Genomic DNA, 116,810 nt, shown 5'->3' on the forward strand with positions numbered 1-116,810 from the left:
CCTCATCTATGCAATGGGGCCAGCATCGTCTTACAGGCACATGATGCCCAAGACCCCTTCCAGCTAGGGCAGCTTTTGGATATCATCAGCCTCTGAACCCTCTGGGCAGCGCAGAGTGGGCAGGGGTGATGGGGAACATCCTGCATCCAAATGGGGACCCAGCCCCACAGGGAATCTACATCACAACCCAGAGTCAACGCTTATCCCCCAGGACAAAGGCAGTCAGCTGAGAGACGTAAGTCATTTATTGGCTCCTATGATGAGAAGTCAGTTCTCCTGGCACCTGGTCCAATATGTTTCCTTTTCTCCAGCCCCTGACCCCATCTCCTCAATGTCAATCAGCTTTGCACCCTGAAATCCCTGTGGGGTCCAAGAGGCACAGGGAGGCAGAAGTTGAAGATTCTAGAATTTAACTATATAAAGTGCGACAACATATCTTAACAGGACCCAGCAGACCCTCTGGCGTGACCCGGCAAAGTTGGGGCAGAAGGACTGGTGTAGGGTTGGGCGTTGAGGGGACAGGTAAAGCCACACGGTGTCCAGAGTCCAGGATGGAAAGGAAGCAGCTCATATTTCCTTTCACTGGCAGGGGTTTATCCTTTTTAAATAAGCCCGAACCCACGATTTTGTCTGTGAGACACAGGCCTCTAGGCCTCCGTTCAGCTTCAATCTGTAGGCAGAGAACAAAGGAAGGGCTAAGTCACCTGAGCCACCCTCTGGGTGCCACACACAAGTCCCCTCATTGCTCCTGGGTGCCCCTAAGCTTTTCTCCCGGGGCCTATAAAATGAAGTCGTTGCGTAAGACCTACAGTTTGTACGCTGGGAGGAACACCCAAACTTCAGGGGCAAGGGATGGGGGGCTTTAAAAATTTCATTTCGTGGACCCCTTTTGCGGATTCATTGTATCAGGGTAGAGCGAAGGCTGCCGACATTCTGAGGATCTGCTAACATGGAAAATTCCCCTCCTAGAACATCTCTGAGGGCCCACCTGCTCCATCTTTTCATGTGTCTGTGTCCATCCGGGACCCCTAGTCATTGCCTTGGATATGTGTGTGTGTGTGTGTGTGTGTGTTTCTTTTCTGATCTACCCACCTCCCAAACTTGGCTATTGTCCAAAACCGTAGATCAATTCTGCCTTTAATTATCTGCAAGACCTTAGACAAATCTCTCCAATTCCCTGAACTTCAGTTTTCACAATAATGAAAATGTGTGCACCAAGAGAGTTAGATGAGATAGTAATATACACGAAAGTGCCTTATAGACACTGAGTGGCAAGTGTAAGCTACCTCCCTGGAGCTTCATAACGACCCTGTGATGCAGCTATCGTGTTTACCCCACTTCACAGGTCAGGAGTGCAGAGGGGCTACCCAGATAAGGAAGTTCAGAAGACTTACCTGTCCAGAGTCACTCAAGACTATAGGTTGGCAAATCCAGAAGCAGGAACTATCTGAGAGCCCCTCACTCTTACCGTCACCCAGTAGTACCTGGAGCTTTTAAGCTCTGGGCATAAAATATTAAGATATAACACTTGGCGCCTTGCAGCTCCAAGAAACTCATGTCACTGCAGGAACACAGGTGTTCGTCCTAGCGCCCACTCTCAGCTCTGCGCCCAGGTTTTGGCCTCCTCACTAGTTTGGTTAAAAAACCTTAATCCGGTGGAACATCGCCATCTAGCGTCTGCTATTCTAATTCCAGGGTGGCCGCTCTCTGTCCTCTGGAGAAGGGAGTCAAGGATGGAAGAGGATACAACCACTCACATTAGATGGTTTTTGTAGGAGCAGGTGGAGCTGGTGTTCTTGTAACACTGGATGCTCTGCAGGGACATCTTTCTCTCCACCAGTGTGAAACAACACTTGGAGGATGGCACATGCACTAGAAGAGAAGCGCAAAAATGGTTTGCATCCATTTCTCAAGCTGGACTGAGTTCCTCTCATCCAGGATGGGGAAAAAAGCAAAAACAAAAAACCCTTCCAGAACAGGCTCAGGCTTTGGGATCACATCCAAAGGGCACTAGTGTCTCATCAGCCACCCAGTTCTGTATTTAGGCAGTCAGGACACTGGGGTTCAGATCCCAGCTCCCCACAAAACAGCTGTGTGGCTTTGGTCAAGATGAGCCCTCCCCTAGGCCCCAGACTTCCCAGCTGAAAAGCAAGACTCTTTACACTGATTTCGAAAGGCTATTCTAGTTCTGACATCCCACCACTAGAGTATGGTTCTGCCCTTACATTTGGGTTCAAGGGCCCTGAGACCCTGTGAGTCTGATTCAACAGCAGTCCACTATTTGGGGCAGGATTAGGGACTGTTTTAGGAGCTCAGACTGATGAAATGACCAGGCAAGAGCTTCCAGGAACTGATCAGCTCCACGCAATCCCAACCTCACCCTCCACCCTGGTCCTCTCAGCTCTGACCCACAACTCCCACTCTGCCGGTTTGTAATCCCCCCCTACACCCACCCCACCTTCAAAAGACTTGCATTTCAATCCTGGCTCCTTCCTCCTAGTTTGACCGTTTGCAAAGCCCCTTCCATATGTCTGCTGTTAGGTCAGTATTCTCTCATCAGCCTTAGAGGGTAGGCATGATCAAACCCATCTTACTGATAGCGAAACCAGAGTTTGGGAGGTATAGTAACTTGCCCAAGGTTAGCCAACTGTTAAAGCCCCAGATCCTGACCTCAGACTCTGCCCGTTATCTGTTACACAGTGGAGGCGAGACGCCAGTCAGTCCCTCCTCTGGACCTCAGGCCTCCAGCTTGGCCTCAATGACCTCACAGCTGCCCTCCATCAGTCCGCAGGGTCTGGACGAGGCTGGCCTCCTTTGGCTGAAGCCAGCTGCTCAGCGGTCTGTGTTGGCCCCAGGCTTATGGCTCTCCTGCTGTCCCCCTGCCCCCGAGCAAGTCCTCCCTTCCTCCTCTTCAGGGAGAATTCTTTCTGGAGGAGTGGAGATGAAGGGGTGAGCCTGCCCCCAGCCCCAGAGCACCTGCCTGCGTCTCCGCCCTCCCCAAGGAGGAGCAAAGTGACTCCAGTCAAACTCACTGCTCTTGGCATCCACATCCTGTAGCCATGCCCCGGCCAGCAGCAGGCACACCAGAGCGGCGATGATGACCTTCATCTCGGGACGTCCAGCTCAGGCCTCCCTGGAAGGAGTCCCTCAAGGAGTCTGGTGGAGTGAAGAGCTGTCCTCTGGCCCATCCTGCAGTACCCAGAGCTTTTATTAGAAGACATGGGTGGGGTTTTCCAAGCCCCAGTGCAGAGGTGGGGAAGTCACAGGAAGAAGAGGTGGTTACCCACGTCCAGTGACCACATGGAAAACTCCTTTCCTTACCTCCCCTGGGTGGTGTGAGAGGTGTAGGGAAACTTCCCTAAGCGCAGGAACAGATATGGATCTTGAGAGGCTGAGTAGAAGCTGCCCCAGCTGAATGGGACGTGGAAAAAGGTGAATGAGAGGAAGTGGCCTGTCTGTGGCTCCTCTGATGTCACGTCTTTCCATCCAGGGATGGAGCTACTGTCCCAGGAACATGGTAGAGCAGAAGAGCTCTGCACCAGCACTGAGGCACACATGGGTTTGAATCCCAGTTCTGCAAATCAGCGGATACATAAACTCGCCCGAGTCACATCTCCTGTGCAAGATGGAAAGAGTAACTCGTATCTCACAGGTGACCGAGGAGCATTCAATAAGATCCATTCTGTGAAGGGCCTGGCCCAGATAGTTGCAATTTCTATTTTTTCAATCATTCAACACTTTTCAATCACTTGCCCTGTTCTTGGTCCTTGGTTAGCCCCAGGGAAGACAGCTACCGATGACATGCAAGCCATTGCATCACAGCTAAATAAGGAAAAGCCAGTTGGTGTAAGGACAGCAGTGGACGTGCCATATGGAGGGCGCAGGGCAGGCTGGGAGCTGCCCACAGGGGAGAGGCCTCCCAGGGGAATGTTCTTCAAGCAGAGTCTCCCGCAGGAAGGCTGAAGTGGAAGGCGGCCTCTCCACAGAGGAAAGAGCTTGTGTAAGGACAGCGAGGCGTGGAGGACAGTGCCCGGAGTGAGGAAATGGCTGGAGAGATGTGTGACTGTCCAGCGACCAAGTGGCCAGGTCAGGAAGACATGGTGTGCAGTGCGTGGAGTAAGTAACACTAGCAGGTGCTCAAGAAAAAGTAGCTGGGCCATATCCGTGTGTTAAAATCACAAGGCCAACGTGATAGCTTCCCATGGTCAATGGGATGAAGCACAAGCTGCTGACCTGGCCATTCGTGGCTCACGTGATGTCTCCATGGATTCCCGCATGTTGCAATATTTGCAAGTCTCTGAACAGGTCACATGCTTTCTTATCTCCGGGATTTGCTGCCACCGTAACCTCCACTCCTCCTTGTCTCCCTCTGTGAATTCTATCCATTGCAAATGTCATTGTCTCTGTAAAGGCCCTTCTGCTGTCCCCACAGATAGGCCTTCAGCCTCCTTTGAAGCCCCTCTGTGCCTGGATCTCCCACATGAAGGTCTTACATCCTTACAACCCCTCCATTCCGTGTATTCTCCATCCTAACACCTGCGTGGGAGTCCTGGCGTGTCGGAGTTGAAAACTCCCTTGGAGACCATCTGCAGCAGTGGCTCTGAAAGTGTCCTGGGAGAGCAAAAAATGCAAAAATACCTTCGCCCCGTTTCTGAAGCAACATCAAGACACATGTGCCTATATGTGTTGAGGGGCAGGGGAGGAAAACTCCAGGTAATTCAGGCACCAGCAGATAAGAATCTAGTACGGTCTCTTTCTATTACAGATGGGGAACAAACGAGCCTCAGAAAGCAGAAACTGCCTTTGCCAAGGTCATACCGAGACTCCGTTGCACAGATGGAACAGTGGATGCCAAGGCATCTGGTCATCTGACCACCGCGTGTGGCCACCTCTGGGAACACACTGTCAGTAAGGACCACACACTTTCAGTAAGGACCTGCTCCATCAATTCCTTCACCTGGCCAGCTGCTTCCTGCCGCCCAAAAAGTACTTAAAGCTGTTGAAATCACTAAGACACTGTCGTCACTCTCCTATTTTCTTTGTCCTCGCAGACTGATACTTTTTTATTCCTTGGTTGTCGTTTTAGTGGGGTCTCAAAGAGGAAGGAGATTAAAGGGATGTGGCTAGTTGGTCAAATGTCACCTTAGATCCTTTAGACTTACTTGGGACACAGAGAGGGGCCAGGTCGCCACCCAGGAAATACTTTGCTCTCCCCTCCTCCGGGGGATGCTGCCCGGCCCACTCGAGACCAGGACAGGGCTGCCCCACCAGCTGCTCACTTCCCATGCTCCCCCTCACTGCGGCTACCATGAGCCCAGGACAGGAAAAGAGGCGACAGAAAGACTTAGTCATGGCTCCCCCTTCCCAGCTCCCGCAGCCCCAGAAGGAACTGGCCAGAGGCTCCAATTGCATGGAAACCTAGCGTCCCACAGGGTCCCGCCCCCAGCCCCACTCCATCTCTTCTTCTCTAAGCCTGGCGCAAAGCACGGGCCAAGTAATAACTCAGTAAAATCTCCATGGCCTTGACTGTGATGGATCAGAACTGCATAGTTGAGGGAAAGGTAAGAAAGGCTCCCAGCATCGACACTGAACCAGTTTCTCATGTGAACTACCCTTTTCTTAGTTAGAAGTTTGAAAACCAGTATGTGCCTGTAGAGAGGTTTTCTTTTTTTTTTTAATTTTTTTTACATCTTTATTGGAGTATAATTGCTTTACAATGGTGTGTTAGTTTCTGCTTTATAACAAAGTGAATCAGTTATACATGTACATATGTTCCCATCTCTCTTCCCTCTCGTGTCTCCCTCCCTCCCACTCTCCCTATCCCACCCCTCGAGAGGTTTTCTTATTAGTCACCTTTTGTGAAGTAGGGACCAATTTACTGCGGATGGGTAGAGGTCAGACAGAGCTCAACTGGTGCGGGTTCATCTTAAGATCATCTCCTCCTGGAGTGGCCCCAGATTCTTGCCTCAGCCCTGCTGGCCTGGGGGTCCTGGAGCCTGGTCCTGCCTGCTTCCCCTCCAGTTACATCTCAGCCTGATTCTTCAGACCAGGACACAGAAACCCATGCGGGTGGAGGGAGGAGTCATTTTCCCGGCATCGCACAGCTGCAGCAATACTGGCCTCGCTTTGTCCATCTCTGGGGCCAAGTTTTCTTAGTTCCCTCACTTAGGGAGGAAGCGTGTTTGCCCTCAGAGGTAACTGGGTCAGATTTCAGCCCCACTACTTTTTAGCTGTGTGACCTTAGGCAAGTAACTTAACACTTCTGAACTTTAGTTCCTTCGTTGTAAAATCCACTACCGACTGGATCTGGTAAAACTCTCCCCAATGTTTTCAAAATAAACTCCTCAAGCCACAGCCTAACTTTGGGCTATTTGAAGGATTAAATGAGATGTCTCACCTTATCTTGGAACAAGGGAAGAGGAAGGGAAGGGAGGGAGAAAACGAAAGAGGGTAGGAAGGAGGGAGAGGAAAAGAAAGCTGGATCATTCAAAATCATTGTGGAGCACCTAAAATATGACAGGTCCTGAGGACACAGCAGACACAAGACAGACACTTGTCCTGCCCCTGTGGGGCTTACAGCTCACCGCAGGAGGCAGGTACTGGGAACTGTGTTTAGTGCTCGAGAAGAGACCTCGTGTCCTATGAGCTGCAGAGTATACGGAAGCGCTTACCATGGGGCCTGGCACATAGTAGGTGCTCAATAAAACTGCACCCCTCCCCCCTCTACCCATTAATCCTGGACCATCTGAGGCTTCATCACAGGAACCAGGCAGTGCTGCCACCTCCCTAGGCGGGACCCCCTTCCTGGTCTCTTTCCTCTCTAATCCTGTGCTGCCCAACGTCCAGGCCAGGCTTTCCGTTGTCACCCACAGAAGCACAGTGTTCTCTTCCATCCCCACCTCCGCACCCGTCCCCAGCTGCCTCCTATAAGTGCAAGTCCAGCCACAGTGCCTCCAGCACCCAAACGTCTTTGAATTAAAAACCGTTTCTTTTGTTTTCCAGCGACTCTTACCCTCCGCCTGGGTTCCCTTGTACACTGTCTTCTAACATTCAGCACCTTTTGTTCTTTTCAGGAGGCCTCTGTTATCCAGCCTCAGCAACAAAGTGAACGAGGCATCAAGCATCTCTTGTAGCAACAGCAGACCCTGGGGGTGCCCAAAGAACGTCACAGCAGTGACAGTCACCAGTGTTTCAATTCCCGTCCACAGCCGTGGAGCTCCAGAGTGACAACTCAGCCTGCTGTTCGGAGGTGAAGTACAAATGTCTCGGCTCGGCTCACGGAGTCCCGCACACCGTGGCCCACAGAGCTCTAGCCGCACGGCACTGTTACTGCTCTGCGCACCTGTGCTGGGGCGTCACTGCCCCTTCTGCCTGGGACGCCTGCTCCAGCTTTATCTGGAAGACCTCCTGCAGGCTGCCCCATCTGAGCTCCCAGCATGAAGCAGGCTCACGCCCCACAGCAGCAAAGCCAATCTTGTGACTGCCTGGTGGTCCACACCCCTCCCTCACCTGGAAGCTCCCGGGGAGCAGCAGTCCCTGTCGTGGTCCTCATTTCATGTCCCAGCGCCCCACCCAGGGTGGGTGCGTAGTGACTGTTGCTATAGCAGGTGGAAGGAGAGGGCTTCACATCATTCTCGTCATCCCCCAGCCGCAGATGAGAAACAGAGGCCCTGGAGGTGACAGGAGTCATACAAGTAGCAAGTGACAGAATTAGGATGAGAAGCTCTGGCCCAAACCCTGGGCTTGTTTATACCCCCCTGGACCCTCTAGCATGGATGGGCCATTTTCCGACGGTGCTGATGGGCACCATTCCACACACAGGATGCTGGTGACAGGTCTCAGTTCCTGATGTGGTCATTCATTCATTCCTTCACTCATTCACTCAGGAAACATCTGAGGGCCCACTTTGTGCCTGGGCAGTCAGGTGAGAGAGGAGAGCTGACCACAGAGTCAGGGCCTTCAGAGGGAAACAGATACGCAAACCAGTAAGTGGGCACAGATGGTCAAGGCTGCTATAATATGCAGACTAGACTCTGCACATGCCCACTCTAGGGGAGCGGAGAGCTCACTGGGGTGCAATGTGGAATACTGGCTGGGCCTGGAAGGATGAAGGTAGGATTTCCCCTGGGCAGGGGCCTGGATGGTACATTGTGTGTGGTTACAAGGGTGGGCTCTGCCTGGCCCCCAGGCCCAGCTCCTCTGTACACCACTGGCGGGACTTCTTTCCCTTTCTTAACCTCCCAGTCTCATCTCCAAACAGGGATAATAATGATACCTGCTCATAGGCTTGTGTGAAAAGGAAACGTGCTGTATCTCTTAAGGAAAATCAAACAATTGTTTGATGGCATGCTAATAGCTGGTGTGGAGGCTGATGTCTTCAGGGCATGCGGGGGTGAGGAAGGCCTGCAGAGAGGGGCTGGAAATGGAGCCAGGAGGACCTGGGCTGGGTTTCACAAGATCCTGTTTCTGGGCTCAGATCTTGGGACCTAAGCTTGCTGTCAGTGGAGGGAAGGCCAATCTTTTGCTTGGGACAGGGATGTGGCCAGATTTGTGGTTTGTGCTGAGGGCTTGTGCTAGGGGCTGCAGGACACAGTGACTGGAAGCAGGCAGTCAGACTGGGAAGTTTGAAGGAGTCCAGGAGAGGTGACGGAGGTGGGGTTCTGTAGAAAGAGGGTGAAAAATTAGGATTTCTGAGCTCTGCCACTCATTTTCTGTGGGACCTTGAGCAGGTTACTTCCTGCCTCTGGGCATCAGTTCTCCCACCTAAAACGTGGGCAAGTTGGCCTAAATCAGTGGCTCTTTACCCGGAAATGGGATTCATATTAGGATCATTCGGGAAGCTTTTATCCAAAGACACGTGCCTGAACCTCACTGCGGACCTTTGTATTCTGAGTTCAAGGTAGTTGGAGTGTCTCGAAAGGGCTCCCCAGATAATCCAATCCCACCACTTCCCTCTAGCCTGGATGGCTACTGAGACCCTCTCTGGTTTGGCATGAAATGATATTCTGGGTCCCTAAGGGCAGATAGAGCCCTGCCCACAATCTACACCCTAAACAGCCCCCTCGTCCATCCGAGGTGGAACTGGCCTTTTGGATCAGGCCTGTTGTACTGAGAGAGCCTGCTGGGGAGGGCTCCCTGCCCTTTCTGATGAGGATAGAGGGCAAAGAGCCTAATAAGGGCTGATCCGAGTCCCTGAGGCATTTAGATCCCACCACCCTAGGAGTCAGGGTCATCTGAAACTTAGAAAGCTCCCAGGAAGCCAGAAACTCAAAGAAGCCCGATAGGCAACACACAGGCTTAGATTCAGAATGTTTTGTAGCCTCAGTTTTGTGGTTCTTGAGCCATTCGGCCCTGGATCAAAAATAGCCACATTGCAAAGTCTCTGTGGGTGTATTCGGGGGGTCAGCATGGGTCAGGTGTGTGCCACATCCCCCCAGCGCGCAGGAGGACGCTCAGGACAATTGGGGTGGGCCATCTCACGTTACAGCTGAGGAGCCGGAAGCCCAGAAAGGAAACGCGAGTTGTCACGTGGGGACCCCGTGACAGAGCCCTGAAGATAACCCACCTTAACTCCCAGACAGGCTCCTTCTCTGTGGTTTTCTGGCTTTATGCTCAGGACCAGAGAGCTGGGCTCTGGTCAGAGAGAGAAGCTGAGCATGATCGGGGCCCCTGGGATGCTGGAAAGCCCTGCAGGGTTCCTGCAGCCCACCTGGAGGCCAGGGCACGATGCCAACTTTGCAGGGAATGGCAGAAGAAAAAAGCCCCAGCTTTTCCACCCAACAGAGCAAGGACGCAGGGGCAGGAAGTGGCAACAGTTTGACCCCAAAATATACCCACCAACACCAACAAGGTCACCCATGATTCAGCTAACACGCCCACATGCTGCTAGGAAAGTCCCCTGAGGAGCCCTCTTCCCCTGGAGTAGTAGGTGGACGCCTGGGTCCCACCTCTGCTCACCACCAACTTCCCAGTTCCTCTTGGGGCCACAGCTCTGGGAGCCCAGGGGAGCCTGAGCAGGGATGCTCTTCCTTCATTGCCCTTTAGGCCAGGCTCTCAGGCTCAGCTTAGAGCTGGCCACCCAAAGAGACACCTCCACTGCCAGGTCTGGCTTCATGGGCTCTGGAGTGAGCTGAACTGGTCACAGAGAGTGCATTTAGCTCAGAACTGGAGCCGGGCCTGGGATGTGCTAGCCAGCACAGCCTGGACATCCGGGTTCCCTGGCCTTCACCTCTACCCTCTAGTGTAACAGGAAAAGCACTGGACTTGGGATCCAGACACCTGCATTTTAATCCAGGTCACCGCTTACCAGCACCATCAATTCTGATCATCTTCCTGAACCTCTGGGTCATTATCCCTAAAACTGGGATCCCAGTGCCTCTGTACTAGGACCACTGTGAGGACTAAATATGGAAATGTGTCAGAAGGCTTGCAGCACAGAGCCCTGCTCATTATCGTGGTTTCTAGGAGTGTTCTGTGTTTCCTCCCTCCTTGCTCGGTTTGTCTGAGGCATCTTTACAGCTGCTCTTAAGAGCTGACTGCAAATTGGCCAGGTCCTCTTTCTCAACTCCCGCTGCCTGGCCCAGCTTTCCCAAGGGTGGGTGAGTTTCAGGAGCCAGGTTCACGTGGGGAGCATCTGAAGTCAGGCTGCTGCCTGCAGCCTAGGTGGAAGTCTGAAGTCAAGCTGTCCATGCCGAGGTTCATATTTAGGGGTATGGTAGAATTTGCAGGGTCCAGTGCATATGAGGGTGCTTTTATAAAAATGATGGGATATGTTTGAAGCATGACGCAGAGTCTGCACAAGTATATGCCATGAAGGCTGCCCTGCCCGTCTCAGCCCTCCTGCCATGTTTCTGCTTCATGTTGGACAGGCATCCATTGGTTTTCTCCTTGAAATATCCCACTTTGGGTCTCCTGTGCCCTGGTTTGGAAAATGATTTTCCAAAATCCCACCATTATGGTTTTATCGTTCCAAAGTTCTTGGCATAAAGACATTTCCCAAACAAATCAGAAGGATGCATTTTACTTCCCACAAGCATTGCTGCTTTAAGTGACACATCAACCTCCAAGCCACTCCCACCCACAGCTCCCCAGCTGCAGAGTCAAAGAAAGACCAGACCTATCTAAAATGTCAGAGAAGGGATTGCAGAGAGGGGCAGGAGTGAAAAATAGACAGTGTTGCCTCTGCTGATGTGGGAGCCATCTTGCCTCCTCTGTTTCTAGCTGGAACCAATTTCAACCAAATATTTCTCCCACCACCTGGATATGATGTGATTCAGTAGGATGGGACATATTGGGCACCCAGCGTATGTTAGTTTAAAGGAATCTGTCACCAGCCTTTTCTGCCACCTCCTCCATCCACCTTCAAGAGATAGGTCCTTTACATCCAGGTGTGGGAAAGCAGGTAGACGGCACTGAGCATCCTCCACCCTCTTGCCCAGTCCCCCCTTGCCCACAATCACATCATGAAAAGGGAGAGGAAATGGGTAGCCGGCCTTTCTCCCAGCTCTGCCATTCTTGATCTGTCTATACACGTGTCCTCATTTATGACTTATATTTTCTGCTCTTTCTCCTGCTTAGCTGACCGGAGATTGTGAACCTCATAGGAGACAACGGCGGGATGCAGTGGGTATTTGGCAAAGCACATGGTTATCGACCTCACCGTCCCTCTACCTCTGCTGCCTCTCACTTGCGTCCCTTCCCAGTCAAACAGCTGGAAGAGTTGGCGCCACTCTCCCCCGTTCCTCCCAACCCATGTGTTCAATATACTGCAAACTGGCCTCTGTCTCTACCACGTCACCAAAACTGCAATGGCTAAAGTCAATGGTGACTTCCTTGTTGCTAAATCCATGGCACCCTTGGCTGTCATCTTGCCTGACATCTTGGCACCCTTGACCCTGTTGACCCTTCCTTCTGGAAACATCCTCTTGCCATGGCTTCTATGACAGGTGGCCCTCATGGTTTTCCTCCAACCACTCTGCTGTTACTTCTAGACTTGGTTAGAGGTTCCTGGTCCTCTGTTCCTCCCTTAATCTTGATGTTCCCCTGGCCCTCCGTGGAATAACAGCGGTTATTAGCTAACGTTACGTTGTGCACTTCACGTGTGTCAAGCTACTCTAAGCACTTCATGTGTGTTCAGCTGTCTAGTCTTCCTCATGGTCCTGGAAGTAGTCATTATTATTAACACCCATTGTACAGATGAGGAAACCAAGGCACAGAGAAGTTGTCCAAGATTACTCAGCTAGTCGCTGGAAAGGTGGGATTCCAATGCAGACAGTCTAGCTTCAATCCTGAAACAGTACTCTGCACCACCTCTTGGTAGAGACTCACCCCTGGGTGCTGCCCAACATCTTAGCTTGTCCTGCAATCTGCCTCCTAATCTGGCCACAACCTACACCACCTGTAACCCCATATATACACTCTGTGCCCCTAGACTGGATTCCACACCCTTCTGCCAGACACGCCCTGGTCTTTGCACATGTTCCTTTCTTTAAGGGGAATAAACTTCAACTGTTTTTTCACGTGGTAAGTTCCACTCTTGTTCAAAATCACCTCCTCTGTGAACCCTTCTCTTGTTTCTCCCAATCCTCCGTCTTCCCTGGATCCCAGGCACCGTGCTTTTCCCTCTGTGCTTGCACAGACTGCCTTATAATGTAATTTGTCTGTTCCTGAGACTGCCTTCCTGTCTAGACTCTGAGTTCCTGGTTTAACACAGGCATATGATCCTGCTGAAGAATGTGTAGGTGAACTAATGAGCTGGCCCATGTCTCAGTGGAACCTGATGCTACCGAACGAAACTTGGGTCCATTCATCCAAATGCAGTAAAGCCAATCTATTGATGCTGGGTTGTGGTGAAGGACAGTGCAGCATTTATTGCAAGGCCAAGCAAAGGCCAAGCAAAGAGTATGGGCAGCTAATGCTCAAAAGGCCTGAAGTCTCCACTGGCTTTTGGGGAAAGGTTTCCAAAGACAGGGTAAGGGAGAGAGTTGTGAGACAGCTGAGAAATTCAGAGATAAGAACTGACTTTTTTTTTTTTTAAAAAAAAAAAGATTCCTCTCTCAGTTGTATGGGAAACAGGTGTTTTGGAGAGCAAGAGAGAAGGTAGGAGGATCAGTCAGGAGGCACTGGCTGAAGTCCAGGTGGAGATGAGGCTGGCTTTGGCTCCTGGGGGTGGGGTGGGGTGGGCACTGTGCAAAGCAGATGGACCCAGGTGTGTCAGAGCAGAGCAGAACTGATGGATGGGTTAGATGTGGGGCAGAGTAAAAGAGGATGAAGCCTTGCTTGAGCGTGTCAGTACTGAGGTAGGAGGATTACAAGAGGAGCAGGCTGGGTTGCGCCGCTCAGGAATTGTGTAACTTGGGTCAGTCACTTCTCCAATCTGGTCCTCAGTTTTCTCATTTGGGAAATAAGGAATTAGAACTAACTGACTTCTAAGGGTGCTTTTAACTCTAATAGTCTATGACTTAAATAAAAACAATCATATATACACACACACACACATTTATATAAATGTATAACTGAATCACTTTGCTGTACACTTGAAACAAACACATTATAAATCAACTATACTTCAATTAAAAACAAAATAAAATATAAAAGAGCAATCAAGGAACTTCCCTGGGGGGCCAGTAGTTAAGAATCCGTCTTCCAGTGCAGGGAACGCAGGTTCAATCCCTGGACGGGGAACTAAGATCCCGCATGCCACGGGGCAACTAAGCCCATGTATCTCAACTACTGAGCCCACGCGTTCTGGAGCCCATGCGACACAAGTAGAGAGAAGCCCGTGAACTGCAATGAAGAGCCCATACGCCACAACGAAAGATCCCTCATGCCACAATGAAGATCCCGCATGCCGCGACTAAGACCTGACACAGCCAAAGAAATTAAATAAATATTTTAAAAAGCAATCAAAACAATCCCTCTTTTTTAAAGTTCTAGCTCTTCTTGATAATGTCACAAACCCATGTGAACCACCACTCCAAACAAAAGCTAGAACCTTGACAATAACCTGCTTCTAATTGTATCTTCCCTCTATACTATTTTTCCTGACTCCTTCAACCCAAGGTAACCAACCTCCCAAATTCCCTTGCTTATTTTAATATCTGTGTGTTTCTAAAGTATATATATTTTTACTTTATAAAAAGAGTATCATAGTGTTTATAATTGTAGGGACTTACTGTTTGGCCAGTAGTATTCTATTAATATATATCCATATTACAGACTGTGCCAATGCAGTTCATTTTGTTTTAACTGCTGTATAATATTCCATCGGTTAAGTATGCTCCTATTTATTCATCCACTCTCTCGATGGGCATTTGAGGTTTTTCCCAGATTGTCGCCATTGTAAACAGTGCAGCTATGAACATTTTTGTACGAGCAAGACTCCTACTACATCTATATGAAAAAGCGTAATTGCTGGTTTAGGATAGTCACTGTTTTGAGTACAGTTTCAATCATTTTCTAAAGTAGCTGCCTGAAGATACCAGCCATGTGGAAGAGGTCATGTAGATCCATGTTCCCTCCAACACTTGATATCATCAGAGTTTCCCGTTTTTGCTAGTCAAATTACTTTGAATTGAGATCTCTTTCTTGTCTGGATTTGCATTGCCCTGAACAGTAATGAGGTTAAACATTTCTTCGCTTGTCCATCACATCAATCATTAAGTGTGTCCTCTTCTCTGAAATATCTGTTCCTGTTTTTCATCATTTTTCTTCTGGGTGTCTGTGTTTTTCTTATCAGTATCATCAATCTGCTTCCTGCCTGTAAAGTCTGGGGCTCAAGACTGTTTTATGTCCTGAAGAGTCAGTCTTATTTAATCCAGACCAGCAGCACTTTTGGTGATGGAACTCTCAAAAACTTTTTGTGAAAGGTCAGTAGCCAATTCAAGTGTCAGTGGCCACAACATGTGCTTTGAGACATGCCTCTCCGTCCTTCTCTAGATACAACTCCAAGTATTTGGATGCTATCAGGATTAATGAGATTCAGTTTCTTTTCTAAGAAGTGATGTTGTCCAACTGGCAGGATTCCCTGGGACTATCTAAATCTCCTCAGAGGTCTTAACAAAGGGAGTAACAGTCATGTTCTTGATTTGGTCTTGACCCCAGGTCATGCCTTTGTTTTGATATTGCCCCTAAAGCTAGTTCCTATTTTGAGAATATTTTGCAGGCTGCAGAGGTTGACATAACAAATGATTGCACCTTTCCATCATGCAAACCCTACAACTTCTACACTTTCTATGTTCTCTTTTGATTCTGCTTGCAGATGAGCCAGTCTTATCTGCTGTCACCTCTTTCTTGTATCTGATGAAATGTACTTAGTAACAAGTAACTCACACCAACAGCATTCTGTCTCAAAACTTCTTCTCCCAAAGCCATAAATTCAGTAGGTATATTTTCTGCCTTCTGAATGATCACATGTGACAGCTTTTCCAAATGTTTAACTATTACATTACATAGCTTGCTGGTTTTCCAGCCCCCTATAGTAGTTACTTCCCTGCCTGCCACTCAGCCCCAAAGCCAAAACCACACATTTTATTCTTTGGGTAGCACAGCACCCCACTGCTAGGTACTAGTTTCCATATTGGTCAGCTTTCGCTACCATAACAACCCCCCCACCTCATCCCCCAAATCGGTGGCTTATAACAAGAAACATTTCTTTTTGCTCTCAAGTCTGCAGGTCAGTTGCATCTCTGCTCCAACCTGTGGGTCAGCTCCTTGCCCCACGTCTTCCCACTCCTGGGCTCAGGCTAAAGGAACAGCTCTTGTTTAGGATGTGTCATTCTGCTGGCAGAGGATCCAGGAAAAAGAAACTTGCAATGCTTTTAAAGCTTCTGCTAAGCTATGACACATGTCCTATCTGCTCACATTCTGTTGGCTCAAGGAAGTTACATGGCCAAGCACAAAGCCAATGATGTAGGACAATATATTCTGAATCATTTTAAACAAGAATAGAGTCTCTCACAGATGTCAAGGAGCTCTTGATACATTCTTATATAATCCTTTGTTAGGATGTGGATTGCCATATAGTCTACGATGTGTAGCTTATTTTCTTTTTTCTTTCTTTCTTTCTTTCTTTGGCTGCGCCAGTCTTAGTTGCAGCATGCAGGATCTAGTTCCCTGACCAGGGATCGAGCCCAGGCCCCCTGCACTGGGAGCGTGGAGTCTTAACCACTGAACCACCAGGGAAGTACCTGTAGCTTATTTTCCAGTTTTTTTTTTTAAGAAAGAAAACTCTTAATTTTAATACAGAAAATGTATCATTCTTTTCTTTTAGAGTCAACATTTTTGTATCTTGTTTAAGAAATCTTTCCCTTCTCCAAAGTTCAAAAGATATTTCTATTAAAATTTTCAGGGGTGTATTTTTTTTTTAAGAAGATGTTGGGGGTAGGAGTTTATTAATTAATTAATTAATTTTCGCTGTGTTGGGTCTTCGTTTCTGTGTGAGGGCTTTCTCTAGTTGTGTCAAGTGGGGGCCACTCTTCACCGCGGTGCACAGGCCTCTCACTGTCGCGGCCTCTCTTGTTGCGGAGCACAGGCTCCAGACGCGCAGGCTCAGTAGTTGTGGCTCATGGGCCCAGTGGCTCCGCGGCATGTGGGATCCTCCCAGACCAGGGCTTGAACCCGTGTCCCCTGCATTAGCAGACAGACTCTCAACCACCGCGCCACCAGGGAAGCCCCAGGGGCGTATTTTTAACACTTAACCATCTGCAGTTGATTTTTGCGTATGGTGTAACGTAAGGATCCAATTTAATCTTCTCTTCCATATGGACTGCCATTTTTCCAGGCCTAATTTTTGAATTGATGTGACGTACAAGCCATATCACATACCATAGCGTCATACATACGTGGTTCTGTTTATGGACTTTCTTTTTATTGGTCACCTACTTTATCCCTGCATTGACCGTAATGAGCCATGGTATCTGGTTAAGAAAGGCTCCCCTCTCTTTTTTTTGTTGTTTCTTTGTGCTTCAACCAGAAGTGTTCTGGCTATTTTCACCCTTTTACTCTTTTATGTCAAGTTTGGAGCCATTTCATCAAGTCCCAGGAAAATCTCTGTTGGGTACCAGTCTGTGCTCTTTACACGTGTCAGCTCATTGAACCCTCACCACTACCTGATGAAGGTCAGTGTTATTTTCCTCATACTACAGCTGAGATGCACAGAGATGGACTGCTGGCACACAGCTGCAAAGCAGTAGCTCCTCTGCATGCCCCCAGCACCCAGCTCACCCAGGCAGCCCAGTGGATACACTGATAAGCCTGAGACCACAAAGCCTGGGTCATCTGCGGAGTCACTAGCAGTGCATGCTGTCACTTTGCTGAGGATCCCTGGTGACAGCAGAAACCATGCAGGTTTCTAAGTTGACCATCTAAGTCAGTTCATTCTCACTGACTGAAAAACAAAACAAAAAACAAACAGGAAACTGACCCCTGGAGATAGTTCATATTGAAAAAGAAGGCAGGCTGGCAGTGGGTCTCCATAATAGAGGAGAAGATGTGTGTGTGTGTGTGTGTGTGTGTGTGTGTGTGTGTGTGTGTGTGTGTGTGTGTGTGTGTGTGTATTGGTATTCACATCAGTGCAAATGACTAGTATCTGGATTGTCTCACCAATTCCATATTTCAGTTCTTGAAAGAGAAGGAGGTAATCTTATTACCAAGAAGATGAAGTCACTCAAGTTCTCTATCCTCTTAGTTCATGGGAGTAATATTTAAGGCCCTTCATTTGCAAGGTTATTTTGAGCAAAATCTATGTAGAGCAAGTGGCCCTCCACACTGGGTCAGCAGCTTCAACACCACTTGGCAGCTTGTTAGAATGCAAATTCCTGGGCCCCACTCCAGTCCTACTGAGTCTTATCACAGGGTGTGAGGCCCTGTAACCTCTGTATCAACAAGAAACCCCTCCAGGTGATTCTGGCGCTCCTGAAGGTTGAGGACCTCTGGTGTAGGGCATCCACCACAGCACCCAAAGCGGTCAGTTTTCAGTGAATGCTAACAAGTTCGGTCAAAGGTCACAGAGCTAGTTCATGGAAAGCCTAGACCTTACTTGGTCTCTGGCCCTACTGAATAACTTTTTTCACCAACTGGAGTCTTATCTCCAAGGATCAGGAGCTGCAAGGTCAGATATTGGTATTAAATAGATCACCTGAAAATATTCAAGTTTAGGGCTTGGAAGAATAACAGAGGTGGGCCTTAGGCCTGGGAAGCACCATGGACAATTCTTAGCTTGTCATTTAAGACTCTTGTAGGTTGAGGCTGGGAGGCTGACCAAGTCCAATGTACACATGGCATTCTTAGAGGTGCACATGTCTGTGTATACAGCCCCTCGAACATAGGAGTTGCTAAGGGTCCATTATCCGCGAGTGGGTTAAATCTTTACTGCAGTTGTCAGGCTGGCTTACATTGGGATTTTTATATTACAGATAGCTTTGGGAACAGAAATCTTTATTATAACAACATTAAAGTAAACAAACAAAAAACCAAATCAATAATAGTCATATCTCTCTCAAAGAACTGTTCGCTTCTCACTTTCCATTGTTTAGCTCTTTGTAGACAAATCTTCATCTCATCCCATCCACAGTGAACTCCCAGTTTTGTGCTCTTCTTTTTCACTGACTTTATCATAAATATTTTCTGTGATGTTCCCTAGTCTTCATAATTGTCATTGTGATGTGGCTGGAAAAGATTGCCTCAAACTGAGATGACGGGATTTAATTGTAGGTATTTATCTGGCTACCACTATTTCCTAAGTAACAGTGTTGTGGCTATAAGTCAAATTTTCTTCTTGTTGATGTTTTTCTTTAGATTAACTTTCTAGAAGTGGAATTACAGCAAAAGAGAGTATAAACACATCTGACTACTGGAGCGATAAGAAAGATGTTTCCAAAAAAAAGCGACCATTTCTTTGTTAGTGGCAATGTATAAAGACACTTGTTTTATAAAAAGTAGTCCTCAGCATCGGGTGTCATTATTCAACTCCCCTCCAACTTTTTTTTTTCCCAGTTTAGTGAGCATGTAAGTTCACCCTGTTATCGTTGCAATTTTCCTTTTTGTAAATCCTATATCCCTTCTTCCTTCCAAAGACATCTGGTCAAACGGGCTTCAGAGAGAACTCATTTCAGTTAGGGTGTACGTATATGTGTGTGCATGCGGTGTAGCTATGGTTCTTTGTATCTGGATACATATAAGAGTCCGAGTATCTGACCGTCTCTGTGTGTGCATCCACTTCCATGTTTATGCCTCAAAGAACAGACGTGTTGTGGACTGTATATGTCTGGGGTTCTGCTGCGGACACCTTGTTTCTGAGCATGTATTCCTTAGAGTATGCTCATGTGTATGTGTGAATAAATTGTAGCGTGGAATCGTGGAGGAGGTGCAAGGAATGAAATCAAACACAGACCACTTGTGGCTTAACACAGTTCTCTCATCTGTACCTTCCTGCATAGCTCTGCTAACATAGGGAACCAATGAATGAATTCCAAATAACAGTGAAATGTTTAGAAGAGTTGGGACGATTTGGGAAAAAGTGGACAGATCCTACAAGCCTCTAGTTTTCATGCAGAAAATAAATAAAGCTTCAGTGGGCTGGGACTTTGAAAACCATTTATCAAATGAGTGATACTGGGCAGTGATACATACCACCACCAACAACCCCCGCCCATGCCTCCGTGCTCTGTTCTCTGAGTCTAAAATGAAGATCGGAGCAAAGGATGCTTGTGAAAGTTAAATAAGATGATGCTCATAGAAGGTGCTCAGAAGACGTGGTCCCCTGTAGGAAAAGGAGTGGAGGGGACCCAAGTCCCAGGCCTAGGGCCCCAGTCTCTTCTCAGACTCTGAAATAGACAATGATGATTCCTAATTGTAAGTGTTGCCAAAGGTCTTCCCAAAATACCTTAACCAGAGCTAAAAATCTTACACGTCGTTGCTAAATACATGTAGTTCGGAGGTACACCAAACTCTTCAAACCATGGGGTTTATGATGAAAAGATAGTCAAAGGTCCTCATGGGGTAGAGGGAGCTGGAAATCACTGACACAAATCTGTAGATTTCAAACTTCTAAAAAAAAAACAATAGAACCACCCACCCCCCAACCCTGTCAACACACACACACACACTTTTATCCAAACAACTTTTACAGGGAACCCCAAGCTATGAAACAGATGGGGGCAGGGGCAGAGGCAGAGGATAGGTGGGCCTGCCTACTCCTCTCTGGAATCTGACGAGGGGCTCCTGGGGCACGTCCACACACCCTGGAGCCCCCCAGGTGAAAACCGTGCATCTAGATAACCCCAGAGTCCCGGCCAGCACTGCGACTCTCTAAGGCTAAACCGCAGTTTCCAAGCAGTAACAGACCGGCTAATGTTTTCTGAGAGCTTCCTATACTCCAGGTTCTGTGCTTAGCTCCTGACACATGCTATCTTATTTTGGCCTCACATGTTCTCCAGGAGGAAGACCCTAGTAGTACTCTTAGGATCCCCATTCTCAGCTGAGGAAGATAAGGCCCGATGCAAGGATACTGGGCATTATAAGAAAAGTGTCCAAGTTCATTCAGCTTGAACATCATGGAGCCAAGAAGCAAACCTAGATAGTCTGGGTCTCGAATCTGTTCTTAACCCAGCCTGTAAAGCCTCCCAGTTTTGAGGGTTAAGTAGCATCTTTGCGAGTTAAAGTTCCCAATTCCCCATCAATTGACATTGTAACACCATTTTTAGTTTTGGGGGGTTTTTTGTTTGCTTGTTTTGTTTTCTTTTGCTTTGTTTTTAAGAAGAGGTATGGGAGTGACCCCCAATTCTCCTCAATCTCTTATCTAAAACCCTCTGTGATCAGGACAAAAGAGTAGAGCTCAGAGTTACTCTCTAACCTGAGGATCAAGTCATTGACTTTGACAGCAACCATGGCTGCTGGGAAGATTGTTCCTGCAAGTATTTTTTGATGACAGGACAAGGTGGGAATGGAAACAGAGAGTAGCATCCGATACCTCTCAGGGCTTTAAAACCCGCCTTATTGGACTCCCCTGGTGGCACAGTGGTTAAGAATCCACCTGCCAATGTAGGGGACACGGGTTCGAGCCCTGGTCAGGGAAGATCCCACATGCCTCAGAGCAACTAAGCCCGTGCATCACAACTACTGAGCCTACGCTCTAGAGCCTGCGAGCCAAAACTGCTGAGCCCACGTGCTGCAACTACTGAAGCCCATGCGCCTAGAGCCCATGCTCTGCAACGAGAGAAGCCACTGCAATAAGAAGCCCGTGCAACACAACGAAATGTAGCCCCTGCTTGCATGCAGCAATGAAGACCCAACGCAGCCCAAAATCAATCAATCAATAAAAAAAAAAAAAAACGCCTTATTTACCAGGCACTACACTCCAGTGAAGTAGACAGGATTATCCCCATTTCATGACGGCAAAACTGAAGCTCAGAGAAAATCTGCTGGAGATCCCCTAGGTCAGAAGCGTCAGAACTTGGATTTGAACCCAGCACTCTCTGACCTTCCATCACTCTACACGAGACCTTGGGGAGAGTGGGTCCTTGCCCTTCTTCAGAGCCTTCCTCAAAGCCTTCCTTCTTTGCCTGCTTCCACCATAGCCCTTGTCACCAGCCATGCCAATACTTGTTGCCACTTCTGCCTCTTTTACTACCCAGAGAGCCTTGGTGGTAGAGTGTGAGTACACACAGGGCCCTCTGTGAAGGTCTGCTAGGGAATGAACAGCCCAGTCCAAGTAACCCAGACCTCCGAGGAGATGAGAACCACCCCTCCACGAAGGAAGGATCTTAGATTACAGGAAAGCACCACTGGACTGCCCAGCACCACTGGACTCCAAGAACTGAGAACCCCTCCGGCCCCTGGAAATTCACACTTCCTCCCTCCCACACATGGTGGCCTTCTTTGGTCTCTGAGAACTCCCAGGGCAACTTTTGACTTCTAAGTGGGTGCCCAGGGGTCAAATTTTCCCCCAAAGTTGAGTGTGTGATGGGGTATTCAAATTCTCCCAGCAAGAAGGACTCTTGTCTGTCTTTCCCTCTGCTTCAGGACCAAATATAGCACAGGACAGTGTGTTTAAGAACCTGGGATCTGGAATCCACCAGACATGGGTTTGAGTCATGGCTCTGCCTAGCTCTGCGATTTGGGGTAAATTCCTTAACCTCCCTGAGCCTCCAAGAGGAAACAGTTAGTAACTAACCGTGACCACACAGTGATGTTTTGAGAGTCAAATAAGATAATGCACAGAAAATGCTTAGCACAGGGCCTGGTTCAGAGCAGGTTCTCAAAAGGAGTGGAGCCTTGAAATTGAGCCCTGCCCTCTCTCAGAGGCTCTGAGCGGCTGGTAAAGGAGGAGCCGGTGGTCAGAGTGGAGCAGGGAGAAGCTCACCTGTGGGGGGGGGGGATGGGGACAGGAAGGGAAGCCCAATGCTGAATCAGTGGGAGCTGCGGAGGGCACAGTGACTCAGGCAGATGTTCCCACTCAAAGAGCCTGCCCCAATATTAACCACAGGAAGCAGATAGGAGTTCAGGCAGTAGGGCCTTTCCATGGTAGAAACCCACGGGCAGTGTACTAGGGAAGTGGAAAGGGGACACCAGGGTAGGCAGGGAGGGGAGAAGATTAACCTTCAGGCTGTAAAACAGAGAGGGAGACACAGGGCACAGTCTCTCCCACAGCCCCTCGGCGCGAGGTCCAGGAAGATGAAAAGGGCAAGCTGCCTGGGACCAGGAAGAAGCCGGCTCCAACTTCAGTAGAACACCCTCTTTCCTGTAATCTAAGATCCTTCCTTCGTGGGCTGAGATCGGAGAACCTTAGCTGAAACCTAGAAAGGAACTCGGGTTGACTGAGCCCCTACCCTGCGCCCAGGGCCAGAACTTTGCAATGAGCTTTATCTCTAGATGCCTCTCTTGTGTCCACACAACGCAACACTGCAGGGCAGCACCCCCGTTGCATATCTAGGGGCCCAGGTGAGAGAGACGGCACCAGCTAGATGTGGCAAAGCGGGGCTTCAAACCCAGACCTATATGGCTCTCTCAAACCTGTGCTTTTCCTTTCAGAAAGGCAGCACCATTCTTAAGCACTGAAGCTGTCGGTCCTGGGTTCAAGTTGACACTTCTGTCAACCACTAGATATGTTAACTCGGATCAGTCACTCATCTCTCTGGGCCTCAGTTTCCCTGGCTATAAACCAAAGAGAGTAGTGGTACCCACTGCGTAGGGTGTGGTGAGGATTGAAGGAGTTCAAGCCAAGCCTGGTACAGAGTCAGTGCTTCATTTACGTCGACTGTGGAGCTTGTGTTCTTCTCCAATAAAGCCACTCCCTGGGAGAGCGGAAGAAAGCACGGCTGCCCCCACCCCATGTAGGCTGCAAAGGAGAGAGCCCTGGGCTTGGGGGCTAAGGACATGATTTCAGAGCCCAGCCCTACATGTTACCCGGGGTGTTACCTTGGACAAGTCACTAGACGTCTCTGAACTTCAGTGTCCTCACCTCTAGAATGAGGATAGTGAGGCTACCAACTGTGCAGGGTAATGGTGTCACGCCGGGTAGGTGACAGCCCCTAGCACGGTCCAGAGGAGAGCAGAGACCAGGAGGCAAGGACTGGAATTGCCCTGTGGTGGAGACTGATGAGCTGTGGGCAGTAAGAAAGAGAGGGGAAGGGGCGTGGAGGAAGGTTCAGATGCCCAAAAAGATCCAAACCCTACTGCCAAACCAAGGTGGGCATTTCCCAGCCACAGAGAGAGATTATGATATTCACGGAGCAAAGATGGATGGGAACATTACAGGACTGGGATCTTTACCCTTTTCTGTCATCTTCTGCTGACAGTGGCCACCAAGAAACTTATTGTCCACAGAGACCTTCCCGCTGTGTAACCCAGGGGAAGTTGCTCACCCACTCTGTTCCTTCTCTTTTTGGTGTCTGCGCTAGGAGAATGATGTTCACAAAGCTCCTGATTGGGAGGGATGAGAATGAGGAGGAATAAACTACTGGAAAGGAAAGAGGTAGAAGACCTTAGCAAAGAACCCCTCCCCACCCCCGCCAGGGCATTCAGTGGTATCTCCCTTCCTTCGCTCCCTGGCTGGGAGATGGGGGCCTGAGGACATCACAGGAAGGTGTGGCAGAGGAGGACCAAGCCACAGAGACCAAAATTAGCAACAAGTTGGGGCAGGGAAACCCTGTGTGGGTGCAGCTCTGAGGGAGGCAAAGTTCCAGTAGAGGAAGGTAGGTGTGGACTGCTGTTCCCTCCCAGCTTCCACGGGGTCAAAGTGGAACCAGCATGGGCTGGGGCTGGGGGGCGGGCCGGGGGAGTAGGGCATGAAAGATCCGGGATCATATTCCAGCTGTGTCTGTGTGAGATCGTCTATTTGACAAAGGTGTACTGAATACACTTTATACCCAAGGCACTATTCTAGAAGCTAGACAAGGGTATGACAGGAAGAAGCCCAAGGGCCTGACCTCAGAGAACTTCAAGGAGAAGAGAGATGCAAGGCAAAACCTGACCATGGTCCAAGGGCGAGACCCGTGAAGTGCCATGAGGAGTTCAGAGGACAGAGCTGGGAAGGGAGAGAGATCCAAGTCAACCATCTGAGCCAGAGCTATGAGCATCACAGTTGGAAAGGACCTTAGAGGTTTTCTGATTCAAACGTCTCATTTTCCAGATTAGGAAACTGAGACCCGGGGAAAGGGAATTCTTTGCATGAAGTCATGTAACGTACTGGCATCAGCAGAGCCAGCTGAGGACCTAGGTATCCTGACTCCTCAGGCCCATCCCCAGCACTATCATGGTTCCATTTACACCCCTGACCAAGGCTGACAGGTGATCTAGCAAACGGAGCTCAGGTAGCCCAGGACAAATCCATTGTCAGAACCGTAAGAACTCAACATACTCAACCATGGCCTTCAGCTTCAGGTAAGGTTCAATTCAGCTGCACAAAGAAACCCAAAACATTCCGAGCTTTTGCACCCTAGTTTTTAATCTCTCAGGTGAAAGTCTGGAGGCCTGAGGTCCAGGCTATAAGAGAGCTCTGATCCACAAGGTTGCCAGGGACCCAGGCTCACTCCAGCACCTTCTTTCCATCCCTAAGTTATGGCCTTGGTCCTACAGCCTCGAGTGAGGGCACCTGCACTCCAGGCAGCAGGGCAGGATGAGGAAGAAGAGGGGGCCAATCTTGCCTTTTAACAAGGATTCCTGGAGGCTGTCACATGACACATCACTTTACAGCCTCCAGCGGGAGGCTGGAAAATAATTTTTTTGTGTGTGTGTGGTACACGGGCCTCTTACTGTTGTGGCCTCTTCCGTTGTGGAGCACAGGCTCCGGACGCGCAGGCTCAGTGGCTGTGGCTCACGGGCCCAGCCGCTCCGCGGCATGTGGGATCTTCCTGGACTGGGGCGTGAACCCGTGTCCCCTGCATTGGCAGGCGGACTGTCAACAACTGTGCCACCAGGGAAGCCCTGGAAAATAATTTTTATTCTGGGTGGCCATAAGCCCAGCTAAAAGTTCTGTGACAATGGAAAAAGGGGAAAATGGATACTTGCCTTTTGTTTTCACTCCTAAGTGCATTTTCTGGGCCGTGCACCTTCAGCCTGTCCTTCCCCCGGTCCTAAACACCCTGGAAGGAGCCCTCCCCTGTTGCCTTGCCTTATCAACAGCTTGGGCTATAATCACCCTCCCTCCCCCAGCCCCACTCCCGCACCTTCCCCAGCTCGGCTGCTGTTGCCTGCTTCTCTGGTGAGCCAGGGGGCCACGTGGAGGTGGGCAGAGGCAATGCTGGATGGATTAGGAGGCCCGGCATCCGAGTTCTAATTCTGACTTAGCTCATCACTTATTCTACGATCTTCTTCTAATTATACCCCCTCTCTGGACTAAGAGAGAGAGTGCATTTCAGATCCAGAGGAGGACAAAATGAAAATTAAAGGGAAAACATCACCCAGTTTACCCTACCGAGAACCCTGTCCATAGACCCAAAGATGTGTGTATCATCTTTTGAGCACTCGGGAAAGCTTTGATAATGGCAAAAGACTGGAAACAATCCTTTAATTGGGAGCTGGTTAAGCACATATACCTCTACACAATAGAATGTTCTGGAACTTATAAGAAGGCTGAGACCACTTTATGTGTGCTTATATGAAACAATAACCAAAACTACAGTAAGTACTAAGAGCCAGAGACAGAACAGCATGCATAGCAGGAAACCATTTGTGTGAAACCATATGCACTCAGAGTTACATACTCCCTTGTCTGTGTGTAAAATTCCTCTGGAAGGATACTCCAGAAGCTGTCTCTAAGGAGAGGAACTCATGACTGGAGAAGACAAAGAGAGGCTTACTTTTTACCCTAAGGGCTTCTTACATTTTACACCACGAAGCTAAGAAAGAGAAAGGAAACATTTCATGATAAGTATTTAATCTTGGGCTCAGAGAGTTTTCTTCTCTAGACCTTAACTTTTAGAAAAGGTGAGAACACTTGATAAAGCAGCTGAGGCCCCACCTGGTTCAGCTCTGTCCATGATCATTGTCACGGCTGCCCTCAAATCCACCAGGATCCATGACCCTCCTCCCTTTTGATGCGGCTCTTGTGAGGAAGAGACTGCAGATGCTGGGGAGGAGGGGAGAACCTGAGAAGGAGGCTCTGGGTCTTGTCAAGCTGAGCTCTTTCTCCCAGAGATGCACCCTTCTGCTCCTCTTATGGAGGGAAGAAGATTGGTCAGGATGCACATATCTCAAGGGACAGAAATCGCTAAACTGAACTTGCTAAAACTGCCCAACTAGTTTAATGGCTCATATAACCCAGGGAAAGAATTGGATTTGGGGACACTGGATCAGGAGCCTCCCCTACTGTCAGAACTCTCCATCCAGCCCATCTAAGTTTTTTCTAATGCGGTCTTGATCCTTTCTTCCATCAGGTAAGATCCTTCCAACTACAGAGATGTAACCACCAGCAGCTCTGGGCTCACAGCCAATAGCTCAGCTACCTGGAAAAAAGGGATCACTTTCTCCCACATCCTGATAGAAAACCCCCAGGGCATGGAGGCCTGGTGACAGTCATTGACCTAGCAAGAGTCACAGGTCCACGTGTGCACTAATCAGCGCACCGAGAGAACCATGGCCTTCCATCATTCCCAGCTCAAGTATCACCTCCTCTGAGAAGCCTCCCCAGATCCTTCCATTAAGCTCTCATCGCACGAGTATCTCTCTCTTACAGCACTCATCTGAGCTCCGCTTCTGCATGTTTGCGCAATTATTCAGTTAGTATATGTCCCCCCACAGACACTAAATAGAAGCTCCACAAGGGTAAGAACTGCTATAGTTTTGCCATCGCTGTATCCATAGCACTTGGCACACGGACTGGCACATAGTGGCAGGTAGTGGAAATAGTGCGTTCCAAAGCAGAACAATAAGAAACTGAACCTGAACCATAAGGCTATCCAGGGGAGAAGAATTCCAGGTGGAAAAACTAGTCAGTGCAAAGGTCCTGAGGCAGAAACATGTCTAGAAGAACAACAAGGAGTCAGTGTGCCTGGAGTGGGCGAGGAGAAGTTCAGTGTTAAGCCTAGGGAAGAAACAGCAACCAGATCTCTACAGAGACTGGGAAGCCATTGCAAGACCTTTGACTTTAACTCGGAGTAAGTCAGAGGTATTAAGCAAAGAATTGACATAATCTAAATTGTGTTTTAAGAGGAGTTCCCCTGCTGCTTTACGGGGCAAGGACAGAACAAGGATCCAGTTAGAAAGCATTGCATAAGCCAGGTGAGAGATTATAATACCATGAGCCAACATGTAGAGGGGACGGTAACTGTTGTCAGGGTTGGATATATTTTGAAGTTAGAGTCAAAAGGATTGGCAGATGGATTGGATGTTGGTTGTCAGAGGAATAGAGGATTCAAGGATTTTTAGCTGAACAACTGGAAAAATGAACTTGTCATTAACTGAAATAAGCAAGAATATTATGCTTGTAATGCATCTTAGACATCCCAGAGAAAATATGAAGCCCCATATACAAGTAGATGGGGGTACCTGGAGCTCATGGGCAATGATGTTTGGGAGTCATTAGGTTTAACTATACGAAGGTACTGATATTCAACCCCTTGGACCCATAAAATGGTGACTTCTTATGCATCAGCCTAGAGATGGTTGTTAAAACCATCGTATTGGATCCGATCACCAAGGATTGGATGTAGGCAAAGAGGAGGCAAGGTTCATTGACTGATCCCCGGCATTCTCTATGGTTAGAATGTCAGGAAGGTTAACAGAAGCCAGGAAAGAACACTAAGAAGGAAGGGAGGGGTGGTGGTGAAGGAGGAACAATAGGAAACCAGGAGACTATGGTCTCCTGGAAGCCAAAAAAAGGAAGTATTTCAGGAAGGAAGGGGTGATCAACCGAGTCAAATGCTTTTGAGAGTTCAAGGAGAATAACTGACAACTAGCTTCATCATTGGTCCCTGGGGACATAGACAAGCCTTATTACAACGGATTCAAGAGAGGATGGAAGAAAAGAATTGAAGACAGTGAGTATAGACAACTATTTACAGAGCCTACTTTTCTCTTAATACCTGAAAGGGCTGCTGTATTTGAGGACTGGCAAAGGACTGAGAATAGAAGATTCGTAATCATACTACATAGAGCGAAATTCAGACACAACTTCCAATCCTCCCCGCTAACAGTTAGTGGACCCCTTAGCTAGGAAAAGAATTTCTATGTGTAGAGCCTACCTGGATCCCTATTCTGTATCATCCAGGACCTGCTTAGCTTGACCGAACTGGTCTCATTCCACACCGGTCCGAGCTGGGAAGGTCACTTCCACGTATCAACATGTTTAATATTAATTATAGAGATTTATCAGTCTCTCAGTGTGCAATTGTTCAAAGTGCTGACTTTAAGCAGAGTTCTTATTAATCATTTTCTCAAGAGAGTTGCTGTCTCCAGTAGCCTTGCAAAACATCTGCAATTACCTGGAAAGACTTCTCTGCGTAGCCGCACTGTAGCTCCCTCTGGGAGCTTATTAATGTTGCCAAGGCATGAGCCCAGGCCTTCAGACTTCGAGAACCATGCCCTTTCCACCGTGAAACACTGCTTTTTGAGCCATCTTTTGAGATCTTTGGGGAAGTAATACCTGCAATGTAATTGATATGTTTACCTATAGCTTACTCTGCGCTCCAACCCTGCCTGCCCCTGGGGTCTTCAAATAAATCACCACAGCTAGAAAGGCAGAATGGAATTTTTACAACCGCAGTAAAGAACAATTATTTAAATCATCCCATCTTGAAAGAACCAGGAACTCAATCACCCCAGACAGATGTGGGCCATAAAAATCTGTTAGATCCTAAGATCTGCCACCCCAAATACTGACCATTTGGGCTGATGAAATTCATCCTGTCAACAGCAGAATGTCCACACGTCATCAGTATCAGGGCTGTTCGTTTGCTTAGGTTTTTTTAAAGGTCGTTGTTGAAAGGGTAGCCCCCTGTGGGAAAGAATGCATGAGAATTCTGGTGAATTTTTTAAGCCTATGACATTTAGGCATTAAATGATATTTGAAAGCTCTCTCTCTCTGCTTTGGTCTCTATCTTTGCCCCTTTCTCTCTCTTCTCTCTCTCTCTCTCTGCCTCCCCCAGATACTTTATAGGGGAAAAAAAAGAGTGGCATTTAAATAATATATGATTTTTATTATACACGACCTTAAACTTCTAAAATTATACAATAACCTTGAGACTTTAAAAATTCCCTTTGTAGCTGTCCTTGAAGGGTTTGTGGCATTGTGGTCCAGCCTGAGGGACAGTTCTAATTCACAGCCCCCTTACAGACATTAAATGATTTGCCTGCCCTGGGACCTGCTAGGGATTTACCTCCAGGGCTTGGGCTTTGCTTCATTCCTCGGGTGGGGACTCTCTCCTTGTACTACCATCCTCAGTGCCAAGCGAGCACCAAGGAACTTGGGAAGATGACTTTCCCCCATTACTGAGATTTTAATAGCAACTGCATGGCAGACAAGCCCACCACAGCCTCCAAATGAACCCAGTGGGCTGGGAGCTTCTGCTGTTGGATGAAAGTAGACCAGTGACCTTTTTGCAAAGAGGCCATGTAATAAAAATCAATATCAAAAGGAAACTGGCAACATCCGTTCCGTCTGTCATGTTCCCCTTCGCAAGCTTGCTGACTGCCCCAAACAGATAACGGATGGGCCGCTACATGACTCCCCGTGATAAGTGGTCAAAGGAGGTGAACAGAATTATGCCAGGAAATGGAGACAGTAAATCACTATGTGGAAACAGGCACCATCCCGCCAACTAGGAAATAAAGAACCAAGCACATTTCAGGTCCCATTACATGCCTATTAAAGTCACAAAAAATAAATATGATAGAACCCAAGATGGGCAGCCAGTGAAAACACATCCTTCAGCATTGCTATCGAGAAAGGCTGGACCAATTTACATAAAGCATCAGGCAACAGATGTGAGGACTCTTTATACTCTTACCCAGCGATCCTCTCTCTGGTAACAGACCCCATGGTATTAGCCCCAAAGAAAGAAAAACACGTCTATAGTGGCGCTGCTTGTGATAACTAAACACTGTCAACCACCTAAAGGCCAAAGAAGAGGGGGCTAACCAAGCAAAGAGAAATGGGTTAACACAGTGGAATAACACGCTGCCATTGTGAATGACGGAAGTGGGGGCTTGGTAAGTTCTGGAAACGTTTCTATGAAATATGCATGGTTGTCATGAGTGAGCACATCAAATGTCTTCCTGGATTTTGACAAAGAACAGACTTTGGATGGGATATCATTCCCTTCAAGTTTAACGTTCACAAAGATTTTATGGTAAGTTGGATGCTAATTTTAGTGGTTCATTCACAATTCAATGAGTATTGACCCCATGCCAGACACTAAGGATATTAAGATGAGGAAGAAATGCTTCCTACCTCCAAGGGCCTGTGGGCAAAAGGGAAGACACACACACACACACACACACACACACACACACACACATATTACAATCAAGTGTGGCAAATGGTACAAGAGGTATAGATACGGTGTCATGCACAGAAGGCAAGCCATGTGGACGGCATCACAGATCATCATATGCAGAATTAGGATAATTCACAGGTTGGGCAGAAGTGGAGGAAGGCAGTGTTCCGGGGAAGGAACAGAATTGCGCAGGCAGTGGCCATAGAAATCCAGCGTGTGTGTGTGTGTGTGTGTGTGTGTGTGTGTGTGTGCGCGCTCTCTATCCCAATAGATCTGATGAGTCTGGGATGCTTCTCTCCTGGGGCCCAGGACTGTCTTCCCAAGGCCAAGCCAACCCTGCCATTTCTCATCACTACCTTCCCCTCCCAAACGAGCCCCTTCCCCCATTCATCCCCACCACACACATCCCTCCCTGGAATCATCCAGGGCCATTTGCCCTGGGTAGAGATGATCTGGTTGTGTCATATGCTGTGTGAATAGGATTATTCTAAAGGCCAGTTTAAACAGGAAAGGATTCTTACTTTTTAGAGTCCACATCTTATTCACGGTGGAGTGTTCTTTCTTAAAAGGGTGCTTGGATAGGATCCAAGCATATTAAAAGGACACATAGGGCCTCAGGAAGGAAAACAGAGTCTACAAACTGCTGCAGGGCCACCAAGGCACCATGATCCACCCCTGTGCTACATGGGCTATGATCTGCTGGACCCGTGAGGCGCTGGATGCCACCTAAGGGCAGGAGACGGCTCTGACATCAGGGCAGCAGTGTCAGGAAAGGGGACCTGTGGGGAGGCCCAGGCAGCCAGCCACATGGCGGGTACATCTGCCTGTGTCTCACACCTAGCGGTCTCTTCCTAGAAAATTATCCCTTCCGTTGAATGTAATAAGTCTCCTTTTAAGTAACACATTGTTGGGCTTGTTACTTTTGCTTTCAGGACCCTGAAACTGGTTAAAAGAGCAATTCACATGAGCCACAAGGGAAGGAATGACTCAGATACCTGGACTGGTGACTCGGATACCTGGACTGGAACAAACTCTCTCCACAGCTGGGCAGCTTTTTAAAGAGGAAGGCAGAGTCGCTTGCTAAAGACTTCTCAAAGAGCCAGAATCCGTGTGCTTGCATCGGACCCCAGCCTCATGTTCAGTTCTTGACTTTATACTGACTGACAAGAGCATATGGAGAAAGTCGACCAATAGCAGGGACAGGAAACCAAGTAGCACACAACAAAGTCCAGGGGCTGTTTAGTCAAGAAGAAAAAACCCCAGGATGGCTCTGATTCTAAAGGTCATATATCTGACGGTCCCCCAGATGGGTCCAATGGGGCCAGGGCCATGGGGGTGCAGTTAGATAGATAGAGAGGCTTGATTGAACACTCAGTGTAGAGGAGAATTCATCTTCTTACGGTTACAGCTGTACCAGGGGTGGAGTGAGTTGGTCTGGACAGTGCTGAGCTCCCTGTCATTAGAGGCATACAAGCAGAATCAGAAGGGCTGTCTCTCAGAAAGCTTGTTACAGGGGATCCTCTTTCTCTGGGAGAGCAGAGGCATGTGTTCACAGGAGCTTTCGGGTCCAAAATGCTATGCTTCTGAGTCTTTCCCCAAATAGAGCAGCAACTATTGTTTTGTGTTTCCCTCCTGGTTCCACTCCCCTTTCTTGGGATAATAAATGCCCCAAACACACTTCACAGGGAACACCTCTCCTAATCTACGGGCTCTGGAACAAGCAGAGCCAACCCCAGCCCCAGGCACACATGTTATCCAAGTTGCCTAAGCTTAAGGTCAGGCCATATGACAGTGATTAGTTCAGGAGTTAGTGAGCAGCTAAGTTAGTCCGATCAGAGTGAATTCTGGGGTTTATATAGGAGCTATCAGGGAGAAATTCTTTCTCTGTCTCTCTCCTACAGGCCTGGAAACAGGCAGGCTGAAACTAATCTTCTACAGTCTTCTTGACAGTGGACTTCCAGATGGAGTCACCAACAGAACTGGGCTTAGAGTCAGTGAAAAACCAGGTTCTGATCATATTGCTTCAGTGCCTGGATCCAGCTATACCTGAAGTCAGAAACTTTTCAGTTTATTGAAACAATATATTCTATTTTCAATCAATAGTTTTCTTCACTTTCAACAGAGAGAGAGAGAGAGAGAGAGAGAGAGAGCGAGAGAGAGAGAGTATCCTGGTGAATGTGACAGGCTTTAATTGAGGAGTCTTGGGAAAGAACTTATAGGTCCTGAGTGAATAATGAGAAAAAGAAATCAACATAGCCTTCAGAAAAGGCTGTAGATAGAGGAGAGGGGACATGTTAGCCTTCTGTCTTGGACCCCCAAGACTGGGCCGCCCATGCGAGCACCTGTGTGCAGTATTCTCCCTAAAGTTCCAGTCCAAGAAAATCATCCTAAATATTCAAAGCCATCCTACACGGAGCTGCTCTTTGAAGCATCGTGTGTAACAGTGAAAAACAGTCTAAATGTCCAACAATCAGGGGTTGGTCTAGCAAGCTTCCTGCCTTCAAAATGACATTTATGAAGTGTATGTAATAACATGGAAAATACTTATAATAGTGAGTGAAATCAGGGCATGAAATGGTCTAGTCGATATGAACTCAATTATGTGAAAAGGAAAAAAAAAAAGAATCACATATATCACATACAGGAAAAACAAAGGACGTAAATGTACCCAAAAGTTAATGCTTGAGTGGTAGGACCATTTTGCTTCCTACTTTGCTTTATTGTCTAAATTCCCTTTGTATTTTTATAATGGAGGAGACTTTTGTGTGATGTCAGTGGATGATGTATGTAGGGAGAGGGACGCACAGAGACAAGCAATTTCTGAAATAAGAGACAGATGGGCAACATCACTAGCCCTTTGCCGGTTACAGGCAGGAGACCCTGGCAAGATGGTAAGATCTGGTCCCTAATGTGTCATTCAGCAGCTAGATGACCTGTGGGTCTCTTTGCCTCTCTAGACCCCAGCATCCTACTCTATCAAAGACAAGGCATCAGAATAGATGTTCCGGAAACAACACCAAACAAGAGTCAGAGTGCCTGGGTTCTCCACCCAAATGCTTAGCCATACATTTGCTGAACGAATTCCCCTCTGGACCTCAGTTGTATGGATGGAGACGATCCACCAACTCCCCCCTCCCCGTGGGCTGTGAGTCACTGTGCATACAGGGGGTTGTCTTGTTAGAAAGCCCTCTCCCACTCGGTCCTGCCTCGGCCCTGTCTGCTGTCACCTCTGCCCACTCGAACTAAACCCTCTGTAAATAACAAGACAGAGAGAACTCTGTCTGTCTCTCTGATGACTTTTCAGGCTGTGTCCTTTCTGATTTTCCTGTTGCAAAGCCTGTTTACCTGCTCTCCAGAAACATGGCTGGGCAGACAGGAGCCTGGCACTGGTCCATCAGACGCAGGTCCCAGAGGAGGAGGGTCTTAGGAATTCACAACAGTAGATTCCAAGCCTGTGACTCTTGGGGTGCTCAGCAGAGCACCTGATAATACATGTCCCAAAGGGCTGCCTTCTCCAAGTGGATAGAATTGTCCCCGTTTTATTCAAGACCCAAGTCCTGGAAAGGGGGAGTGGTCCCACCCACTGGCTGCTCGGAAGCCAAAATTCCAGAATCAGGGCTGAGTGGCCCCGAGGGGCTCAGAAGCAGAAAGTGCAAGAACAAAGGAGGTGGAAACTGGACAGGTCATTAAAGATGATCTGGTCCACCTGCTCCCAGGACAGATGGAAAAACCAAAGTCGGAAAGAGCTGAGGCCCACCCCAGATCACAAGGCTTGTCAGTCAGCAGAGTAACAGATACAGAAAAGCAAAAGACACGATCTTATAAAATAAATATCTCCTATCCCCAAATTACGGTATATGTGGAGTATAATACCTGTAACACTGTAGGTCAAAAAACAAGTTATTAAATTTAAGTATAGGGTTGAGGTATCTGAATTTCAAAGACTATTTGTACTAAGCAGAAAAGAATTGCTCCAAGATAGGAAGAGAGTTGATACAAATGATGACTGACATAGTACAACCCAGTGGTCCTCAGACTTCTAGATTTTGTAGTTCAGCAAAATTTTTAAAGAGAAAATTGGAGGATTCAACATAAGGTTGCCAGCTTTACAGCCTGCCAAGCATAGATGCTCAAGAAATCAAGTTTAGTCTACTATTATCACAGTTTCATAAATGTTTTAACACCAAGAAAGGAGGAAAGAGAGAATCCCAGAAAAAAAAAAAAAAGACAATCCAATTGAAAATGAATAAATTTAGCTTTGTGGAAAACTCACTTATGTTTTTCTCACTTCCCCACAAGTGCATGAAAACTTTGGCGTGGAGCACTGGAACACCTAAATTAAACACATATTAATTCTCATAAAATATGCAGAGTCTCGTAAGCTTTCAAACCTCACCCAGATGTTGCCTTTTACACATCTGCACACAAACTGGAGGGGCCCAGCGATGATGTATGAGGGGTGAGGGAGAGGGGTCCTGCCGTGCCCTGGGGACCTCCTTCCTTGGAGAACTGCTTCCCTTTGTCTTTTTTAAGCAGCTGAGTTCATCATCATTCCCAGCCTTCCCAAGCTTCTCCATTTTATTTTCCCATCACCAATTTTCCCCACAGGTTTCTGATGAAATCCAGCACCACTTTCCAAGGAACTGGTAGCTGGATTTCCAAGAGTGGCCACTTCTCAGTAAACATCAGTTAAATCTGGGATTAAGGGTAAGGCTCCTCCCTGCTGGGCTCTGCAGCAGCTCCTGGTCAAGCACACATAGAGCCAGACCTTTAACCCTCCAACCCCGCCACATTTCCTATTGGTCTATTCGAAATATTTCCCATCATTATATGTGTTACTATTAATATGTGTGGTCGGTATACCTTCCAGGGGGATGGAACAGAGTGGGAGTAAATGGTATGAGGAAGGAAGTTGCTTTAGAGTCTACAAAAGTTTAGACGTCATAGAATTATGTGGTTCCTGAGTCAGGAGGGATGGGAGAGTCTATAGCTGCTGCTGGGGCAGTAAAAGCTCAGGAGCTGAGAGATAGAGGGAGGAACCAGCGTGACGCCAAGGCGGTCAGGTGCCTGTGGGTTCCAACCCTAGTTCCACCAGCCACGTAACTGGGCAGGTCATTAACTTTACTAAACCTCAGTGTTTACACCCACGAAACACACAAGACGACCAGCCTCCAAGGGCTCTGGTGAGGATTAGAGGAGTAAGGTATACAGAGGCACTAGTACTATGCTGGCCCAAAACGGGGGCTCCTCTCTTTCCATCCTTGTTTTCTTAGCTCTAGGGGAGGGTGGCCAGGCAGAACTGACTTGGAGAAGAGAGGTGTGTTAAAGGTCAAGGGCAGAATCTAGGTGAACATGGGACAGATTCAATAATATCACAAATAACTCGTCCCTGGGTCCGGCTGGCTTACGTGACCAGGCTCTGTAGCACTGAATTGGTTTCACACACCTGCCTCGGACACTGAGATGTTCCCGTGATGCAGTGGGGTCCCTGCACCAACTGCCTGAACGTCTGTCAGGCTGGAGGGCAGGCAGCAGGCCCTGCACCTGGGCTGGGTGCTGTGCTAGGTACCTTGCATACAGGAATTTCTGTGAGGCAGATGGTAGCAGCTCTGAGCATCAGGCACACTGCCTAGCGAGAGGGATTTGTAAGCTGCCCCAAGTCTCCAGCTGGTACCTGAGAAAATCCTCATTCAAAGTACATGTGCCCTTGTTCTGGGCACCCCGTGTTGCTCCCGCCTAAGAGAGGAAAAACTACAGGAGAGATATAAGCAGGAGAGCCCTCTCCAAGGCGTCAGTTCAAGGAGAGAAACTCTTGGACCATTTGCTGTGTGCTCCTTGAGTTACCCACAGAGGTAGGGCCAGTGGGGGTATGACTGAGGGAGGGCGTTATTTACATGTAGAATTAAATAATATAAGAGGAGAGAGGGAGGTGCGGTGGAAATGAGGAGGGATGGAAAGGGAAGTCAGAGTCTCTATCACCACCTCCTGCCTCCCGCCTTCCCCCCGCTCCTCCTCTCCCTCCCCTCTTCTCCCTCTCTTCCCACTCCAAACAGGAGCAGCAGGGAACCCAGCCCACCCTGCCACAGCTCCTGCCTCCCCTGGCCATGCCTGGCTCCTCCCCCCTCCCCCAACCTCCCCCACCACCCCCTGTCCCCCGCTTGGCCCAAGAGAACATTCTGCCACCTTCCATTCCCTCTTCTAATAATTGATCATTTCCCTGAGAAAGACTCAAAGGCAAAGGAGAGAGAAGATGATTTCTCGGTCAATAAGCCCTTAAGCAAGTTTCTCAGAAGGATGCTTTCCCGACAACCTTGCAGGCCTTGGTTTCCTCCATGATTTCAAATGAAAGCAATGTCACTTATCCTCAACTGATAGAGGTTAATCGATCGGTCATCTCTGAGTGCCAGTGATATGCTTGACACTAGCAGGACACTTAATCCTCACAATAATCCAGGGAGCCCTACCCTCCATCCCACCCCTCATTATACAGAAGAAGAAACTGAGGCTCAGAGAGGTGAAAGGATTTGCCCAAGGTCACAAAACAAAGAAGTAATGGAGACAAATATAGAAAACATTCAGAAGAGAGTTCCTCCGTGCTGTCATTGAAATACGTGTAAGGCCTAGAGGTGTAGCAGCCAGGTTCTTGAAAGATAAGCTCAGTGAAGCGAATGGAACTTTCTTGGAAATATATCTGAGGCTCAGAGAATCAGCAGGGAGGCTGGGGAGTTGGGCTCAGACGTGGATGGGTCCCAGGACCACTTGGAGGGCCAGGTGTGAAAGGGGGAGAGCAGTGTCCCTCTGCTGTGGGCCCTGCCCCGTGGGTGCATGAGCTCCCTGTTTTCTGAGGTTTGGCGCCTCTTCTGTACTCCAGAAGATGCTTTTGAATGGCTGTGCTTATTCACGTGTTGTCCTTTTGGTGACAGGCTCACAGGCTCCAGATTACCATCCCACCAGATTGTAGTTAATGGGGAAGAAGTAAACCCCGAACAAATTCCACCAGGAGAAGACAATCCACAGTGGTAGGGGATACAGATCAGAGTGGGCTTCACAGACAGGTGATGCTTAGCCGAGGCTTGAAGGGAAAGCTCATCGGGACCGCATTCTGGGAAAGCTGGGACCAGCCCGGGCATTAATTCCTTTACTCCTCCCAGCACCCCTGAGGTAGGGACTGCTATCACCCGCTGCATAGGTGAGGAAACTGAGGCTCCAAAACCTTAGGTTTCTTACCCAAGGCCTCACAGTTATAAGTGACAGTCAGAATTCAGTTCCGGCCTCACTGACTCCAAAATCCAAGCTCTTAACCGCTCTGCTAGCAAATAATGTCTCACTATTAGAGAGGCTTCCACGTGTCAAAGTGCTCCCAGATCCATTATCTCAGCTCACACTCACAGCAACCCTGCAAAGTAGATAGGGCAGGTGTGATTATGCTCATTTCCCTGACAGGCAGATGGGGCCCAGAGATGCTAAGTGACCCACCCAAGGTCACACAGACGCTTAACAGAAGGGTAAGGCTGGCTGCCCCGACTCAGCATCCTCCTCATTGCTGCATATGCTCTGAGGGTCCTCGTGCCCAGCCAGCAAGAGGGACCAGAGTCCAGTCAAGAGAGAACAAGGCAGAGCCGTTCATTTCCAGACTTCAACATTTAATTCCCAGGCAGGCACCTGACCCATCACCCCACGGGAGCACTCGTGGGCCATCCAGTGCCCGGCACGCTGCCGTCTCGGGGTCTGGGCACAATTAAGTACAAACCAGGAATTGGTGCCTAACAAATTAGCAACAGGTAAAAGCCATCAGGCCATCTGTTGCCTCCCACCCACTGCCACTGCCTAATCCCCTTTCTCGGCAGCGTCCCCGGCTCCGTGCTCAAACACAAATTAATATACTGGCCTTTGCATATGTATTTATGGCTTCAGGTGGGGAGAGAGCCACAGGAGCAGGTGGCGAGAAGGCAGTCGCTGGAGATGCTCTGCTCATGCAAAACCCCTTCGCTAGGGAGGGAAGTCAGCTGAAGGGCGGGGGATGGGTGAGCTGGAAGGCAGACCAAGGGCCTTGAATAGCCAGTTATGGAGGCAGGGAAGGGGGTGGAGGCACGGCTCTTGGTTCCTCATGGGAAGCACTCTGCCAGCCCACTCATTTCCCCCCTCCCCCGCCACCCCGAGGTCTTGCATCACGCATCCCATCAGCCACATTAGAAACGCTGAGGCAAGAGGAGGCCATAGGATTATCCACGGTCAGCAGGAGGCCAGGACGGAGCAGGAAGGAGCCCCAGGCAGCCAGGTGGCCAGCCTGCCTAGGAGACAGTCTCGAGTGGCCTCTCCGAATCTGGGTTTCCTCACTGCAAGTTTCCAAGATGCTCATGTGTGCCAGCCATGCCTAACCAGTTCGACTCAGGAATGAATATGAATATGAATAGAGGCTGGTATTTCCTGGTACTTCATGCTGAGCGCTTTACTTCGTTTTGCCCTTGCAGCAACCTTATGAGGTAGATGTCACTACACCCATTTTGCAAATAAAGAAGCGGAGGTTGCAAGAGAGGTTAAATTCAATGATTTGTAAGTAGGTACTTCTGGTGGACCTAGGCTGGACCAGGCTCCAGGTGGGCCCTTGGGATGCAAAGATGTACAAACTGGAGCTGATCCTTTGTCCTCACGGCAGGGTCAGAATCAGCCACAAGTGTTGCTGAGTAGATGACAGGGGGACAGTGGCAGATTAGATGGTCTGGGAAAGGCAGGCTTCCCTGAAGCCCCAGGTATGAAGAGGAACCATCTAGAAGTGAGGGAAGAGTGTCCCAGGAAGAGGGGACAGTATATGCAAAGGCCCTGAGGAGGGAAGGGATGGGTGACTGGGGCTGGAGTGGCTGGGACCTGTGCGAAGAGAGGATATAGCTGGCTGCAGCAGAGACAGAGGCAGGCCCAGACCAGGCAGGACCTCACCAGCTCTGTAGAATGTTCCGGATTTTCTCCTAAGTGCAAAGCCAGGTTCCCACTGCCGTCCCATGCTGTCCCCTCCCGCCTCGTGCTTCTCCTCCCACAGGAGGGACAGGAAGATGGCGGCCACCTCCTTGGAAAGTCTGCCCATTGTCACAGAGTGGGCAGAGTGAGGACTCTGGGGGTTCCCAGGCTGGGGTTTTCTTCTCCTAGTCCCAAACCGGGGCTGCACAGAGCTGAGCTAGTGTCCTTGAGATTTTAAAGTCCCAAATTACCCAGGATGGGGACAGCCAAGGAAGGAAGGAGCACCCTTCAGTAAGTCCTCCTGGTCGACCAGAAAGATGAACTCAGGCTTGTGGAGCACATCTCTGAATGTCCAGGAATCTGTTTGGGGGTAGGGGAGGCACAGAAAGATCTGAACCCCTATGCTTTCTATCTCATGGTGGGACAGGGTCTGGGAGGGGTCCCAGTCCCTTCAGCATCCCAGCCCAGGGAGTGGGTACAGCCAGACTCCACCCCTTACCAGCAATGTGACCTGGAACAAAACTTTACTTCTCCACATGGAAAATGAATTAAGTCTGCCTCACAGAGGCGTGGGGAGGAGAGGATGGCCGTCAAGCACCCAGCTTGATGTCTGCACTTAGGTGCTCAGTCAGTGCTAAGGGACATTACTGTGATCCAGACCTGCTTCCAAGCCACTCCCCTCTCCAGCCAATCAGCATCAACCCTCTATCTCCCATTGTCCCGGAGCTTTGAGGCACCTGAAGTTTCAAATCCCTTGTTAAAAATAAGCTTTAAAAAAAAAAAGTCAGAAGAGGAGTCAGAAAAGGAAAAAAGGGAGAGGGAGAGAGGAGGAAGGAACTTTTTTCACCTGAAGCCAGATCTCTAATTCTGCTGGTGGCCAGGGACAGCCCTGCTGCCAGCCTCTCTTGCAAATCAAAGGGCCTGCCGAGTAAGCAGCTGCAAATAGAGCGCTGGGCTCTTTGAAGGTGAGGAGCCAGAAGGGAGCTCTTATCATCCTCCTGGGCTCACAGGAATGCCTCAGGCTGGCCCAGGCTGTGCCAGACAGGAGCCTGGCGGGCATGTAACTGGTGGGGAGGGGAGGGCTGTCAGTGCCAGCTCAGGCTAGAGGGAGGGAGGGCGGGGGTGAGACCAGCATTGGTTGTGCTGTCAGACCTGAGTCCTCATCCTGTGATTCCAGCCAGTCACACACATCCTTAGCCTCCATTATTTCATCTGTGAAATGGGATGATACAGCTGCCTGGCAGGCCCCGTGCATAGCACACAGTAGGTGCTCCTTGAGTGGTGCTTCTCATCTCTGCAGACAAAGGGGAGGGATGGGGTGGGCTCAGGTGTCCAATCACCAAGGCTGCTATCCCCCTGCCCCCACCAAGCTGCCCTTCCTCTCTGGCTCCCTAGAAGCATCTTCCCCGTGACTCAGAGACAGACAAGCTTCACATCTGTGCTCCTGCGCCATTATTCTCTCTCTCTCTCCACTCTGACGCCCATGGATAACCTCCCCACTGTCCTTCTCCTGAGCTGCCCCAGCCGCCTCTTCACAGGCCTCCCTGCCTCCACCGAGCACACAGCTGCACATTCATTTCCCAGAAGCCCAGGTGTGGCTGCTCGCGTCCTCTGTGCAACACCCAGCCTCACTGCCCATCACCAACTGCTCCACTTGGCAGTCAAAGCCAGCCACATTCCAGATGCCCCTGCCTCATGGAATGACCAGCATGGCACTCGGTGGGCCCGACCATGGCTCTCATGCCTTGCTCCGTCCTCCCCTCTCTCCACACCGCTGCCATCCCCAAGACTCAGCCTACCCTAGCCGGCCTCTTTGTTTTCGCTCATGCTGTCCCTTCCACCTGGAAGGTCCATCGTCCTAAAATGCTTTCTTCTTCCAGAATCCTACCAGCCAGAATATCCTCTCCCTCAGTCTGCGGAATTTGGACTCCTCGTCCCAGGGCTCAGCAACATCTCTTTATTATAGGGGTATTTGCACCTGTGGATAATCTAAATCCACAGTTAAGCTGGTGTGGGGGCCAGGATGTGAGTTCTAACTGAGATGTCGATGAGAGAGATGCCCAGGGACACAGCGAGTGAGTGTGCGCCGGGGCTGCTCCAGGGCGCTCGTGGGATGCAAGGTGTGAGTTGTCAAGAGTGTGGTTGTGCTCAGGGGCAGAAGTGGGTGGGCATTTGTGGACCACAGCCCCCAAGTGTGTATGTGTGACCCTCAACGCCCAGGGCCCTCTGTGCCAAGCCAGCACGCAAATACCCTCCCCACTTCCCTCGGTGTCTGTTTCTGTCTGTCACACACACACACGCACACACACACACGACACACACAGCGCATAGACATCTTGCAAATCTTCACATTCTTAAACCCTACAGTTGGTACAAAGTAATCAGCAAATACTGAAGTGCAAGTTCAGCTGTGCTCTCCAAGCCTCCATCCCACTGGGCATATCAGAACACTTCCAGCTGGATAATAAAATAATAGGGAGTCACAGCGTGGCTCTTCCTTGACAAAGCGTTATTCACACCACGATCTCAGAGTCCTCACAACCTGGTCCCATCTTTCAAGTGCAGAGACCAGAGGGCACAGTCTGTTAGAGGCAGAGCTGGGGTTCAGACCCCATCTTAGGACTCTGACTCCCCAGCCCCTGAGGGCAGAAGCTGTGGAAGGCTCTACATCCTCAGAAACTGTGGCCAGTTGGGTGTTTAGCTGGAAGCAGAGTTCCTGAAGCCTGTGGATCTGTGCCTCCTTATTCTGTGAGTTGAGACACTGGAATGTTCCATTTGCGTTAAGTAATGGGGGTTCTGAACATCATGTATCCTCTCTCAAGGCTCTGCTCAGAGCCGCTTCCTCCAGGAAACGTTTTCTGAAAATCTCCCCTTACCCTGGGCTCTGGTATGTTTCCATGGCTCTAAACCACAGAGGGTGGCACAAGGGCCTGTTTGCACTTCTGTCATCTGTCACCTACAGCAGCCTTTGAGCCCTAATGACAGGGACAGGGCCTCATTCACCTCTGCATCCCAGTGCCTGGCACATCTCAGACTTTGAACAAACCTTTACAGAACACATGAGTGAATGAATGAATGAATGGAGGATTCGCCCAGGACACAGATCAACACTGTGCACAGCTTCATGCATAGAAGCAAGACTCCCGTGTGAGTGTGGGGGGAGAGGGAGGAGGATGAATGTGCTAGAAAGAGGATGCAGGAGCCTGACTCCATCCTCATCTCTTTGACCTGGCGGTTTTCCCAAGGAGGGATGGGTTAGTCTTCTAGATTGGAACAGGAGAACCAAATAGGAAAGGGAGCCCTTTTGCCTTCAGTGGGGTCCACAGAAGGGGCCCGGTCCTCAGCCCTGGGCCTCCTGAGCCCCAAGAAGAGATCAGCCTTGAACGACAAAGCCAGCAACCTCTATAGCTGTGCCAACCAGGGAAAGGGAGTCCCTCCCGCACCGTCCCCCAGTGCCATGGGCGCACTACCAGCTCCCTTGGCTGAAAATCTTGAGGGGTTTTCCCTTAAGTAATTCCATCTATAAGAATCTGGGAAATGACCACGGAGAACAATCTCCATCCCTGTCCCCTCTGCAAACCCAAAAGAGGCTTGGAAAAGTTCGTCTTCCGCCAGACTTGCAGCATTCCATCTTGTCTGTGGCCAGTAGCCAACTGTGAGTAAGTTCATTAATATTAATGTTAATAATCTCCTATATTTGCTTCACGCTTTCCTGCTTACAAAGCACTTTCAGATTCATCATCTCATCTGATCCTCACCACCAGCCTGGGAGGTCAGCGGGGCAGTGATTATCATCCCAGTTTTACCAAGGAGAGAACTAGGGTCCAGGGAGAGAAGGGATGGGCCCAAGGGTGCACGTGGCAGCTAGCTGTCGTGACCCCAGGCCAGTCCTCGCCCTCTCCATCTCCCACTGCCAACCCCTCCCCCCGTCTACCTCGTCAATGTTATCATCAGCATCATCTCCTGGTTCAGGGGATCTGTTCTCAGCCATTAGAAAGACAGGCTTAAAATAAATTAAAAAGTCAGGCTTTAGCCATCTGCTAAAATGGGTAAAACGACCTTCCAGAAATTTGCTGAGCGACCTTGGGCTAGACATTTCCTTCTCTGGGCCTCCAATCCATTTCCTTGCATGTCAGGTGAAAAGGCTGGTCTCTTCTCCTCCTTCTGCCCTGCGCTTCCGTGATGCGAGACCAGTGAAAGCTGAAGGGCCTTCCCTTGGTGCCAGACTCGGGCTGGCAGTAATCACACCCCTGAGGGCCCCTCCTGGAGTGTGAGGGGTCCACCTATCATGAGCCTAGGACCGCCAGAGAATGGAGCTATGAAGCAACAGAAGACTCCTAGGAACCCTCCTGAGGATGGGGCCGGAGCTAACCAAAAATTGCTACAATGTGACAAGCGCTTTACACACTTTGTCAACATGCCTCAGAATAACCCTACCAGACAGCAGTCATTTCCATTCTTTACATGAGAAACTTGAAAGATGAAAACATCATTAGAGGAGAAACCTGAAGCTTAGAGAGGTCACCTGACTTGCCCAAAGTCATACAGCAAACAGCAGATTCCAAACCCAGAGCTGGTCTGCTTTCTCAGTCCCAAATGCTTGAGGATCCAGAGGTGAAGCGGGAAGAATGCATAGGGGGTTTGTCCTTCCTCCATTCCCTTTCTTCCAGCCCGCCTCACCTCCCTTCTCCCTTCCTTCTTCTCTACCCTCTGCGGTTTCAGCCCTGGGCAGGGCCTCCTCTGCTGTACTGGCTCGCCCTGTCATCTCAGCCCAGGCTGAGATTTATGGATCACACTTCAAGGATTTTTCTTTATTAATAACATTTATAATCATTTTAGAAATTAAGAGCTGAGGATGCAAAGCATTTTAATTAAAATAATCTGCAGTTGATAATTATAGGACTCTCTTAGCTGGAACCATCTTCTTTCAATCTGTCACACTCCTGGAAGGCAGGAGATAGCTGTGAGCAAATGAGTGAGCCTGCTACCTGTGTGTGTAAAGCCGGGTGGCCCAGGGCTCGCCCTCAGAGGCTTATGCTGGAGAAGTGAGCTCCAGGGTGAACCGGGCTGGTACCAGCTTTGGGGTGGGACCTCTGTGCACCGTGCAGGGCTGGCTTCCCATGGGATGATAGCCCTTCTAGAGGTCTGCCCACCCGGCACACAGTCTTCTGCTGGTTTCCCTGTGGGCTCAGAGGGGTTAAAGCCCAAGATGCAGAGGGATATGTAAGGCTGTGTAGTGAGAAGTAAAACTCAGCTCCTGCCTCTCTGCCCCAGTCCAACCCTCACCCTCACCCGAGGCAGTGTCCTGCCCTCTGCAGTCAGGAGAGGGCAGCGAAGGCCACCAAATGCAGATCTGAATGGCCTCAAAGATGGGACATGAAGAAGGACAGAAGAGCCGGCTTGCAAGGCTGGGTACCAGCAAGTCAAGACAGCTCCAACCCGTGCCCATCACTGAGACGCTATTTGCTCAGCCCTGGCCCCATCGCAGCCCGTAAGACACCACGGGAGAGTGAGACACACCTTGTCCCCTTGGGAGCTCACATGCCTGCACAGATGGTCCGCGTATAAACCAGCCATAAGAGAACATGATGTTTGCCCAGGATGAAGCTACAGCTGTGAGGGGTCAGTTATCAGGTCTGTGTATGGGGCTAGCAAGGAGGTCTTCACAGGGAAGGGGATACCTGGGCAGGGCTGTGAAGGATGAATAGGAGCCTGCTGGCACAATCACAACTACTAGGGTTTCTAGACTGTTTACTATGCTCTAGGCACTGTGCTGGGCGCTTGCAGCATCTCCTTCAAACTTGACAACAAGCCTTGAGGATAAACTTGATTATTAGCACCCTGGTTTTTTCCAGATAAAGAAACATGCTTGGAGAGGCTGTGTCATGTGCTTGAGGTCACAGAGGCACGCCCTGAACCCCAAACCATTGATGCCAGCCTTGTGCTTAACCAGTGGGATATGAGGTGCTCAGGATAACAGGCTCCTGGGAGGGGCACGTCTCCTGAAGAGGGAACACGTACAAGGGCTTCAGAGTGGGTGACAGGAGTGATGGGCCGCAGTTATCCTGCCAGACTGGTTTTGGGAAATCCTAACTGAGCGAGTTCCCTCTGTGGGCCTTAGTTTCCCCATCCATAAGTCTAGGGTAGGGGCTCTCTCTAGAGATCCTCCTGGTCTGGGGAGTCTTCAGCTATCCCAGGCCCCCTGCTGCATCTCTAGCTCAGCTCGGGCAGTGTTCTTCTCCTCCCCCACCCCTCAGCCTTAAAGAGGAGAAAGGGGTTCAGGGCAGATGCTCCCCACCAGGACTCCACCCCAAATCCACCTAGGCCAAAAATCTAATGGGGACTGGGGTCTTGATAGTGGGCTCCAAGTGGCCTCCTTTGGGCTCATTCGAGCCTCCCTTTCCTCTTGGAGGAAATGAGGGTCGTGGTTGGACAAGCCAGGGGGAGGGCTTGGACATCTCCAGTAGCAGAGGTAGCTGTCCTGGCAGCTGAGGCCAGGCCTGTCCCTCTACTGCTTCCCTCTGCGGCCTAGACGTGGCTCAGGCCCTCCCAGCCCAGGCAGCTTCCCTCTCCGCCCTCACCAAAGTCCCCCCAAGCAGTGGACAGGGACCGGAAGAGGATTATGCAGACTCACTCATGGGTAAAATTGGTTCCTGGCCTGAGGAGCAGCAAGGGAGGAGTCCACGAAGAGCCTCGTGGAGGGCCCGGGGCTCACGCTGGCACTGCGGCGGCCTGGGATGGGGGCGGTGCTGCGGCCAGTCCAGGGTGTGACACCAGGGCCCCCCTCCCCTCCCAATAATCACATCTCCGGAGCGTCCTGGGTCAGCGCCTGCTCTGCGTCCTCCAGAGGGCACATTTTGGCCAGAATCCCTGAGAATAAACTTGGCCCACCTAGACCCAGGGCTTCTGGGGAGCAGCTCTGCCAGGGCTGGGCAGAAGTAGCGGGGGGTGGGTGGGATGTCAGTTATACAAGGCTCCAGGCTGCGGACAAAGATGGATTAAGTGAAGGCTTAGAAGGAGGGGGATTATTCAGAAAGCCCACCCTTCTGAACTCTGCCCAGCAAAGCACATCTTTCATGCCACTTCCTTAAAGAGTGGCCTCTCCGGAAGGAGCATTTCCCTCCTCCTCTGTCCCCTCCACTTCAGAGAACGCTGGATGCCAAGATGGTTTCAGGAAGAGTTTTATTGCAGCTAAAAATAAGGGAGCAACTCACATCTCATTTCCTGTATTCTACAGCTACAAGTTCCCTAAAGAGAGGGAGGAGGAGGGATCAGCAAAGATTCTGGAAAACATTTAGATACAATAAAATAAGTATATTAAAAAAGAAAGCAGACCAATGACAGATATAGGACTCACAGTGATGCTTACCTTGGGTGAGGAAAGCAGGGAGATGGGGTGGACAGGAGGAAGCCACACAGTTAGGTAGCCAGCATTGTCAAGGTCTTAGTTTTTATGCTGGGTGGTGGCTTTAAAGGTACTTATTTTATTTTTAATGTGAATGAATGAATGAACGAAAAATAGGGCCAAACTTGGACCAGAGGACCTGCCTTCCACAACACCATTCACAGCATTAGATACATCACTAAACTCACCAAATAAGAGTTGGATTTAAGTAGAACTTAGCTATAGGAAGGTGGTGCAAATACATGAAGACCCCCGCCCCTGCTCTCTACCCACAACCTCTGAGGAAACGATTTTTGCAAAACATGGAAAAAAACTCATGCAGAACATGGGCAAAACCCAAGGAGAGCAATGGATGGGGCAGTGTATTGCATTAGACTTGAAAGACAAAATGGATAGATTCTAAGGCATGAGCTGCTATGGTTTATCTTCACTACTCTTTCCATTCCTTGGTGCAAATAAACAGAAATGGCTTGGTAGGTAGACATGGAGTTTTGGGTGGGCACATTGCAGCACCATGGATAGATAATCCCATTGGTTGCTCCCAGGGACCACAGCAAAGCCTTACAGCAAGGTTCCCTAGTCTCACCAGAGTTTCAGAAAAGTTCACAATCCACTTCCATTTTCCCACAGACTCCTACTGATCTCTAAGTCCTTCCTAGTGAGTTGAGAAAATAAAGTCCTTAAAGCCAAATAGACTTGGGATTCAAATTCTAATTCTATCACTTGTTAGTATGACATCAGGAAGATTACTTAATTTCTCTGAACTTGAACTTTTTAAATTTATAAATGTCAATTATAATACTTTTTTATTTCAGGTCTAAAATTTGCATTTGGTGTATGGATACCAAGGGGGAAAGTGGGTTGGGATGAACTGGGAGATTGGGATTGACATATATACACTATTGATACTATATATAAAATAGATAACTAATGAGAGCCTACTGTATAGCACAGGGAACTCCACTCAATGCTCTGTAGTGACCTAAATGGGAAGGAAATCCAAAAAAGAGGGGATATATGTATACGTATAGCTGATTCACTTTGTGGTACAGTAGAAACTAACACAACATTGTAAAGCAACTATACTCCAATACAAATTAATAAAAAAATAAAAAATAAGAGTCCGCCTGCCGATGCAGGGGACACGGGTTCGTGCCCCGGTCCGGGAAGATCCCACATGCCGCGGAGCAGCTGGGCCCGTGAGCCATGGCCGCTGAGCCTGCGCGTCCGGAGCCTGTGCTCCGCAACGGGAGAGGGCACAGCAGTGAGAGGCCTGCGTACCGCAAAAAAAATTAATAATGATAAAAAAATAAAAAATAAAATTTGTGTTTGGCTCTCTTTCGTAGTGTTTTGTTTTGGGTTTTTTTGCTTGAAATTAGTTCTATCTTTACATTCATTGTGAGCATACTTTATTTACATCCTTCAGCACAATTATAAGAGCTACTTTAAAATCACTGTCTGCTAATTGCAAACTCTGAGTCGCTTTAGGGCCAGTCTCCATTGATCGTCTCCTATGTATCACATTTTCCTGTTTCTTCCTGTGTCAATACTTTGGCCATGGCTCACGGGCCCAGCCACTCTGCGGCATTTGGGATCCCCCCGGACCGGGGCACGAACCCGTGTCCCCTGCATCGGCAGGCGGACTCTCAACCACTGTACCACCAGGGAAGCCTAAAGCTACTCTTAAATACATGTGTTAGAAAAGAGAAATGACTCAGAATCCATTTCAAAGAGAAAGTCTTTAAAAATAAAGAATAGAAAATAAAACCACAGGAAAACAGGGGGAAAGATGTAACAAAAACAAGAGCAGAAAATAATATAGAAGACAAACATCAAATAATAAGTCCACAAATACAAAAACTGTTTCTTTGAAAATATAATAAAATTAACAGCTTCCTAACAAAAATGATTCATAAAAACAGAAAAAGAATGCACAAACCATCAATTTCAGTTAAGAACAACGGGACATCTCTACAGATTCTACAGATGTTAACAAGATAATAAGATGTGATTATCAACATCTTTGTGCTAATAAATTTAAAAATTAGATTAAATGAACATTTTCTAGATAAATACAACTTAAACTAAAAGAAATACAGGGAAAAATAAGGATTCTGAATAGTTTTATACTCAAATTTAAAGAAATTAAATCCGTTATTAAATTTTCCCACAAATAAAATTTCGAATCAGATTACTTGCCTAGTATATTCTTCTAAATATTTAAGAAAGGGTATATAACCCCAACAGTATATAACCTCTTTCACAGAACAGAAGAAAAAATGGAGAAAAACCCCAACTCATTTTATAATGTCAGAATAAGCTGACATCAAAATCTGATGAGACAGACCTATTTTTTTAATGAATACAGACACACATTCCTGACCGGAATAAAACTCACCAATATATAGGGAAATATATTACAACCAATTTGTGCTTCTTCTAAACAAGATTGGTTTAGCATTGAAAATTCAATGTAATGCACCAATTAAGAAAATAAAATGACGGGGAAAATCTACCATCATACAGATGCAAGGAAGGCATTTAATAAACTTCAAACTCTTTCATGATTTCACAACGAAACTCTCAGCAAATTAGAAATAGCAGGGAACATAATCTGATAAATCACATCTTTTAAAAAATCATACTTCATACATTTTCATGTCAAAAACTTCAAGGTGAAATATTAAAAGATCTCCCAAGATCAGGAATGATAAAGCAATGTCATTGCTTACCAATTTGATTCAACATTTAATAATGAAAAAGTGCCTAGTCAAGGCTTTAGGATTAAATATATATATATATATATAAATTTTGAAAAGAAAAACTAAGAGTGATTATTTACAAACTAATACATGGTTGTGTACATAGAAAATTCAGCACTCTGTGGACAATATATTAGATATAATAAGTGAATTTAGCAAGATTTCCTAATGACAAGGTTGATATACAAAAACCAATTGTATTAATAAACACCAGAAACAAAAACAGAATCATTTTCAAAAAAATTTATCAAAATATCATCCAAAAATATCTATTACCCAGAAATATATCTAAGAACCATGTGCAAGACTTTTGTACTGAAAATTAAAAACTATTATTGAGAAAAAAAATTTTTAAGAAAAGATGGAACAAAAGAAAAAATGGATAAAAAGATGGAAAGAAAAGTCATGTTTAAATACGCAAAACTCAATGATTTAAAGTTATCAATTTTCCCTAAATTGATCTGTAGATCTTATGCAATTCCAATAAAAATTTCAAGGATGTTTGTGCGTGCAAATTGATGTCAATACTAACATTTTATAGGAATGCAAAGAACAGTCTAAAGTTTGTTTTGAAGATCAAAGCTGTTCACTTACACTACTAGACATCAAAACTTAATTATGAAACTATAACAATTTAGACTGTTGGATATTGGTACAAGCAAAGACTAAAAGACCAATGAAAAAAAAAATTTTTTTAAGTCCAGAAGTGAAATTGCAATAAAATGAGAAAAAGATAGCCTTTATAATAATTGATGCTGGGCCAACTGAAAATGCAAATTGAAAAATTGGCCTCCTACCTCACACCATACATAAAAATCAATTTTATATGAATTGTAGATCTAAAAGTGAATAATAAAACAGTATGCTCCTGGAAAAGAAAATAAGAAAATATCTTCATGACCTTGGAGTAAGTAAAAATATTGCAAATGGGATGCAAAATTGCTAATCGTAAAAGTAATTTCTGCCTATCATATCAGTTTGGACCCAAAGTGCCACACCAAATGGCTTCTATAATGCTTGCCAACAGAGATTTAAAAAGCAACCCAGAAGTTTGGAGGCATTAACTCCCAATAAGACAACCATTAACCAATGAGAGACAGAAGATGGAAGAGGAGAAGGAACCAGAAGACAAATTCTCTTATCCTTTATCCCTCCAAGGTACCATTCCAAGGAACAGCTTCTCTGTCCCAAAGCATCCTGTGATCTTAAGTATTGGATCTACTGAGCAATCAGCTATGTCCGTTGTGACTTATTATAAAGCAGTAGCCACTTTTCTTTGAATGCCTCTCATCTCTCCCCGACTCATTTTCTTTTTCCCTATCTTTTTAACTGCCAAGTGAATGCGTGCTGATTGCATCAGAATTAATCCTTGCCTTGGGCTCTGTTTTGATGCAGACCTGTGACAAATGCGTTGATGGATGGATAAATGAATAAAACAAATATTTATTATTACACCAAGTATGTCAATATAATATGAGAAGCACTATTATAAAAGTCACATGTAGCCCCCTACATCTAAGTCCAGAAATCATAACTGTAAAATTTTTTACAAATGTATATTTTTGGTCCCTTTTTAAAAAAACTTCTTCAGCTTTATTGAGATATAACTGACATATAACATTATGTAAGTTTAGGGTGTACATTGTGATGATTTGATATATGTATATATCGTGAAATGATTAACACAATACAGTTAGTTAACACATCCATCACCTTACATAGTTACTTTTTTTCTTTTTTTTTTTGGTGAGAACATTTAAGATCTACTCTCTTAGCAATTTTCAAGTATATAAAACAATATTGTTAACTACAGTCACCATACTGTACATTAGATCTCTAGAACTTAACCCTCTTATAGCTGGAAGTTTGCACCCTTTGACCACCTTCACCTATTTCCCCCACCTCCCCACTCCCCACCCCGGATTCTAGAGGCTGGGAAATCCAAGATCAAGGCACCATCGGATTTGGTGTGTGGTGAGGACCTGCTTCCTGGTTCATAGACAGCTGTCATCTCACTGTGTCCTCACATGGTAGAAGGGGCAAGGGAGTTCTCTGAGATGTATAAGGACACTAATCCCATTTATGAGGGTTCTGCTTTCATGATCTAATCACCTCCCAAAGGCCCCACCTCCAAATTCCATTACACTGGGAATTAGGTTTCAATATGTGAATTTGGGGGAGACACAAACATTCAGTCTTTGGCAGGGCTGATGCTAAAAGAACTATTCCTGTGTAAATTACAGGGTCTCCAAAATAGAACACAGCAAAACCCAGTGAAGCCTTCAGCAATATCTGTATCTAAAGAAAGGAGAAATCCTTAAAAAAGCTTTTTTTTGTTTTTCCTGGCACCTCTTATCAGCTTGTTTACAAAGATCATTTGTGGACTGGCCCAACTCTGGGAAAATAAACCAGGCTAAAGGCGGCTTTACTGATACTATATCATGAAAAAGAAAAGGTGGCAAAAGTCAACCAACTATGCTTCTAGGAGAAGCTTACAAGTATGTTTGCTTCTTCCCTTGGAAGCGAAGCTCAGGAAGAATGTCAGGAAGAAGGCCACACTCGAGAGAGGCTACATGTAACTGGGAGGGGGCAGCTAAAATTGAGTAAGGCTATAACAGCGAGAACATAAATAAATTTATTTCCTTGTTACCTGCAACTTCTATTTTTCTGCAGAAGTGAACAGAGAAAACCATCTGATGGAAGTAAAATAATGCACTCTTCCCACTGTAACCTTATGAGTGGTAATATATAGGAGCATCCCTTTTAGAAACAATTCTTGATTTTAATTTTATCAATGACATTCACGTTTGGAATTCATATTTGATTTAGACTAGGTCCTGTGCTGAATTTGCCATTTAAAAATCATAAATAGACATATATAGAGAGAGATAGATATGTGATTTGTCTATTTTTATATGCTTTAGGAATGAAAGGATTCAGTGATCTTGATCATTTCTTGAAGCAATAATATAGAGTTGGGAGAGCAAAGGCATTTGAATTCTGAGTCTTTTCTTAAAAGACAAGAAAAAACAAAATAAGATAGTTTTGAAAAACACATTGTCTGGCTTTTTCTCACTTTTCAATTCTCTATTTGCTTACCACAGGGCTTAAAGCATTTTTTGGAGTGGTAGGATTAAACAAAAGGCAAGCACGTTTCTCCACAAACTTCCCCATGTTCTCTCACCTCAACTTTTAATTAAAATATTGTCAGCTGGGGATAAGGGGAACAAAATACAAAAGCAGTTATGTACAGAAAACAAAACAAAACAAAGCATATTTCACCACAGCATAAGCTATCAGCACTTTCTTAGCTATCTGACCATCTGAATTTAAAATCACAAGCTGAGCTCCTGTGCGACACCAGCATCCAACTCCGTGGAGAGGGGGAGTCAACATCAAAGCAGGGAAATGGAGCAGATGCCCTTGTGAATGAACACAAGGCCAGAGCTAAGGACAGGCTGCCAGTCTCTCTATGGTAAATCCACACAGGCCTGAGCCTCATCATGAGGGGCACCAATGGCTAGTCGCAGTCCCTTTCAAGGGACACACAACAGACATGAGTACCTAGGAAAGTAGAAGCCCTGGTTTTCTACAAATGAGGAGGAAGAGAAATCAACTGTGATCAGTGAGTCCATTGATCGTCATTCCCACCATGTTGTTTGGAGGCCATGATTCAAGCAAAAGTTTAAAAGATAATGAAGGGTTCACATGGAGCAAGAGTCAGGCTTGCACCTCCGTCGCCTCCTCTCACTGACACCCCCTGAGCTCTCCAGAGCACTTTGAAAATCACTGATTTGGGACATAACTGTTGCCAGTGCTTGACTCTCTCTCCAACACGCCTGAGGGATTTAACATTCTGTCAGTCCTGCCCCTACTCTGCAAATGGGTGGCCAGATTTCCACTGGCTGAAGATTTCCACCTACTTTCGATCCACGAAACTAAAGGTATCTACTTCAGTTGGCTTTGATTCCCTAGTTTGGTTGACTTTGTAATGTTACATCAGAAAAAACATAGGTTTTTTGTTTGGTTGGTTGGTTGGCTTTTTCTTTTTTTGGCTGTGCCAAGCGGCTTGCAGGACCTTAGCTCCCCCACCTGGGTCCCGGCAGTGACAGCGCCAAGTCCTAACCACTGGGCCGCCAGGGAACTCCCGGAAAACATAGGTTCTTAAAGGCTGTTACAAAAAGGAATGTTAATGCGTCTTTTTAAACATCTATTATGTGAGAAGTGCTTGAAACAAATTGCTCATTTCATAATCTGGATGAGACGCATATTATCTCCATCGTTCACATGAGAAAACTCACCTGGATCATGCTGCTTAACTTCCCCGAGCCTCAAACAGCTAATGAAGAATGAAACCTGGATTTGACATCATACACACACACACACACACTTTTACCTCCCCTACAAATGACAACTCACAGGGGCCCTAGGGAACAAGAGTATCTCTCTTCAGATCTTTTTAAGCAGGCCAACTCATCTACTACAGTTCATCTCAAAGAGAGGTGATGAATTTGAGCTGATGATTGGATGTAAACTTTGGTTTAAAGAGGACTTGGAAGAAACTGCAGGAGGCTTCCGGGAAGATGGCGGAAGAGTAAGACGCGGAGATCACCTTCCTCCCCACAGACACACCAGAAATACGTATACACGTGGAACAACTCCTACAGAACACCCACTGAACGCTGGCAGAAGACCTCAGACCTCCCAAAAGGCAAGAAACTCCCCACGTACATGGGTAGGGCAAAAGAAAAAAGAATAAACAGAGACAAAAGGTTAGGGACGGGACCTGCACCAGTGGGAGGGAGCTGTGAAGGAGGAAAAGTTTCCACACACTAGGAAGCCCCTTCGCGGGCGGAGACTGCGGGTGGCGGAGGGGGGGAGCCTCGGGGCCACGGAGGAGAGCACAGCAACAGGGGTGCGGAGGGCAAAGCGGAGAGATTCCCGCACAGAGGATAGGTGCCGAGCGGCACTCACCAGCCCGAGAGGCTTGTCTGCTCACCCGCCGGGGTGGGCGGGGCTGGGAGCTGAGGCTCGGGCTTCAGTCAGAGCGCCGGGAGAGGACTGGGGTTGGCGGCGTGAACACAGCCTGGAGGGGGTTAGTGCCTCACGGCTGGCCGGGAGGGAGTCCGGGGAAAAGTCTGGACCTGCCGAAGAGGTAAGAGACTTTTTCTTACCTTTTTGTTTCCTGGTGCGCGAGGAGCAGGGATTCAGAGCACCGCCTAAATAAGCTCCAGAGACTGGCGCGAGCCGCGGCTAAAAGCGCGGACCCCAGAGACGGGCATAAGACGCTGAGGCTGTTGCGGTCGCCACCAAGAAGCCTCTGTGCGAGCACAGGTCACTAGCCACACCCCACTTCCGGGGAGCCTATGCAGCCCGCCACTGCCAGGGTCCCAGGATCCAGGGACAACTCCCCCAGGAGAACGCACGGCGCGCCTCAGGCCGGTGCAACGTCACGCCGGCCTCTGCCGCCGCAGGCCCGCCCCACACTCCGCGCCCCTCCCCCCTCCCCCCACACCCGGCCTGAGTGAGCCAGAGCCCCCGAATCAGCGGCTCCTTTAACCCCGTCCTGTCTGAGCGGAGAACAGACGCCCTCCGGCGACCTACACACAGAGGCGGGGCCAAATCCAAAGCTGAGCCCTGGGAGCTGTGAGAATGAAGGAGAGAAAGGGAAAACTCTCCTAGCAGCCTCAGAAGCAGCGGATTAAATCTCCACAATCAACTTGATGTACCCTGCATCTGTGGAATACATGAATAGACAACGAATCATCCCAAATTAAGGAGGTGGACTGAGAGCAAGATTTATGATTTTTCCCCTTTTCCTCTTTTTGTGAGTGTGTATGTGTATGCTTCTGTGTGAGATTTTGTCTGTATAGCTTTGCTTCCACCATTTGTCCTAGGGTTCTATCCGTCCATTTAAAAAAAATTTTTTTTTCTTAATAATTATTTTTTATTTTAATAACTTTATTTTATCTTATTTTATTTTACTTTATCTTCTTTCTTTCTTTTTTCCTTCCTTCCCTCCCTCCTTCCTTCCTTCCTCCCTCTCTCCCTTCTTTCTTTCTTTCAACTTCTACTACTTCTTTCTTTCTACTTTTTCTCCCTTTTATTCTGAGCCGTGTGGATGAAAGGCTCTTGGTACTGCAGCCAGGAGTCAGTGCTGTGCCTCTGAGGTGGGAGAGCCAACTTCAGGACACTGGTCCACGAGAGACCTCCCAGCTCCACATAATATCAAACAGTGAAAATCTCCCAGAGATCTCCATCTCAACACCAGCAGCCAGCTTCACTCAACGACCAGCAAGCTACAGTGCTGGACACCCTATGCCAAACAACTAGCAAGACAGGAACACAACCACCTATTAGCAGAGAGCTGCCTAAAATCATAATAAGTCCACAGACACCCCCAAACACACCAACAGAAATGGACCTGCCCACCAGAAAGACAAGATCCAGCCTCATCCACCAGAACACAGGCACCCCCTCCACCAGGAAGCCTACAAAACCCACTGAACCAACCTTAGCCACTGGGGACAGACACCAAAAACAACGGGAACTACGAACCTGCAGCCTGCAAAAAGGAGACCCCAAACACAGAAAGATAAGCAAAATGAAAAGACAGAAAAACACAGCAGTTGAAGGAGCAAGATAAAAACCCACCAGACCTAACAAATGAAGAGGAAATAGGCAGTCTACCTGAAAAAGAATTCAGAATAATGATAGTAAAGATGATCCAAAATCTTGAAAATAGAATAGACAAAATGCAAGAAACATTTAACAAGGACCTAGAAGAACTAAAGATGAAACAAGCATTGATGAACAACACAATAAATGAAATGAAAAATACTCTAGATGGGATCAATAGCAGAATAACTGAGGCAGAAGGACGGATAAGTGACCTGGAAGATAAAATAGTGGAAATAACTACTGCATAGCAGAATAACGAAAAAGGAATGAAAAGAACTCAGGACAGTCGCAGAGACCTCTGGGACAACATTAAACGCATCAACATTTGAATTATAGGGGTTCCAGAAGAAGAAGAGAAAAAGAAAGGGACTGAGAAAATATTTGAAGAGATTATAGTTGAAAACTTCCCTAATATGGGAAAGGAAATAGTTAATCAAGTCCAGAAAGCACAGAGAGTCCCATACAGGATAAATCCAAGGAGAAATACGCCAAGGCACATATTAATCAAACTGTCAAAAATTAAATACAAAGAAAATATATTTAAAGCAGCAAGGGTAAAACAACAAATAACACACAAGGGAATCCCCATAAGGTTAACAGCTGATCTTTCAGCAGAGACTCTGCAAGCCAGAAGGGACTGGCAGGACATATTTAAAGTGATGAGGGAGAAAAACCTGCAACCAAGATTACTCTCCCCAGCAAGGATCTCATCCAGATTTGATGGAGAAATTAAAACCTTTACAGACAAGCAAAAGCTGAGAGAGTTCAGCACCACCAAACCAGCTCTACAACAACTGCTAAAGGAACTTCTCTAGGCAAGAAACACAAGAGAAGGAAAAGACCTACAATAACGAACCCAAAACAATTAAGAAAATGGGAATAGGAACATACATATCGTTAATTACCTTAAATGTAAATGGACTAAATGCTCCCACCAAAAGACACAGATTGGCTGAATGGATACAAAAACAAGACCCATATATATGCTGTCTACAAGAGACCCACTTCAGACCTAGAGACACATACAGACTGAAAGTAAGGGGATGGAAAAAGATATTTCATGCAAATGGAAACCAAAAGAAAGCTGGAGTAGCAATTCTCATATCAGACAAAATAGACTTTAAAATAAAGACTATTAGAAGAGACAAAGAAGGAAACTATTTTGGAAGGATTGATCAAGGGATCAATCCAAGAAGAAGATATAACAATTGTAAATATCTATGCACCCAACATAGGAGCACCTCAATACATAAGGCAAATACTAACAGCCATAAAAGGGGAAATTGACAGTAACACATTCATAGTAGGGGACTTTAACACCCCACTTTCACCAATGGACAGATCATCCAAAATGAAAATAAATAAGGAAGCACAAGCTTTAAATGATACATTAAGCAACATGGACTTAATTGATATTTATAGGACATTCCATCCAAAAACAACAGAATACACATTTTTCTCAAGTGCTCATGGAACATTCTCCAGGATAGATCATATCTTGGGTCATAAATCAAGCCTTGGTAAATTTAAGAAAATTGAAATTGTATCAAATATATTTTCCAACCACAACGCTATGAGACTAGATATCAACTACAGGAAAAGATCTGTAAAAAATACAAACACATGGAGGCTAAACAATACACTACTTAATAACGAAGTGATCACTGAAGAGATCAAAGATGAAATCAAAAAATACCTAGAAACAAATGACAATAGAGACACGATGACCCAAAACCTATGGGATGCAGCAAAAGCAGTTCTAAGAGGGAAATTTATAGCAATACATTCCTACCTTAAGAAACAGGAAACATCTCAAATAAACAACCTAACCTTGCACCTAAAGCAATTAGAGAAAGAAGAACAAAAAGCCCCAAAGTTAGCAGAAGGAAAGAAATCATAAAAATCAGATCAGAAATAAATGAAAAAGAAATGAAGGAAACAATAGCAAAGATGAATAAAACTAAAAGCTGGTTCTTTGAGAAGATAAACAAAATTGATAAACCATTAGCGAGACTCATCAAGAAAAAAAGGGAGAAGACTGAAATCAATAGAATTAGAAATGAAAAAGGAGAAGTAACAACTGACACTGCAGAAATACAAAAGATCATGAGAGATTACTACAAGCAACTCTATGCCAATAAAATGGACAACCTGGAAGAAATGGACAAATTCTTAGAAATGTACAACCTGTCAAGACTGAATCAGGAAGAAATAGAAAATATGAACAGACCAATCACAAGCACTGAAATTGAAACTGTGATTAAAAATCTTCCAACAAACAAAAGCCCAGGACCAGATGGCTTCACAGGTGAATTCTATCAAACATGTAGAGAAGAGCTAACGCCTATCCTTCTCAAACTGTTCCAAAATACAGCAGAGGGAGGACCACTCCCAAGCTCATTCTACGAGGCCACCATCACCTTAATACCAAAACCAGACAAGGATGTAACAAAGAAAGAAAACTACAGGCCAATATCACTGATGAACATAGATACAAAAATCCTCAACAAAATACTAGCAAACAGAATCCAACAGCACATTAAAAGGTTCATACCCCATGATCAAGTGGGGTTTATTCCAGGAATGCAAGGATTCTTCAATATATGCAAATCAATCAACGTGATACACCATATTAACAAATTGAAGGAGGAAAACCATATGATCATCTCAATAGATGCAGAGAAAGCTTTTGTCAAAATTCAACACCCATTTATGATAAAAACCCTGCAGAAAGTAGGCATAGAGGGAACTTTCCTCAACATAATAAAGGCCATATATGACAAACCCACAGCCAACATCGTCCTCAATGGTGAAAAACTGAAAGCATTTCCACTAAGATCAGGAACAAGACAAGGTTGCCCACTCTCAACACTCTTATTCAACATAATTTTGGAAGTTTTAGCCACAGCAATCAGAGAAGAAAAGGAAATGAAAGGAATCCAAATCGGAAAAGAAGAAGTAAAGCTGTCACTGTTTGCAGTTGACATGTTACTATACATAGAGAATCCTAAAGATGCTACCAGAAAACTACTAGAGCTAATCAATGAATTTAGTAAAGTTGCAGGATACAAAATTAATGCACAGAAATCTCTGGCATTCCTATACACTAATGATGAAAAATCTGAAAGTGAAATCAAGAAAACACTCCCATTTACCATTGCAACAAAAAGAATAAAATATCTAGGAATAAACCTACCTAAGGAGACAAAAGACCTGTATGCAGAAAATTATAAGACACTGATGAAAGAAATTAAAGATGATACAAATAGATGGAGAGATATACCATGTTCTTGGATTGGAAGAATCAACATTGTGAAAATGATTCTACTACCCAAAGCAATCTACAGATTCAATGCAATCCCTATCAAACTACCACTGGCATTTTTCACAGAAGTAGAACAAAAAATTTCACAATTTGTATGGAAACACAGAAGACCCTGAATAGCCAAAGCAATCTTGAGAACGAAAAATGGAGCTGGAGGAATCAGGCTCACTAACCTCAGACTATACTACAAAGCTACAGTAATCAAGGCAGTATGGTACTGGCACAAAAACAGAAAGATAGATCAATGGAACAGGATAGAAAGCCCAGAGATAAACCCACACACATATGGTCACCTTATCTTTGGTAAAGGAGGCAGGAATGTACAGTGGAGAAAGGATAGCCTCTTCAATAAATGGTGCTGGGAAAGCTGGACAGGTACATGTAAAAGTATGAGATTAGATCACTCCCTAACACCATACACAAAAATAAGCTCAAAATGGATTAAAGACCTAAATGTAAGGCCAGAAACTATCAAACACTTAGAGGAAAACATAGGCAGAACACTCTATGACATAAATCAGAGCAAGATCCTTTTTGACCCACTTCCTAGAGAAATGGAAATAAAAACAAAAATAAACAAATGAGACCTAATGAAACTTCAAAGCTTTTGCACAGCAAAAGAAACTATAAACAAGACCAAAAGACAACCCTCAGAATGGGAGAAAATATTTGCAAGTGAAGCAACTGACAAAGGATTAATCTCCAAAATTTATAAGCAGCTCATGCAGCTCAATAACAAAAAAACAAACAACCCAATCCAAAAATGGGCAGAAGACCTAAATAGACATTTCTCCAAAGAAAATATACAGACTGCCAACAAACACATGAAAGAATGCTCAACATCCCTAATCATTAGAGAAATGCAAATCAAAACTACAATGAGATATCATCTCACACAAGTCAGAATGGCCATCACCAAAAAATCTAGAAACAATAAATGCTGGAGAGGGTGTTGAGAAAAGGGGACACTCTTGCACTGCAGGTGGGAATGTGAATTGGTACAGCCACTATGGAGAACAGTATGGAGGTTCCTTAAAAAACTACAAATAGAACTACCATATGACCCAGCAATCCCACTACTGGGCATATACCCTGAGAAAACCATAATTCAAAAAGAGTCATGTACCAAATGTTCATTGCAGCTCTATTTACAGTAGCCCGGAGATGGAAACAACCTAAGTGTCCATCATCGGATGAATGGATAAAGAAGATGTGGCACATATATACAATGGAATATTACTCAGCCATAAAAAGAAACGAAATTGAGCTATTTGTAATGAGGTGGATAGACCTAGAGTCTGTCATACAGAGTGAAGTAAGTCAGAAAGAGAGAGACAAATACCATATGCTAACACATATATATGGAATTTAAGGGAAAAAAATGTCATGAAGAACCTAGGGGTAAGACAGGAATAAAGACACAGACCTACTAGAGAATGGACTTGAGGATATGGGGAGCGGGAAGGGTAAGCTGTAACAAAGCGAGAGAGTGGCATGGACATATATACACTACCAAACGTAAGGTAGGTAGCTAGTGGGAAGCAGCCGCATAGCACAGGGAGATCAGCTCGGTGCTCTGTGACTGCCTGGAGGGGTGGGATAGGGAGGGTGGGAGGGAGGGAGACAAAGAGGGAAGAGATATGGGTACATATGTATATGTATAACTGATTCACTTTGTTATGAAGCAGAAACTAACACACCATTGTAAAGCAATTATACTCCAATAAAGATGTAAAAAAAAAAAAAAAAAGAAAAAGAAACTGCAAAACTGTTTCGCAAAAGGACTGTACCATTTTGCATGCTGACCAGCACTGCATTGAGAAGTGCTGACATCCTTGTCAGCACTAAGTATTGCCAATTTAAAATAAATTAATAGCCATTGTAAAAAAAAAAAAAAAAAAAAAAAACTTGATTCCTGTATCAGGGTTCTTAGTGCCAAGCAAAACTGACTCTTGTAAGTTTAATCATAAAATTCATGCATTCATCTCCACTCTTGACTATGTCTGTGTCTTTGGCAACTTACTCAACTCCTTGGACACTCAGCTTTCTCTTCTGTAAAATGGGAATCACAGAGATTCCCAGATAGAGTGGATGTGAGCTCAGAATTTGATAACCGATATAAAATACCAAAACAGTGTCCAATAACTGTGAGTTCCTTTCCCTGTCCCCATTGTCAGTGGACAAAGGAAGTCTGACCCTGAAGAAGCAGGGGGGAGTTAGCAATGATGTCAGACTGCTTTAGAAAGCCGGAACTTTTAGCAGAAGCAGAAAGCATCTCTACAGAGAAGCTTCAGGTCAAGGGCCACATCCACAGACAGCTCCAAATGTAGAGTAACAAGCATCTCCAGTACTTCCAACATTTTTATTCCATCATGTTCAAGGGTAAGTGACACCAGCAGACGTAGAAGCCATTTTATTGGCAATTTTCACAAAATGCCCTGAGCAGGCACAAGAGCAGACTCCAAGGTGAGGTGATGCCAAGTGATGCCAAAGCAAGTACAGCCCACCTCTCTGAGCTGCAGTCTGGATTCTGAGCCCATCGCTGTGTAAATTGACATGGCTGAGGGAGGGAGGGGAGGACAAGGCATTGCAGAATAATTCAAATAAGTGTCCGGATGCAACCAGAAAAGTCTGGAAAATGTTGCTAGAAGTAAAGGAGAGACATCTGAAATATTGGTGCTGGAGAATTTCCAGAGGTAGGTTGGCCCATAAGGATTTTATGATTCTAGGCAATTATATATTCTAGATGATGAACAGCTATAAGGATAACTAGAGAATCTGTGGAAGGAATCTTGAAGGATAACTTAATACAACCTGCTCTTCCAGTGCTCAGTCCTCTCCACCACACATTGGCCAAGTGTTAATGCAGTTTCTAACTGAGCATCTCCAGTTGCCCATTCAGCGTTCCAACTGTCACATGGTAAAGTGCTTCCTAAGGTCAGACTGCAATCTTCTTCACGGTGATCAGAACCCATTGTTTCTAGACCGTACTTCCAGGGCAACGTAAATGAAGACTCACTCTCCACAGGGAAACCCTCCAAGATCCTGGTTCCTCATCCCTGAAAATGTACTGGTTTGTCAACATTCTGCCTAAAGGACCCCAGAAATGCTTACTTTCAGTAGATAACAAGAGCTGAAGGACAGTGGAATTTTCCCCTCCCTCGCTTTTAATATTTTACTTCCATTAACTCATTCTATGCACTCATTAGTTTTCTGATAAGCCACAACAGATTGAGAATAAATACACTCAAAATTTATTGAGCTCTTGATATGTGCTTTAGGTACTTTATTATTATTATTATTTTTTTTTTTGCGGTACGCGGGCCTCTCACTGTTGTGGCCTCTCCCGTTGCAGAGCACAGGCTCCGGACGCGCAGGCTCAGCGGCCATGGCTCAGGAGCCCAGCCGCTCCGCGGCATGTGGGATCTTCCTGGACAAGGGCACGAACCCGCGTCCCCTGCATCGGCAGGCGGACTCTCAACCACTGCGCCACCAGGGAAGCCCAGGTACTTTATTATTAATACTTTACTTAATCCTCTTTTCTACCCTGGAAAGTGTTGTTTAAACCATTCATGAGTGAGCTAATTTAAGCCAGTCTGTGGCTATACAGTTAGAAAAAGTTAAAGCTTTCCAAGGTCATATCCAGGTTTGTCTGCTCTAGAATTCATGCTCAAGCCCACCAGTTTCTTATACTGTTCTTGTTCATGTGAGCTACAAACACAGACAGAGGTATTTTCAACACTGGTTGCACAGGCATGGTTTAATCTTTGTTAGTCAACAAAGCACTATGACCTTCATCAATTAAAGAAAGACAAGTATTTTCTGACCTTCAAACCTTCGGTATGCTCAGTTTCATACACAGTTCTATCAGGGAGAGAGGAAAAGGAGAAAAATCGGAGTGGGAGGGATGGAGAGAGAATCTGCCCTTGAGAAACTTTTGATGGAATTAGGAACTTGAAATAAACTAACTTAATTCAGTTAGAAAAAATTACCAGGCATAACATGATAAAATATTAAGTAGTATAGGAAGGACCCCACACACTCCAAAAGCACAAAAGATCAATGCAGAAATGAAGTAGTCATGGGGGGCTGTACTCAAGAGCTGGAATTTAAATCAGTTCTTATAGGATAAGTCTGTATCCTGAATAACAGAAACTGCTGTTATTCAGTCTACCAGGCAGGTTTTTAATATATGCAAATTCTATGCAAATATATACAATTTATGCAAAAAAGATCTTATTGGAAGGATATATTATACCTCATAGAATCAACAGAAAGCAGAGAACAGAACTAGGAAAATGAGCAGGAACCAAGTGAGGACAGCATAAAAGTAAAACTCAGCCAAGGTCATTTGGCAGGATGCGTCTGAAGACCACCACTGACATGCAGCCAGAGTAGTCACCGGACAGCTGGTGTCACTACAAATGACCCTTGACCCTGCTGCTGTAATTATGAAATCCTTCACTGCTGGATAACTGCCTCAGTATTCAAGACAAAAGAGCAGGAAGGGAGGAGGGAAAAGGAAGGGAAGGAAGGAAGAGGAGGAAAGAGGGGGCAGAAGAGGAAGTGGGAGCAGAGGGAAAGAGGATGAAGACAAGGAGGAAAAGCTTTTGTTAATAATAAAATAGGGGCTTCCCTGGTGGCGCAGTGGTTGAGAGTCCGCCTGCCGATGCAGGGGACACGGGTTCGTGCCCCGGTCTGGGAAGATCCCACATGCCGCAGAGCGGCTGGGCCCGTGAGCCTTGGCCGCTGAGCCTGCGCGTCCGGAGCCTGTGCTCCGCAATGAGAGAGGCCACAGCGGTGAGAGGCCTGCGTACCGGAAAAATAAATAAATTAATAATAATAATAAAATGGTGTCGTGAATATACAGATGAAGAAAGAAAGATCCCCTTAACCCTTTACCCAACCCCCTTCAGTTTCTGAAATTGGAGGCACTCCTACACTATATACAATAGGGAACTTATTCTATATAGAAAGTTTGAAATCTGAGTAGCCTCAAAGTTTAAATTCCCACCCCACCACGCCCTTCACATGAAAGCGTCTTGGAGTTTAGGTGTTAAAGTTGTACCAGACAATTAAAAAGGACTAAAATTAAATAGATTATGAAAAGGACTGTGAAGAAGGTAAACTGGGTGCTAGTTACAATATTTCAAGAAAATTACTTAACATGCTGACTTTAACTTTCTAAGTGTCTTCTCCATGTGTGTTCACAGGGAAGACCTCTGAAAAGTGACACTGTAGTTTTTTCTAGATTAATGGCTCTGTTGAGAAGAGGTGGGGTGGGAGAAGTTTTCCCATGCTAATGTAAAGGGCCACTCACTTGGTTTTAGACTCTCTTTTCCAGAATGAATTGCTCATCTGCCCCAAACCCCTCCTACAGAAGTTCTGGAGTCATCACTGATTCAGTGGTAACCCCTAATAATAGAGTGGTGAATTAATAATGAGACGTGAATACTGAGAGTTTGGAGGAAATGGCAACATTTTATTTTATTTTATTGTTTTTTATTTTTTTAGCATCTTTATTGGAATATATTTGCTTTACAATGGTGTGTTAGTTTCTGTTTTATAACAAAGTGAATCAGTTATACCTATACATATGTTCCCATATCTCTTCCCTCTTGCGTCTCCCTCCCTCGCACCCTCCCTATCCCACCCCTCTAGGTGGTCACAAACCACCGAGCTGCTGTGACAAAGTGAGAGAGTGGCATGGACATATATATGCAACATTTTCAAATACTCGTAAGGTGTGTTCCCCTCCCGCCACCCAACTGGTGCTCATTTTGCTGGTCAGCTACTTTTCTTGTCAGCCATGTGGCCAAAGGGAGGAAGAATGTCTCTCAGACTTCAGCTCTGAGGAGGAAGAGTTCAGATTTCCAGAACTGGACTGGCACTTTTGAATTTCCCAGAATGCCACGTAATGTGGTTTCCTCAGGAAGCTCTGCATCCTTTCTAATCCCCCTCGGACCCTGGGCTGCTGGAGGTTGGGGCCACTTGGGTCTGCAGCCCAAATCCCGCCTCATTGTTTGGGGCCAGGGAGAGTAGGGAGGGGTTGGGAAGAGGGCCCGGCAGGAAGTAATTGTCGCCTTTGCAAGGGGAAGGATGGCTTGCGCCCTGGGGACTCTGGGAAAAAGGCCCACTCTGGTGGCGCGGATTGGATCTCCGCACGAACCTAATAAAGGTGACGTAACTAAAGATGTCATAAATAACGGGTGGAACGTTAGGCGGGGGAGGGGCGCGCGGCTGCTAACGTGAGCGCTGGCGTCGGCACTGGCATAGCGGTTCAGCTCGGATGCAGGATGTGGCTCCGGCTCCTCACTGGCCTGGGTCACTGCGCCTGGGAGCCGCCGCACGTTATGTCCCGGCTGCGCCTTTGGTTGCCACGGCTCTTCCTCACGTGGCTACAACTGTGGCTTCAAGTCCAAGCAGTTCAGCCTCCGGAGTGGGCCCTGGGCCCCGTCCAGGTGACCCCCAACTCCCCGCGGCTGACAGAGGCTTGGTCTTCATACGCCTCAGACCCCCCTCCCAAATTGCCCCATGCCCTTACACCCCTGGCAGAAGCCGGGGGCTTTAATTACTTGACGTCCTCGTCTCCAGTCCTGATGTTGGCCCCGCCTCATCGGGAGTTGACTGAGACTGAGGTTCCATACCCGGACACGGATTCCGTTGCAGAGCTGCCTACAGGGCCAGATCGGTTTGCTGTTCCACATCAGGATCTGAATAACAAGCAAACCCAACATCAAAAGATCCCAGAGGCGGTTCCAGTGCCAGACTGGGGTCAGAATCAGCCCTTGGTTCTGCCTTCTCGACACAAAAGTAAGACTAAACACATAGGTCTAGAGGAGGCTGAAGGTCACCGATCGCTTGAAATACCTGTTCCACCTCTAGGTAGTAAGAGCTCAAAACCAATGAAGTTTATTGTTTCTCCCCCAAACCTGAAGAAAGATCGAGTTCAGCACCAATGGCTTGCCAAAGTTGTTGTTGGAACTACAGGCCAATTTGAAAAAACCACTCAGGGTCTAGAACAACAGTTGCAGGCTGATTATTTAGATCCCAGTATGGATGCCTTTCGTCTTGAGGAGAGCCTATCTAGGGCTTTTCTGGGTAGCCCAGATGAACCTCCAGAGCCCCCAGAGGAAGCTGAAATTTCTCCATCCCAGCAGGAGGCCCAAACTCGTCCTCCAGAGCTCACTGAGGAGGCTGAATCTTTACCCCAGCAAGAGGCCCCTGCTCAGCATCCACAGACCCCTGAGGAGGTTGAATGTCTTCCACCCCAGGCAGAGGCCCAGCCTCAGCAACCAGAGCCCACTGAAGAGGTAGAACCACCTCCACTTCAGCAGGAGGCTCCATCTCAGCCCCCAGAGGCCCCTGAGGAACTAGAAACTCCACGTCCTCAGGAGGCCCTAGCCCAGGTTTTGGAGACACGTAAGGAGGTTGTAGTTCAAATAGTAGCACATCATGGGGTAAATGAAGCTCAGCAGTCAAACTTGTACAATGTCACTGTTAAACCTCTGGATCTAGCACTTACCGTAACTCCACAGGTCACCAAAGAGGTTGAGCCTTCTCCAGTCCAGCAGGAGACCCCATCTCAGCCTCCAGAGAGCCCCGAGGAGGTTGAGCCTTCTCCAGTCCAGCAGGAGACCCCATCTCAGCCTCCAGAGAGCCCCGAGGAGGTTGAACCTTCTCCAGTCCAGCAGGAGACCCCATCTCAGCCTCCAGAGAGCCCCGAGGAGGTTGAGCCTTCTCCAGTCCAGCAGGAGACCCCATCTCAGCCTCCAGAGAGCCCCGAGGAGGTTGAACCTTCTCCAGTCCAGCAGGAGACCCCATCTCAGCCTCCAGAGAGCCCCGAGGAGGTTGAACCTTCTCCAGTCCAGCAGGAGACCCCATCTCAGCCTCCAGAGAGCCCCGAGGAGGTTGAACCTTCTCCAGTCCAGCAGGAGACCCCATCTCAGCCTCCGGAGAGCCCCGAGGAGGTTGAACCTTCTCCAGTCCAGCAGGAGACCCCATCTCAGCCTCCAGAGAGCCCCGAGGAGGTTGAACCTTCTCCAGTCCAGCAGGAGACCCCATCTCAGCCTCCAGAGAGCCCCGAGGAGGTTGAACCTTCTCCAGTCCAGCAGGAGACCCCATCTCAGCCTCCAGAGAGCCCCGAGGAGGTTGAGCCTTCTCCAGTCCAGCAGGAGACCCCATCTCAGCCTCCAGAGAGCCCCGAGGAGGTTGAGCCTTCTCCAGTCCAGCAGGAGACCCCATCTCAGCCTCCAGAGAGCCCCGAGGAGGTTGAACCTTCTCCAGTCCAGCAGGAGACCCCATCTCAACCTCCAGAGTATGCTGAGGAGGTTGAACCTTCTCCAACCCAGCAGGGGACCACAGGTCAGCCTCCAGAGCCTCCTGTGGAAGCTGAGCCTTCTCCAAGTGAAAAGGAACAACCGACTCAGCCTTCTGAGCCTACAGAGCCTCCAGCAACCCAGCAGGAGACCCCAGCTCAGCTTTCAGAGTCTTTTGGAGAAGCTGAAATTTCTGCAACCCAGGAGAAAGCCTCAGCTCAGTCTCCAGAGCCCCCTAATGAGGCAGAATCTTCTCCAACCCAGCAGGAGATCCCAGCTCTATCTCCAGCGGAGATAGAACCTTCTGCAACCCTGCAGGAGCAACCAGCTCAGCCTCCAGAGCCTTCTTCAGGGGAGGTGGAACCTTCGCCAACTCAACAGGAACAGCCAGCTCAACCTCCAGAGCATCATGAAATGACAGTTTCACCTCCAAGTCACCCTCAGGCTCAGCATTCAAACTTATCCGGTGTCCCTGTCAAACCTGCACATGTGGAGCTTACCATAACAAAAGAACCCACTCCAGAGGTGGGCCCTTCTCCAAATCAGCGCAAGCCTTCAGCTCAGCCCTCAGGGCCCCTTACTAATGCAGAATTTTCTACAACCCAGCATGAGGCCCCCACGCTGCCTTCAGAGCCACCTGAGGAGGTTGAACCTTTGCCAGTTCAACAGGAGGCTCCAGCCCAATCTCCAGAAGCTGGTACACATAATACACCTTCAGTACAAGCGGAGCCCCCAGCTGAGTATCCAGAGCATCCTGGAGAAGAGGTTATACCTGCCACAAGCCAGCAGGCGACTCCAGATCAGCGTCCACAGGCTCCTGAGGTTGTACCTTCTCCACCTCAGCAGGAAGCCACAGCTCAGCCTCCAGAGCCTCCTGGTGAGGTGGAATCCTCTCCAACTCAGTCTCCAGAGCTCTCTAATGTGACTGTAGTTTTCTCTCCAGAGCATCCTGTGCCGACAGTTTCTCCTCCAGGTCAGGATCAAGCTCAGCTTCTGCAGCGGCCCGATGTCACTGTTAAACCTGTGGGTCTTGCACTGATCGTAACTCCAGCGTTCACTAATGAGGTTGAAACTTCTCCACCCCAACAAGAAACCTCGGCTCAGTCTACAGTGTCCTCTGAGCAGTTGGAACCTTTGTTAGTCTGGCAGCAATTTTCAGATCAGCATCCAATCTACTCTGAAAATGTTGATTTTTTTCCAGTTCGCCAAGGACCCCCAATTCAACCACCGTACCCCGAGGTGACATTTCCAAATCCAGAGCAAGTTCAGGCTCACCACCCAACCTTGATTGAGGTCACAATTCAACCATTGGACCTTGGACTGACCAGAAGGCCAGAACCCACTAAGGAGGACGAACCTTCTCCAGTCATGCAGGAGACCTTAACCCAGCCTGCAGAAACGCCTAAGGAGGTTTTTGTAGCTCAGCCTCCAGTATATCACAATCCAATAGTTCCAACACCGCATCAGGATCACACTGAGCCTCCAACATCACCCAGTAGCACAGTTAAACCTTTGAACCTGGAGCTGACCACAACTCCAGAACCTACTACAGAGTCTGAACATTCTACAGCCCGGCAGCAGACTACAGCTCCCCCTCCAAAACACCCTGAGGTGACACTTGAACAACCAAACCTGTCTCAAGTCACAGTTTCACCTGTGGACCTGGGAGTTAACGTATCTCAGCAACCAAGGCCATCTGAGACAGTTCCTTTTCCTTCGACTCAGTATTCAGTATCCACAGGTCTTCCTGGTGTAAGATATACCCCAGAAAAGAAGCAACCAGGGCAGAATGCCACCACAAACATCAGCATATGTGAACTCTGTACCTGCAAAAATGAGACGCTGTCGTGTGTTGGTCTCAGCCCAAAGCAGACGCTCCACAGAGTGCCTGAGCCAGAGCCTAACGCCTACAACGGCACCTTCACCATCCTGTAAGAATCCCCTTTCCTCATTTGTTCTCTGCATCCTGCCTGACAATGCAGTCTTTCTTCAGGTCTTCCTGGGCCTTCCTTATCTCCCCAATCCACATTGACTGACTTTGTGTTTCCACCTTTGTTTGTCAATGATTCCTTATCTTCATTCTCCTTCTTAACTATTATTCCCTCTCCTCCAGTCTTTTACTTTTAATTGCCCTTATTTTTTCCGTCTCCATTTTTTACCCCATTATTTAATTCCTTAACATCTACTCTTCTCCCATCTTTACTCCATCCTCTTTACAGCAACATGTCCCTCTCCCCATCTCATTGGTGGTAATACAACAATGTGTTTAAGAGTAGAGATTCCGGAGCCAGACTACCTGGGTTTGAACCCAGGTCTGTCATTTATTAGCTTTATGACTCAACTTCCTCATCTGTAAAATGGGGATTATGGTAGTCATCGTCTCATAGGATGACTCCTATGGCTGCTAAATCTCCCAATGACTCCAATCTCATTGGGAGATTTAGATGAGTTAATATACATAAAGCTCTTCTATCAGTGCCTAGCATATATTTTAGTGTTAGCTATTATTATTATCAATCCCTCAGTTATATCTAGAACTCATCTTTGTCCCCTGGCTTTCTATATGTAGCACCCATTTTGTGCCCAACCCAGGGCTAAGTACTGTGGGAGCCACAGAAGTACATGTCATTGTCTCCAGAACATGACAATGACAAGTGGGAAGAAAGGGGATATGCCTTAAAAGGGAGGTAATATATAATTAAGTATTAAGAGAAATACAGATACGTGCTGTAATTCACCAGAACCTGTAATCACAGGGGTGTGGAGGTCACAGAAGGCTGCATGGATAAGCTAAATCTTTAGCTGGGACTTAAAGATTGGCTGTGATTTGTCAGAAAAATAATAGGCAGTACAGTGTAGGCAAAGGTGTGACTGCAGGGATGATCAGAATTTAATAGATTAGCCTGGCTGTAAAGAATTGGGTTAGGCAACAATGAAAGATAGGATTATAAAATATCTTGACTATCGGCAACGGGGGTTTGAAAGTTATGCTGTGAGATATGGGGAGCAACTGCAAGTAGTCAAGCAAGAGAGACAAATGATTAAACCAAGAGGCTGATTTTAGATTTCATATGTAGAGCGATCTAGAGAGGAAAGCTTGGTTCAGGGAGACCAAATAGAATGGTTTATCAAAATCTAGGAGTAAAGTGAGAAGGGGCCGAATTAGAGTAGTTGTGAAGGAAGTAGAAAGAAAATCCTTAGAGTACTACAGAGGAAAACCTGACAAGATGTAGTAATTGACTAGAGTTGGGGGATTGTAGTACAGGAAAGAGAAAAATCACATGTGTTGATGGGCAGAATGATGATGGTATAACAGGTGGAAATACAGCAGTTGGGAAGCAGAGTCAGTTTGAGGGAGATGAGTTCAGTCTTAGGCATCTTTTATTGGTGAGCATAAAGCAACCAGAAGGCTCTGTTTGAGTGGAAATGTCCCTCAGGCAGATGGGCAGACAGGTATCCGTTTTGACTTCTTTCTGACTCCCGTGAAAAATGTGCATATAAACTGAATACTTCCATTGTTGCTGAGGGAAGAGGGCAAAGCTAAAGCGAAAGATTCAGTCATCCACTGAGTTAGTGGTTCAAACTGAACCTCAGGCATTTAACAGCTTCTTTTAAACATGTCTAATTCATGGATACATTCTCACTGTTTAAAAAAAGAAATGTCACAGAAGTATATAGGGTAAAATGTGAAAATTCCACCCCACCTTCCCTACCACCAATAAGGTAACTCCTGTTACTGTTTTGATGTGTGTCCTTCCTTCCGATCTCTTTCCTTTGCATTTTGTTCCCCTAATGAGGTAATAACTTAATTCCTTGCTCAGTGACTTGTGCTTTTCCCTACGCAATATGTTTAAGAGCTATTTTCGTATTAGTCCCTCTAATTTCTAATTGCCCGTATCATTCTAACACCTGGAGAGATTCTGAGGGCACTGAGCCAAAGCTTTGGTGTTGCCATAGGATTTCTTAATATTTATTTGCTGATATTGATAAGTGTTTGCCATTTTTCTCATTGATTTGTAGGAGTCATTTTAGACACATAAGTGATTTTGGAAAAAAAGTAATTGGCATTATGTATCCAAGAATTTGGACAGATAGGAAGTTCAGGTTCTGAGGAGATGCCTCATTGTTTGTTCCAGTGGCCTCACAGTATGTTTTTATTAATTGTGCACACTGGGAAGCTGTCGGAATTAGAAAGCTGGTCTTTTCTGCATTTGAATATTCCCTACATGGTAGCCATGATTCTTTTCCTTATTCTCTACATTCTTTTCCTACCTATTCAAGCATATGAACTGTGTTTCTTCACAGAAATTTCCAAGGAAACTCTATTTCTTACATTGATGAAAGTATATGGAAGGCATACCCCTGGGCTGAGAAGCTGTGAGTATACTCTCCCCAAATATGAATACAAAAACCTAACTGCATTATAAGATCCTTCTTGGTCCAGAATTTTGTGGTCAATACCTGTGAGCAAAGGTATTTCCCCTTCCATATCCCAAAGCAGCCTAATGATTGAAATTCTGTGTTTATTTTAAAAATTAAATTTGGCAGGACCTCTTTAAAATCAGTAAGAGACAATTTAAACTTATTTTCCATTATACAAGTAAGACACGATTATATTCTCAATATATAACAGTGAAATAACAGGTATAGTGAAAACCCTCCTTTTGCCCTAATCCCACACCCGCTACTTTGAGTTTAGTATTAATCCTTCCAGACTCTTTTCCATATGTTTGAGTACATACATATTTACAGATAGCAAAAGAGGTTTGTGTGTTTTTCTTATCTGTTTTTACATAATTAATATCCTGAAACTTGATTCCTTCATTTCATGATATGTCTTAGATTTCTTTCCTTCCCAGTACGTAGAGGGTTACCCCATTCCTTTGAACTCCTGCATAATATTCCATAGTATGAATGTGTTACAGTTTAATAATGCCCCTATTTAAGGAGGTTTAGATTATGTCCAGTTTTCTTGTTACTTGCATTGCTGCCATGAATATCCTTGTACATGCATTTTTGTGAGCCTGGTCGTTTATTTCTATAGAATAGTTATCTAGAAATGGGATTGTTGGGGTGAAGACTATTTAGATGTAAAATTTTAATTGCCCTCAAAAAATTTGTGCCAGAAAAAAAAAAAAAAGTTGTGCCAGCTTACCCTCCAGTCACCATGCTGTGATGACATTCATTTCCCCACACCCTTCCACCACTGGAGATTCTCACTTTTTGTTTTTTTTTTTTTGCTAATCTGACAGATGAATAAAAGGGGTCCCGTCTGAATTTGAATTTTCTTATCATTTGTGAAATTAAATATCTTTATATGTTTACTGAACATTTGTATTTTATCCCTGAATTGTCTGTCCTTTGCCCATTTTTCTGTTACTATTTTTTTATTGATTTATAGAACAAGTCAGTTTAGACACATAAGTTATTTTGGAAAAAAAAGCATTCAAAGTAATTTTCATGACAGTCTGTGGTCATATCCTTAGTTCAACTTGAATAGACGTCATAAATGACTTCTGAATTAATAATAAAAGACATAACAGTCAATCTAAAAACTGGTATTATGACCACCCTTAAAGATATGCCCCCTTAGTCTGATATCTTACTGGTAATGAAAAAAATGCTAGAACCAAGCACTTTTTTAAATTTACAGATTTCCTAAATACTATATGTAGTTTATATTTCCCGTGATAGTACCTAACTTGGAGATTTTATTTCCCAATCTTGTAAGAAAAATGAAAGTCATTTGGCACAAGAAATAGATAACTTAATTTCCTCTGGGAGTGGAGGGGTGTGGTAGACTGAGGGACAGAGGTAAGAGAAAAAGTTTGAATTGCGTGCTACATATTTTTGGAATTTTGAGATGTGAATATATATTACATATTTTTAAAAGATAAATTGAAATTAAAAATTAATTTTTAAAAAGCATGTGTTTGGGAGGCGGTACACTATAACATGAGTCTGGTAAGGTTTGAAGATTTCTAAGTCAGCTTGAGGTTTATACCTTATAAGCAGAGGTTCCTAACTTGAGGTCAGTGGTTCCCCAAAGCAGAATTTCTTAACCTCCCTCCTGCTCCCCCCGTGTATAACTCTTTGGCAAGCTGCAGAAGCTTATGTTCTTGGGGTAATGTTTTAAAATGTATAATAAGTCAAAATATATACAAAAACAAAGGAACCCAACTATATTGAAATAGTTTTCAGAATATTTTTTTTTTTTTTTGCGGTATGAGGGCCTCTCACCGTTGTGGCCTCTCCCGTTGAGGAGCACAGGCTCCGGACGCGCAGGCTCAGCGGCCATGGCTCACAGGCCCAGCTGCTCCGCGGCATGTGGGATCTTCCCGGACCGGGGCACGAACCCGTGTCCCCTGCACCGGCAGGCGGACTCTCAACCACTGCGCCACCAGGGAAGCCCTCAGAATATTTTTAAAATTAGTGAAATAGTAATAAATATGCTTCTCTTAACACTTTAAATAACAAGATATAGTGGTAGGTCTAATAAATATTATAACTCCAGGGTAGTGATGAGAATAAATGATATTTCGAGGTATCTGCAGCATATACGTGATATGAAATGACCTGTGATTTCTATTGGGGACCAAATTAACTATACTGCTGATCTACTGTGGTTCGTTGCCTACATTCATAATAGAAGGAGGTGCTGATTTTAGTTAGAGATTTGTGAAAACTGAGGTGTAATTTTATTTCCCATCCAAGGTTGGCTCTCTGGATTCAGTCCTCTCGATTCACAGACCTCTGCCCTAAAAGGATGATCCACAAGTTGAAATTGCATGCACACTTTTGCGTGTGTTCAAGAAAGTGCAGTTTTTTAGGGAAAAGCACCATTGCATTTATGAAATTCTCAAAGGATTCTTGCCTCAAAAGATTGAGTCACAAATGTAGGGGAGAAAAAAGACATTTCTTTTCCTGTAATTATCCTCATGAGTGATGATAAATGGATAATTTGTTTTAAATAAAAGTATCTGATAGTTGATAATTTGTCACTTCCTGAATTCACTCAATAAATATTTTTCGAGTATGTACTATATGCCACGAACTGTTTTACATGCTAGGGTTTCAGGCCCAAGAATGAAACAGCCCAAGTATCCCAGTTCTCAGGGGTTTTACAAATAAATAGAAATAAGTATATAAGTATAATAAATAGATAGATATAATTTCAAGCATTGCTAAGTACTTTGGAGAGAAAGAAAGCAGGGGAAGGAGAGTAAATCAGTTCCAGAAAGGCCGATTGTTTGCATTATATATATAGTTAAATCAATCAAACAAACAAACCCTGAGCTCTCTCAATTTCCTAGAAGTTTCAGAGGTGGAGAGAAGGATAATTGTCAGTATTACAGAATCAAGAATGAATGTGAAGTTCAGAAGATTGCCTTAGACCTGAACCCTGGTCTTTCTTAAATGTTACTTCATGCCTAGTTTTGATATTTTCATGGTGTGAGAAAGTTTTAGATCTGGCTTTAACTCTGATTCCCCATAGTTTAAAAATTTTTTCTTCAGTCAAGATGAATATTTGAAGTTCTACAGATTAATGTATTTTGTTTCAGTTATTCAGTTATTGCTTATTTGAAGCCCCTTTTTGGGTAATTTTTTGGTGACTGACTCATTCTCAGTCTAAACTTTACTTCCAGGCTGAATTTACCATTGTTAGTTTTAAAATTTCTACTGTCCTGTCATGCAAACATCTTCACAGAAAGAAACCCAATTAATTTGAAATACATACTGTTTGGTTAGCCCCTGTCCAACCATGATATTCAAACTCTAACCAGTCTGATATGGGCATCAGCCAATCAGAGAAGACAGTGCCAGAGAGAGTTGAGGACCAGCCCCATCTCTTTGCTGTACTTACTGAATCCTTGTCAACGTTCAAAATTATAATTAGTATATATGAGCTCCACTTTTGTGTAGCCTTTCTTCATACACCATCATTTCCTGTGATGTTTGTATATCATTTATGGTATATACATACAGTTTTGTTACGCGATATGGGGAGGTAGAGTTTTTTCCTACCTTTGATGGTATGAAAAGGGTTACCATACATGTCGTTGGACATATTGATTTGGTTTTTTTCTTTTTGAATCATTTCCATGGAAATATGAAACCACTATTTAGAGGTGAGAAAACAATCAATCTTAACACCATCTGTTGACCATTCCCCCTAACATATATTCTGACAATCACTGCGATTCCTCCTAAAATGGTGAATTTCAAATTGAGCTCAGGGTCTTTGAATCATGCTCAGGTCTCCAAGAGTTCTTTGTGGGAATTGAAGTCTTTTGTGTTTTTGTTTCAGTGATCTTTTAAAAATGTGTGTGACTATATTCTCTATAATATGAACCACCTTAATAACTGAGTTGCAGAGTTTCCAGGTCGTAATATTTTAATTCTCATAAGCTATGAGTAAAGAATTAATTTAAGAGCTGAAATTAAGCTATGAGATGGAATTAATATAAATATGTGACCAAGAGACACTGTGAGTGAAAAGCAGAACGTTTTAAATGCAGAATTCAGTGGAGATAGTTTCACAAGGCAACATAACCTGTGCTCAGATCCCCAAGGCTCCTGAAGGATGTACCACTGTTAATATCACCTGCAAGGAAGGGAATTCTTCCAGGCAAGAGAAACCTACTTTTGACATCTTATAGAGTTTCTTCCGTACTGGCTCTCTCTACCACTCCCTCGCTCCACTCTTGGGATACAGGCTATGTGCCTTCCTGCTTATCAGATATAAGAAACTGGTGCAAACCCCCGCCCCTCCACCTCCCCACAGCATGTTCCTAGCCTTTATTGTGAGACCAGGGGAAGCAAAGTGCTTAACATTCCTCGGGCAGACCCAGGGGTCAGGCCTGACTGTGAATCCTTCCTGCTCCCTTCATTCTGCATTCTTGAGAAGTCATTGGCTGGATCTCTCAGTTTCCTAATTTATTCTTTAACTGTCATTTCTGCTGCTCATATACTGAGTTCTTTTTTAATTATTGCTAACACTTTTCATTCATATATTCCTGAGTTGATTAATGGATGCACTATCTGCTTACATCTGCCTGAGGGTAATAATTGTGCTGTCCTAAGGTTCTCTTGTGCTTTGTGAACTCTGATTCATTGGCTATAAGCTCTTATGTTTGTTTTTGTTTTCTGTCCTTAATGGAGTTGGCTTTCTCACATTGTTTGGTCATTCCTGAGCGTAATTCATCTTTGTAGTTGAGATACTACTGCGTTTGTTTCCCAGCTTTAGGGGAGAAGTGAAATGAGCTGTTGGGGCTTATTACTCCCAATGGGTTCCCCTGAGAATAAGACAGAGGTGGAAGGTGCCTTCTGGTGGCTAGTCAGGGAGTGCATACCTTTCTTCCAGGGTTCTGGGACCTTGTCCCCTTTATAACACCAATTGCTCCTGCCTAGAGGAAGACACCTTTTGCTGCCTGGACCAAGGAGGGAAGATGTGGGGTTGATGTCTGCTGTAGGCTACTCCTACCACACTATTCCAACTGATCACCCTGTAGGTAGCTCCGGGCCATTTCTGGTAGGGGGGCATTTGTGCAGCTGCTCCCACACATTGAACTAAGGTTGTGAATTTTATGTTATATCTTTTGTATCATTCTTAGCGATTTTGGTGGAAGTTGAAGGGGTGGAGACCTGACATGTTTCAACCTGCCAGCTTGAAATAGCACAACTTCTTAGGAAACAATTTTGTATCCCTAATACATCCTAGACAAACTCAGACAAATATGTATCAGGATACAAATACAAGAATGTTCAAAGCAGTACTGTTTTTAATAAATAAAAACTAGAAAAATCTCAGTCTACACCAACAGTTGAATGAATATAGTGTGGTATAATCATACTTAGAAGTCATACACTTCATCAGAAACATAATGCAAGCCACATAAGTAATCTTAAGTTTTCTGATAGCCACTTAAAAATAAAAGTAAAATGAAACAGATGAAATATATGTTAATTTCTTTTACTTAACCCTTATATCCAAAATATTATCATTTTAACATGTACTCATTTTATACATTATTAATAATATATTCTACGTTGTTTTCATACTAAGTACTTAAAAATACCCAAAGTAATATCATATCTACATGTCTCAATATAAAAGTTAATGAGAGAGAGAGTCATGGACATATACACACTAACAAACGTAGTAAGGTAGATAGCTAGTGGAAAGCAGCCGCATGGCACAGGGATATTGGCTCGGTGCTTTGTGACAGCCTGGAGGGGTGGGATAGGGAGGCTGGGAGGGAGGGAGATGCAAGAGGGAAGACATATGGGAACATATGTATATGTATAACTGATTCACTTTGTTATAAAGCAGAAACTAACACACGATTGTAAAGCAATTATACCCCAATAAAGATGTTAAAAAAAAAAAAAGTTAATGAGAGAATCTACATTTCTTTCCTATACTAACTCTTTGAAATCACAATTTGGTTTATAAATTTTACTACAAATACTTGATCGGTATTTATATTTCATAAAATTTACAGTCGAAAAAGTAATATCACATATGCAAATTGTTGCTAAAATAAACATTTTCCAATAATTACATTGAGTATCAGTTTTTTTAAATTTTAGAATAATTAAAGTTAATTAAATTAAAAATTCAACTCCTTAGTCACATTAGCCACTTTCAAATACTCAGAAGCCTCATGGAGTTGGACATGCAACACTACATACTACAGGCAAACATAAAATAATTTTACAAAATAATGTTGAATGAAAGAAGCAATGTGGCAAATAATACATATGATTCCACTTATATAAAGTTCAAGAACAAGCAAGACTCAACTGTGTTGTTTATGGCTGATAGAGAAAAGGCAAAACTACATTTAAGAAGCAAGGAAATTATTATTAAAGTCAGGATAGTGGTTCCCTCTAGGAAGTCACAGAGAGGGCTGTGATTGGAAAAGGGCACACGGGGGGCTTCTGGGATGCTGGCAGGATTCTTTCTTGATATGAATGGTGTTACGTGGCGATCTCTTTTGTAATTATTAAACAGCTGAACAGTTGTTCAACTGAATTATTGAAGTTATGTATATTTTATGCACATATTAGTTTTCAAAAAAATTTTAATGGAGGAAAAATTCAGATGGCTTCATTTGCCCTGATACAGTTCTGTGTGGGACTTCCCATTAAGGTTTGGGGAAAGAGAGGAGGGAAGGGCAGCTCTGCAACGTTGGTGCCACCCAGAGCTGGGTTCTAACAGAGACTTCGTGATCTAGAGAGTAGACATTAACTATATGATTCAATGGGAAGAGTGGGTGGTGTGTGTGTGTGCGCGCATGCACACATGCGTGGTGGAGAGAGATGGACACAAAGGAGGACGTGAAAAGAAGGTATAAATGGAAACAGAGCAGAAATCACCATCCCTAAATTAAATAAGAATTAGGTTGTTTAGGAGACACCATTACCCAGCTTTCCTCCACATATTGGAGTTAGTCCTATGTAGTATATAGTTGTAGTTATTTTGCATTTTGATCCAGAAATAACCTTTTCATTTTTCAGAAATCTCAGTGAAAATGATTTGATTGAATTGCATAAGGACTCATTTGAAGACTTGCTATCCCTCCGATATTTGTAAGTTAATCATATTTATTTATGAGTTCTTATCTATAAAGTAATTAAGGGGTTCAAGTTAGATAATCTCTTCAATTTCTTCTAGCAATAAACTTCTATAGCTCTGTAAGTCTGTGTAGGGCCCAGCCCATCACTAGCCCTAAATATCTCCTATTCATTTTTAAGTTTTTAATTATATAGGCAAGGTATAGATAGAAAAATACCCTTTAGTTGTAGAGGAAAAGAGGTAATGAGGTCTGAGCAATTATAGACTCCCATATGAACCTTGTTATATAAGTGTTCATATACTCTCCATCTGTATTTATATTTTGTTTATGACCTATGGATCAAATGTGGCCCACAGTCCGTTTTTATACAGCCCATAAGTTAAAAGTGATTTTTAAAGGGCTGTAAATGAGAAAAAAAAGAAATGAAGAAAAATAAGTGACACACATTGTATGTGGCCTGCAAAGCCTAAAATATTTACTTATCTGGCCTTTACAGCAAAGGTTTGAAAAAGTTGGTTTAGTGAAATGAGAGGAATTAAAGTTAACCTCAAATTGTCACCTACAGGACAAGAAAATATAGACCCCTTACATTAATATGAATGCCATTAACTCATAACTTTGATAATTTAATCTAAATTGAATTAACATTTAAATATTAAATATTTATGCAGATGAATTATGTAAACAGTATTGTCAAGGGACTTCCCTGGTGGTCCAGTGGTTAAGACTTTGCCTTCCAATGCAGGGGGTGCGGGTTCGATCCCTGATCAGGGAGCTAAGACCCCACATGCCTCATGGCCACAAAACCAAAACATAAAAAAAAAGAAGCAATATTGTAACAAATTCAATAAAGACCTTAAAAATGGTCCACATCAAAAAAAAAATCTTAAAAAAAAATTAGTATTGTTAAGAACACATTAAGTTACCAAAAGAACAAGCTGTTGTTGAGGATTTCAATGCAGGAATTGTGATGCCAATATTAAGAATGTTTAAGATGATGGTTAAATGGTATATTTAGAAATGTTTACACTAAATAAGCATATCAATAATGCCCCTAACAAAAATCTCTCCAGCCTTTTTTTTTCTTGTTTTTTGTTTGTTTGTTTTGGTTTTGGGGCCACGCCACAGGACTTGTGGGATCTTAGTTCCCAGACCAGGGATTGAACCCAGGTCCCCAGCAGTGGAAGCGCCGACCCCTAACCCCTGGACGGCCAGGGAATTCCCTCTCCAGCTTCTTTATCAAAGAGGAAATGCTTGCCTAGTATTTCTTTTTATTTAGGGATAAGGAGCTAACAGTGTTTTTTGCTATAAAAGCTCAGTTCTTGCCCTTTGTCCATGGCCTCCAAAGCTGTGTATGTCATTAATCCTTATTAAGCCAATTAATGATCCTCTTTAGCAAATAGCTTCTTCTTGCAAATATAAAAGGCTCAAGGGAAGTGGGTATAAAGAGACTCACATGACCCTAAAAATAGTTCTTTTAATTATCAAACCTTCCAAGCCTTAAGGGACAATCACCTTTATATTAATCTCTTCTCTGCCATCTGGGCTCCAAACCTTACAAACACAGTTTGGAGAAAAACAAATAAGATAAGTGCTCAGTGGACTAGGCCCTTCATTACTTCTACTATGAAATACTTTATAATCTGATTATTTCACGTTAGCATAAGTATTCTCATTCTTAAAAAAAAAAAGCCAATCAATAAAAAAGCGAAAAAAGCATATGCTAATAAGCACTATGCCTAGTGTTGTAAACACGACGGCGGGTAAGACAGGATTCCTTTTAGCAGCTCATGATCTCACAGGGAAAATAAACATATAACTCAAACCATACTGACAAAGTGCTGTGGAGGCACCATGAAGTAATAAAATCACATTTCTTTTAAAACAGTCATTTCCTCCTTCTATCCACTCTCCAGCTATATTTTGATTTTATAAATATTTGAGTTTGCTTTATGTCCACGCGTTGGCTTTAAACATGATAGACGATGCACATAAGCAGTATCTAGTCCATACTTTGAAGGAGTTTATGCTCAGAGGAAATGGGTTGCAAAAATAGCTATGTTTAAAGAAAGAAATGAATATGGGCAATGAGAGCTATAAATTGGTATTGGAGCACAAAAGAGGGAAAGAAGACTTCAAATTGCATCAGGGAAGATGTTACTAGAGCAATGCTGTTTAAATGGGACCTTGAAGGGCCATTGGGTATCAATGACAGACATGTTGGGAAGAGTAAGCTTGCAAAAGGAAAGTGGGAGAAAGGCAGAACACAGGAAAAATACTCTGAGTACCTGTAGAGTACAAGTGGGAAGAGTAGGAGATGAGAGCCAGATCATCTAGGGCTTTGGAGGCCAAGCCAAGGATAACATGCCCAGCTACCATGTTACCACAGCAGGGCTTTAGGACAAGCTTGAGCCTGCAAGAGAACCAACCACTGGGAGGGCTTGTGAAAACACAAGCTCCACCCCCATAGTTACTGATTCAAGAGGTCCCCAGTAGGGCTGAATATTTGTATCTTCAATAAGTTCACAAGTGATGCTGGTATTTGAGAACAACTTCCGGAGAGTTAATCTGGGGATCGCGTGGAGGATGGCTTAGAAACGGATAGCAAAGAGATGGAAACACCAGTCAGAAGACAGTTATACCCATCCAGGTGAAATGAGAGACTAAGCTGGAATCAATGGAAATAACATAGTCAGCTATAGTCAAGACTAGGTATTTTCGAATAAAAGTCAATATGATAGAAAGTGTAATACTGAATTAAAGTTACATATTAATTGAGAGGAGTAACTTCCTTTCAAGTTGTGTGAAAGGGTATCTTTTATTTCTTCTGGTAATGAATTGGCCTAGAAAAATAGAACTATACTGGGAAGTGTGTAAATATAAGAATATTCCTTTGAATATTAGAAATTATAATGATATATAGAGATAAAAACTTTGAGCTCATAATCTTGAATTTGATAAGACCACAAAAGGTGGAATCTAATCAATGCTTCTGCTCTCAGGAAAGATTACCTCCAAAATCTATCAAGATCTATAGTTGTATATTTAATTTATGAAGATCCTCAAGGTGAGACTCTTAAGAGAGGTGAAGGCAGGGTTAGGGGCTCTGGAAGGTTCAAATAATAATTCCTAAGATTTGGAGTTTAGACCAAAGCTTCTTATTTATTATTATCATTCTAACCTCTACTAGTTATTCCTACTAATTAGATATCTAATAGCTAATTGAGGCAATATTCTCCTTTTACTTTTCCTAGAGATTTATCCTGCAATAAAATACAGTCTATCGAAAGACGTACATTTGAACCACTACCTTTTTTGCAGTTTATGTAAGTTACAACTATAACTTCATTATATTTGGAATTTTTATAAAGCTTAATTTTTATAAAATTAATTTGTTACTCATTTTGAAATATGATTAAAATTACTACTAAAATTTTGTAGCAAATCCTTTTTGTCTCTAGCAAAGGTTAGTGTGAGAGTTATTACACAGATCAGAGTGCATCATTGTAGAGCAGTGGTTCTCAACCAGGGTGATTTTGCACACAGGTGACATTTGGTAGTGTCTGGAGATATTTTTGCTTGTCAGAACTGTATATGCTCCTGGCATCTAGTGGACAGAGGCCACAGATGCTACTAAACATCCAACAGTGTACAGGAGAGCCTCCCACAGCAAAGAATTATCCAGCCCAAAATATCAGTAGTGCTGCCTTTCTAGAGAAATAAAGATCACTTAACATAAGTATTTAATGAGCATTTACTATTTTGTATCTAATGCACCACATATATAATCTTGAAAGTATAAATCATAATATCTTCCACAGTGAGATTTCATTAGTGTATGGAGGGAGTAGAGATGTTATGTTTCATCATATGTAAATTAGAATTATTGCCAAACGATAACTGTTCTGAAAGAATATATATTTTTCTTCTTCTTTTGCATGTGTCTTTTTTTGTAGAAATCTTGGTTGCAATTTACTCACAGAACTGAGCTTCGGAACGTTTCAGGCCTGGCATGGAATGCGCTTTTTACACACGTTGTAAGTGAAATAGAAGATGAATACATGTAAAAAACTGTGTGTAAAAACACCATGAAGTTATTGGTTAGCTGGGTGTAAACCCAGTTTGAATTCTGGAAAGTATGTCTTGAGAGCCATTTATTTTCTTTTCAAATGAGGAAACTAAGGTACAAAGAGGCCAAGAGACTTGTTTAACTCGTATATATGAAACGCTGTGCTTTCCATAGCACTGATCTTTGGCACGAGCAATAAAAGGCACCAAGCAAAAACGCTCAGATTAGCGTTGTCATGGAAACCCACTGATGCCTCTCCACTATGCGAGTGGTCCATGAAGTTCCGCTTTTGAATCTAACTTTGATTCCTGCTCATGTGCAAAGTTCCTAACTGCTTAAAATGTATGCAACCCAGAGCTGCAACGAACTAAGTTTAGCACCCAGTTCTTCAGGGAGCAAAAGGTGTGGGTGCTTCCCCAACCATTATTAGCTCTTTTAAATGGTAAAGCAGAAAGAATTCCTGAACACACACCACAGGGCTCTCCCCAGCCACCCAGAACATTATTTTTCAAAAAGCATATATCTCTGAAGTGAATTATCTGTTGCCAATAGGAACCTTTGTGGTATGGAAAAAGACGTGTTCAGCTGTAGTGTGAAAAATATAAGGAAAATACATTGTTGTAGCCTAATTCAATATACTTTCTTTGCTGACTACTCTTCAATAAGAAGTGTGGGTTTTACACCCTTTCAGCTCAAAAATGCTGTGATTTCTCATGACACAGGAAATGATAGTGGGTACGTTCAGTGGCCCGGAGGCGATTTTAGACTCAAGGTAAAGAGCTCTTCTACACCTGGCTTTGGAAAAGACTCTCTTCCCTGTCTTGTGGTTCAGAAATCCAGTTTCACACAGTTCACACATTTGGGTTAATGAAGGTGTTGAGGCTGTGTCTGGAGCTGCATTAGCAATTCCTGCAGATGCCTATCTTTAGCGGCCTCCTTCCTTTCCCTTGTTAGTTTGCTGATGCCTACCTTGGGAAGAGACCACCAGGGTCAGGTTTTCTTTTGCCAGCACAACGGAGAGCAGGCTCATGACACCCCTTTACCAGGAGGTTTTAGTAGCGTCAATACGTCTTAAACTCACCACCTTTCCTAAACATCCTATAACACCAAGAGTTCCTTATAAGAATCTGCGTTTCGCTACAGTTATGTAGGCAACCCAGGAAAATACATTGTGGAAATCAATCAATCAATCAATCACTGTTTAAAAATTAATGAATTCATTCAAAAACATTCACTGAGTGCCATGCCCACTGTGTGTCAGCACTGTACTAACTGCTGGGGATACAAAGATGCATAGGGCAGGGACTTTGTCCCCAAGAAGCTTTCATACTGGAAGGAGAAAGATGGATGTTGATGGGAAAACATATATGAGAGCCATATATGGCTCTTGTGGTCTTCTAGCATCTATGCAGCAGGGTAACAAGGTGAGGGAGGGGAGTGATGAAGTAGAAAATGGGTGGTAAGTTAGAAAAAATTTGTAATGGAAGAGGCACCAACTTGTTCCTTTTGAATTTGTGTTCCTCTTAAATGACAGAAAAAGGTAGTGAAAGAATCAGAACTATCTGGTGTTGGAAATAAATGAGTACTGTGCTCCTAAAACTCGTTCACAGTTACTCTCAAAAGATTGTCACAGTATAGTAAGTCTTTGTTTTGGGCTAAGTCTTTCTAATAGAAAAAGCTAATTTGCTTCAGGAAACATTTGCCATGGTGAGATATAAACTTTATTGCATCTCTTTCCAAAGGCAAGCCACCAAGGGAAGATGCCACCCTCGAGTTAAGTCATTTTACTACCCTATAATGACATATTACTGGGGTGTTTATAAGTTGCCTGCATTAAATAAGTTTGGAAAAGGGCCCCAGCTGAGGTGGATTTATCATGAATTCAATGAAGCTTAGGTTTCAGGGCTCCTCACTTGCATAGCTCCCTTGCAAGGTCTTCAGAGGGGTCCTAGCGATTTTTGTATTCATAACTTTGCATGTTTTTATTAGATATGATTTCCCAAAGTAGATGAGGTTCAGGCCCCACAAAACCTTGATTCATCACTGGGTTTCAGGTAATTATAAGACAGTAGGTTTCTCGAATGAAGCCTCGATGTTATTGACAAGCATAAGGTGAAGTAGTTAGCCGTGTGGTAGTCTATTTTAAATCCGAAATCTACCTCACAGATGAGCCAAGAGCTTATTCATTAATAAAATATCACTCTTTGAATGGTGGTAGTAATCATATCTCTTTCAGATAAAATCAGGAATGAAATATATTATGGAAAACCAGCAGTGGTTGATAATCCTAAATGTTAAGTATACTTTTTTTTTCTGACTTTAAAGTGTTTCTCCTTCATTTCACCTATGCAGGTGCAGACTGATGGCTTATTTTTAAAAATTCTTTTATTTTTAAAAATTCTTTTATTAAGAATTTAAAAATTCTTACACACTTCAGGGTGTTGTCATCGCTTTTTGCTATGTACTAGAATCCTGGCAGCTTCTCAGATTTACAAAGGCATAAACGCTAAAAACAAAAATAACTTGGGCCTGCCCTTTGGGGTGATTCATGGCGGCTGTTTTATTTGTAATACTTCAAAATTTTGAGATTGTCACACCTAGCAACTACTATACTTTTCTTCTCCCAACTGCATCTTATTCTTCCCACCTGTAGTATTTTCTCCCATTCTGTATGTTTTCTCACTTTCTTGATAGTGTCCTTGGAAGCACAAACTTTTTAATTTTTATAAAATCCAATTCATCTATTATTCCTTTGGTTGTTTGTGCTTCTGGTGTCATATCTAAGAAACTGTCGTCTAATGCAAGGTCATAAAGATTTACTCCTGTGTTTTCTTCTAAGAGTTTTATAGCCTTAGCTCTTACATTTGGATATTTGATCCATTTGGAGTTAATTTTCATGTACTGTGTGAAGTGTAGGAGTCCAGCTTCATTATTTTGTGTGTGGATGTACAGCTGTCCCAGCATCATTTGAAAAGACTGTTCTTTCCACATTGAATTGTTTTGGCACCCGTGTTGAAAATCAATAGACCATAAATATGATGGTTTATTTCTATACTGTCAGTTCTGTTCCATTGATTTACATGTCTGTTCTTATTCCAGTACCACACTGTGATTGCAGTAGCTTTGAACTGAGTTTTGAAACCAGGTTGTGTGAGTCCTCCTACTTTGTACTTTACCAACATTGTTTTGGTTTATTCTGTTTCCTTAAATTGCTATATGAATTTTAGAATTAGCTTGGCAATTTCTGGAAAGAAGTCAGCTGGGATTTTGAAAGGAATTGCAATGGAACCATAGGTCGATTTGGGAAGTAGTGAAATTTTAATAAGATTATCTTCCAGTCCATGAATCCAGCATGTCTTTATATTTAGATCTTCTTCAATTTCTTTCAACAGTTTTGTACTTTTCACTGTGAATCTTGCACTTACTTGGTTAAATTTTTCCATAAGTATTTTGTTTTGTTGCTGTTACACGTGGAATTGTTTTCTTAATTTCATTTTTGGATTACTCATTGCTGGTGTGTAGAAATAATATTGATCTTATATCCTACAACCTTGCTGAACTCATTTATTAATGCTAACAGTTATTTTCCTAGATTCCCAGGAATATGTCTTGTGGTCTTCCAGTTTCCCAGGAATACGTTGGAACATTTCAAAGTCTCTGTGGACATCTCATTCCTCAGCTTTTCTTTTTAAGCTTTTCGGTTGGGCAGTTTTTTGCCCCCAACTCTTATCCATTGCCTCATGCAACCGCCATGTTAAAATATTTGCTTGAAAATGTTTTCCAGAAATGCCACCTGAGGAGAGGCTTTTCTCACTAGACAGCTCTCAGTCAGGTCAAAGGCAAGCCTTTCAAGTGAGGTCTCCCAGGGGACCACCAGACATGTAAAACAATGACAGTTCTTTGGGAATGAGGCTTTGAAGGACCTCCCAGTCCATGCTGCTCCTTCTGGTACCAGGGATGTGGGCTGTTTCTCAAGGCTACCACTGGCATGGAGAGCAAAGTTCAAGGACAAGTTAAAGCAACACAGATCTCATTTTTCTTACAGAAATTAATTTGTTTTCCTTGAATAAATTGCTCCCCAATTGGCTGCCAGCATGTTGGTTAAATTTCCAGAGTTCAGAAATTGATTCTGACCATTTTTGCCAGTTTTGTTGTTGTTGTTATTTTTGCTTCTATGGAGGGATGAATTTTCAGATGTCCTTCCTCCAACATTTTTACTGATTTTCCTGCAATTTTTAAAAAAATCTATAAAGTCTCAATGTCCATATGCTAATCAAATATTTATCGTGAGAGATGATTAAGGAAAAAAATAAATAAAAAGAGAAATAAATAAATAAATAAAAAGAGAAAATATAATTCTCATAGAGGCTTTCCCAGATGGATAGATGAAGTTTGAAAAGGTATTTCTATATTTAGTGCTCTGCAAATTAAGGTTAAAGTAACAGATGTTTTAACACCCCCCCCCACCTTTTCTTTTCATTCAGGTTAAACACAGCCTTTAGAGTCAGAACTAAGTTCAAATTCTAGCTCGGCTTCTTACTAGCTTGATGACTTACGACAAGTTATGTAACTTCTCTGTGCCTCAGTTTCCTCATTTGTACAATGGTGTAATATATATATCACATAAGGTTACTGTGAGGATTAAATGTTAAATGCCGATCACAGATGCCTGGCAACCCAAAAGATATTAGTTTTGATAATTATCTTTATAATATTCTGCAAAAATACGCTAATAATTCTTGAGTAGAGTTAACCTAAAGTCAGATATTCTTTTCTTTCTTCCTGTTTCTTTTGGGGTTTTTTTCCCCCCTTTTTTGTTTTAAAGAACTAAGAAAAAAGAAAGAAAGAAAGAAAAAACTAAGAAGAAAATCTATTCCAGGATTTTGGAATAAAATTTTGTTCCCCAAAATTAATTTGTTTCTTTTATTGATATATAAACAAAATGTTATTTATTTATTCAGCAAACATTTATTAAATACCTAGTAAATATTAGGCACTATGTCAGTCACAAGAATAATAATGACAATAAAGTGTGGCCTCTGCTCTCAAGTTGCTGACAATCTAGGAGACTGACAAGTAAACAGTTGATTGCATACACAGTAACAAAGGCTATGATACAAGAATACACACAGACTATGTGATGGGAGTATGGCTTTCACCAGTTCCTCTTGGATTTATCTTTTCTTCTTTGGCTCCAGAACCAAGGAATTAGCCCTATTTTTGTCTTTAGCTGGGTAGATTAAATCATGAAATTTTAAAAAATTTGTAGAGATGAAAGAAAAACACCTTGAATTATGGAAGACACTAGAAATAGTACTTTTTTACAGAGCAAGGGCTTCCTACCAGCATAGTCACTTCAAGGGTTTTTAACCTAAAAAGTTCTTTGGCATATTTTTTCTTTGCTAGCCACTTTTTTTCTATTTTATTGTTTGTTTGCTTGTTTCTCTTCTCCACTTTATCATCTAGAGACCTGGGTAGTTCCCAGTGAAAGAGTGTTTTACAGATTCTAAGGGTGATTTATAGGTAAAGACAGAAAATGATTTTTTTTTTAACCTTCAAGTTCCATACCAAAAAAAATGAATATAAGCTTTCATGGAAGCAATTGAAAATGCAGATAATTTTAATTCCATTCCATTTTTCAGAATTCTCAATCGTAATCCTTTGACAACAGTTGAAGATTCTCATCTTTTTAAATTGCCAGCATTAAAGTATTTGTAAGTATTGTAACAGTTTCATGGCTCATGAGATAATTTCTCCTTTTTACTTTCGTCAAAGATTGAGTACTTTAGCTAAAAAGTCATAATTTAGATTTTAACTGGGTTATTGAAAATAAGAGTTATTGGCAAAGAAAAGGATTAAGAAAAAATATATATGGATAAGACAGCCCCCAGAGTATGAGAACAGTGTTGAAGAACACATATAGATATGGAACATGTAGATGCATGTAGGAATATTATTTATCCCAGAAAGAAAAAAAGAATAAGGGGTACATTATTTTTTTTAAAGAGTGATCAAAAGAGGTAGATGCAATTGAAAATGAGAAGTTAGGATAATAGAAAATGATTGTACTGTTCAGCACCAAGGTCATTAATTTGATGATGCAAATTTAAATTTCTTCAATAAGAGCTGTTTTGGATTATCACCCATGGCAAGTAAGAAGCCAGAATTGAAGTAATCACATGTTAAGTATCTTTTTAAGTTTAGAATTTTTGTCTTTGGGTTTTCTATCATGCATGTTTGGGCTTCTCCTTCAGAGACATGGGAACAACACAAGTGTCACTTACAACAATTGAAAGCATCCTCATGATGACCCTTGAATTGGAAAAACTGTAAGTCGATTTTTCTTACATTTATTTTCACTCAGTTGTTTTTTTAGGTTTGTTTTATTATTTTATTAAGTCAGGTTTATTTATGTATAATTTTCATTTAACCAAATGCACTATTTTTAAATATACAGTGTGATGTGTTTTGACAAACGTATAGTTCTGTAGACACCACCACATTTGAGGTAAAGAAAACGTCTGCACTCCCAAAAGACTGCTCATGTCCCTCTGTAGTCAATCCATCCTCCTCTCTCTACCAGCCCCTGGCAACCACTGATCTGATTTTTGTCCGTATAATGTTGCCTTTTCCAGAATATTTTATAAATGAAATCATGTGGTATGTAGCTTTTTGGTTTTGGCTTCTTTCACTTAGCCAGTATCTTTGGAGATTCATCTGTTTTGTTGCACCTGTCAGTAGTTCATTCCTTTTTATTGCTGAGCAGTATTCTAGTTGAGTGGATACACAGTTTGTTTATGCATTCATCGTTCGATGAACATTTGAGTTTTTTCTAGTTTTTTGGCTATTATGAACAAAGCCTCTGAAAACAGTCACATGTGTGTCTGAACATATGTTTTGTGCGAGCATATGTTTTCATTTCTTTGGGGTAAAATCCCTAAGGGTGGGATTGCTTCATCATATGCTAACTGCATATTTAACTTTTTAAGAAACTGCTAGACCGTTTTCTAAAGTGCCTGTGCCAGTTTGCTTCCCCACTGGCAGTCTATGAGTGTTCCAGTTGCTCCACATCTTCACCTGATTCTTATATTTAAAAAAAAAAAAATTTAGCCTTTCTAGTAGGTGTGTAGTTGCATCTCATGGTTTTTGCCACATTTTGCGTTTCTGTAATAGCTGATGATGTTGAGTGTCTATTCATGTGCAAATATATTTTAAAATGAAGTGTCTGTTCAAATCCATTTTTAATTGGATATTGTTATTGAGATTTAGGAGTGCTTTATATAAAAAGCAATGGAAAAAGTCCTTTCTCTCAAATATGTGTTTAGTAAATATCTTCTCCCAGATTGTGACTTATCTTCATTATATTAAAGTGTCTCTGAAGACTAGAAGTGTTAAGTTTTTGAAGAAATCTAATTTAGCAATTTTTCTTTTTTTTCATATTTATTTAATTTATTTGTGCTGGGTCTTAGTTGCGGCAGATGGGCTCCTTAGTTGTGGCTCATGGGCTTCTTAGTTGTGGCATGTGAACTCTTAGTTGCGGCATGCATGTGGGATCTAGTTCCCTGGCCAGGGATCAAACCCAGGCCCCCTGCATTGGGAACTCGGAGTCTTAACCACCAGAGAAGTCCCTTAGCAATTTTTCTTAGATGGTTTGTACTTTTTTGTGTCTTATCTAAGAAATCTTTCTCTGAGACCCCATTGTCTAACCCATAATGACAAAGATTTTCTCCTATGTTTTCTTCCAGAAGTTGTATAGTTACATTTAGGTCTATGATTCATTTTGTGTTAATTTTCATATATGTTGTGAGGAAAGGGTCAAGTTTAATTTTTTTTTTTTGCAGTTGAAAAAACTATTTCTGTAGGACCCTATTGTGACAGTTTATTACACAACTTACTGCACCTTAAATTGTGCCATCCCCCTTACAATATGGGAAGCTAATAGAAACCTTCTGTTATGCCAAGGCTAGGTGAGAGGATTGCATGACATTAGTATGCGGAAAGGGCCCTGCATTTAGCAGTCTGTTCCAACCGTCTTTGTCAGGTCAGCTGACAAATGACTGTCTTCACCACGCCGTCACACATTGGTCACTGCTCTAGCCTCATCTTCCTCAGCCTCCCACAGAATCTGCCACAATTGCGATCCCTCTCTTGTCAGCTAGATGCCCTCCTCTCTGGATATTAAAAAGTATTTCCCTATGTAATGACAATACTGTTAACACACAGTACTAAATAAATTAAATTCCTACACAATAATATTACTTAATAAAGATTTGCTATTCAAATTTCCCCAATTGGCTCTCTCATATAATATCATTTCTTTTAACAGCTTTTTGAGGTATAATTGGCATACAATAATCTGTGTTCACACACACACATACATACACACCATGAAGACATCACCAAAATTAAAATGGCCATCACCTCAGAAAGTTTCTTAATGTCTCTTTGTAATTCTTCCTTCCCATGGTTCTTTGCCCTTCCCAGTTGCCATGCAACCATTGATCTGCTTTCTGTCTGCATTTTCTAGAATTTTATGCAAATGGAATCATACAGGGCATACTTTTTTCTAACTGGCTTCTAACTCAGCATGATTATTTTAATCTTCATCCATATTGTTGTATATATCAGTAATCCATTTCTGTTTATTGCTGAATAGTATTCCATTATATGGATGTACCACCATTTATCTATTCACCATTGATGGACATTTGGGTTGTTTCAGTCTTTGTCTATTACAGATAAAGTTGCTATGAATATTTGTGTACAAGTCTTTGTATAGATGTATACTTCCATTTCTCTTGGGTAAATACCTGCAAGTAGAGTGGTTGGATCATTGGTAAGTGCATGTTTAAGTTTTTAAAGAATACCTATTTTCCATAGTGGTTTGATCATTTTACATCTCTACCAGCAGTGTATGAGAGCTGCATTTTCTTCACGTTGTGGCCAACATTCGCTATGCTCAGTATTTTTAATTTTACATAGTTTAATAGGTGTGTAGTTGTATCTCACTGTAGCATCCCTAATGACTAATCATGTCAAACATCTTTTCATATGCTTATTTTCCATCTGTATATCTTTGAATCTTTTATCTATATTTTTCTCAAGTTTTGAGAGTTCTTTATATATTCTGGAAATTAGTCCTTTATCCAATATGTAAGTTGCTAAGTATTTTCTCCCATTCTGTGACTCATCTTTTCGTTCTCTCAGGAGTGTCTTTTGCAGGGCAGAAATTCTTAATTTTGATGGTGTCTAATTTATCTATTTTATTCTTTTATGGATTATGCTTTTGGTGTTGTATCTAAGAAATCTTGCCTAACTCAAGGTCAAGGTCATAAGCCTTGAAATCAGTTACTGTTAGTTCTTCAACTTTGTTCTTTTTCAAAGTTGTTTTAGTTATTCTAAATTTTATTTCCATATGAATTTTAGAATTAGCTTGTCAATTTCTATAGAAAAGCCTACTGGGATTTTGATCTATAAATCGATTTGGGGAGAATTGATGTCTCAACAATATTGAATCTTCTGATCCAGGAATACATTATATCTCTCCATTTATTTAGGTCTTCCTTAATTTCCCCCAGCAACATTTTACAGTTTTCAGTGTGCAAGTCTTTTACATCTTTCGTCAGATTTATTCTAAATATTTTATATGTTTGATTCTATTATACATAGTATTTTAAAACTTTGATCTCTGATTGTTTGTTGATATAAATTAATCTTTTTTTATGTTAATCGTGTACCCTGCAAACTTGATAAACTCATTTGTTAGTTCCAGTAGTATTTTTGTAGATTCTATCAGGTTTTCTACATAATCATGTTATCTGAAATAAAGATAGATTTACTCCTTCCTTTCCATTCTGAATATCTCTTTTCTTTTTGTTGCCCTATTGCACTGGCTAGAACCTTCAGTGCAATGTCAAATAGAAGTAATGAGAGCAGACATCCTTGCCTTTGTCCTGATCCTAGAGAGAAAGTACTTTGTCCTTCACCATTAAATATGATGTTAGGTATTTTGTAGAAGTCATTTATCAAGTTGAGGAAGTCTCCTTCCTTTCCTAGTCTAATGAGGGCTGTTCTTTTCTTTAATCTGGAATGGATGTTAGATTCTTTCATTCTTTTCCTGCATCTATTGCAATGACTATGTGATTTTTCCCTTCTTTTCTTTTCTTAATTTGTTTACTTATTTTTGGCTGCATTGGGTCTTCTTTGCTGCACGCAGGCTTTCTCTAGTTGTGGCGAGCAGGGACTACTCTTCGTTGCAGTATGCAGGCTTCTCATTGCGGTGGCTTCTCTTGTTGCAGAGCACGGGCTCTAGGTGCACGGGCTTCACTAGTTGTGGCACATGGGCTCAGTAGTTGTGGGTCACGGGCTCTAGAGCGCAGGCTCAGTAGCTGTGGTGCACAGGCTTAGTTGCTCCATGGCATGTGGGATCTTCCCAGACCAGGGTTCAAACCCATGTCCCCTGCACCGGCAGGTGGATTCTTAACCACTGCCCCACCAGAGATGTCCTGATTTTTCTTTTTTAGTGTACTAAGTTGGGTAAGTTGATTTTCAAATATTAAAGCAACCTTTCATTTTTGAGATAAACCCCACTTGGTCATGATGTATCATCTTTTTATATATTATTGGATTTGATATGCTAAAATTTTGTTAAGAATTTTTGCCTCTGAGTTCATGAGAGATATTGGTCTATAGTTTTCTTGTAATGTCATTGTCTAATCTTGGTATAGTGAAAGTTGGCCTTATAAATAAGTTGGGAAGTATTCCCTTCTCTTCAACTTTCTGGTAGAGTTTGTGTAGAATTGGCATTATTTTATTCCTTAAATGTTCGGTAGAATTTATCAGTTAAGCCACCTGGACTTGAAGCTTTCTTTGTTGGAAGGTTTTAAACTGCACATCCAATTTCTTTAATATCTTTACTCTTGAATAAACTTTAGTAGTTCATGTCTTTCAAGGAATTTGTCCATTTCATCTTGAATTTATTGGTATAAAGTATTCTATAATATTCTCTTATTATCCTTTTAATATCTATAGTACTTTTCTATTTTGCAGTTTATTTATTTCTACTTTGATTTTTATTGTGTTCTTTCTTCTCTTACTCTGTGATTAATTTGCTCTCGTTTTTCCAGTTTAAGGCGGAAGTTGAGGAAGCTGAGTACAGCATTAGCAATATCCCACATGTTGACATAATATGTTTTCAGTTTCAGTGAGTTCAAAATAGTTTTCGATTTCCCTTTTGATTTCTTCTTTGACCACAAAGTTACTCAGAAGTGTGTTTAGTTTCCAAATATTTGGAGCTTTTTCAGCATTTTTAATTTCTAATTTAATTCCATTGTGGTCAGAGACATATATTGATTGACTAAAATCCTTTAAAATTTTTTTTTAAGTATTTTTTTAAGTTATTTTTTTGCTGCGTTGGGTCTTTTTTGCTTTGCCTGGGCTTTCTCTAGTTGCGGCGAGCAGGGGCTACCCTTCGTTGTGGTGCACCAGCTTCTCATTGGATGGCTTCTCTTGTTGCAGAGCACAGTCTCTAGGTGCGTGGGCGTCAGTAGTTGTGGCACACAGGCTCTAGAGTGCAGGCTCAGTAGTTGTGGTGTACAGGCTTAGTTGTTCTGCAGCATGTGGGATCTTCCCTGACCAGGGATTGAACCCATGTCCCCTGCGTTGGCAGGCAGATTCTTAACCACTGAACCACCAGGGAAGTCCCAATTCCAATATTCTTAATCTTTTGTGTAGATCCATATTCCAATCTGGTGTCATTTTCCTTCTGCTTAAAAATACTTCTTTTAACATTTCTTATAGTGAAAGTCTACTAGTAATGAGTTCTTTCAGCTTTTGTATGTCTGAGATAGTCTTTATTTTGCTTTTGTTTTGACAGATGTGGGTATAGAATTCTAGTTTGATAGAATTCAATTCATTACTTTAAAGATGTTATTCCACTGAGTTCTCGTTTACATTGTTTCCAACAAGAATTCTACTGTCATTTTTATCTTTGTTCCTCTGTATGTAGTGTATAGTTTTTTCCTCTGGCTGCTTTTAAATTTTTCTCTTTATTGCTGGTTTTGAGCAATTTGATTATTTTTTGTGCCTTGGTGTAGTTTTGTCCATGTTTCTTATGCTTAAAGTTCATTGATCTTCTTGACTTTGTGTGGTTTTTTTTTTGTTTTTTGCGGTATGCGGGCCTCTCACCGCTGTGGCCTCTCCCGTTGCGGAGCACAGGCTCCGGACGCGCAGGCCCAGCGGCCATGGCTCACGGGCCCAGCCGCTCCGTGGCATGTGGGATCTTCCCGGACCAGGGCACGAACCCGTGTCCCCTGCATCGGCAGGCAGACTCTCAACCACTGCGCCACCAGGGAAGCCCGCTTTGTGTGTTTATAGTGTTTACCAATGTAGAAAAATTTTGGGTATTATTTCTTCAAATGTTTGTATTTCTCCTCTCCTTCATGGACTCTAAGTACACATGTATTAGACCACTTGAAGTTGTTGCACAATTTGCTGATGCTCTATTCATTTGTGTTGTTGTTTTGCTTTGTTACACGTTTTGTTTCATTTTGAATAGTTTCTATTACTATGCCTTAATGTTCACTGACCCTTTCTTCTGCAGTGTCTAATCTGTCATTAACCTCATTCAATGTCTTTTTCATTTAGACATTGTTTGTAATCTCTAGAAGCTCAATTTGGGTGTGTTTTACATTTTCCGTGCCTCTACTTAACATTTTCAGTGTTTCAGTTCAGTGTCTGGGTTTCTTAACAACTGAAATACAGTTATAATAACTTTTCTTCATGTATAATAACTTTTGTGTGTGTGTGTGTGTGGTACGCGGGCTGCTCACTGTTGTGGCCTTTCTCGTGGCAGACCACAGACTCCGGATGCGCAGGCTCAGGAGAGCCTCATGTGTAATACCTTTCTAAATGTTCTTTTCTACCAATTCTAACATCTGTGTAGATTATGGGTTAGTTTTGATTGGTTGCCTTTTCTCCTCAGTATGGGTCATATTTTCCTACTTCTTTGCATGCTTGGCAATTTTTCATATGATAACAGATGTGAGTTTAGTTTATTGTGTGCTATATATATTTATATTCCTGTAAAAGGCTTGGGTTTTGTTTTGTGTGAAATTAAGTTACTCAAAACAATTTTATTCTTTTACGTCTAGCTGTTAAGATTCGTTGGGTAGGAGTCCAAGTAGCCTTTAGTCTGGAGCTGATTATTTGCAACTACTGAGACAAGTCCTTTCTGAGTATCATGAGGTTTTCCAGTCTGACTTGTAGGAACAGGTAATATTCCTACAACCCTGTGTGATATCCAGTTATTCTTATTATTAATCCTTTCATGTGGTTCTTTTCCTGGCATCAAGTAATTCCTCACACAAATGTACTGACCAATACTGTGTTGAATTCTCAAGAGATCCCTCTGCATATCCCCAGAGTTCGTTGTCTGTGCACTTCTTTTCTCTCTCATACTCTGCTTTGTGAACTCTAGTTACCTTGGTTTTCCCAGACCCTCAGCTCCATTTCCTCAGTCAGGGAGTCCACCAGTCTCAGCCTGGACTTCTCTTCCCTGTACCATGACCTGGAAACTCTCTCAGAGAAGTAAGTTAGGGCTATTATAGGTATCACTTCATTCATTTTCCATCTCCTGGGGATCACTGAACTGTATTGCCTGAGGTCCAGTTTCTTGAAAACTGTTGTTTCATATGTTCTGCCTGATGCTTTCATTGTTTCAGGTGGGAGGTTAATTTGCTCCTTGTTACTTCATCTTGGCCAGTAGCCAATAACATTCTTTAAGTCTGTTTTATTTTGATACAGGGTCCAATTAAAGATTAGTCATTGCATGTCATATCTTTGTTTCCTTTAATCTAGAATATTTCCCTACTATTTTTTTTTTGGTCTTTTATGACATTGGCATTTTTGAAGAGTCTAAGCCAGTTGTCTTGTAAATTGCCCCACAATCTGGATTTGTCTGTTTCCTCATTTGATTCAAAGTAAACGTTTTGGGGAAGAATACTATATAGGGGATGTATTCTTCATACTTCATCACTTCAGGTGGCCCAGTGCTAAGTCTGATCACTTGATTAAGGTGGTATCTTCCATATCTCTCCATTGTGAAGTTATTTTTCCCCTTGGTAATTGATAAATAATATGAGGTGTCATACTTTGGGATCAGTGAAGATCCTACTTTCAAACAACTCTTCACCCAACTGTGCATCAATGATAATCCTTGTCTGAATCGATTATTACATTGATACTTGCAAAATGACACTTTCCTAATCTAGCATTCCTTTTGCATTTATTAGCTGACATGATTCTATAGAGAAGAGCTCCCCACTTTTCATTTTGAGTATCATTATGAGCTCATGTGCTTTTTTTAAAATTAACTATGTTATACCTTATTATAATGATCATGTTATTCTTTGGAATGTTCCTTTTGTCTAGATTTGGCCAATGTGATCTCTGTTATTGTTTAACCAAATGATGCTTTTTTATTACGAGAATAATTTCTAATATATTACTACTGACAAATAGGACCTGAGAAAGGGACTCCAGAAGGTGTGGCCTTATTCAGACTCTTCTTAGAAGTCTGCCTTCTTCCTGTGTACTCTCAACCCAAAGTGAGGCTTTGGGGTTGGAAGGAGATACTTCTGAATCAAATTACAGATCAATGTCACCCAATTCTAATCCCTATTCCCTTTTTTCTAGGAATACCACACCTACTGCCATCCTAATCCTTCTGTTGGACACCTCTCTCCTCCTCTATATTTATTTACAACAGTCAAGAGCAGCAATTGGCCAACCGGCCCCTATCCTGTTCTCCAGTCCATATGCCCCAAGAACTCCTTTTTGCACTGGTCTGTGGTGGCCTTGGACTCCCCCTTCTACCTACTCAAGTAACTCTTTTATCACAAATTTAATTACCAATGTTTCCATTTATAGGATCTTACCTAGCCATATGGCCTGCTGCCTCTGCCAATTTAAAGGTACTATTGAGGTTGTCTGTAAGACAGTCAAGCTGCATTGTGACAGTGAATGCCTGACAGACATGACACGCTGTGGTGAGTCTCAATTGTGGAATAATAAATTTTTAATTTAATTTTTAAATTTTTAATCAAGGATGATAAATTTTAAAATTAATGATGTAATTGCATTATTTTAATTCATTCATTCAGAGTTCCAGATCCCTAAGTTTCTAAGGACCACCCCCTTGCTAAAAATCAGATTCTTGGTTACATTATTAAGCTAATAATAGCTCAGGTAAATTGTTAGCTTAGTAATGTAACTGATCCGCATACATAAAGGAACCAGAGAAAGGAATGGAAGGGGGAAGGGAATTCACATTAATGACCACATATCCTATGCTGTGCTCTCTGCAAATGAGAACTTATTCATATAGCACATCACATTTTGTAAACTGATTTATATACATTAAGTCTCAGGCACTCTTTGTCTCATAGGAGAGGAGTAAATATACTTTTGTTTATTTTGTGTGTTTCTGCAATTTTATAAAGAGTACAGGTGATGCTGTTTTATGTCCTATTTGGAGCCTGGGATTTTCTGGTTCCATAACCAGAAGCTGCTACCTAGCCCTTCTAATGGACGGGAGAGCTAGTTTATTCTTAGACTGTCTAGCTCTGAGCTTGCTCTGAATCTCAAGCTGTTCTATCCACAAAACACTCAGGGGGGTTCAACTATTTTTCTATATATTAGATTTATTGGCACTAACTTGATGACTTCCAAAATGTGCTTTCATGCCCAGGTAGCTTGAATACAAGTCTCTTTCAGTGATCTAGAGCACATCCTACAAACAACACTTTGCTACTTATATAAAGACAATATTGCTGATTTTTCAACACGGTTTTTTTTTTTCTGGCCGTGCCACACAGCTTGTGGGATCTTAGTTCCCCAACCAGGGATTGAACCCGGGCCACAGCAGGGAAAGTGCCGGGTCCTAACCACCAGACCACCAGGGAACTCCCCCAGACAACTTTTTTTTACTAATTATATTACTCCCTTCTCCCCCAGATGTGGGCAGAAAAGGCATTTTTACTCTCCTTTTACAGGTGAGAAAAAACAAGATCAGAGGTGTTAAGTGCTATGACCCTCGTGCCCCGATCTCCTGTCCCCAGTCTGGTGCTCTCTGCAAGCCCATTCTCCTCCTTTCTCATGACCCTCCCCTCCTCCTCTGACCCTCACCAAAACTACTTTTAATCCTTTTGGAAGAGAAGCCCACCTGCACAATGGTACACATTGCCTTCACACAGTCAGAAGCTTTGGACAGTTCCCCAAGTAAAGCTGGAAATATTAGAAGTAAAATGAAATGAAAGCAAAGTAGCCAGCTGAGAGAAGTTGCTTGTTCCCTTCTGCAGTTGAAGACCTCAAGTATTATTCCATTGATTTGTTGAACATTCCACATTGGCCTATAATCTGGCAAATCTCTTAACTTATACCCCAGATCCCGCCCAAATTTTAGCAAAGAGCCAGGGCGGACATAGTGTTCTTTTCTGTATAGATCCTTGTGTTATGGGCGCTGGGATATGTGGAAGCAGGGACTGAGCAAAGGACTCGGTGGGCGGGTGGAGAAGGACATGTCCAGATGACGACCTGTTAGCGGCGGTTGCTGTCGTGGTCATCTGTGATAGCAGCAAGAACACAAGCACACTGAGGGGGTGGAGAGGGGAAGCCTCACACTCCTCTGCCTCTGAGGCAGGACAGGATGGGGTATATGAATGTGAGGAGTCACAGTAGATCTGCAGAGAGTCCAGCTGAGTAGGGGAATATTTGTCTTCCAGCCTTGCCTTTTCTTCAGTACTGGCCCCTGGGAACCAGTGGAGTAATCCTGAACATAGTTACTATATTTCACGCTACAGAATTTTCTGAGTACATAGCCCCTTTTTCAAGAGATATCTTTTTCACATTTTGTTGTTGCCAGTCATAGGCTTAAGTGTGGGTTTCTTTTTCTCCTCAGTGGCACTCAAACTTTGACTGATTCCTAATTTATTTGGCTGTGGACTGACAAAAAGCTGTCCCATCAGTGTTCAATGATCAAAAACAGTCCCTTCTTTTTTGACAGATGAAGAAACATCTATAGAGAATGCAGAAGGATCGTTGATGAAGGTGTTACAAGCCCGCAAGAAGAACACCACTGAGCTGACTATTGAGTCAGAGAGGGCGTCGTCAGATAAAAGTGCTGTCAGCTTGTCAGGCTTCATGAATGAGCAGCTGGACTTTAATAATAAAAGTGATATTATCAGTACACTAAACCACATACAGCCTTATACCTCAGAGGGAAATCTAGGAGATGTGGAATCAACATTATTCCCATTCATTCAGCTTCTTTTCTCAAATACACCAGATGGAGATATGCCGCAGGGCCTTTTGAAAGGCGATACAAGGAGCCCTTCTGTTAAACCTGTAGCCAAGAATTCAACTAATAAAAACAAACTGAGGAAACTCCATTTTGCGGAAAATTTGTTAGCTGCAGAAACTCAAGAAAAAGTTGATGAGGTTAAAAAGGAAGAAAAACCTGCCACGCGTACGCGTTCCAACATTTCAAGTGCCACGTTTAAACGCTACATCTTTCAAAAGAAATTACAAACTGCCCAACCACAGAAAGACAGCCTAGCAAACCCTGAGAGTACAGAGGAAAGCCTGCTGAGAGTGAACAGGGTCCTCAAGGGCCCAAGGGGCATACAGAAAATGCACCTCAAAGCAGTGGGAGATGAGAGTGTCAGCGGGAAACAGAATGCCCAGCCATCTGAGGTGAACACTGCTGAAGAAAGAAGGCTCAGGAGGCCATCCCCAAGAAACCTGAAACAGCTTCTCATGGTGCAGAGTCCCAGGAAGCTGGTGGGAAAGTCCTCCAATGCAGAGTCTGCATTCATAAAGGAACACAAGGCAGCAGGCTCCTCTTCCCAGAAACAGTACTTCAAGGGCAGGCCTTCTGCCTCCATCCCTCCAAAATCCTCATCTGAGGTTAAAAGCAGATCGAAAGACTTATCCGACACTATTGATGTTTTAGAGGATGCGAAGGCTAGAATTAGAAGTATTAAGGACTTTGAACTAATCTCACATACTGGAAAAAAATACATCTTCCATAAAATTAGGTCTCATCGGGTCCAAAGAAAACCCAAAGGCAAAAGGAGTCGAAAGTTCAGAAAGAAAAGTTCACTCACTAGAATGATGCTTGCAAGCCCTCCGTTCTCTGTACTGAGGAGTCTCATAAATTCCCCTCCACGAGAGGCTGCTTCATCTTCAGGAGAAGTGACTTCTCAGGAAAAGCCTTTTCCAGAATTATTTTCTCTTTCAGACCCTTCTACAGAAAACACTACTTCAGGAAACAATACTGCACAAAATGTTTCTGAACAAATTATTTCTACAGGAAACTCTACTCTGCCAGGAGTAACCGGCCCTGGAAACACTACCCATAGGAACGTCTCCACTGCACATTCTACTGTTGCTGCAGACAACAGTATGCCAACTGTTCAACACACCAATGCAACACGATGGGAGTACCACAACACGGGCACTGAATTATCCTCCAAGCCCACAGGCTTCGCTTTCCCAGGGCTCACATCCCCGGGTGATCAAGTTGAAACTCAGCTAAACCAGCAGCTACGGTCCCTCATCCCCAACAATGACGTGCGAAGGCTCATTTCTCATGTTATAGAGACTTTACAAATGAACTGCTCGGAGACCCATGTGCAGCTGGCCTGTGCCAACCTCATCTCTAGAACAGGCCTCCTGATGAAGCTTCTCAGCAAGCAGCAAGAAGCAAATGTGTCCAAAGCGGAATGGTATACGGACCAGTGGAAAGCTGACAACTATATCAGTGAGAGCACAGAAGCCCAGAGTGAGCAGAAAGGGCAGGAGTCAAGTGAGGTGAGGGTAACCCCTGACACATGGGACCTGGACTTTTACTCAGTTTAGGACACGCCATTAACGTGCCCAAGCAGGAATGCCATGGGCTCCTAGTCTGTATCTTATCTTCAGCCATGAAACGGGCTAAGACAGTGATCTCCCACTTTGCTCATTTAGACCGTGTGGCACTATTCCTGGGGCAGACGAGAAAAGGCATGACACAAGATAAATAAATTGTAGAAGAAAATGCTAATGATAAGATGAATAACATTAAATCTGGCTTGTTCTTATAGAAGCTACTAGCCTGAAAGGATTGGGTTTTATAGTAGTTTAAGAATAGTTAGTTATTGTTTAGAATAGGTTTAAGAATAGTAAGTTTTCATCCCTTCTATCTCCTTGTTTTTTAAAAATTGTTATTTATTTTTTTAGCTCACAAAAGAAGTTCCAGGATATGGCTATAACAACAAACTCATCTTGGCAATGTCCGTAACTATAGTAGTGACGATTTGGGTTATAATTCTCTGTCTCATTGAGGTAAGGACAATACTTAATTCAGATTCAGAACCCACAAACTGAGAATTAAATCCACCTTTCCACCTACTACTACTTGATTCTTCTCTTTAGTCATGAGGACTGACATACACTTTGTTCTTTTACTGAAAAGTATATTCCTAGATTTTTTTTGTGGGTTTTTTTTTTGGCAGGGGCTGCGTTGGGGCTTCATTGCGGTGCACGGGCTTCTCATTGAGGTGGCTTCTCTTGTTGTGGAGTACGGGCTCTTGGCGCGTAGGCTCAGGAGTTGTGGCGCACGGACTTAGTTCCTCCGCAGCGTGTGGGTCCTTCCCAGACCAGGGATGGAACCCGTGTCCCCTGCGCTGGCAGGCGGATTCTTAATCACTGCGCCACCAGAGAAGTCCCCACAGGATTTTTAAAGGAACTCCACTCCCAGGAAATCTCTATGGAATTGGATCCATGATAACAAGCCATTGGACTATTTTGACAAGTTAAGTTTATAGGAAGGCCAGAGTTGACGTGATAGTAAAATTCCTTCAACTCAAAACACTATGCTGATTTGATGTACTCAGCAGTCACTCTCATTCTACTTTTGATTTCTTTCCTTGTTGGCTGAAATGATGAGAGGTATACGATCTCCAAAGTCATGGAGCTATCAGTCACCCTGGGAGAGATAAAAGGACATGCCTAAACGATAAAAGTGGGATCTTTTCAATTCCTTAGGTTTACTTAGCATCTTTCTTCTCCGGTGTATTAGGAATTGTGTAGATAGGTTCCATTAAACCACTGCAAGTAAAATCCTGCAGCAGGCTACCCTAAAGTATGTCATGTTTATAGTAGCCTATTCCTGGAGGTAGCCTGTTTACCTTTTGTTCAGTTACACAATGGTTTATTACTTTTCCCCACAGGCAGTTGCTAACATTAAAAGAGTGACTTTAATAAGCTGACAATCTTGATTCTACCCTTCGAATCCAACCTACTTTATTTACCTTTTCTCTTGTAATGGCCTCCCTCCATTCCAGCCAAAGCGGCTCCTCACTATACGCTCGTTACACCATACCCATTCCTACTTCGGTCTGTGCCTTTGCCCATCTAAAATTCCTTTATTTTGCTTTGCCTGTGGAAGTCCTATGAATCTCTGAAAAGCCAACTCAAGTTCAGATATCTTTCTTCGTAAAGCCTTCCCTGAATACTGCAGCCCTCCTGATCCTAGTCCTGGGAGGTTTGTCACCATTTCTTAGGGGCTATAGCAAAGCAGTCCCCTCCCCTCAGAACTCACAAAAGTGGTAAGCAGTTTCTTAAAAGGCAGCCCCCCAAGAGAGAAACACCAAGGTTAGCACATCGTGGAGCTGAGCAGAGATGCGTAAGGACCAATGGCTTGCAGCCCTATCAGACTTGAATACAACCTGACATGATGTACTAACTTCTAAAGAGAAATGTGTCTGTCTGCAGAAGGGTTGGTCAGTAGTGAAAGCGTAGAAAAGGTGAGGAGAGACCAGCATGGGCAGTGCCCATCCTCACATTGCCCGAGAGTAGAGAGGGCACCTTAGGCAGCATAACTGAAGAGTCAGGACCCCTAGCCAGGCTGTGCCTGTGGAGGAGCTGGACGGATCCAGCTACCTCAGGCCTTCCCATTAAATTCTCGATTCAGCTGATTCCTTGTCTAATTCTGTTCTCACCAAGTAGCCTCCGATCGTGTGATTGTGCTTTAGTGTGCCACGGAGGCCTGTCCCACAGAAGGCAGTTCTCTCATTGTGTAGACACGGATGCCCTGTGTGTAGAACAGATGTATTTCTCATTGTCAAGTAATAATTTGGCATTCTGATTTTTGATCAATCCTGTGATATTGATAAAGTGCGACCGCCACAACAGGAAGACGTGAGTTCTCTCTTGGTGAGGAAGAGTATGATTTCTGAGCCTAGGAGGCTGGGGACTGGCATGGGGTCAGCTTGCTAGTCATTGGCCATTGCCCGGACTGTGCCCTCTACATCTCCAGGTGGCATATGGCCTTTTGCTTTTTTAGAATTTCTGGAAAGTCCCCTTTTTATTGTTTTTAACTTCTATGTAGTTTAACCTTGCATTTGTTTTGTTTTGTTTTGTTTTGGCCTGTGGGATCTTCGTTCCCCAAGTAGGGATTGAACCTGTACCCTCGGCAGTGAAAGCGAGGAGTCCTAACCATTATTTCCTCTCCCCACTTATATGATAAGCTTTTTGAGGACAGGGGCCATGCAGTGTTCTTCCTATGGTAGACAGTAATGGGGTTCAATGGAAGAGAGATGAGGCATTATGTCAATTCCACAGTGAGGAATAATGCAGCCGAATATTGATTTGAAGTAGCATAGAGTCCAGCAAGAGACCCATGTGTTCTTAAGACTTTTGAAATGTCATGTTTTAATATTCGAATCCGTGGAAAAAAATGAATTAATGGTGGTAGAATAGCTGCCTGGCTCTTTGGGGGGTAAATAATAGCAGATCCCCATTTTTCATCTTAAATAAACCTATTTCCATAAATGTGAAGAAAGACCACATAAAGGCATTAGAAGAAAATGAAAGCAATATTTTTATAATCTTATGGTGGGAAAGAGCCTTCAGAGCCTGATGCCACAAGCAGAGCCTTTGATACATTCCACCATCTTGTCTGTGACACCAGCTTAGCACTGATTCATGCCAAGCGTAAGAGGAAGAGTTTTCCATATATTGTCTGATTTAATGCCCACAGTCCTCTGAGGATGATATTACTATCCCTCCTGCATAGATGAAGGAGATCAATGTGAGGGCCCAGTGGCCAAACCAAAAGCAGAAGCCAGTTTCACCCGACTGCAAAGCTTGTGCTCCCTACTCCACTCTTTTGTCGTGTCTCCTTAGAGACAAAAACACTGGTAAGATTCGAAACCCTGAAATTCAATGAAAGCCAGTATTTCTTTACTATGAAGAGTTGTTTGTTTGGGGGTGGTGGGGTTTGACCATGCTCTGCAGCTCGCAGGATCTTAGTTCCCTGACCAGGGATTGAACCTCAGGCCACAGCAGTGAAAACGCAAAGCCCTTACCACTGGTCCACTAGGGAACTCCCAAGAGTTTCATAAGTCAACAAGAAGAAGACAAAGAGTCAAGGGGAAAAGGGGGCAAGGGCTGTGAAGAGTAGGAGGTGTGTTGACAGTCTGCCACCATATCTGCCCGTCCTCTCCTCATGGCTCATGTGGGGTGGGTTTTGTTAGCGAGGCCTTTGTCACCTCATGACGTAAAAATCATCTCTAATATTTTCTTCAAGTACTTTTATAATCTGTCTAGAATTTGTTGTATTTCTTTTTTAGTGTGGTTGAGGTAGGGAATCTAACTTTTTCCCCCTACATGAAGATCTAGTTGTTTTCAAATCTTTCACTGAATGGTTTATTCTTTCTTCCCTGGTCTAATATACTATCTTCATCTGGACTCTATTCTGTGATCCAGTTATCTTGTCCTGTACCAGTACCAGTATCACACTGCTTAATTCTAGTTGCTCTATAACATATTTTGTATCTGGTAGGACAAGGTCCTACTCTTTGACCCTCTTTTTCATACATTTCATAACTATTCTTACATATATTCCCTACCAAGTGTCAGCTGGCTAGGTTTTATTTAAAAATTATTTTGGATATAAATGGATTGCATTGAATTTGTAGGTTAATTTGAGGAGAACTGACCTCTTGACAACATTCTAGGAGGATGGTATCTCATGCCATGTAAGTACTTCTTCTTAAGGTCCTTCAGAAAAGTTTTAATATTTTCATCACATAGGTCTTACAAATTTTTGGTTAAGTTTATTCCTAGGTACTTTATGCATTTTTATGGACATAGTAAATGGGATGTTTCTTCTGTTGTTTTGTTAGTTATTTGTGTTATATGGGAAAGCTATTGAGGCTTATATGTTGATCTCTTGATTTTGTATGGAGTCATCTTCCTCATGTTACTTCCAATAAAATTTTGGTTGATTCTTTTGGTCTTTTTAGGTCCCTCATTTCATATGCAAATATGTTTGTCTCTTCCTTTCCAATACTTCGTTTTTCTTATCTTACTGTTTAAGACCTCCTCCACAATGATCAATAGTAGCAGTGATCATGGGCATCCTACTCTTGTTCTTGACTTTAAAACAAAGCTTAGGGGCTTCCCTGGTGGTGCAGTTGTTGAGAGTCCGCCTGCCGATGCAGGGGACGCGGGTTCGTGCCCCGGTCCGGGAAGATCCCACATACCGCGGAGCGGCTGGGCCGGTGAGCCATGGCCGCTGAGCCTGCACGTCCGGAGCCTATGCTCCGCAACGGGAGAGGCCACAACAGCGAGTAGGCCCCCGTACCGCAAAAACAAACAAACAAAAAACAAAAACAAAGCTTAGGTTTCTGCTAGATACTTTTATTTTCTTTTCCTACTTCTAAGAGTTTTTATTAGGAATTATCTGTTGAACGTTATCTAAAACAGTCAATAAAATATATCGCCGGCTGCATGCAAGACCCTAAGTTAGGTACTGTGGAAGAGTCAAAGGATTTTGAAACAGGGTAGAATGCCTTTACTTAAAAAAGTTATCATCTCACTGGGTAGAAAAGATTTAAAGTAAAAAGGAATGAATAAGGATTTGGAAATAGTTGTAATGGATAATCATGATCATGTTTTCTTTCAAAACAGACTTATTCTCACAGAATCGCAAAAGACGAAGATACAAAAAGCAGCAGAAGGTAAATATTGGTCTCTGAAAGCAGAATTTTTCAACTAGAGGAGAACTTAGAACTCATCTGTTTCCATTTCCTCACCAAAGGCCGCAAGAATGTTTAATTACCCTAATGGTTTACCCTAATTTATGTATCAGCAGAATTAGCTCCCCAGCCCAAGCTGAGTTAGAACAGGACTGGCACAGATTCATCTGCTTTCACTAGTCCTTTAAGGGAAGAGGGTGGACGGGGAGGGGTTTTGGTTGTACCTGTTCCTGCTGGCCTGACGCCTGGTTCCTAGGCATCAGGCCAGACCAGACGCCTTCTAGGAGGCTCTGGGGTCGGGAGGGCCACATGGTTGGGGATTTAGGGGCTGGCCTCACTCAAAGCTGACAAAAGGTAGAACATATGAGTCCCTTCTGTAAAGTGGCAAGAAAACTTCCCTTCTCATCCTACTGTTTTTCAGTCCCCTACTCTCTATTCCCTTTATCCAAACCTCATGGAATTTTAACTGGGAGAAACTTTAGACAGTAGTTTGTCTCATCCTTTTATAATAAGGAACTGGAGAAAGAGAAAGGGAAAATATCTTGTCCCATGGTCATACTGCTAGTGATTATCAAAAAGAAGATGGTCCCTGTCCACTGAGGACTTCTCTACTGATCCTACTGTGCTTGGGCTGTGAGCTAGATTTTATGTCACAATTCAGTAGACACATACTATATGGACAGAAGTAGTTTCTGAAACACACTTATTGTGCACTGATTTGTGTTCTATTCTATTTGTATTCAAAAAGAGTATTTTGTGCTTCCCTGCGGGTCATGGCCTTTAAACTGATTCCACTTTTCACTGACACCTCAGTGATACCCTGCAGTATGAAAGTCAGAGAGCTGTAGATAACTTTGCTCGTTGGGTTCACGTGTTTACTTGGTGTGATTCAACTTATAGGATAGAGCAGCCAGGAAAATAAAAGCACCTTCTCCCCACACCCACACCCCCAGCAAATGCTGCATGTGCGACTAAGTCCGAAGCGGACTGGTGTGAAGCGCATCTAGAGAGTACCGTGTTTCTGCCCAGCGCCCTTGTGCAGTGTTTTCACCACACGAGGGCACTTGGCCAAGGGCCAGGAAAGGTGAACGGGGCTGAAAATCCTGCCTATACTCCATGCTAAGCCACATGCAGTGGTCTCCCCGGAGACACTGGGGGTCCACTTTGGACAGACACAGAGAACTTCTGGAAGGCCAGCGTGCATGGAATGAATTTCAAGATCCCGGGTCTGTGGTGATTTTGCTCATTGTGATTATGGACTGAGGTACCCGTTTAGTCCTAATAAGACCAGAGATAACACATTGTGCGAGAGGTGAAAAATGACATGTAACACTAACTGTGTGTGTTTTCCTCCAAGGGGCTTTTTTCGATTTCTGTGGCGTAAGAGAAGCTCAGGGGAAAGTGAGAGTCAGGTAAATTTGAGGAGGGTAAAGTACTGTGGCCAGAGAAAGCAGGGGAGATGCAGAATTAATATTTCCCTTTCTGTGTTCTAGGAGGGCGTTTTCGGGGCAAGGGGGCCACTTCATGCCACGGGCCTGCCGTAGAAAGAGGATTTCACCGCCCAGGGTCAGAATGGAAGGGGTAAGGAACTGAAGTAGCACCGACGAATGGGGTCAGAAGGACCAAGACAACTGATGATTGCAAGACAAATTTTATTATGCTACAGTTGCAGATTATATAGACTAGAAAAAGGGAGGTTGGTTGCCAGATGGTGGTTTACATCATCTAGGGACTATCTTGGCTTCAAGGTTAACTTCCCTGGGAGGAAACCCATAAGCCCAGAATCATCCAGAATAACCTGCGTGTGCAGGGGGGAGACAGCTTTGCTCGTCTCAGTTTCCATTCTTTCTGATCTCTGGGCCCTGGTGGTTTATCTCCCGTGGAATGGAACAAGGAGGGGAACAAGTAGGCACAGTCCCTTCGAGCAGCGGCGGCATGCCTGGCATGTCCGCAGCTGGCTCTCAAGGCTGAACGTTTCCCACAGGTCCCCCTTTTTTATTTTTTAATTTTTGTTGCAAAATAATTCCATGAAGCTTAGTGCCGAGAGTAGTATATTGTTGCATGAGGATACAAAACAGACATGAGAAGATTATTATCGATAACAGGCAAATTATGGCCAGGGTAATAAATCCTGACCACCCTCCGGTAATCCAAGACTGAGGGTTTAACCACTTTAAATGATCCAGTAAAGTTTGAATTACATCTTCTGGCGAAATGTCAAGATGTGCATTTTGCATATCCTGAATTTCAGCATTTAACTTTTTAAGATCAAGACTAATATTATTATCTGACCAAACACTCAGCAGATGCATTGTTACTTTCTCTCATTCCCAAATAGAGTCATTATACTTATAAGGAGTAACACAAATCCATGTATACTTTGCACGACAAGCTAAACGCATCCTCAATTTTAACGCTGCCATCTGATCTCCTCTCCTTCTTCTTTTTCTGAATCAACACTGTCAAATTTTCGTGAGAGATGCAGAGCTTCTTCAACTTCTAAACTTGTTGTGAGCTGTGGCGAGCCATCTATTTGCTAGCCATCAACCTCTCCCCTGCAGAATGGCCAAATTTATCAACAGTGAGAAAATTTAAAATAAACAAAGCATGATTTTTAAGGTTATGTGGTGGTGTTCTGTATAATTCCCCCTTTTTTATTTTTTCAATAGTTAGCTTTCAAGATCTATTTGCACGTTCTATAATACCGTGTCCTTGAGGGTTATGTGGAATGCCTGTAATATGGGTAATTTGTAATGAATTACAAAATGTTGCAAAAGCAGCACTAGTGTAAGCGGGCCCATTATCTGTTTTAATAATTTTAGGAATATTCATAAATGCAAAACAATGTAATAAACGAGTAATAACATGTTTGGTAGCCTCTCCGGTCTGTGCTGTAGCACAGAGGAAACCAGAATAGTATCAATAGTGACATGAACAAACTGTAATTTCCAAAAGAGGGGATGTGAGTAACATCCATTTGCCATAAATGACTAGGTAATAATCCACGAGGATTAACACCATAATGTGGAACAGGAAGGTGAGGTAAGCATTGTGGGCATTGCTTAACAATTTGTCGGACGGCTTCACGAGTAAGGGAAAATTGTTTGCGTAAGGTGGTAGCTGATTGATGATGTAAAGCATGGGAGTGTTGTGCTGCTTGTAAAGGAGTTTGATCATAACTCACCATAACGCAAGGGCGTCCTGGATATAAACCATGTTTATTTACAGTACGCAAGTAGCGAATGCAATACATTAGCCATTCTTGACAGCATGACGCACGGAAAGGAGGAGTATGGTAAATTGGGATATGTCCTGCTTTAGGGAAAAGAGATTGAGGAGGAAGAGTAACTTTAACTTTATTTTTGGGAGGAAAATGCACAGGATAAAGATTATGTTTAGATCAAGTTAAAACACCTGCAGTCGCATTAAGTTTAGACAATGGACCAGGCAAGTTAGAATGAGCACGGATGTGTAGAGCTGCAACAGGACCATCGTGGGAACGAGTAAGCTGTTGAAGCAAACGAAAAGAGGATGATAATTCAGGGTCATTAGTATGTCCTACGGTAGCAGTTTCCAAAAGAAGTAATAGATCAATAAGGTATTTACTATCAGAAAACAGATTAAGAGACACAGAAGGAAAATGCTCAAAAGCCATAATAACAGCATGTAGTTCAACACGCTGAGCTGAAGTCAATGGAGTTTGTTCAATCAATTTTGTCCCGTCGTCAATGAGTACAATAGCCATTCCTGAGGAGGACCCGCTGGGAAAAACCAAAGGTACATGTGGAATAGGGTGTCGTTGGATTATAGAAGGAAAAATGTAAAGATTATTTTTACTAAATTGAATTATCAGCAGGATAATGACATTCTAGGTTTCCTGGAAATCCTGCAAGAGCAAGTCCCCATTCATTACTATGTTGAAAACGCCAATTGTGCTGACTAACTGAATAAGGGATAATAATTTGAGAAGGTTCTATTCCTATATGTTGTAAGCATCTAGTTCTCCCTTGCATTATTAAATTACTAATAAGTTCATAATAAGGATTAATAACTTTAGAGGGTGTAGTTTTCATATGAATCCATTCAATAATCCCAAGTTTGTCATAAAACAGCTGTAGGTACATGAGGTGTTGGACAAACAATTAAAGAAATTGGCAGGTGAGTATGTATTCGAGTTAATTGTGCAGAGCTGATAGCTCTATTAACTATTTGTAAAGCTTGAAATCCTTCTGGAGTCATAGAGCGTGAAGAAGAAGGATCTGAGTCACCTTTAAGAATATCTAACAGGACTTCCCTGGTGGCGCAGTGGCTAAGACTCCGTGCCCCCAATGCCGGGGGCCTGGGTTCGATCCCTGGCCAGGGAACTAGATCCCATATGCATGCTGCAACTAACAGTTCACATGCCACAATTAAGAAGCCCACATGCAGCAACTAAGACCCGGCACAACCAAATAAAAAAAAAAAAAAAAGAATATCTAACAAAGGCTGTAATTGAGCAGTAGTAAGTTTTAAGGAAGGCCTTAGCCAATTAATATCTCCAAGCCGTTTTTGAAAATCATTTAATGTTTTTAAATTATCAACTCGAATCTGCAGTTTTTGAGGCCTAATAGTAGCGTTATCAATATATTTTCCCAAATATAAAAACGGAGATTGTCTTTGAATTTTTTCTGAGGCAATGACCAAGCCAAATGATTGTAAGGATTGTTGTAAAAATGGAAACGCAGTCTCTAATAAAGAAATATTATCAGTGGCTGAAAGCATATCACCCATATAATGTATGCGATATAACGATGGAAACCTTTTTCCCACAGGAGTCAAGGCCTGAGCCACGTATTTTTGGCATAATGTAGGACTATTTGCCATGCCCTGAGGCAGTACTTTCCATTGAAATCTCCTCATGGGTTCCTTAAAATTTAAGGAAGGCAAGCTAAAAGCAAAATGTTTTCTATCTTCAGGAAACAAAGGAATAGTGAAAAGACAATCTTTTAAATCTACAGTTAAAAGATGGTAATTGTGTGGTATGGCTGTTGGAGAGGGTAGGCCTGGTTGAAGAGCTCCCATTATTAACATAGTTTTATTAACAGCTCTTAGATCCTGTAATAACCTATATTTTCCAGATTTTTTCTTGATAATAAAAATAGGAGTATTCCAAGGACTATTGGAAGACTCTAAGTGTCCTAACTTTAATTGTTCTATAACTAACTACTCTGCAGCCTCTAATTTGTCCTTAGTGAGGGGCCATTGGTCCACCCATACAGGGTCATCAGTCAGCCAAGTAATTGGATCAGCAGTGAGTGGAGGAGAATCCAAGGCCCCTAAGAAAAACCCAAACCTTGTCTATCATTTTTTATTTTCACATCAATAGGATAGACAGTTCCTTGTTGATTTGTTCCCAGCCCTTTTGTGGGAAGAAATCCTTGATCCAACATCATATTAGAGACTTGAGAATTTGGACTATAAAGTAATACTCCCATTTCTTTTAATATATCTCGGCCCCAGAGGTTTCAAGGCAGCCCAGGCAAAACATAAGGCTGGAAGTATCCTGAATGGCCCTCACTATTTTGCCATAATAATAACTGACTACTTTGCACAGGAGAAGAACTTTGTCCTATTCCTTGAAGTTCTGTAATAGTAGGACTAACGGGCCAATGTTTAGGCCAGTGCATCTGCATCATAACAGAGACATCAGCTCCAGTGTCTAACAAACCTGAAAAAACCTTTCCATTAATGGTTCATTTCATTTCTGGACGTTCTTTCTCTGTCTTCTGAATCCAGTAGGCAGCATTAGATGATCCAAAAGCCTTTGTTCCTCTCTTTTGATGTTGTAAAATTTGTCCATGAGGTACAAAGGGCAAAAGTAGCAATTGTGCAATTTTATCACCAGGAGAAATAGTTATTATATTTTTAATAGTTTGTGCCATGACTTTTATTTCTCCTTCGTAGTCAGAATCTATGACTCCTGGCATAATAGTTAAACCCTTCATGGTGACACTACTTTTTCCCCATAATAGTCCCATCAAACCCTTGGGTAAAGGTCCACAGATGCCCGTAGAGAGGGCCTGAGGACCCATTTCAGGAGTTAATACATATCGGGCGGAGGTACTGAGCTCCAGTCTTGCGCTTCCTGGTGTTGCTCTGGAGAGCGAGGATATTGTACGTTTTTGTTTTTGGTTAATGTCTGATTGATAATTTGAGGAGGATACACAAACATTGCCCCTATTGTTTGTTGGGGCCGGGGAAGGCCCCGGGAGGAGTTTCCCCGACAGTGGTGTCCCATCCTTGTGGGCCAGTGAGCGACAGTCTCGTGCCCAATGTTTTCCCCTATTGCATCTAGGGCATAAACCAGGGATTTTTCGACCATCTGGAGGTTTTTGAGTAGGGAAGGAAGGACTAGGGTTAGGATTAAAAGATCTACATTCTCTAGCAAAATGACCTGCCTTTCCGCATTTAAAGCAAGTCTTTGTTTTCTTTTGATTGTTTTTAAAACCCACTTTAGTTAATGCTGCAGCCACAGCAGCACCCTGTATAGAAGCAGGTCCAATGTCCGCACAAAGGCGAATATAGTCCTCCAATGTTCCCCGTTTTCTCCAAGGTCGAATCGCAGCCTGACACGCATTATTAGCGTTTTCAAAAGCAAGTTGCTTAACTACAATTGTACCAGTGAGTCCGTCCACAATGAGTCTCCCCACCGCCTGTGACAATCCAGCTACAAAATCAGCCTATGGTTCATCAGGTCCGTGTCTAATTTTTGAAAGATCCTCAGTTTTGTGTGTAGAAGGTCATTTCCTCCAGGCTTGTAATGCCAAATGATTTATTTGAGGAGAAGCAACAAAGGGAGAAGTTAATTGATCTTGTAAATAAATATATTGTCCTTCCCCAACCAGCATATGATAATTAACTGGAATATTATGGGCAGCATTCTTTTCTGCTTGTTCAGCAGCCCGTTCATAAAAACCGGACTTCCACATCAAATAATCTCCACCATTTAAACAAGCTCGTGCAATAGACTTCCAATCAGCGGGGGGAAGAGCTTCTCCTGCAATAGTGTCAACCGTAGCAGTAGTAAAAGGAGCAGTGGGCCCATATTGAGCACAGGCAGATTTTTCAATCTTTCAAAACTTTAAAAGGAAGAGCCCGATGCTCCCTAGTAGCTTGTTGAGGATTATTAGGATCAGGTCTTTCTATGACGGGACAACAGAAAATAGGATCTTCTCCTCGTGTTATTGCTCCTTGTACAGCGCGCTGCAAGGGACTGAGCATTTTCACAGATGCAGATTTTTGAGGAAGACAGTTCTTATTAACCTGCAGCTTTTTCGCTGACTTACCTATCACAGCCATTAGAAAATCATCCTCAAGGTATTTTTCTCTTTCGTGTGTAAAAGCCTCATCTGTTAAATCGAAATGTTCCTCTTCATCTGATATGTCAAAATTAATAAGTTCCCTAGATTTAGGAAGTGGCGGTGTAGAAGCCATTAAGGCAGTTTTATCTCCTGAAGAAGGCTTTGGCTCTTCTGACTTTACATTCAAATCACCACTATCATGAGAAGAATTTAAACATTCTTTTATCAGATTCCACAAACTAAATGTAACAACAGGAGTATGAGTAGGCCCTCGAGACTCATAATAATTTTTAAAATCTTCTTCAACTTTCTGCCAGATTTCTATATCAACAGAGCCGCCATCAGGAAACCAGGGAGATACACCATGGATATGCTGCAAAAATTCAGTCAACTGTGAGGTAGAAACCTTACTACCCCGAGCTTTAAGCATCGAAAGTAAAACCTGAGCAAATAATTCACGCTCCTTTGAGCCCTTTTGTCCCATCTTCTTTTACTTCTGACTATTGCCTTACGCCTCTATTAGTTTCACTTTTACTCGTGGCCACACATACTTTGCATAAGGATTCTCTTACCTGCACTTTCTTTTAATTGCCTTCACGCTTCAGGTCCCCGTTCAGGCGCCGCTGGCCGTGGACCAGCCGGAGAAAGAGGGTTTCACCGCCCAGGGTCAGAAGGGAAGGGGTAAGGAACTGAAGTAGCACCGACGAATGGGGTCAGAAGGACCAAGACAACTGATGGTGGCAAGGCAAATTTTATTATGCTACAGTTGCAGATTATATAGGCTAGAAAAAGGGAGGTTGGTTGCCAGATGGTGGTTTACATCATCTAGAGACCGTCTCGGCTTCAAGGTTAACTTCCCTGGGAGGAAACCCACAAGCCCAGAATCATGCAGAATAACCTGCGTGTGCAGGGGGGAGACAGCTTTGCTCGTCTCAGTTTCCACTCTTTCTGATCCCTGGGCCCTGGTGGTTTATCTCCCGTGGAATGGAACAAGGAGAGGAACAAGTAGGCACGGTCCCTTCGAGCAGCGGCGGCATGCCTGGTGTGTCCGCAGCTGGCTCTCAAGGCTGAACGTTTCCCACAACTTTGGCTTAGGGATATGTATAGACCTCTCAACGCCACACGCAAGGAAAACATGGCACAAAAGCTACATGACAGGGAGTCTTCCGATGAGGATGAGATATTCTATAAGGATGCAACGTGAATGATAGGGTGCAATTTAAAATTCTCATCTAAAATGAGGAAATAATGAAACTATAATTGTTCCTTTCAAAAGTAAAAGCCTTGGCATTAGTCTTCTTACCCCAGGGAAGGCATCAAAGCCCCCGCAGAGAAGCTTCTGGCTGCATATTGGATTGATG

The 116,810-nt window shown here is 44.0% G+C and overlaps 2 protein-coding genes across 3 annotated transcripts; one reads left to right on the forward strand and one right to left on the reverse strand.

The window, feature by feature from the left end:
- Positions 1–257: 257 nt before the first annotated feature.
- CCL1 (C-C motif chemokine ligand 1) lies at positions 258–55,437 on the reverse strand. Of its 2 annotated transcripts, XM_079904336.1 has the most exons (5): positions 55,226–55,437; positions 29,318–29,431; positions 3,033–3,189; positions 1,758–1,872; positions 258–670 (listed from the first exon to the last, which is right to left on the reverse strand). In XM_079904336.1, the coding sequence occupies exons 3-5, from the start codon at positions 3,106–3,108 to the stop codon at positions 580–582; spliced, it is 282 nt and encodes a 93-aa protein (XP_079760462.1). In that variant the 5' UTR covers positions 3,109–3,189; positions 29,318–29,431; positions 55,226–55,437; the 3' UTR covers positions 258–579. The 2 variants fall into 2 exon arrangements, with proteins under 2 accessions (XP_079760462.1, XP_079760463.1); XM_079904337.1 differs by lacking the exons at positions 29,318–29,431; positions 55,226–55,437 and adding an exon at positions 3,322–3,349.
- Positions 55,438–66,353: 10,916 nt separating this feature from the next.
- On the forward strand, positions 66,354–110,770 carry LOC307177778 (uncharacterized protein; the record flags this gene model as incomplete). Its single annotated transcript, XM_079905213.1, has 12 exons — positions 66,354–70,306; positions 72,681–72,752; positions 79,899–79,970; positions 83,212–83,283; positions 89,669–89,740; positions 90,281–90,355; positions 98,955–99,073; positions 101,089–102,896; positions 103,305–103,409; positions 108,042–108,091; positions 109,467–109,521; positions 109,603–110,770. The coding sequence occupies 12 exons, from the start codon at positions 66,354–66,356 to the stop codon at positions 109,651–109,653; spliced, it is 6,504 nt and encodes a 2,167-aa protein (XP_079761339.1). The 3' UTR covers positions 109,654–110,770.
- Between the last annotated feature and the right edge of the window lie 6,040 nt (positions 110,771–116,810).

Source organism: Stenella coeruleoalba (genome assembly GCF_951394435.1).
Source record: "Stenella coeruleoalba genome assembly, chromosome: 19".
Taxonomy (NCBI): domain Eukaryota; kingdom Metazoa; phylum Chordata; class Mammalia; order Artiodactyla; family Delphinidae; genus Stenella; species Stenella coeruleoalba.

What these genes read in the sequence shown, in the direction of transcription:
- CCL1 (XM_079904336.1), bottom strand. Translation starts at nt 3,108, where the DNA reads ATGAAGGTCATCATCGCCGCTCTGGTGTGCCTGCTGCTGGCCGGGGCA. An exon ending in GGATGTGGATGCCAAGAGCA is followed by an intron (nt 1,873 to 3,032) that starts GTGAGTTTGACT and finishes CTTCTCTTCTAG; the next exon opens with TGCATGTGCCATCCTCCAAG. An exon ending in TCCTACAAAAACCATCTAAT is followed by an intron (nt 671 to 1,757) that starts GTGAGTGGTTGT and finishes CTCTGCCTACAG; the next exon opens with ATTGAAGCTGAACGGAGGCC.